A 144179-nucleotide genomic window follows, 5' to 3' on the forward strand; every position below is an offset into this window, starting at 1 on the left:
GTGAGTGGGCTGGGCAGGAGCAGAGGAGGAGGGGCCAGGTGACCAGTAGTGGTGGAGCGTAGGGATCTGGCTGGCATGTAGCGGTGGATCAGACTCTGGAGGTATGCTGGCCCTAACCCCTTGAGAGCCTGGTAAGCTAGCCCCAATGTCTTTAAATTTGATGCAAGCTGCGATAGGTAGCCAGTGCAGTTCGGCAAGCAGATGGGTGACGTGGGAAGAACGAGGGAGGTTGTAGACTAGGCAAGCTGCAGCTAAACTAGGCAAGCTATAAGTAAACTAAGCTGACTTTGAATTTCTCATCATTGGTTTTCAGGTCACTACTAGTATGAACATGTTTTGCATATGACAGTGTATTCAGCCTATAGCAGCTTGTCCCACTATTCAAATTAAACATTGAGCTGATACTAGCTCTTGGGTAGCAAATGTCTCTCTGCGTAGTCTTCCAAAGTATCACGCATCAGAAAAGATGACTAGAAATGTTGGGCCACTTGATTAGTTCCTAATCAGCCAGTCATGCTGTGGTAGTGCAAGGCAAGAAATACAGGTGTTCCTAATGGAGAGTGTATATTTCCATTTGCCCATTTCTTTAAGTTTTAACATAATCTGAAATGGCTGCAGTTAGTATAATTTGTTTGTGTGGTTGCCAGCCTTCAGGGCATTTCTTAGCCTGAGATTTGTAAACTTGGTGTGTTTTTTGTCCTTATTTCAAAAAGGACAAAGGTCTCATTCATATGTAGATAATTTTCATGGTGTCAGTGGTTAAATTCATATTTCTGATGTTACAAATCTTTGATAGCAATTTGTTTATACCCCCGCTCCCGGGGGGGGGGGGGGGGGGTGTTAATACTGGTTTACCTCTGTCCGTCCAGCTGTCCGTATTTCCGTCCATTCAAAACCAGACTTTTTCTCAGCAACCACAAATCAGCCACTTGGTATCAAACTTCAGCTTGGGGTTCTATACCATGCATGCTGTTTTCAGGTCTGCCGCACATCAACTTTCTGTTTACCGACTGAATGCATTTACGAAACGCGCAGCATGGATTTACAAAGTTTTCTTAACACTTTTTTTCCCTCAGCAACTACAAATTGCAACTGCTTGATATTTGGTATGGAGCTTGGGGTTCTATACTGGTGTATACAGTTTTCAGATCTGTCCCACATCAACTTCCTGTTTGCCAACTTAAGGTTTTTACAACCCCGATTCCAAAAAAGTTGGGACAAAGTACAAATTGTAAATAAAAACAGAATGCAATAATTTACAAATCTCAAAAACTGATACTGTATTCACAATAGAACATAGATAACATATCAAATGTCGAAAGTGAGACATTTTGAAATTTCATGACGGCAACACATCTCAAAGTTGGGACAGGGGCAATAAGAGGCTGGAAAAGTTAAAGGTACAAAAAAAGGAACAGCTGGAGGACCAAATTGCAACTCATTAGGTCAATTGGCAATAGGTCATTAACATGACTGGGTATAAAAAGAGCATCTTGAAGTGGCAGCGGCTCTTAGAAGTAAAGATGGGAAGAGGATCACCAATCCCCCCCAATTCTGTGCCGACAAATAGTGGAGCAATATCAGAAAGGAGTTCGACAGTGTAAAATTGCAAAGAGTTTGAACATATCATCTACAGTGCATAATATCATCAAAAGATTCAGAGAATCTGGAAGAGTCTCTGTGCGTAAGGGTCAAGGCCGGAAAACCATACTGGGTGCCCGTGATCTTCAGGCCCTTAGACGGCACTGCATCACATACAGGCATGCTTCTGTATTGGAAATCACAAAATGGGCTCAGGAATATTTCCAGAGAACATTCTGTGAACACAATTCACCGTGCCATCCGCCGTTGCCAGCTAAAATTCCAATAGTTCAAAGAAGAAGCCGTATCTAAACATGATCCAGAAGCGCAGACGTCTTCTCTGGGCCAAGGCTCCTTTAAAATGGACTGTGGCAAAGTGGAAAACTGTTCTGTGGTCAGAAAAATCAAAATTTGAAGTTCTTTATGGAAATCAGGGATGCCGTGTCATTCGGACTAAAGAGGAGAAGGACGACCCAAGTTATCAGTGCTCAGTTCAGAAGCCTGCATCTCTATTTTTGGGCTTTTTCCACCTTTATTGGATAGGACCGTGTAGAGACAGGAAATGAGCGGGAGAGAGATGGGGAGGGATCGGGAAATTACCTCGGGTCGGAATCGACCCCGGGTCCCCGGATTTATGGTACGGCACCTTATCCACCTGAGCCACGACGCCCCAGAAGCCTGCATCTCTGATGGTATGGGGTTGCATTAGTGCATGTGGCACGGGCAGCTTACACATCTGGAAAGACACCATCAATGCTGAAAGGTATATCCAGGTTCTAGAGCAACATGTGCTCCCATCCAGACGACGTCTCTTTCAGGGAAGACCTTGCATTTTCCAACATGACAATGCCAAACCACATACTGCATCAATTACAGCATCATGGCTGCGTAGAAGAAGGGTCCGGGTACTGAACTGGCCAGCCTGCAGTCCAGATCTTTTCACCCATAGAAAACATTTGGCGCATTATAAAACGGAAGATACGACAAAAAAGACCCAAGACAGTTGAGCAACTAGAATCCTACATTAGACAAGAATGGGTTAACATTCCTATCCCTAAACTTGAGCAACTTGTCTCCTCAGTCCCCAGACGTTTACAGACTGTTGTAAAGAGAAAAGGGGATGTCTCACAGTGGGAAACATGGCCTTGTCCCAACTTTTTTGAGGTGGTGTTGTCATGAAATTTAAAATCACCCAATTTTTCTCTTTAAATGATATACATTTTCTCAGTTTAAACATTTGTCATCTATGTTCTATTCTGAATAAAATATGGAATTTTGAAACTTCCACATCATTGCATTCCGTTTTTATTTACAATCTGTACTTTGTCCCAACTTTTTTTGGAATCGGGGTTGTACAAAACATGGTGTGGATTTTCTGATCCAAGCGAGAGCAGGGGTATACATAAGTGAGCAGTAGCTCACAGTTGATCTTGGATTTTATTTATTTATTTTTTTACACACAGGGATTCCATCTTTAGAGCGTGAGTGAGTAAAGCATCTTGACAAATACAGGTGACACTTGCAATCATTTAAACGGTGATTTTAAAAATATGATCCGACCTGTGAAAGATGTTATCTCCTCTCTAGCCGCTTTATCCATGTTCTATATAAAGTGAGGCATCTCATGTTACCATGGAGAATTTGTAGAGACAGTTTTAGTACACCCCACCCCCGGCTTGTCAAACACAAATCAAATCTAGCCACGAAGACCTCTGATGAAGAAAGTGGTCAGTATTTGCTTTTGGTTCATAAAGAACAATGCTGAACTCCAAGCAGCTGTGATGTAGGATGTTCTATCGGTCACATCTGTTTTCAGAAAGAAGAGGAACAGTCTGATCTAATGTGTACAGCAGCTGCATGTTTGCCAGTTGCTGTGTAGAAATGTGGTCAATGGTTACTCTTTGTTTACATACTCACCTTCTTATGGGAGTCTGGAAGATTTAAAAGCAATGTCCACTAGATGGCATATCGAAGCCCAAAACATCCATGTCATTTGGATTCAAAGTCAAACAAAACTGTTTAATAATTTTAATGCATGTCGACGTTAAACACGCTGAGCTCTGTTTCTCTTTGAAACTTCCTGCTATGATTGTCATGAGCCACATCTCAAATCAAAAACTCGGACCTTATGTTTAAAAGTATTTATTAATCTAGAAAATCCAGAAGGCTGGTATGCAAAACGGACCTTTCAGTAGGTTTGAAAGAGACGTGATTTTTAAAATTCGTGTTAAACATTAAGAGAACCAGTGGTCAAGAAGTCTAGAAATGTAACCATGTATGTGATTTTGAGAGAGAATCCTTGTTTAGTCAGTGTTGGTGTTGCATGGTGCTATATTGCATCGTGCAGTTAACGTCTGAGGATGTACACAAGCAACACACTCCAATTAAATCCAGCCTTGGACAATATCTGCCGTGGTATGCCGTCAGTTATGCTAGTTGGCTAAAAGGGGTTCTTTTTTTAAAATCTCTGGTCGTGGTAATCAGGGTAATTGTACTTGATTTCAGAAGCACTTTGCTTGCACATCTGAAAGCTTTTGTCTGAAGTGTCCTGTTTCTCTGGAAACTGTGTACCAAGCTAAAACTTGTTTGTCTGAAAAGGGCTTCAGAATTCCTCAAAGCAATTTTCATTTTATGGGCTGTTTCACAATGGGGGTATACTTTTTCAGGACCACAATAGTCCAAAGATCAAACCTCACATTTTTGTGTTTCTCTGCTGCCAAAAATTACACTTTTGAGATGGAAATGAGCTGTACAGAATTTCAAAGGTACAGGTCCTATACTGTTCATGTTACTTGTGGTGAGAAGACGGCATATACACTACCGTTCAAAAGTTTGGGGTCACTTTGAAATGTCCTTATTTTTGAAAGAAAAGCACTGTTCTTTTCAATGAAGATCACTTTAAACTAATCAGAAATCCACTCTATACATTGCTAATGTGGTAAATGACTATTCTAGCTGCAAATGTCTGGTTTTTGGTGCAATATCTCCATAGGTGTATAGAGGCCCATTTCCAGCAACTCTCACTCCAGTGTTCTAATGGTACAATGTGTTTGCTCATTGCCTCAGAAGGCTAATGGATGATTAGAAAACCCTTGTACAATCATGTTAGCACAGCTGAAAAGCTCTTTACAGAAGCTATAAAACTGCCCTTCCTTTGAGCAGATTGAGTTTCTGGAGCATCACATTTGTGGGGTCGATTAAATGCTCAAAATGGTCAGAAAAATGTCTTGACTATATTTTCTATTCATTTTACAACTTATGGTGGTAAATAAAAGTGACTTTTCATGGAAAACACAAAATTGTCTGGGTGACCCCAAACTTTTGAACGGTAGTGTAGTGCGTCTCTAAAATTGACCCACTTTTCTTATAGTCCACAAGAGTAAAGGTATACAAAGTGAAAAAACTTCGTGTGAGACGTTTTTCAAATGGTATGCAGCAGTGTTTGTACATGGTGACTGTAATCACTGAAGTGGTGACTATCCTTGTGGTTTTCCAGAGAGGACACTTTGACGAACTCACATTTCAACCGCATGTGAAGTTCTGCTGCAAATGTGTCACATCTGTTTCAAGTGCTGTTTTTTTACTGTGCAACAGAGTATTCTGCTTCAAAAAGAGACAAATACTTTCTTAATCATTTACAACCTCATCATATGGTGAGTGTTTGTTTTCCAGAGAGGACTTTTTTTTTTTTTGATGGATAAAGGATCCTGTCAGAGGCACTTAGTTTACAAAAAAAAAGTAACTTCCTCTTAAATATTTTTCTACTGTGAAACGTATACGTCCCAAAGTAAAACCTAGTTAGTGCTAAAATGCAATTCAGAATTTTAACCAGTAAAATCAAAGTGTAATAATTAAAGTAGAATTAAATGAAATAACCACAAGGTCAAAACTGAGCCCGCATTTGACTCTTACAAACATACGTTTATAAGAACGTGAGACATGAGGGTGTCCGCGGAGTCTAAAAAAGTCTAAAATTACACATTTTCAATTTTAGGCCTAAAAAAGTCTAAAATACAGAGATATTTTGCACTGTTGGTCTAAAATCTCATTTGGATAATTTAAGACCTAGGTTACGTGCAGAATTATTCTGCATGTAGAAAATCTTCCCGGAAGTTCCTTTCAGCACCTAGATGTCACCCGGGATTGGTTAGCATCTCGGTGCTGAAAGGAACTTCCGGGAAGATTTTCTAGTTTCGGTTGTGTTGCCAGATTGGGCGGTTTTAAGTGCGTTTTAGCGGGTTTTGAACATATTTTGGGCTGGAAAACGTCAGCAGTATCTGGCAACCCTGCCGGTGGGAAGATTTCCTACTTCCGGTTTACAGCGCTGACTCAGTTCGTGCAATTGCTGGTGTTGCGTAGGCTACTATGTAAGCTCTGTCAATTTCAGTGACAAATTAAAAATGGAAGCAGACGAATTGGCTCCTAAAAGAACTAGTAAGGGGTCAGTCATCTGGCATTTTTTGGATATCGCGAGGAGGACATGGAACAGCAAATGCCAGTTTGTAAAGTGTGCAAAAAAACCTGTCATCACGAAAGGCAGCAGCACGACAAATATGTTCCATCACCTGAAAACTCACCCAGTACTGTATGAAGAGTCTCTTAAACTCCGAACTACTTGCCCACGAGCTAAAACCCCCACACAAGCTAAACAAATGATCATAGCGGCCTTGTTCTCCAAAGCCACCCCATATGAGAAACCGAGTCAGAGATGGAGAGCTATAACGGATGCAATCACTAACTTCATTGCCGAAGACATGATCCCAGTTAGTATAGTGGAAAAAACAGGCTTCCAAAAATTACTAAACACACTCGATCCCAAACATGAGTTGCCTGGTCGCAGACATTTTACAGAGAAGGCAGTACCGGAATTATACACATCTGAGAGGCAGAGCCAGAAAACATTCAGTTCAAAAGTGTGCAAAGAGAAAAATTGTTTTGCAGATCTCTCTCTTCTCTCCCTCAATCTCTCTCTATTGTGAATGTTCCAGTGGTTCTCAGTAGTCAGGTTAATAGCTTGGAGATCTATTTTTTAAAATAATTTAATGAATGAGCACTTTTCTTATTTAGGCTAAATGTCTTTCTCAGTGTTGAGTTTGCACTTTATTGGTTTGAGCTCTGAGCAGCTCTGTATTGTGTTGCCCCTTTGTTGCAATTTTCAAGATTGTTTTTGCAGTTTGTGCCACATCTTTGTTGAATAAAAATACTTATTTCAATTCAATTGTGATTAATCACCAACATGAAAATTTAAAATGTGTTGTTGAAAACCACCTGTAGAGTTAACCAAGAATGTTATTTAATCTGCAGGGACTGTAGTGAAAACAGTAAAGAGTGAAAGTTAGATTTCATGGGGTCCTTTAGAGGAGATTTAAATATATCGAGATGTATATCGTGAAATGGAGAAAATGTATCGGGATATTCATTTTTTCCCATATCACACAGCCCTATTGTCACGGTTTGTAGCAAAATGGGCAAATGCAAGTTTAACGACTGCTGGCTTGAACGCAGTGATTTCGTAGACTGGTTAAAACATGTACCAAACAATCCGTTTGAGGCGTACTGCACATTGTGCAAAAGAACACTCAAACTCGGCACCCTGGGTGTAAAGGCACCGGAATCGCACGCGAAAGCGGAGAAGCACCAGGCTGCCATAAAAGTCTGCAACAGTCGCATGCCATCACTCAATTTTGTTCACCGTTGTCAGGTCCAAGCACATCTCAAGACGGTGTATCAGCTAACTCCGTGCAAACTGTAACGCTACAACACGCAAACCGTACGGAATCGAATGCCTCAAGTGATTTGCGGGATGTCTTTGGCTCCACTGCAACTTACAGGCATGTGAAAAAATTAGGACACCTCATGAAATCCTGTGTATTTTAAAATATATTTGGACATATGGGTATTTAATGTAAATTTTAATTAAAATGAGGGATCCAAGTAATATAACTAAACAATAAAAAAATAAGAAAAGCCTTTTTAAAACTTTCTGTAAAATTTAATTAAAAAATAATGCAATTTCTGGTGAGGAATAAATTAGGACACCCCCCTATATTATCCCTCTTAAAATGTTGAAAATCCCAAACAGGTGCATCACGTCAGGTGCACATGATTAGTACATCGTTACCCAGCATTTGAATGGAGCCTTGCCCTATTTAAACCTCAAATTTAGTTTGGTGTGGCCCTGACAGTTGGGATGTTGAGGTGAGCGCCATGGTGAGGTCTAAAGAGCTTCCTGATGCCCTCAGAAAGAAGATTGTGGCCGCTTACGACTCTGGTAAAGGATTCAAAAAGATTTCAAAAGCATTTAACATTAGCCATTCCACCATTCGCAAAATTATTTACAAGTGGAGGACATTTAAAACAACTGCCACCATGCCAAGATCTGGCCGTCCGAGCAAGTTTACCCCAAGAGCAGAACGCAAGATGGTCAAAGAGGTCCTGAAAAATCCTAAAGTGTCATCAAGGGAATTACAGCAGGTTCTGGCAACTGTCAATGTGAAAGTGCACGACTCTACCATCAGAAAGAGACTGCACAAGTGTGACTTGCATGGGAGGTGTGCAAGGAAGAAACCTTTGCTCTCTAAAAAAAAACATCAAGGCCAGACTGAAGTTTGCCAGAGAGAACATAGACAAAGACCACGACTTCTGGAATAAGGTTCTTTGGACAGATGAGTCTAAAATTGAATTATTTGGACACCAGAACAGAAGACATGTTTGGCGTAAACCAAATACAGCCTTCCAAGAAAAGAACCTCATACCAACTGTAAAGCATGGAGGGGGCAGTGTCATGGTTTGGGGATGCTTTGCTGCAGCAGGACCTGGCCAACTCACCATCATAGAATCCACCATGAATTCTACTGTGTATCAGAGGGTGCTTGAAGAAAATGTGAAACCATCTGTCAAAAAATTAAAGCTGAAGCGTAACTGGATACTGCAACAAGACAATGACCCAAAGCATACCAGCAAATCCACCAAGGACTGGCTAAAAAAGAAGTGGAGAGTCCTGGAATGGCCAAGTCAAAGCCCTGATCTTAATCCCATCGAAATGCTGTGGGGTGACTTGAAACGGGCTGTACATGCAAGACACCCCTCAAACATCTCACAGCTAAAAGAATTCTGCATTGAGGAGTGGGCCAAACTTTCTCCTGATCGATGTCAGAGACTGGTAAAAGGCTACAAAATGCGTCTCGTTGAAGTTATATCAGCCAAAGGGGGCAACACTAGCTACTAGGGGGTAGGGTGTCCTAACTTTTTCCTCCATTGAAATACATACTTTATTTTTTTTCTTTTTTTGGATTTGTCAAACAATGTTCATTTTTGTTGTTAAATTGCAATCAAATCACTTTCTTTTTGAAAAATACATAAAAACATGCCTGGATATTGGTATGTGTACCATTTCTAAATAAAAAGCTGATTATTTAATGGGGTGTCCTAATTTTCTCACATGCCTGTAGTTCCTCATTATGCAAGAGCGCACCCTAGGGATGTAATGAGTTCATTGGTGAATGATGATAAATTTTGTTATTTCGAAAGTAATTCAGGCTCTCCCAATTTTCTTTTTTTTTGTGCGGCATAAGTCTTAAATTTAACCTGCTATGGTCTTAAAAAGGTCTTAAAAAGTCTTAAATTGAACTTGTTCAAGCCTGCAGACACCCTGGACATGTAGTGCTGTTGGTAGGGCAAATGTGTCCCTGTAAAATAAGGTATAAAACTCCAGTGCGCGCACACGACCTAGTTGCAGGAGTTAGTTGGCGTTCTTCAAAAAAGCAACCATGATTGTGAAACGGCCCTTATGTGTCCATCCATTTCTGCTCCTTGCTATACGAGTCCTCTGTTTACTGTTGAACCTGGTAAATACCAAGTCCATACATGAGGGCTAACATCACCACATCATGTTTGGGTTGGGGTCCCCCCCCCCCCCCCCCCCCAGTCTTCAGTTTGAATTAGTCTTTTAGTAGGGTGTTAGGCCAGCATGATCTACTTGTCTCTGGAAGTGTAATGGAAACATGAACACTGATTATTCCTAAAATGTATTCAAACCATCCGTCTAAAATGTCAAGTTTTCAACTGGATGTGGCTCTGGTGATTTGTGAAGGCCATAACATGTGACTTGAAAATAATTCATCCTCATCAAAACATTTCACTGGGTTGACGTTTTCATCCTGGAACGGACCCTTCATGGGATAAAGATGTTGGAATAACTTTTTTTTTTTTGGTCTTGATTTTGCAGTGACACTTTCCTCTCATGGGGCAAGTGAACTTTAACCATGCCAGCAAAATGCATAGCACAATAGAGCCATCGATTTGTCCTATGTCTGTATGTTTTCCTGTTCACGGTGTCTTGTCTGTTTTTTAAGGAGTAGAAAACAGCCCAATGCGATTATCCTGAGATGAGGCTTGGCTTCTCTCATCTGGCTCTCATTCTGGGTCTGTATGTCGTTTATTATGCAGTAATGGGGTTCAGAGCTCCTTTGGCGACCCATTTAGATGATCTGGACAGCTACGAGTTGGTGGCATGGCTCATTGTAAAGCATCATAAGATGCAGAAGGTCTTTCAGAGAAAAGTCAAAAGGCACAAACAAGGTTGCTTTTGAGTTCCTTTACATGCCCGTTACTGAAGGATAGCTGTCCTGTGTGAAAGAAATGGTCAAGATGAGAATTTTTTTCCATTATTTTTGTAATTTGTCTGCTTTTTTAGTTTGCCCTCAAAGGGTTTCCATCTTCCTCTCACAAAAAATGGTTCATGAGTCTTGAGGTATTAAAATAAATATAAACCTGCATTTGTTTGATGTCCACACAGGAACTACAATCCCAAATCAGAAGTTGCGACAGGTATGGAAAATTTTTAAATAAGTAATTTCTAAATTAACTTGTCATTGCTGACACTATGTATAGTATAGAACAAAAATGAGCTTAGAGTCTTGCAGGCTACAGCTTAAATTTAGATTTAAGTGTTGGTCATAATGCACAAGCTTTTACACAAATCAGCTCATTTAAATGCTGTCTAAGCTAGAAGGCTCAGCACTAACTTCACCATTTCCTGTCTGCACTAATGTCGGTCATGTATCTACAATCTGATGTGCATGACTGAGTGAGAAATGAGTCCTGATCGACTGTCTACTGATGTTCACGTCGCTCATATGCTAACGCTGCATAGAGCAAATGCCAAGCGTGTGTAATACAAAATGTGTAGTTGTCTTGATTACAGACCCACCTACAGCAAGCAGCATTATGCAGACATTCTCATCTGAATACAAGCTTCAGTGTAGCTTCGGAAGAATAAAGCAATCGTGAAAGGAACCAGTGACGTAAATGAGTGAGGAGATCTGAGACATGGAAAGTGCACAAAAGAACCTCTTTCAGCTCTTGTGTGTCCAGTGGTACAGTACAGTGAATGAAACAAGCCTGTATTCAGCTTTTGTGAATATGAAAGTAGAAGTTTTTTATTTTTGGCAAATGATGCTGTGCGGTAATTTTGGAATGCACATTCTCTCATGTGGTCATGTTTTAAGTGGATACACATTTTACTGCTTTATCTTCCTTGGCTTTTGGACAGTCGAGATTCGAATGTGAATATTTTCTCATGGCTTACGAAGACCGTTTACGTTAGAGAACCACACAGGCACTTTTGCTCAGATTGATCTCCCCCGCCACTTCTGAGATTCCTAATGGATTCTGTTAATGTTTGTAGTTACAGCAATAAAATCGAAGTTGATCTTGTTTAATGTGTGCATGTGCACACTAGATGGAGCTATAGTGTAGGAAAAGGCTGTTTTTATATAAGTTTCTCACGCTTGGTTCTGTGAGGTCTCCTTTCATTATCTGTAGCTGCTTTATCCTGTTTTACAGGGTTGCAGGCAAGCTGGAGCTTATCCCAGCTGACTACAGGCGATAGGCGGGGTACACCCTGGACAAGTCGCCAGGCCATCAGAGGGCTGACACACAGACACCGACAACCATTCACACTCACGGTCAATTTTTAGAGTCACCAGTTAACCTAACCTGCATGTCTTTGGACTGTGGGGGAAACCGGAGCACCCGGAGGAAACCCACGGGGAGAACGTGCAAACTCTGCACAGAAAGGCCCTCGCCGGCCACGGGGCTCGAACCCGGACCTTCTTGCTGTGAGGCGACAGCGCTAACCACTACACCACCGTGCTGCCCACGCTTGGTTCTGTGAGGTTTAAATGAAAAATGATCTTCAGTAGTATCTTGTTGGTTAATGTCCAGTAATACTGACTGAACTTTCCAGATGGTCTTTTCTAAGAGTAAAAATCTTACTAGTGTTAAAAAAAAAAAAACACTGAGCAATCAATTGTTCCTCACAGAATAGAATGCCTTTGTCACTGTACAAATGTACAACGAAATTTAGTTGATCATAGGAGAGCAAAGCCGCTGCGTACGTGTGCGGCGCCACTCTTGGGCACTTCAGCTCAAGGCCGTCCCCTATTAACCTAACTGCATGTCTTTTGGATTGTGGGGGGGAAACCGGAGCACCCAGAGGAAACCCACGCAGACATGAGGAGAGCATGCAAACTCCACACAGAAAGGCCCCCGTTGGCCGCTGGGCTCGAACCCAGGACCTTCTTGCTGTGAGGCGACAGTGCTAACCACTACACCACCATGCCACCACAGTAATGGATACCAATTGTTTGTATTACATTTTCACTTTTGTTTGTTAAACACCCCCCCCCCCCCCAAAAAAAAAAAAAAAAAAAATATATATATATATATATATATATATATATATATATATATATATATATATATATATATATATATATATATATATATATTTATTTTCATAGCACTTGTGGCACACAAACTATATAGTGGTGGCACAGTTTCTACTTCTTCAGGATCCCTGGTTCATTCCTGAACTCAGGATACTGTCTGTATAGTGTTTCACATTGTGTCCATGTGGGTTTCCTCCAGGTTCTCCAGTTTCCTCCCATCTCCAAGAATCTCCCAGTAGGTGGATTCCCTTTGCTAAATTGCCCCTAGGTGTTAATGTGTGAGCACATTGTGCCCTTCGATGGATTGGCGTTAGGAAGGAATGAAAACACCTATAGTGCTACTCAAGATGGTTTAAAAAAAAAAAAAATTCAAGCTCAAACATTACACTTTTTTTTTTTTTTTTTTCCCCCCAGTCAACTTAGGCGTGAGTACAAGATCAAGTCTGTCTGTGAAAGCCATTTGTTTAAATTGCTTACCAAGAGTCTCACCAGCCACATGCATACACTTGAGGTTAGACCTTGGTCATTTGTGTGACCCTGGCCTGTGTTCATCTGACCTCATGTTCCAGTTTGCGTTTCTCACTCCCTCACCTTAAATTGCCTGCCCATAGTTGTTGGCATGGTGAGGCAGTGGTGGGAAAGCACCGTGTTGCTATATTTATGCTTTTGATTCCTCCCTGAAGTGTGTGGAGCTCGCTGCATCTCGTTTTTCTTCAGGGGTGGGTGGAGGGGGGTGCATGCACATGTCTACAATACGTGGCTCCTTGCTCTCCTGTCACTTGGTCTTTGACTGACGTTCTGCACAGTTGATAACTCTTGAAGGGTCGCACACTTTCCCCTGTTTACTCTGCATTTAAACCTGTTAATTGTTCCCTGATGAAGACTCTTCAGTAATTAGCAGCCGAGGGACATACTGTAAGTTTGCTGTTATTTTTTTTCCCTTTCTGTTTAGTCTTTCCAGAGATTACTCAGAAGTGTAGGTTGGTTGCTTATGACCTTTTTTTTTTTTTTTCTTTTTTTCTCTAAATTTATTGCATGTATTTTTAATACAGATAATACCGACCCTGATTTGCTGCAGAGTATGTTGTGTGAAATGTCTGCCTGTCCTCAATTTGTTGCACCTGCCTACCACCAAAGGTTGCTTAACGTCTGATGGTTGGCTCAAATTGTGTATCTTTAATGTTTACGTGTGTCTCTCTTGACTATAAGAGAACCAATTTAAGTGCATGTAAATGAATTAAATAGACCATTACGTCAGTGATGTTGAATCATTAGTGACTTTGTGAGTCAGGGTACATGTTACTAATGCAGCTGAATATGGGATGTGAAGTCTTGCCCGTAATGCATACATAAATGAGTGGCTGGTGCTGTGGATATTTTGTGTGTTTGTGGGGTGTGGTGTGGCAGATTAACTAGACCTCCAGCCTCTACAGCGATCCATTAAACCCTACCTGCTCTTCCCTCTTTAGAATCTAAAATAGAACACCACGCACAACCATTCCCACACACACAAGCAGTTGGTGGACTGTGATCTCAGAAACAAACTTGCTTGAACTGCTTAGGTAAAGGCAAATATCTGGCACTGACCACATGGATTAAAAAAAAAGGCCATAATTTCAATTTATATAGCGCCTTTCTCACACCCAAGGTCGCTTTACAATTAGGGAAGGAAGGGAAAAATGTCCACCAAAAGAGGGTCAGGATGTAATTCCAATGGCGTAGCTACCACAGTCCCACCAAAAGGCACATGAAGATAAATCCCACACTGCCTGAACAGCCGCCATGCTGCCGCCAGGCAACATTGCTCGGACCAACCGCACCATGGATCCATAAAGCGAGCACAGAAGCACCTCCACACAGAGCATTGGTATGTCCCAAACCACTTGCACAGCCACTGCGACACCACCAGGCAACATCGCTCAGAACACCGCGCCAAGTACAGAGCGCTGGACAACCCTGACGTTCAAAGAGCAACGAGCTCGCTGTAGTCCATAGCGAGGAGCACAGGCATCACCCATAGCGGACCAAGGCCTGAAGGGAACCAATGCCCAAAACTGGGTCCAGAGCTACACCACGACCGGTGGACAAAACGTTCAAATAAAAAAACAAACCTCAAGCTACACAAAAATAAAAAGCTCCGATGAGAAGCAGCAGCCAAACTGTGCACGGTGTACTCTCAAACGGAAATGAGAAGAGGCCATGCATAATATTTGGAGAAATTCTGTCTGCTGTGAAGATCTGAGGGGACCATAAACTTCAGTCTGTGTGATACTTCATGCTCTGTACAGGAGAGGGGAAGATAATATGGACCCCAACATTCAGCCAATGTGGACCAAGAGGCACCTCTACTTACCTGGCAGTCATGTTACAGGTCAACACAGAAACTCACTCGCTTGCATTCATAATGAACACTGCAGTGCAGTGTATCAAGACTTTCTAAACTTGACGACAAACTTTTTAAAGTGGCTCCTTTGAGTAAAGCTTGAGTTCAGAGTTTGCCTTTCCATCAACATGAAGAATTTTGGTGCCATTTTCCTCTTTGAATCCAGTCTCTGAAGAGGATGGTCAGTGTTGTGGTATAAATAAAAGTTTTTAAAAATATCATTTCTAGAATGCTGAAGCCATTTGATTTGTCTGTTTTATGATCTCCATAATTCCCAATGAACATTCTCCATGTCTTTTGTTCATTGCTTAAAGTAACTCTGCTTCATCATCAATCCATCCATATTTTGTCTGGTTTCTCTAGCTATTCACACTCCAGATGACTTCAGCATCAGAATTGGCAAAAAAATATGGTGCAAGTTATGTAAAGGTCATGGGTCAGGCACCTAGTGCACATGTTTCCAGTGTATTTGCACTGAATTTTATTTTTTTTTTTAAATCTCTCAAGTTGACCTTTGTGCATTAGTGTAGCTACTGTCCTCCCAACCCCTGTCATTCTCAAGTCTTTTCGAGACTTGAGCTTGTTTTTCCTGTTTCACTGCAGGTTGAATCTACATTTCATATCCAGTCCTGTTTCCTGGCATGTAAGGTCATTGTCTTTCCACTCCTGTTTTCTACTTTTAAAGATTGACCTTCATAAAAACTGACCATTTAAGCTTGTACACTATACTCCATATATGACCAGTGCGCATATATACACACACACACACACACACACACACACACACACACGCCTCATGTAGCCCCATGGGTGCACTGACCTCAGTGATCCGAGCAGGCCTCCAGCTTGGGAAAAGAATGGTCTGTTGAGCGAGGCAGCCACTCAGCAAGCACCTCTCCTTATTGGGGCAATGGGTAGAGGTGTCTCAGTGTGTGTGTGATAATTTTAGGGAAATGAGAAGCATTTTTTGCCCTTGTACAGTTTGTTGCATTTCACCTACTGGAAACAAATGAGAGTGAGGTTCTAAATGAACTTGTGCTTTATCAGGGTTTAATTACTCGCACATCTGGGTCAGTGGTCATACTGCTGATCTGAGAGCAGGCTAATACCTACTGCGAAGTTCTTTTGAAGAATTAGAGTAATGAGTCTATAGTTATTCTGCCAGCTAGACCACTCTGCCACTAATATAAAACCAATTTTAGCAATCACTTGCTAGCGAAGCACAGGTATATCATACAGGCTTACTGGGATGAGCTTGCCAAGGGTCAGGAGGGAAAGATGTATGGCAGTAGTTGCTAGCTTAAAAATGGATATCTGTGATGGAATAGAGGCTAAAGGTTCCTGTAACCACTGCACAGGAACTACAATTAGTATGGTTGCTTTGCTCAAGCGCTGAGGTCCTTTTTGTTATACCATCTATTAAGCCATGAGTCCTTATGGTTTGAAATCTTCACTATATGATGACCGATCTCTAAAAATATCTTGGGGATATTTTGGCATTATTTGACCATTTATTTATTTAATTTATTTTTTTCTTCTTTTCTTTCTCCTCTCAAGTCTCCTTGTATACACAATGCAAACAGGGGAAGAATATCCTTAATTGTTTCTCAAACATTTTTGAAAATGGCCTTTCCATAAAATTTGTATCACAAATTTCTTAAAATATCTAACTAGTATGGTCATGTGCATCATTGCTTGGCCAAAGTAGATGGTTGTTGCACTTTTAGTTATAGTCAGCAATGTGAAGCTCGTGTGCGTTTTACATCAGTCATTTATGATGCTCCTAGAGTGTTTTTCTAACTTTAGGAGAGTTACCAATGTAAAGTATAGCAGGTTACAAAGCCAAAGGCTTTCAATGCAGCCTGCATTCCATGTACGGCGAAACAGGTGGCCGTAGAATGATTTTAGGGGTACAGAGGGAGGATATTTAAAAAAAAAAAAATTTGGGAATGTTGTAGCCAGACACACAGACGAGAACAACTAGAGTAAGGAATTTTTGACCAGGGTCCCCCCCCCCAGAAAAAAAAAATTATTTATTTTAAAGGAATGGGTAGATGGTACCAGGCAAATGCATTTTAATCTATTTTGTAAGTCTGTAATGAGGTAGCTGTAGTCATATAATGTAACACTAATGCTTTCAGTCATCAGTTTGTTCTAGAGGAGTGTAAAACTTTTTTTTTTTTTTTTTTTTTATTTCTGGAGTGTTAAACTCCTGGTATATTTTGATTTTTCTTCTTGATTGCATACCTTCTAAACTTGGTAATCAACTGCTGAGTTGACTATGTTTTGAGCAGGAAAATCAACAGTTGTCAGGCAACCCTAATTTAGCATTTAGTCAAGTTACCCTTTCATCTGGAGTCTCAACGCTGCCCATTCCAACTCCAGACTTCCAGTGTAACCTCAACCTCCCCGTGACATACCCTCTGCACTCACTTTGATCTTCAAAAGATCAGATGAACCACACTGTGATATGAAGCTACAATCCGAGTCCAGATTCCCGCAAGCTCCGGTAAGAGTATCCCCCTCGTCAGTTCTTGTTGTGGATGGTGGAATGTCTCTCTTTGCTGGAGGGCCAGCACTCTGTTGGAGACATGGCTCCATCCTGTCCCTTTGCATAACCATTAGACCAACATGGTGAAAGTATAAAGTCCCTCTAAAGTGGGCAAAACCAGAGTGTAGTGCTTTTTATTTAATTTAGTGCTGTCAAATTTAATATGCAAATAAAGATCTGTCTGCAAGTTAGAATAATGTAATTTCCCACCTTGGCATGTTCAACATGGGGGGGGGGTGACATGGACACCTCCATAAAAGCATGTCTTTTGCTTGTGCGGTCAGAGCAAGTACTGTAAAACTCAAAAAGCTACTTTGCACACTTGCGGTTGCAGGCCTGAGTGATTCTTGGTAGTTATCTACTGTAGTGAACTTTTTTTTTTTTTTTTTTATACCAAACTGTGGACTGAAATTACAGTATGGAGGACGGTACTGGGTAACAAGCTAGCCAGCGGACAATAGTAGCAAGCTTGCTAATGGACTGGGGTCTGTCTGTTGCTCTTGCATAAGGTGATGTGTAGTGAGTGGCATCTTTCTGTCCACTGCTGCTGGAGCTGTCTGCAGGCCAGACATTCAGCTCTTTCTCGACTGTCTTGCGCCAGGACCCTCAGTCATTCCTGTTTTTCTTTTTTGCTTGGGCCATTCGTAATGTTGCTGTCCTGGAGATGGATTCATGTGGCACACATGTCAAACGATGTCCTCTGATGGTTTTCCTCATAGGAGGCATACAACCTCAGCACAGCAGGTCTACATTGGAGATGGTGTTTGACCAAAAGATTCTCAGGCACTTGGTCTGGAACATGTCTAGTTTCTGTTCGAGGATGGTGGTCTTCCAGCACCGATCCATAGAGCAGGACACTCGGGATATTGCTCTTGAAGATCTTAACTTTGGTTGTGTTACTGAATAATGCTCATCTCTAGACATCTTGCTATTCCAAAAGCTTTTTTTGATCCAGCTGTCTACTCCTGATGAACAGTTGCCATCTGCAGTAATCTTGCTTCTCAGGTAGGCAAGTCCTTCAGTGTAATGCTGTTTACTGTGACTGGGTTCTCTGCTCTGCTGTACATTCTAATCACTAGAGTTTTCTCGGTGTTGATTTTCAGGCCTATGGAACCTTCTGCCAGACGGTTGATTTTTGTCTTGGGCATCTTGATACCTGCCTGATAGTAGTCCCCGGTCATCTGCAAGACTTGGTGTGCTGTTTCCTGTGCCACCTTCCTTTAGTGACCATTTTCATGACCCAGTCAGTTGTGAGCGATAGATTGTCTGACAGAACACGGCCCTGTTTTACTCCCAGTTTCTGTTTTTGAAGGATTCAGTGAGAAGATTGTTGTGGAGTGCCTTGATGAGCTGCTCTGGGATGCTGTAGTGTCGGAGGATCTTTGATGGTGAGTTTTGGTGCAAGTTGTTGAAAGCGTTCTCAATCTATAAACATGACCTACAGCAACCCATTCTGTTTGTGGGAACGTTCAAGATGTCAATACAGGATCATCTTTTTCTGAAGCTGGTTTGTTCCTGTTGTAAGGCATTTTCAACTGTGTCCGTTTTTATTCTCTGTAGTATCATTAGTCTAGAAAAACTTGGAGAGGGAGGGAAGGGTGATTTCCTGACCAGTTGGTGCAGTTGCTCAGGTCTTTCACTGACTGCTTGATGATGCCAGTCTTCCGGTCTGCTGGAATTTCTTAAATGTCCCATATCTCTTGCAAAATCTGAGGCTATATCCACACGACAACGGCAACGAGATGTTATTTAAAAATATATTGCGTCCAAATGGGCAACGATCAGTAAAATATCAGGTCCATATGGCAACGCAACGCTTGCTGAAAACGATGCAATACACATGCCACACCTCTAGGGGCGCTGTAAGACGGTCCCTTCAGAGACACCAGAACAATAGAAGTAGTAAGGACGCATGCGCATAAACTATTATGCGCGAGACTTCATATTAGCCACAAAGTCAGGAAAATCTGTTCGTAAAATTACATTATAATGACCAAATACAATGAAAAGTATTTTTCCAGTCTCACCTGTGAAAGGTAATCCCATGTGATCTTGTTTGGACGGCAAACCTGTTGGTACAGTTAAACGCAGCTAATCTTTATTCTCTGCTTTGACCTATCCAATATGGCGGCGAGGATGACGTATGATTCTACGCAGAAGGCAGCGTCTTTAATGGTCCGGAATAAATTGAATACTACACGTTGATGGATTAATTTGTTGTTTCTCACCTGTGAAAGGTAATCCCATGTGATCTCGTTTGGACGGTAAACCTGTTGGTACAGTTAAACACAGCACATGAATCTTTATTCTCCGCTTTGACCTATCCAATATGGCGGCGAGGATGACGTATGATTCTACGCAGAAGGTGGCGTCTTTAATGGTCCGGAATAAATTGAATGCTACACGTTGATGGATTAATTTGCTCTTCTACGCCCTTTTTGAGGAATGTATTGTAGGACTTAAACCAATATCTGAAGAGGTGAGATTGCTCCTTTTTTTCCCTATTTTTGCTGGCGGGATTGACTCTGCCCTAAGGGCTATTCTCTCTCTCTCTCTCTCTCTCTCTCTCTCTCTCTCTCTCTCTCTCTCTCTCTCACTTTGCACCATTACACAATAAATATTCACAGTGAAAATATTTTGTAAGCGCGTTTCATGAACCAAGTTATAGGATTTGTTGACAACTCGCATCGAGTTTGTTACACTTCTACCCGGCGTGAAGCACTCAGTCATGTGGTTGTGACGTCATCATGAACAAATCCATTCTACTCATCCAGACGACTTCACAACGGCAACGTTGCCAGATCTTTCCACTCTGGAACCCGTTCTCAAAAAGATTGCGTTTTGGGCACCCAAAACACCGGTGCCGTGTGGACAGGGCCTGAGTCTCTGGTGTTTGATCTGGCTGCAGCATCTCTGCACAAACTGTCCTCTTTGGGTGTCTTGCCATTCTTGAGTTTGGTGATTGGCTTCTTTTAATTCTTGTATGGTGATGCTGCCCAAGTTGATGTCCAGGTCCTCTGCAGCTTCAGGGTAATTGGCCACTGCAGGAGGGTTGAGAATCTGCTGAAAGTGCTGCTTCCATTTAAGCTTCTTGTGCTGATCTGAGATGGTTCTGTCTACTAACTTTTACAGGTAGCTCTTGTTGCAAGTAGTCACCTTTTCAGTTTTTTGGTGAACTGGTACAGTCTTCAGGTCCTTTTTTCCCCTTCTTTCCTTGCTGCTGTTACTACAAACTGTCTTTTGTCCCTTTCTGCTAGTGCTTTCAATTATGTCTTTCTCTTTCATCAACTATTCTCTCTTTCAGTTATGGAGATTTGGTGTCAAGCTGCTTGTTTCTTTCTTCCTTCCTTCAAAGCGGTCATTGGAGAGCTCCATTTCTTCTTGAAGGGTGCTGAATTGATTCTTGAGTTCCAGTGTAAATTGTTGCTTGATCTTCCTTGTGAGGAAACAGGATGCCATTGATGATGCACAGGTTCATCAGCCTCTTGGTAAGAGCATGCATCATTAGCCAATGGATAGTGGTAATTAGCAACAAGCTAGGCAGTGTACAATGTCTTTCAGTCGTGTGTTTACATCGAGATGCCACTTTGGAGTTACTGTTAGTGAGTGGTACAGTGAAAGGAGCAGCAAAAATGCTTGCTTTGTGTGGGTATTTGGGTAGCAGTGAAGGCTATAAAAATGGAGACGCAGAAGCAAAGTGAGAGGATACCATATTGAGACAAACTCCGCAAGGACGCCAGGGACCAACATTTGGATAAATTGTCATCTAGTGGTCCATATGACCCAGCAACACAAACTTGAAGTGTTGATCCTGCATGGCTGCCTCCAACCTTGTACTTTGATATTACCAGCTATCTTGTTTATGGAAGAAGTGCATAAACCTATGAACAGTTCTGAAACTCTAAATCCCTTGAAGCCCATGGTCATTTCACCAATGACTGGGGGCAGGCTTTGTTTGTTTCAACTAAAGGATTGCAACAGCAGTCTTAACAGTAAATGTAAGCTGGCTGTCATCAAAGAAATTTATGCTTAACTGAAAACAATTGCATGAAATTTTAGAGCCTTAACAAGACCAGATTAAATAATTTCTGCTGCCCTGCCAGGGTGTCCTTTTACTAGCGTAGCTAATCCAAACAATGCATGGATATGTTAACGTTCCATCCTTTTGGAAAATGGAAAACCAGTACGTTTTTAGTAACGTTACTGAAGTCGTCTTGCCTTAATGAAAATGTTAGCGCAAACATGCATGAATAGGGATCTTGGTGAAAGTGATGTTTTTGCGTCTCGTTGCATCTTGCCTCATAGTGGTGGGGTGGCTTTTTATTTTATATTTATTTTTTAAAAATATAAATTCTGCCTTGATCACAGAATGCCTCCAAAATGCCCCTCAGTTTCACATCACCCATCAAAGACCAATAGCAAGTACCATTACCTAGCTGGATACTGTTAGTGATGTTTGAGGTTTTTGATGACCTTTAAAATTAATTGCATAATTGTTACCCTGGCACCATTTTCACTGTAGTTATGCAGTACCATACACAACTGTTTGGTGGAACACTTCATGCAAGTTCAGTTTATGGCTTTAATTGATCATGGTTCATGGGTCCAACATGCAAAATTTTAGCTACAAAACCTGCATGTTGGTGATGGACAAAGTCGTGGCTGTTGTGGTATATTTTAATAAGCATGATATTGCTGGAATTATCACTATAAAAATAGACTATGATCAATCACATCTGCATGTGACAACCGCTAGAAAACTAGCAAACATATCAACATGACTAGTTGTATGCTACCCACAGTTTTTTATATTAGCAGTGAAGGATGTTTTTAATATTTAAACAATTTCCGGACATAAAACGAGCTCAATCATGACGTCCATTTCCTGCACAAGCTCCCAAATATTAGTTCCATAGTGTTACTGTCAAGGTCTTGCAATGAAAACAAATGTGAAAGCTTGGTATTTGGCTTGTAGTGTCTAATTTAAAAGACCTTTTGTGGTACCAACTTGCATGAAACAAATGCTGAAATCAGCCACAACAAATCACTGTTGGATAGACTACTGAGGAAGTGTACTGATGGAATCTGGTACTGATTTCAAGTTGCATGATTACGTTACTTATTACATCTTTAATCATTTAGATTACATAAGGAGTGTAATGTAATCTGCTTTTGGGATGCATCAGTTATCTCGTGTTTGTGTGTGGGTGGGTGGTTTTTATTTATTTATTTTTTTTAAATCCTCATTCTTTATTGCTCAAATCATCTTTAATTGTTTTCCCCTAATTCAATGCAGGCAGATACCATTTAATGTGAACCAATACTATTTATGTGAACACTTCCCACCCTCCACAAAGTAATCATGGTTAAAATGTACATTCATGGCTTAGCTCATCAAAATAAATACACCGGTGTAAGAAAACATTCCGTAATGTGAGATTTTTATCAGAGATGTAACTTGGTTTCTCTAGTGGGAGCCAGACGGAAACCTGAGTAAACCACAACTCCTACAGGGGGCACCGGAGGTGTGGACCAGAGTAAGAAGATGCACTTTTTGGCAAGATGGACTTTATTAAACAGGCATTTAAAACCATTGTGAAATGTTCTCTATAGAACTGTCAGAGGTGGAGAACAGGAGATGGGAAGAACAGAGAAAAACCAAAATATTTGCACTACAGAATGGACAGCTTTCCAAGATCATGCAATTAAGTAACATTTCCAGAAAGTATGAACAGAATGATGTGCATCTGCTCTGTTTGAAATTTTAAGCAGTTTTGTTCAGCCTTATGCGGGGGGGGGAATAGGTTAATACCTTTTTTCTTAAATACTGAACCAGTCTTCCCTGCTAACGAGTTGCTCCAGATATTTCTCCTTACAAATAAAGACGTACATACTACTTTGAACGGAATCAAGATGCATTTTATATCTTGGTAATCTCCATCCAACATCAGATATTGTTTTAGTGACATGGTGTGGTCTACACAAGTTCAACAATTATTCATTGATTTAATGGAAATTTAAGAGCTTGCTAAGTTACATGTGCCTCATGCATTGCAAAGTATCCCATGCAATTTATATGCAACACCATTCTGGCACAAGAATGCGTTTTGTAGTAACAATTTTCACTTGGGTGCTTTCTATGCCATGTTCTGCACCAACATGTTTTAACCAAGCTAACCTCGATCACCTATATATGAATTTGAGGCTACGTTTACATTACGTCGAATCTGCGGATCATCAGATTAACGTTCTTAAAACGATTCACGTTTACACTAAAACCGTTAGCCGTGCACACAGCAACGCCAATACGCGGATACGCTAATCACATGACTTTAGACGGCGCGTAACATGATCCCAGTGCATTTCAGACGGCGCGTAACATGATCCCAGTGCATTTAGGGCATGCGCAAGGCTCACCACTTGCAAGCAGAAGGATGGCAAGCCGCGCAAGGCTCACCACTTGCAAGTAGAAGGATGGCAAGCCTAATACACGGATACGCTCGGCTCCGCAGGCATCCTGCGCTCCAAATCACTCCGCCCTGAACAGCGAGTGCCCTCTGGAGGGTGCGCACTCCGGCCCTGCGCAGCTCACAGAGCGCGCGAGTGAAGTGCACAAGCCACGATTCGGGACTGAGCCGCTGTGTGTGTGATCCCAGCGCATATCACTTATTACTTGCAAGTGGAAGGATGGCAAGCCTAAAGACAATCATAACTACACAATGGGCAGTATTTGCATCAGTATTTGCAGCACACACGGACTGGCCAGCGGGAGTTTTCCCGGTGGGCCGGTGGTTCAGCGTGGGCCGGAGAGGAAAAAAAAAAAAGTTGCGCGCTGGCCTTTAATATGACAAGCAATGTTAACAGTTTGCTTGTCATATTAAAGGCCAGCGCGCAACTGTAATAAGCAATGTTAACGGTTTCTTAAAGAAACTGTTAACATTGCTTATCATATTAAAGGCCAGCGCGCAACTGGTTTTTTTTTTTTTTCTCCGCCGGCCCACACTGAACCACCGGGAAAACTCCCGCTACTCCCGATGGGCAGTCCGTGTGTGATTTGCGGTATTTTCATACTTTTATACTCTTTAATGAAAGGTGATACAAGGCGGAAGTCCGCGCCGTTTTTCAGCAGTTGCCTCACATGACCAACGCCAGCGAATCAGGAAGGTGGATGTCACAGTGACGTTGTCCAATGAGACGCCAGCTAGAGCTCAGCACAGCGTATTCGCGTATTCTCAATGTTTACACAGCACCGGACCAGACACGATCTGGATTGAATACGTGGACGCTGGCGGATTCCCGTTTCCTGGCTTTTCCAGGGGGTTTAATGTAAACGGACAGTGCATCCGCGAAGAAAACGAGACAGATACGGTCTAATGTAAACTTTGCCTGAGTCACATGGAAATGCAGTGTGCTCATACAGGTATTTTCAACCTGCAGATAGTGTAGGGTTCCCTCACCCCACGCCATTATTTAGGCAACTGAGAATGCAGAGACTTTCAGTATTTTGAAAATACCCGTTGCTGTACCACATGACTTACAAGCCTGATTTGTGTTTGCAGAGAAGAGGAGAAATTAGGCTTGTATCATGAGCCTGGTCAGCCATTCAGTTGTCATAAAGCACTTTATGCATGAAGTGGGCTATACTCGGCATATTAACAGAGGCATAAATTTGCTTTACGTAGCTGTTGTGTTCAAATTGCACAATGGTAGAGGTTAGCCAGGTTAAAATGCATTGGTCCAAAACGTGGCATACACAGCATTTGAGTGAAAGTTTCATGTGTCGCTCTGAAACGTATGCTTGTGCCAGAACATTTGATATTCAGTGTATAGAAGGTGTTTCAGACAAGTTGTATGCAAATGCTTTTTCTGTAAGACTGGGTCATGACATGACCTGACATGTAAGACATTGCGTGCCAACAGGTTTCAGCTAAAACTATTAGTGTTCTTTTAACATTTTGCATATAATTTGAGATGCATTCGTTTTCTTCTACATGTCCTGGTATTTTAATCTTATTTGGAAAACCTCCATCTTCATTGTAGACTTTTTAAATATAGTATCCCTCAATCTAACAGTCAAATGATAAATGCGTTCCCCCCCACTTCCAGAAGCCGTATGTAGACGATGTAATATCCATCACTTTGAGAAGTTTATGGGCAAACTCAGTAATTCGAGTAATAAAGTGAGGTCAAAAATGTAATTAAATAATCCAGAGCAAAATGACAGTAATCCGATTACACGTTTTCAGATGTCTCATCAGGTTATGTGATCCAGTTTACATGTAACCAGTTACCTTTGGCTTAACTTGTGCCTTTGAGCATTGTGCTGGAGTTTACGGTCTCCATTTCAGTCAGATCTCGTTTAAAGATTTACTCCCCTATGGAGTATCTCATAGGCAGCATTAGGCCAAGCTGAAAATCTGTCCCCTTGTGTGCACCCATGGGCACTCGTGCATGTGCCATCAACCTTTAACAATGCGTTTGACATAATGGGATGAGGTCATGTGTATTCTGTGTGTCACTTGAGACGCATGCGTATACAGGACAATTTTGGTTTATGTCTAATGAGAAGTGTAGCCTAAACCACTAAGTAGGCTCCAATTGTAGCCTGACATCATACCGTCAGCGGTGGGTTTTAGTCACGACCTTATAGCATCTCAAGTGGTGATTATTTGGAGCATTAGCTCACACTGTGGAATGCCTTTGATCTGGTCAGATCGTGTTCTGTAATGGTTCCTGAAGGGGGTCTAGATCTCTTACGCAACCTTTACATCCTGCTGTATTGCATGGTTTCAGCTATAAGGGAAGTGCCCATGTGGATTTGAGTGACAATGTTGATTTGTAAGGCTTCAGTTCTCTCCTGAGTTCTCCCCCAGTTTCTGCAGGAACTGTCTGTATGAGAGCGTGTTTGAATGATAAGTGTTGCAGTGGAAACATTGCAGGCAGGATAATGTGACCGAAATAGTCTAGGCTAAATGCCATTCTGCATGTGCTCCAGTGCTTGACCTCTCACCAGTGGTGTTGTAACCCTTTCTCTTGCCATATCTCGCGCTCTACCCACTTTATTTTTTCTTGCATGTCCGCTTTCTTCTTTGATCCACTTTGTGCTGCAGCTGGGTTTAATTTTGTCTCCCCTCCTTCTGTCCATGTTTATTATTCACTCATCTTTCAGTGCCTTTTTTTTTTCTTTTAAATTGGCTGCTTCACCCATTTTATTTCTGACCTACAAGATACATTTCTGTTCTTTTATACACATTTTCTAGTTTGTATTTGGACTTCCTTGTCCTTGTTTTGTCCATGCTTTCTATTTGTGGGGGGGGGGGGGGGGAGCATGGGTTTGTTCTGGCTCTTCTGGAGCCCCTCCTCACAGGAGTTGAGGGAGTTTGACAGGGTTATTCTCATCTGTATTAGGGAAAAGGAGTGCTAGTTCTAAACAAAAAAATATTTTTATAAAACTATTTCCTGAAAGGGTCTTGGGGTGTCTCGTTGAAACTAGAGCTGTGTGTCTGGACTGAGATCCTACAGAGAACACTTTGGTGTAGGCACAAGGGAGTGGTCACACATGGAGCGTGCATGATATTGGATTATGTGACCTGGTAGTTGGCTTATACATTTTTAGGAAGTTGGACCATTTAATGATTTCTTAAAAACTCTGCAGCAGGTACCAGCAAAATGATGAGCCAGAGAGTGGGGTTCCAAAACAGTCCTGTGCGCATTTCTAACTGCGACTAGCTATAAATGGTCAGAGCAAGAATTCAGATTCTGTTGACACTGCTGGCATTTCAGCCTCCGCTATGGTACTTTAGTATGGTACAGTCATTAATCCGAATGCAGAATTATCTGTGCCGTGGTTGAGGTCCTGTGTCTGTTTCCAGTCATGTAGTGGTACTTGTAATAATAGAGTTTTCTGGTGGGAGGAGTTTCCTTTGCAAGGAACACTAATAAAAGGAGCAATAACGGAGCAGCATAGAGATTTTGGTTTAACTTGAGAATTTGACTTGAAATGAAGATGAAGCGGAATTTCTACAAATATCTTTCTATAGTTGCAGTATTAGCTCGTGAGTGACCATGCTACTTCACAGGATACAGTTTTATGTAATACACTTTAATCTATCCATGTTCACTGGGTGTGAGCAGTCGCATACTCTGATAGCCTAGTAGTAGAGTAGCCAATCAGCTCGTATACCATGAGTAGATGAAAACAAAATGGCGGCGCGTGTTGTGGAACCAGCGGAGGACAAAATGAAAACTCTACTCGAAAACAAACCTCCAAAAATTAAATATTTCAAAGAAACTGAAATGGCTAAAAGAATAGTTTTTGGGGTCCCCCAATATCACCTGCTCCACACTCCAACCCAGTTGGTGGCAGTAATGCACCTTTAAGTTGGTTTGCCAACCACCAAAGAACCCTGAAGAAAGCCCTAAAAATGCAAAAAAAAAATAAATAAAAATTTTGATGGTAAGAATGTATCTTTATTTTTCAGGAATTTATTATAGCATTTTTCACAAATTGCTATTGTCATTTCACCAGTTTGTTTACATTCTAAGCAGAAATTTTGTTGGACATTTTGTATAAAGGTTTCTATTTATTGTTTTTTTTTTTTTTTTTTTTGTGGAAAATGTGGAGTTTTTCAATCCAGTGAATGTGGCTATAATTTATTCCACTCAATCTCCTCGTACATGGCTTATAGCTGACTTTAAACTATGTGCCTCGTCAACTATCAGCTCATGTAAGACTCAATTTCGTGGAATAACTGTTAAATATGGCAAAAGTATATGGAGACATGACCAAACCCATATGTGGTTCTTCCCCAAACTTTTGCCACAAATGTGGGGACACGGTTGTAAAAAATGCCTTTGTACGGTATGCTATGGAGTTGAGATTTCCCATCACTGAGAATACAAACCTTTTCCATTGTGCCCCTGTGTGCACAGTGAGGTCAATGAAGACATGGCTTGTCAAGTTTGGTGTAGAAGAACTTGAATGTTCTGCACAAAGTCTTGACTTCAACCCCATGGAACACCTTTGGGATGAACTGGAACGGCAACAACATGCCAGATCTCCTCACCCGACGTCCATGCTGGACCTCACGAATGCCCTTGTGGCTGAATGAGCACAAATCGCTCCTCCACTTTCCAAAATCTAGTATAAAGCCTTCCCAGAAGAGTGGAGGTTATAACGGCGACGGGAGGATGAACTCTGGAATGAGACAGTCAGAAGCATGCATGGTTGTGATAGTCAGGTGTTCTCCTACTATTGGCCAAGTAGTGTACATCACTATGAAGTAGCACATTTTGGCATGGTATTTTGTTATACTAAAAGTAACCCTTGTGTTTTTTATAAATGGGCAGCTGACTGGAATAATGCTTGTGAAAATTCTGTGAATATTGTGTTTCAGCAGTCAGTGGTTGGCACCATTTCTTGCTCTAGCTGAACGTCCCTGTTCAGTCCTCTTACAAAACAAAGTTACAACTCACTTGGAGGTAGAAATAATGACTGTGGGATCATAAATTGGCATTACTATGCTGTATCCACAATGTGTGGTGGAGAAGGGCTAGAAGTTAACATCATATTGGTCAGAAAATACTTCAGCACTGATTTACTGTGAAGAAACAGACAGGCGAGAAGCTATGGCTGTGGCTTTTCGATTTCCAAATAGTAGACTTAATTTGAAGAGCCAGAAAATTGGAAAGAACACTTGTCACTTCATACTTCAGCACCAAAAGTGGATAAAATGTCTCACAATAGTTGGCCTAGGACCTGTAGTCTGTAAATCAAAGATTTAAGAAGAAATGCTTGAGGGACTGATGTAGACTTTTCTCACCAGAGAGACAGCAGGTCTAATAGTCAGTGTTTCATCACCAAATAATGTGGGGTCACTGTTGAAACAGATGTGTTTAAATGTGCGAGAGAGAGAGAGAGAGAGAGAGGACTGCGTTCATTGTCATAATTAATTTGGACAAGTGCCCCTGTACTATTCTGGGGTGTTGCTACAGGAATACAGTGTGGAGGTGTTCTGTGTATAGGTAAAGTGAATGAATGTGGGGCATAAATCGACATTCCCTCCCTCTCCCCCATTCCTTTTTACCCCCTTTCAGAAGTGTTCTAGTCCTTATGATTTAGTGTCTTACTTTCTCTCTGCACTCGCACTGTTCATGTGTCATCGCTCAGTGGAATTTCTCGTTCCTATGAGGCGGTCCTCTGTCGCACGCGCACACTTCCTCAGCTGTGCCAGAGTTTAAAAGTACACAAATACACACGCACATCCTTTCCCCTTTCAGCTCGGTAAGCTGATTAGCATTATTTGAGCAGCTTAGCAGAATGCTGCATTAGCCGGTTAGCTGTTCTGCCAGCAGTTAGTAGGCTCTGATCCAGCTCTATGCAGACAGCGAGCCAGCGCTAATGGACAAAACGAGTGCACTTTCAGAGGAGCTGCTCCACATTGTTCATCCTGCTGTCCCAACTCTGTTACGCTAATGTGATCACGCCCTCTGCTTTATATTCAACCCCTTTTGCTTTCTTCACACTGCGCCTCCTCTCTCTCTCTCTCGCTCGCTCGCTCATGCGCTGACTATCTGAGGACTCCTACAAGCGAGTCTGCATCACCTTGAAGTCTGCTGCTGCCTCCCTGCAGTCCCCTCCCTCCCTACTCTTCCTTCAGTCTTTCCCTTGCTCTCCTTGTCCTCTATTCCTATTTCTGTCCTCATTCCAGCCTTGTCTTTATCTTTTTTTCCCCCAAAATGTATCAGAACGCGTGGATTGCCAACTATCTCAGCCATGTCAAGTGCTGTCAAGGTGAGTGGAGCAGAACAGAGGTTTGGTGACAGGACCGTTCTGTTACTGTGTTATTTCGTTCATTAGGGCTGCTGTGGTTTAGAAATTTGTGTGTGCGCGCCTTCGAGGACATGCTGATTAAGTACACGACTTTTTTTTTTTTCTGGGAATAAGAGAGAAGCAAAAAGCGAGGGCGAGAGTGCAACCCAGTGAAAATATCTTGGCTCTTTTTGATACTTTTTCTCTCATAGGAATTTATTCAGTAGCTGAAATTAAAGCATATTTTTCTGGTATATCTGTGGCAGCGTCTGTTTGACTTTAAAAGCATATGCTAAGCTTTCACTGTTCTGCTGCCAAATTGTAGTTTTATGGTTTTGTTTTGTGTGCATTTGCAGCAGGACGTGACTTCATTTAACCGCTGTGTTAAGTTGGCCTTCTGGTTGGTTGAGCATGGAGAAATTCATAACGGATGCGGGAGAAGGTTAACGCGCCACTGTCAGTCTCGTGTTTGACTGTTAAACTTTTGTCGGAGTATAATGCAGTCATAAATGTATCCATAAAACGGTGCAGGCTTAAAGTGATTAGACTGTAAAATGCGTTTAATGTGTTCATATGTTCACTAGCTCGACTGTCCCGGCACAAACTTTGTCATGCTGGCCTTCATCCTGGATAGCCTTTAAAGTAGACCGATGATATTCTTGGATGTTTTGACATGGATGCTTTTAATTTCTCTCATGATGTAAGTGACTATAGATATTGAAATGACACACTTCCCGTTGGGGTAATCCTGTGTCCCTAGAAACCTATTCCATCAATAGCAGCGCTATGTGCTGCAGTAAGACCCAGCTGCCATGCTTATCCTGATGGTTCGGTGAAAAGCAGCAATCCAACTCTAATGCTGTCATTATGTGACACGAGATTACATTGGAGTTATTTCTATTTTTCGCTCCAATTAAAGCAGTACAAAGTGTCTTGTTTCTCTCTTGTTTTCCAGGTTTCAATTTTTTTTTTCTCCAATTTTGCTTTGTCAAATAGCAGAGAGCCAAATTTCCATAAACTGCCCCAGGAATGAGCTTTAAGTGTGCATATACATAAAGTTTTATGTTGCTAAACAGGCTGTGATGTACAGTATCGGGGCTTTCCACTAAGGCTCGTACTAGCCAGCCATGACAAATAAGTAGCCAGCTGGGGTGGGGGAGTAAACACAAAATAAACTCCTGTGCACGCAGTTCCCAGGATTAAATGTATTTTCCACAGACCATTTTATTTATTCACGTTACTCAAATACAAAGTAAAATGGCAGTAAATCTTTTCTTTTCTTGCGTATTGCATCATGAGGCGTTCCTGGCTTGTAAATCTCTTATTTTCGGTGCATGACACATTCACGCAGCTGAGCATGCTATGAATTAACAACGACAACGGTCTGCAGTGGGGCTACACAATTACACACTCGGTGAACATTTCTCCATTTGTGTATGAAAATACACTCCAACCACTCAGTTTGGTTTCATTTACAACCAACGGTGTCTTTTGATGCCAGCACATAATTGAACGAGAGAAGACTGGTTTACCGGAGACAAAATAAGCGTTATCTCTGCTTCTGTTCCCTCCGATGTCGCCTCCGATGGCCTGACACACTACTGCCTCTGCCAAGTACGCACACGCGCGCACACTGCATGTTGGGACCGCGGATGAGTTACTCTCCCTGATCAGCGAAGTCGGCGGGGAATTTGTGGTTATTATCGGTACAAACAGCGCGAATCACAACTTAAATGAGTGCGGTTCAGTTTGACATTATTGTCAGTCCGTTAGATAAACATTTAATTTTATTAAAATCGAAAATTAATATTTAGAGCCTGTAGGCTACAAAAATAAGTCATTAAAGTAGCCGGCTGGACTTTAATTGTGTAGTCGGCTGTATGGCCGGCAGCCGGCGCTTGTGGAAAGCCCTGAGTATTCTGTCTCATGCTTCATGACTCCAGATGGTTGTAGCATGACTTGTCACATAAGTCTGCATGACTCGTGCATTCCGTAACTGTTATCTTCACTTCAGAGCATTTTATCTACGACAGTGTCTATTACTTAAAACAGGTGTGTGGTGTATGCTGTATCTACCGATATTAGAAATCAGTCCAGCAATATTGTCCGATTTACATGACCAATATTTTTACTTATCACTGGGTCCTACTATTAGGCCTGTGGCTTGGGCCTTTCAGATAGGAGTGGGTGTGGCAGTGTGTGTGTGAGAGGAGCTGTGGAATAGCAGGCATGCCATGGGCACACCAGTCTGTTTTCGCTTCTGGGCTGTAAGCCAAGCAAATGATGGGAAATATGCTAATAGCAAAATTAGTATAGTTTACAAAGCTTTGTTTATGGTATTTCTTGCCAGGAAAAAGCTGGTGGGCGTCAGTCACTTAAAACTTCATGATTTGAATTGTGGTACATCTTGGAATATACGTAAACATGTTTTGTGAACTTGTTGATATCCCGTACTTGAAGACTACATGATATTTAGTTTTGGGGGCAGCATGGTGGTGTTGCAGCAAGTAATTTTGCCATCACGCAGCTCCAGGGTTCCCAGTTTGATCTTGAGATCAATTTGTTGTCTATGTGGAGTTGTGAATGTTCTCCCCATGTCCACATGGGTGTCTTCTGGGTTTTCTGGTTTCTTCCTACATCCCAATAACCTGCCAGTAGGTGGATTGTTTAATTTTGGTGGTGTGTGTGTGTGTGTGTGTGTGTGTGTGAGAAATTTATCAACTGTAATGAGACAGTCAGTGATGGCGTAGTTCACTCCGGCCCAAACTTGGGTAGAGGTTGTATGCACCCTAGGTACCCCTACCTTCATGCTAGAAAGAATCAAAATCAGTGAATTGAAGGAGAAGCAGCGATTTGTGTGGAAACTGCTTGTTGAGGCTTAATTGCTCCATATAGCCATTATTAATTGCAATTATATAAACTTGGGTAGAAGCTGTATGCACCCCCAGGCAGACCTACCTTTCTGCCAAAAAGAATAAAAATCTGAAGAATTGAGAGAGAAGCAGCGATTTTCATGAAACATGGACGACGTTGGACACACGACGGACAACACATGATGGCATAAGCTCATCGCCTGTCGGCCGGATGAGCTAACTAAAAAGGGCACCTACAGAGCTCCATTTAGCTTTGCACATGTAGGACAGCTCAACAAAATGAAATTGGGAAATCAGATTTTGGGTGATTTGTCAATCACCAGCGATCTATGATCTTTTTAAAATGATTTAAAATAGGATAGCCAAGAATTTCACGTCCTTGCTTGCAGCCAGGATACTAGCTCAATGTTCTCAAATGTGCAATCTTTACAATGAGGGTGTATTTTGTAAGGATTGTGTTGTGGCATGGCAGGAAACATTGTAATTTCATGCTCCCTTTTTAAATTTGTCGTTTGATTAAAGTATGTGCAGAACCATGGCATCAGTCTGGTACTTTTTTTTTTTTTTATCTCATCTTCAGGGTGGCACGGTGGTGTAGTGGTTAGCGCTGTCGCCTCACAGCAAGAAGGTCCGGATTCGAGCCCCGTGGCTGGCGAGGGTCTTTCTGTGTGGAGTTTGCATGTTCTCCCCGTGTCCGCGTGGGTTTCCTCCGGGTGCTCCGGTTTCCCCCACAGTCCAAAGACATGCAGGTTAGGCTAACTGGTGACTCTAAATTGACCGTAGGTGTGAATGTGAGTGTGAATGGTTGTCCGTGTCTGTGTCAGCCCTGTGATGACCTGGCGACTTGTCCTTTCGCCCGTAGTCAGCTGGGATAGGCTCCAGCTTGCCTGCGACCCTGTAGAAGGATAAAGCGGCTAGAGATAATGAGATGAGATCTCATCTTCAGCTGCTTATCTGGAGCCGGGTAGCAGTCTGAGCATGGAAGCCCAAACTTCCCTCTCCCCAGACACCTCGGCCAGCTTCTCGGGAAGAACACCGAGGTGTTCCCAGGCCAGCCGAGAGACATAGTCCCTCCAGCGTGTCCTGGGTCTTCCCCAGGGCCTTCTCCAGGGGGGGACATGCCTGGAACACCTCCCCACTTTTTTTTTTTTTTTTTTTTTTTTTTTTTTAAATGTGTTAAGAATTTGTAGGAATTGAAGTTTTAAAATTGTACTCAAGAATTAACCACAATTGTATGCAGAAATTACAGCTTTGACGTTATCAAAACACGTCAACGTATGGTGTTGGAGAGGTCTCCTGCGGTTAGCATGCTAACCAGTTCCTCTGAGATGAGATTAAAAGTTAAAGTCCTTCCCACGCCTTACAGTACCTGGTATTCCTAGGCAGTCTCCCACTCAAGTACTAACCAGGCCCAACTCTGTATGTGGCGCATCGGGCGGCGCCGATCTCCGTTTCCGTAGCCCTCGGCCTCTCACACACAGTAGCTAGGGTTACAGTGGGGGGCTAGTCCTCTGGTAACCACGAGAGTTTAACTCCCCATGCACATCTGTATTGCAGTGTGCCTTGCCAGATGGTAGTAGGTACCATTTTTATGATGGTCTTTGGTATGACCCGACCGTGAATAGAACTCCCGATCGAGAGGCGGACACGCTACCACTAGGCCACTAGTCGGTTCTGAGATGAGATGCACCCTGCATATTGTAATACTGCTTTGTACCTCAAAAGGTGGTGGTCACTGTAGCACCCAGGCTGCCCTCAGTCCAAAATGAAAGGATGAAGTCGCGCACACGACGTCCCCATATGTGGAAGTCATTGTGCTGTTGGACCCCGAGTACAGAGTTGGCTTTCACCGGTAAACACTCAAAACCAATGCTATCTTATTTACAGACTACAGAAAGCTGAAGAAAAGACAAGAATTGTTGCATTCGCAGAAACAACTGGAATCCAGGAACTGAAATGTGGATTAGTGGTGGCCGTTTTGTGCTGGATCTTTTTGGAGAATTGAAGAAAAGCAGGAAAAGGGACCCGATTGGGAGAAACTGAATCACAGTACCAACAATGATGTATGGACAAACTGAAGGGTGCCCACCGGAAATAAGTCATGGTTTTATTTGCTGTGATTTTCAAACCAGATTAGTGGAAAACACTGTCGTACAGAGGAAAAACGGCTGGTACCGTATAATCTGAGCATGTTGTGTTTTTATTTTGATATGTGGTATGTTGTGAAGCAATGGAGACTTGAGGTAAGAAACAGGAGTGTGCAAATGAGTAAAGATCTTACTTTACAGAAGCTTGATCAGTGTTCATAACGTGATTACTTGTCTAAATACTGTACAACTCCTGACATGCATCCTGTTCTCTTTCTTGTGGTTTGTCTCATATCTATACAGTGACAAGTTCATGAGTGTTTCTAATGGGTGTAGTGATGGGCTCAGAGCTGTATGCAAAATTTCTTTTCTTTTTTTTTTTAATTTAATGTAAATTCAAAATCTTTCTCACCAGCACTTCATCACATAGACGAGCAACTCCTTTCATTGGAAAGGTCCAGTCGTGCTGTTTCGTGTGATGCACTCAACCTCGCTTCGTGAGCAATTCAACTGGGAAGAAGGGATGTAAATTTGGATGCGATCCATGCCAATTGGGTTTGGTTACATATCTGCCATATCGCGAGCCGTAGCGGTGATGAGTCGCTGTGGCTGTTTTTCTTGATTTAAAAACTGAGCTAAGCAAGCTATAACACGAACTAAAGGCTGATGGCACATGCTATGATTTAAGATAGCAGTGTTATCTTGGGCTGTCGGCGCTTCAGCAGTTTGCAGCATAATATTTTTTTTTTTTTTTTTTTGGGGGGGGGGGTCCTGGCTCTTAGTGATTGGTGCTTTTTAAAGAACTGATCACTGTGAAGTTACATTGTATCAGGGCTTTGAACCGGTTCAAGGAACGAAAACCGGGAACTTTTTCTATTTCACATGGAACAAAAACGAAACCAGAAACTTTATTATTTTTTATGTTCCGGAACAGAAACGCTTATTAAAAATAATGGTAACCAGTTAATACCGGTTTTTATTTCGTTCCTCAAAGTTTCCGTAGCCTACAAATATAAGTCATTCTTCTCCTGCGCAAGTTTCTATGACCCGCTGGGGTTCACTTCCTGTGTGACGTTCGCTGACTGAATGGAGAGAGCGGGAGGGTGGACTACTATCACGTCTCCACATCTTAAATAAGAGGTAAATATTGCAGTCTATCATTATTCAAAAACGTCAATTTCAAACACGATATCAATATATTTGTCCACGTTAATGAGAGGCTCGCGAACATTAAATGACGTTAACCTCTGTTAGCCTATCAATGCATAGGGCCTGACTAGCCTTTGGTAACACGCTAAACGAATTCTCTTTCATTTTTGGCACTTTTTCTGTTTGTGTAGATGGGAAGACATACTGAGAATCCAAATCGCCAACATTTGAAATAATTGTTTTGAATTATTTCTTGTCTTATTTAATGAAGGTTGTAATAGAATTAGCCTACATTTGGCTTAAGCTGGATGAGACAGAGACATAATTTTATAGCCATTTGTTAAACAGCTGACAGGGAGCGTAATTAACCGTTCCAGGAACTAAATTTTTTTGTTCTAACCGGTTCGGGAACGTCTATTTAATGGTGGAACCCAAAACCGGAAACGTTAAAATTCCGTTTCTGTTCGGAACGAACCAATAGGAAAAAAATTCTGGTTCAAAGCCCTGCATTGTATGAACCCAATAGTGTTCAGTTAAAAAAAAATTAAAAAAATACAAATAAAATAAAAAAATATTTAATTCAATGTGATTCTATGATGGTGGAGATGCATCTGGGGGAAGGGTAGGAGGATCAGTACATTTTCTTGTTTCTTCTGACAGAGATGGGAACCCCAACTTACTGGAGATTTATACTGCCTTATTTATTTGAATGTGGAGCATGAATTTGCCAGGTGGCCAATTATTACACACTGCACCGTTTAAGTATGCATGTAATATGGTTTAAAAATCTATTTTTAATATTACAAGTTTTGTCTTAAAAGGAATCGGGCTGCTTTATGTTTCTGGCCCAGAAATGAGCTCCGCCCCAGAGCAAACATAGCTGCTCAGCTCTGCCACTTTCATTCAGAAGGCAGCTCATAAAACCTACTGAGATTTGAAAGTTTTGGACACCCTGCTTTTTGTTTGTTTATTACATTTTTGAATATATCAGTTGTAAAATAAAAATGTACAGTATGCTACACATGGCTAATGAGTCAAGATTTTGTCCTGGTTAGGTTAGAGTTAGCTGCAATAAAATGATATTTTCTAAAGTTTCAGTTCATTATCCTCCTGTTTAAATTTCCACATTTTTATGACTTTTGGGGTTTTCACACGGCACATATTTGCATTGATGCTGCACCGATGTATTTTGTTGCGATATATCTTACACCGGTGTAAATTTTGTGGAGCGTTCACACGTCACAAACCTGCTTACTAGAGAGAAGCGTGTTAGCACCGGTGCAGCCCCACTTGCGTTCACATGGCAGTTTTTGCGACCGTGCTGTACGATAGTAATAATGCGGAAATGAAATATGCGCATGCGTGAAAATGTACTTCCTTTTCCCGGTTGTCATGGCATCACCAAGCGCCGGGAAAACAACGTGGATGAAGACACCAGTGTTGCCAGATACTGCTGACGTTTTCCAGCCCAAAATATGTTCAAAACTGCCCAATCTGGCAACACTGGAAGACACACAGTTCTATTGTTGATATTCGCCATTTTGGAAGCGCAAAATACCAGGATGCAAATTATGCAATGCCCGTATGTAATCAACTCTCCTCACACGTAGCAAGTCTACCCCTGTAGCGTTCAGACGTCCCATTTTATATCGGTGCTGCCCCGCAAACTAGCATTTACTCCGGAGTAAATTTCTTAAACCACCTCCCGAGCAGGGTTAGATTTGCACCGGTTTAAGCAGCTTTCAGGGGCTACACCGCTATAACTTTGTGAACGCTCGACCGGGGCAGCCCCGGTGCTACACCGGAGTAAGTTGCCGTGTGAACACCCCTTTTGTTCATTTGAACAAAAATGCTAAAATATATGGTGGTAAACTTTTGACTGGCAGTGTATAAATGGTTTTAAAGTTGTGGGTGGAGGGGGCGGCTATCGGCGAGAGATACATTTCGAACATATAAACAAACGATGAATGAATAAATAAACAAAAGAAGAAAAGCAAAACAGCATTTGCAACAAGAACACGTAAAAAGCTATTAAATTAGAAAATAAACCATAAATAATTTATAGGTATATCAATCAAAACAAAAATACAAACAAGGACATACTAGGCGGTTTTGAGTTTACATGTCCGAAAAGGAGTGGGCTGAAGTAAAAACGTATTTAATCCCACCCATTCATAAGTCAATATAAATTGATTTATCTAGCTAATTTTAAAAAGGTATCATCAGTGAGTCACTTCTTAAACAGCGCAAGTCTCTAAAATTACAAACTCCTCCTTTAAGATTGCTGATGGCTGCAAGCCTGATGACACGCGTTGATTGCTGTCTGTTTTGCAAGTGCTGATCAATATTAGTGGGGTGAAGCAACTGTTACTGTTAGGAACGAGTGTGATATTCCAAGCTCTTGACTTTGGCAACTATGAATAAACAATGAGCGTTTCCTTTAGACAACTTCAGTCTTCATGTGATTTTTCGTGTGTGTGTGAGGGAGCCTCTCCATCTCTCCACACACACTCTTGCCTGATCAGCTGGTGCTGTGCTTTGTGAGGTGAAGGGAGATTTCTAGGCAGTGAGGAATGTTTTTAGGGGATACTCTTCCCAGCTGTGAAAACACTCTCGATACCAAAACACAACAGAGCCCTGAGAGAAGCTCCAGAACTCTCGTTTACTCTGCCATCTCAAATGATGTTTATAACAAGTGAGGGAGTTGTAACATCGACGCACCCATCATCGCTAAAGCCTCATAGATGTGAAAGGGTAGATTTGGGACGTGTGTGTAAGCTTGAGCTGGAATGGAAAGACTGTGCTCAACTGTCATATGATGCTTGCGTAGTATTAATCTTTTTTTGCTTTTATAAGAAGTGTTATTGTTTCAGGTGTTGGAATGACTAGACACCATATTAAGTGAACTCAATAAAGGCGCATTATGGAAGTGCACCACTTTTTTTTTTTTTTTTTTTTTTTTTTTTAATGTACTTTGTAGACTGCTTTAGACATGCAACATTTATTTCTTTAATTTTTTTTAAATTGTATGCCTACTCTGTTTTTCTTTACTGATTTTTTTTTTTTTTTTTAAGTGTCAGTCATCCATTCATCTTCAATAAATGCTTCGTCTTGGTGAAGGTTGTGTTGGAACCACAGCCTATCCCACAGGGTGCAATTCGGGAATACACCCTGGATATGACGCAGGGCACAATGTGCATGCGTTTACACCTCGGCCCAATTTCAAGTAACCAGTCCATCGACTGGCGTGCTTTTTGAGAGGCTGGAGGAAACCAGGGTACACTGAGGAAACTCGTATGGACACTGGGAGAACATGCGAGACCGACTCCACGCAGAAAGGAACCCGAGCTCAGAATCTAACCAGGGACCCTGGAGCCATAAACAACGCTACCCGCGACATCCCAATGTTAACCCAATCCAAATCAGAGTAAAATAAACTTTTTGAAAACTTCAACAGAACAAGAATGAAAAACATTGATGGGGTGGTGGGAATGTGGATGGCATGTATTATTCACAAGTCTTTCATTCACCGATCAGAATTATGGTAAAGAGTGTCAGAAGTCACAATCATATCAAATATCAAGCAAGAAGAGAGATGATCTAAACTGATGTGGTTGGCTTAGTTTTTTGCAACTCCATTTTGGGATAATTGAGTTATAAAGATCTCCTGAGACGACTTGATGTAGCCTTTTCCATAACGTGGGTTCTGCTCGAGAAGTACTTTTATACAGTAATTATGTGCAGATATTGGATTATTTTTTTTTTGTGAACATTTGCTGTTTTGCAAGAATAAATAGAACCATTATGCATTTCGTGTGTGGTTTATGAGGTGAAAACTGTCCACAACATGTCTAAGGAATGTACTCGCAGACTTCTCTGCCTGGTTCTGTTCTGTGTGTGGATTTTAAAATTGATTTTTAGCTGTTAAATGTGCTTTCAGTTCACTTCTAAATTGTCAACCTTTCAGTTCTGTTTTTTACAGAATAAAGAGTCCTGTCTTATTCTTGTCAACAGGCATCACAGGGGAGGCCATCACCAAAGTTGCCAGACCCAAGCTACCGCAAAGGGCTTTTAGGTAAACTTTTTTTCTTATTATTATTATTATTATTATTTTTTAAGTTCATTCTTGGGGAAACTATGTGGTAGAAACATGCCTGTAGTAAACCACCTGCTTTCTTTTGCATCCTAGATGCAAAAGCGCTATACAAATAAACTTGACTTGACTAGATCATGCATCTAGAAATATTTGTATGTTTAAAAAATAAAGTTGCATAAAATGAGTTATCAGTAAGTATTATATAATTGGATCTCACTGGTATTGGAAAGCATAATTTAGAATGATCTAAAGGGCATTAGTCGCAACTCCTGGTATTTGGAAATTTAGTTATTACAAGATTGCTGCCAGACAAATGACCATTTTATCTCTGTTGCCCTCATAATTCCTGTCTGTAACACATGTGATCTGCTAAATTCAGGCAAACTAAAACTCTCAGATAATTACTTTGGTTTTCTTTTGTCACATCATACAATACTGTGCAAAAGTCTTACGCACATGCAGAGAAATGCTGTAAGGCAAACATGCCAAAGAATAATCTAGAGCAGCGGCTACAATTATCGACACCTTTTACAGATTTACGTACCAGTAAACAATTTTACAAAGGCGAGTTTCGGTTCCAACCGTTATTATTGGTTAAGTAATCAACCGGAAGACACCCCCCCACCCCTGGCATTTGATCTTGTCTGATGACCCAGCTTGTTACCAGAGATGGGAAATTTTTTTTTTTTTAGATTAGATTAGAGAGCATGATCAGCAATTTGAGGAAAACCTGGACGTCATCATCGCAGGTCAGCATGGTGGAAAGATCATGAACATGTTTTTACTTCTCAAATTCACCAACCTTTCATGATCTCCTTGTCAACCTACTTTTGTTTCTTACTCTTTCATTTGACGGTCACCATTTTGTATCTAAACACGTCTTTGAGAAGTCCTGTGAGGTGTCGATAATAGTGATCACTTTCACTGATGTCCACCATTATCGACACCCTGTGGAATTGACATTTTACAACTGTTATGGATCGATCCTTGTGTAACATTGTTGAAGTAGATGAAGTACTTTTATCTAAAAAAAAAAGTGCTGTTTGTTTTTGTAATTTTTCTGATTCATAATGGTGGAATGTGTTTTTTTTTTTTTTTTTTTTTTTTTTATATATATATATATATATATATATATATATATATATATATATATATATATATATATATATATATAGTTATAGTATTTGGAATCCTATTGCAATAAATAGAATTAGACCAGAATGAAATTCCTAGCATATTTAAAAAAAAAATTTACATGCTTTTGAAAATATTCAGATTTTTTTGTTCCATTTAGTATTTTATTTTTTTCCCCTTTTGCAGTTTGTTGTAAATGTCTACCACCATTGTAATATCAGTAGACATTTAATATTTTGGTTCGAGGAATGACCTGCAACCTTTGACCTGGATGTTGACATTTATTGGTAAACTACAAAACTAGAAATTTAACATAAGCAGCAATGAAAAACAAAATGTGATCTATGAAAATACTTAGTGGAACAAATGTTTTCTGATACAGGTTAAACATGATCAGTTCATTTGTTTACAAACATTAGAATTACTTCATTTACGTAAGCACAGACATTCATATATTTATAGAAAAGATATTTTGTACTAAATATAATTATGTAAAACAAATTGTACAACCCCGATTCCAAAAAAGTTGGGACAAAGTACAAATTGTAAATAAAAATGGAATGCAATGATGTGGAAGTTTCAAAATTCCATATTTTATTCAGAATAGAACATAGATGACACATCAAATGTTTAAACTGAGAAAATGTATCATTTAAAGAGAAAAATTAGGGGATTTTAAATTTCATAACACATCTCAAAGTTGGGACAGGGCCATGTTTACCACTGTGAGACATCCCCTTTTCTCTTTACAACAGTCTGTAAACGTCTGGGGACTGAGGAGACAAGTTGCTCAAGTTTAGGGATAGAAATGTTAACCCATTCTTGTCTAATGTAGGATTCTAGTTGCTCAACTGTCTTGGGTCTTTTTTGTCGTATCTTCCGTTTTATGATGCGCCAAATGTTTTCTATGGGTGAAAGATCTGGACTGCAGGCTGGCCAGTTCAGTACCCGGACCCTTCTTCTACGCAGCCATGATGCTGTAATTGATGCAGTATGTGGTTTGGCATTGTCATGTTGGAAAATGCAAGGTCTTCCCTGAAAGAGACGTCGTCTGGATGGGAGCATATGTTGCTCTAGAACCTGGATATACCTTTCAGCATTGATGGTGTCTTTCCAGATGTGTAAGCTGCCCATGCCACACGCACTAATGCAACCCCATACCATCAGAGATGCAGGCTTCTGAACTGAGCGCTGATAACAACTTGGCTCGTCCTTCTCCTCTTTAGTCCGAATGACACGGCGTCCCTGATTTCCATAAAAAACTTCAAATTTTGATTCGTCTGACCACAGAACAGTTTTCCACTTTGCCACAGTCCATTTTAAATGAGCCTTGGCCCAGAGAAGACGTCTGCGCTTCTGGATCATGTTTAGATATGGCTTCTTCTTTGAACTATAGAGTTTTAGCTGGCAACGGCGGATGGCACGGTGAATTGTGTTCACAGATAATGTTCTCTGGAAATATTCCTGAGCCCATTTTGTGATTGCCAATATAGAAGCATGCCTGTATGTGATGCAGTGCCGTCTAAGGGCCCGAAGATCATGGGCACCCAGTATGGTTTTTCGGCCTTGACCCTTATGCACAGATTCTTCCAGGTTCTCTGAATCTTTTGATGATATTATGCACTGTAGATGATGTGTTCAAACTCTTTGCAATTTTACACTGTCGAACTCCTTTCTGATATTGCTCCACTATTTGTCGGTGCAGAATTGGGGGGGATTGGTGATCCTCTTCCCATCTTTACTTCCGAGAGCCGCTGCCACTCCAAGATGCTCTTTTTATACCCAGTCATGTTAATGACCTATTGCCAATTGACCTAATGAGTTGCAATTTGGTCCTCCAGCTGTTCCTTTTTTGTACCTTTAACTTTTCCAGCCTCTTATTGCCCCGTCCCAACTTTTTTGAGATGTTGCGGTCATGAAATTTCAAATGAGCCAATATTTGGCATGAAATTTCAAAATGTTTCACTTTCAACATTTAATATGTTGTCTATGTTCTACTGTGAATACAATATCAGTTTTTGAGATTTGTAAATTATTGCATTCTGTTTTTATTTACAATTTGTACTTTGTCCCAACTTTTTTAGAATTGGGGTTGTAAATAAAAATATCGTTAATACCACATACCAGTGTGTGTGGGTTTTTTTTTTTTTTTTTTAATAAATATAAATAATCATCTGGATGTCGGTAACCGTGGACAAAGGTGTTGATAATGGTGGAATGGTGTCACGTGATCTGGTACGCCAAGTAATCGGGAATCACCCCCCGTGGAAGTAATTGTAGTAATTATTCATACACGGTTTACGTATTGAAAGCCTTTTCTACTTTTGCAACGGCCAAAAGATCATTAAGGTCTCCAACTGTAGCCGCTGCTTTAGTAGTAATATAGTAAACTGTAATAAACTAGACAAAGGCAATGTTTGGTGTTACAACTCCTTTTTGTGTGTGTGTTTTTTTTTTTTTTTTTTTTTTTTTTAAATATATATAAATAGTTGTGGGCACAATTTCAAATTTGTAACTATTATTAACTTAAAAAAAATTTAAGAAAATTATCTGATGTTCAAGAATTGAAGAATCTGCTGCAGTTCTTCTGAAGACTTTGATTTGCACTTGTGGGTTTTTTGGGGTGTTCTTTGTTTTGGTATGCAACACCACCACCCCTTTTTTTTTTTTTTTTCCCCCCATTTATTGGTCTGAAGTGTTCTGTTACATCATGTTGGTATGCCAGTAGAACCATTTTTTTTTCCCCTTGTTTTTTGTTGGAAAGCTAATGGTTGAAATAGAACATGCTTCTGTACTGACTCGGTAATGCAGAAGTCATAAAATAAATCTTTAACAATATGTATTAATAAATAGGGTGCCAAAGATTTTTGCATAGTACTGTACATTTCCCATGATTCATGGCTTTACATCTAATTTGTGAAGTACTTGTTACTCTTCTAATTTCTAATGTTAAGATACATTTTGAACATTTGTGCAAATACTGCATTTCTAAAACCTTTCATGGTTTCATCAGCAAAAATGACTAGTCCTTGGTTAGTCTCGTTTCCTAGTCCTTAGGTTCCATTAGATCAGATAAACCTTTTGTCCTCACTGCTTATCCTGATAAATGTTTTGAACATGTAGAAAATCCTGTTCAGCACTGCCAAAAATGCCCCCCTCTTTTTTTTTTTTATAATTTTTTTTTAATTAAAAAAAGTGGCTAAAGTAAATAAAAAATAATATAATTGTTGGATGTTACGCTTGGTATAATGCATGCTCACACTTAGGCTACGTTTACACTAGACCGTATCTCTTTTTCTTCGCGGATGCACTGTCCGTTTACATTAAACCGCCTGGAAACGGGAATCCGCCAGCGTCCACGTATTCAATCCAGATCGTGTCAGCTCCGGTGCTGTGTAAACATTCAGAATACGCGGATACGCTGTGCTGAGCTCTAGCTGGCGTCGTCATTGGACAACGTTACTGTGACATCCACCTTCCTGATTCGCTGGCGTTGGTCATGTGACGCGACTGCTGAAAAACGGCGCGGACTTCCGCCTTGTATCACCTTTCATTAAAGAGTATAAAAGTATGAAAATGCTGCAAATACTGATGCAAATACTGCCCATTGTGTAGTTATGATTGTCTTTAGGCTTGCCATCCTTCCACTTGCAAGTAGTAAGTGATATGCGCTGGGATCACACACACAGCGGCTCAGTCCCGAATCGTGGCTCGTGCACTTCACTCGCGCACTCTGTGAGCTGCGCAGGGCCGGAGTGCGCACCCTCCAGAGGGCACTCGCTGTTCAGGGCGGAGTGATTTGGAGCGCAGGATGCCTGCGGAGCCGAGCGTATCCGCGTATTGGCGTTGCTGTGTGCACGGCTAACGGTTTTAGTGTAAACGCGAATCGTTTTAAGAACGTTAATCTGATGATCCGCTGATTCGACGTAATGTAAACGTAGCCTTAGATTTGTACACTTTACCCACACTGCAAAAAACTGGTATCTTGAAGTGAAAATATTTTTAAATAGTTGAAACAATCGAGCATTTCCTATTAGAAGAATACAAGGCACTAATTCTAAGATTATTAAACCGAGTTCTAGATTGCAGCCCATTTATTCCAAGATGCCTTGTCAAGTAAAATTATCGGTCCATGCAGCAAGATAATTTCACTAGTATTAAGTAACTTTTCTCCTCAAATTCAGTTTCAATTTTTTTTGCCGCGCAAGTGTTGTTGTGCATTTTCTTTTTCCCTCCTACTACTTTCAAACTTGGCCTTTTAAATACTCCTCGTTCTTTTCATTTTGGAATCCTGAACATTGCAGCATGCCACTAACCTCATTTTTGCTGTAAGTGTGGTGCTTACAGTAGTTGGAGAAATAACACTCTTGTTAGCTGTGATCTCGAGTTGCACAGTTTTCAGAGCTGAATGCACCTCTTCTGCCAGGACATTGTTGTGCTGCTGTTTTTCTCTCTGCAGTAAAACTGACCCCCCCCCCCCCCCCCCTTTTTTTTTCAGCACAAATTTTGTGCTGACTTTCAGTTTTTGCTGGCTTGCATTTATCATCGTGTGTGACTTTCTTAGCTTAAACTGTTTGGGTTTTTTTTTTTTTTTCCTTCTTTCTCCTCTCCTTGTTTCTCTCGCTGCAGTTTTCATAAACAGTTCTCATCTGAGGATAAAGACGACGTTGCCCAGACCCCAAAGGCTGTCGATGTCAATCATATTGTCTCTCTACCCAAAGGTGATTTTTCCAAAATTACTGCATAGTTTGAAGGGAGGAAATGAGCCGTGTTTATTTTTGCTTTGTTCATTATATCATGATCCAATCTGTTGTTTATTGTTGCTGCTACACTCTTGGAAATAAAGGTACCAAAATGTACATTGCTTTTCACTGGTACCATCAGTAGGACTTTTGTACCTTTCACTATGGATGTCTTACTAAGGAAGTTGCATGTCCTGTACTTTTTTTTAAATGGGTTTGAGTAAAGCTTTATAGGTATAATCAGTGGTCTGTAAGGTCCAAATATATACATCATATTTTATTTATAAAGAGATACCCTTAATGGTACTACTACAATGATGATGATAAAGTACAGGTTAGTAGCTTTATTTCTGATCCCACCCTCAATCACTCCAGGCCCATTATTCAGTATACAGTTTGACTTTTTTTGCATTTATCCTTTGAGTGTTTATTTTTGGATGAGATTTTATTGGCCATGAGGTTGGGGGTTGAGCTCCATGTAGGATGATGGCCTATTTTTGGTTGGCTGGGAGCCACCTGTTGTTCGACACTGGGGCATTGTGTTAGGAAAGGCTAAAGCATGTACTGTATGGTTTAATAACGGTAGAACAGAATTTGGTTGAATTGCCACAAGGGCAGCTACTATCGGGTGAGACCGAAAGTCGTCTTGCATGATTTTAAATGTTGGTGTTTGGTTTTCAATTAGAGGAAAATGTACTTCCTAGCAAAATCTAAACTGGTACTGAAGTTTAAATGTAATTGCATGCCTAGATTGTTATATTGGAAATGTAATCACTTCATTTGTGAGATGTCGATTTCTTCATCTGTAGTCAGGGAAACCCACAGGCATGTAGCTGATCTTTTAAGATAAGATCACATACCCTATTGAATCATTTGGTTTTAGATGCCAGAAAAATATGAACCAGATTTCTTTATCTGGGTGTACTCTGGTTAAAGATTGAACACATTTGTTGCACTTCAACCAACTGATGCCATTCAAAACACATTTTGCTGCCTCACTTTTATAATGCGTAACATATTTTTGTTTGGTTGAGCGTTTTGGCTCTCTTGTAGCTTCATTTCAGCAGCTGTGGGTACGAAAGCCAGGAAAGTCTGAGCTCTTGGACGTTTCTGTATTCAGGATGTTTCTCTTAGTTTCAGGCTGATTTACTCCGGAGGTAAATTTATTTGTTTCATAATGGAAGGAAAAGTAAAGTCCCCCCCCCCCCCCCCCCCCAAACTCATTCTAACATGAAGAAAATGTTATTAAAAAGCCTTTTATTTTATACTTCAACTGAAGTGGTGCTATGTATTCTTGTTTGCAGAATAATACTTTATGATCTGTTGTCTCATGGTATTTCTGTTCGTCTGTCCATACTTGTGTTCCATTTTACACTATGCCTAAATACACAGGTAATCTTTATTTTCCTCCGCAGTCTCAGAGTTAAGGAAACGTTTTGAGCACCTCAGTCAAAGTGACTGCTGGGACATGAACAGGTGAGAACTTCTAACTGTTAGTCCACAGAGCCTGTGTTTACAGGCGCGGTGCTTTATGTTCATAAATTTAGAGTCCTGCAAAGATTTATACTGCGAGCTTGTCTGAATTTATGTGACTGTCATTTTGTGCCAGTGATCTGTTATCCATCTGTCCTACTCCTTTTAGGAAAGAACGAATTGCACGGCGGCTGGAAGGAATTGACGATGTTCAGTTTTCACTTCCAAGTGCCGGTCTGGTGACCAATCGGTTATTGGAAGAAGACACTCCCAGATACACTCGTGCCACGGATTTGTGTGACCCATGCACAGGTACTTGCCGTGTCTGTTGTATTGAAGATATTAATGTGGGTACACATGATGTTTTCAGAAGAAAAAAAAAGTATGTAAATATTGATAATGAATCAATATCAGGGTTGCCAGGTCCGTAATTCTTCTGTGGTAATGAGCCACATTTGACTTGAGGCGGGTGTTTCTTTGTTTGGTTTTGTTTTTTCTTCATAAAAGAATTTCTTCAATTGTTACTTTTGTGCATGCAGGTTTACACAATGATCACGTACTACTCTACTAGGCTCATCTGTTTTGTGTTTTCATTTGGTACCTCAAGCACTGAAACAGCGCTTGGATGCATGGCATGTCATGATGCAAGAATACCTGCAAACGAGTAGCCCATTTTGTGAAAGATTCTTAGCTGTTGAGGCTGGTATGAGACGTGCATTTTCGGGATGTTCTCGGTGCAAGAACTCGCACCATAATGGTGCTGCTCACATATCTTTAAAAAAACAAACAGAGAAAAAAAACCGTTGTCTGTTTGCATTTGAATGCCTTTTAAGTCCTTCTGTCTGTCACTGATCATAAAAGCCCTACCTTCAGGAAACTGGCAATGGTACATGATAAGTTTACTCACTTTACTCCATGCAACTTAGCATTCAGTTGAAGCGAATGTCAACCCAACCTCTTTTTAAGAGAATCATTTCTTTGTACAGCTCCTGGGCTTGAAAAACAGATTTCACACTTCACAAAATGTACCGAAATCCTAGAGCAAATGGCCCAAGCTCCCAAAACAAAAGTGTGAAAATGACCCAAGTGTTACTTTGGAAATGTTAGAATATGTTGTCGCCTATTACACTCAGTGCGTTTACATGCACATAGAGAAAATCGAATTTCTGCCGTTGCTCGACTGAAATCGAAGTTGTAAATGCCATGGAAACACCTTAGCTAGGCTGAAATTGAACCGAACTTGATTTCTCGTAATCGAGCTACACGACCTAGATTATGTGATTTTTGCCAAGCTAATTGGTGCATGTATACCCTATCGAGCTACGTAGTCGAGCTACTTACTTCAGCACTGCCCCTTCCGGAAGTGACGAGTGACGAGACCACAAGTGGGAAACACGATAGCCTCGGTCGGCATGACAACAGTAGTAGCGAGCAGCAGAAGAGGTCAGGAGGAACAAAGAAAGAAGAGAAAATGGTGAGCAGAAACATGCACTTCTGGAGCAATGAGGAGACAGAGTTCATGCTCATTCAGCTTAAGGAGTTGAATATATTAAAATTCATGGACGGGAGGAAAAACGTGCAATGGAGAACACGGAACTGATAACTTTGTTTACACTCTTGAATAGCTCTTCTTCATGACGACAACCGGAAGTGTACCAACACGATGGGGCTTGTAGCGCCACCTGTGGCTCGGGTGCACAATGTACCTCACACAATAGCTCGATTTCCTTGTGTGCATGTAGGATTGGATTTCTCTGGCATCCCTGCTGGGACCCTTTGCTCGATTACCGACAGCAGCTTGATTTGGATGTGCATGTAAACGTACTGACTGTTTTTGGTGAGTCGCTTTGAGTTTTGTGGAAAGTGGGCTAGTTTTGAATAGCCATTTGACAATTTTTAGAACCCAGACCTGGCAGCCATGATCGTTTGTAAAGTGCATGTTTGAATAAAATAATTCGGTTCTTAATAACTTTTGTGTTCATCCAGTTGTGGTGTTTTAAAGGAGGTTAAAACTAATTAGTAATTTGCTTTGTCTTTCAGTTTCTGTTCAGCACTTTAGCAAAGATGAGTCTGGTCTGTCAGACCCTCGCAGTTTGGAGAGCGTTTCACTCCACCGGAGCCGGATGGAAACGCACATGGCCCAAACCGAGCCTCCCTACAACCCCAGCTCTGCTTTAACAGCCGAACAGGAATCTAAAGCCGAGCGCATTGCCCGATACAAGGCCGAACGCAGACGCCAGCTCTGTGAGCGCTACCGCATCTTGCTGGATGAAGAGGCAGATGCAAACCAAGTCAGCCAGTACTCTAGAATGCGTCGGGAACCTGAGGGGTCAGAGCGCCAGTACAGGGGGCATTTGGAGGGAAAAGATGAAGTGGAGCATAATGCCAACACCTCTAACGTTGACGCAGATAGAGTGACTGCTGAGGCCAGTGTGGAGCAGGAGTGCAGCAGAGAGCAGGCTGAGGTGTTCTCTGAACATGAGAGGAGGATGAATCTGGAAAACCAGAAAAGGGCACATGACCAAGGAATAGTGCATGGAGGAGGAGTAGCTCCAGACCACTCTGCCCCTTACATAGATACTTCAGGGGAGGCCAAAGCTTCAAGGGAACAGGGGATGACTGACTCACCCAAGGCGAGCCAACCTGCAAAGCAAGTGGCTTCTCTTGGGGATTTTGGAGAACAGCAGGCTCATGTCCTCCAAAAGCAAGGGTAAGCTCAGTATGTTCACACGTCACCTGTTCGGTGTTACATGGCCGTCGTTCTTTGATACTCCATATTCCCCTTCCCCCCAGTTTGTGTGTATCTTCTAGGAATACATTTTGGATCATCTTCGGCAATGAGGGAAAGCGAGAGAATGAATATGGTGGGAAGCTAACTTGCTCTGATTTTAAGATCAAACATCAATACATACCCCAGTGGCTTTGCTCTGCCAATCTTTGCTTGTATCAACACATTGGCATAATCAAGGTCATCATTCTCAAGAGCTTCTAGATCATCAGATTGGATAAAGGAAATTTTGAAGTGAATAGAGCTTTTCAAGGGAGGTAGGGTGTGGCTAGTAGCCTAATGGCTGGTGGCCACCATCTTGTTTCTCGCACTCAGTTTTGCAAGGCAGTGTTCGGTACATCATAGATCTGTCACACATCCAGTTGTTCATTTCCTCCAGAGATAAAGCTGAGGGAGGTGATTTATTTAATTGCTGTGTGGGGCTTTTTTTTTTTTATTTTTTAAATAAATCATGAATTCCGGCAAGTGAAACTACTCTATGCTGTGGTTCTATTTCTTGCTGTTGCCTTGTGATTTGAAAGCTTATCCTCATTTTCTGCAGAGTGCTTGCTTCTATTATTTATACATAATATAAATAATAAAAACCCGTTAATGTGCTGGTACATGGTGCCCCTGGTAACTTGATTTTTAATCATTTTTGGTTTTGGCTTGGTGTGTACAGCTTTGACATGATCACCTCACCAAGCTTGTGCCATCAGTTATTTTGGTTTTGTTTGTGGCACTTTCTTAAAATCGTTTGTACATTTATCAAGGGTTTGTTTGGTTGGTTGGTGCTTTTTTTTTTTTTTTTAAAGTCATTTTTAAAAAGACAAATATCACACTTGCTCAATTAAGTATAAGAATTGGAAAATCCTGTATAAAAACCTTCATGCTTTTCTTAATTTTGAAGTTTGCTTTTCAAATTTTTTTTTTTTTCCTTCTTATTTCCAGAAATCTCTGTGTAGTGTTTACAAGTTAATCCAGCAAGAAGTAAAGCTCATGGAATATTTTCAGTTTCGAATAGTCAGGAAATTCCCAGTGTTCTTGGAGATTGGAGTCTTGGGTGTAGACTGGCTTTAAATGAATATTTTAATTTGTGCACGCTTTTTGCACAAAAACCTCCATAAATTTTAAGTGTCATTTTAGCTTTTCGAGTATCTTAAGATGAACATGCCACTTACATCAGTGAGGTTAACAAATCCTACAGCTTTTGTCCCGTTTTTGGGGACGTGTTTTGATCCCCACTGCAATTCAGAAACATCCTCGTTCCTTTGGTGGAGTTTAGGACATGACCTTAAAACATTAGCTCACAACAGCATAGGGTCAGATTTCATAACTTGGCTGAGCCTCTCATCCCGTGTTATATTATTGTTGTTGCTGTGAGGGTTGAGATTTTCTATTCACACCATATATCCTCGTCATTTGTATCGATATTTTTATATACTCTGATGCGGTCGCAATATTTGGTGCCACATTTGGTCACACACCAGTGTACACGGACTTTGACTGTTACAGGTTACGTTTCACTTTAAAAAGTCATTCTCTGGACCATTTATACTGGCACATTTTGTATGTATTAGTGTGACGTTCTATCGCTCATTATTACGTTGAGTGGCTCATTCACTCTTGTTTTTATATTTAGCGCCTATAGTCAATGGTCACTCCAGACTGATTCAGAAGGAGACACCATTTCCCCAATCAACTGGCCCTCCAGGTACCTCGCTTTCAGGATGATTGGGTGTGTCCGAGACGCTTCCATTAATTTCCACCGCTTTTAACAGCACGACCCAGTTCAAAAGATTTTAGCCCCTTCTCTTAGACCTAGCCTGTCCACCTCGAGTTCAGTAGGGTCCTAGCACTTCAAATTATTTTAATTCAGCCTGTGAATAACAGGAAAACCTCCAGGAACTGACGGGCCTTGTACACCTAGAGAATACCTTACAGATGGTTATAGGTGGTGGTTGATAAATATTTGCTGCTATTCTTTCTACGTTCACTGGATATGAGCAATCGCGCACGCGCACACACACCTGATTGGCCACTCGTATACTGTAAGTAGAGAAAACAAAATGGCAGTGAGTGTTGCTGAACCAACTGAGGACGAAATAACTCTACTCAAAAACAAAACTGCCCAAAAAGGCAACAAAATATGGAATAAAAATATTTGATGATGCTACATGCCTTGTTGGCCATCAGCTCATATACAACTCAATTTCATGGAATAACTGTTAAGTAGACTCAGTCACTTGAAACTAGCAAGTAAGCTCTACGAGAGGGGTTGGATTTTAATTTTTGAATTGGGTCTGATTGCTTTAACCATAGCCATCCCTGACACACACCCCATTTCCCCCCCCCCCCCCCTTCTTCCACCTCCATCAGTCCCTGGTATTGTTGGCTTTCTTGATCATTCAGCATGTGAATTCGTTTTTAGGTTTTACACTGGTGCTTTTTTGTAAAGTCACTAATTGTCTTAATGCACCAATTAATCAAGCAAGCATTAATTGCGCATAGCTCCATAAAATTAATTTTGTTGTGTTTTAAGCATGTGTTGTATTAGAGCTGTTTAGTTTCTTGTCGGTTGAATTAAGTCTAAAGTTCTGTTCACTTAGTTTTTGAGACATGAAATCTGCAAGACTTGGTTTGGTCAACACCAAGCTACCAAATGCTCATTTGAGACAAATTGTGTTCCTGGCTTTTATCCTTTTTAGTCTGCCAAGAATGGTGGTTTATCTGTCCCGCTCACTTTATTTTATTAAAATGTTTTAGCCAAGCCCAACAAGCAAGCAGGGTGAAAGGTAGGCAGTCTATTTCAACGGTGTGATGCATGCAAGGCTCATCTCCAGTCATTGGCAATGTGAGCTCTACAGTGCTCTTGACCAATAAAAGAAACTGGTTCTTTTAACATGTTGAGAATCCACTTTTGATGGACCTTTTCTGTTTCGAACCACTTGTGGTTTTGTAGTCTGGATCTAAAATATGTTTACATTATCCTGTTCTCACTGGTTTGTATTTGACTGACTGACTAAACATTTAAGTAGTTTAAGGTTCCCTCTGGAAAATCCTGTGGTTATATTTAGTGCCAAGATATCGTAAGCTCATTAATGGAGGTTTAAGTCTGAGCGGGTTCTTGTAATCTAACGCACCCATTATTTTGGCTTTACTGTATGAGGCATGACTTTTAAGGCAGTTAATGGGTCTCTGTTTAAAGGCATGGGGGGGGGGTTGGTATTTTTGACCTGTTGAGTAAAACGATACGAAAGAAGCTTGCATAATTATTTTAGTCCATATGGGACCATGAACAATCAGCCCAGATGCAGATGGGCCTTATCTTAGACTTGGATGAGGGAAGACTGCTTTTACTAACTTGGAGAGTGTTAAAGAGCCAGCAAACGAGTTCTGGTGCAGGTGGAGTTGATGACCTTCTGTCTGGACAATATTATAGCACACAGCTGCAAAATTTCAAACTTTGATGGAGCATAGGGTGTCAGGGTACAAGGTGTCCTGTTCATAGAAACAAACCAAATATTGGGCTTTTCAGGGTTCCAAGTTCAGCCAATGATGCAGGGAAAAAAAAATTTACTGTTGCAGCCCACCACAAGAAACATGTTTTCCACACATTTTTCAAACAAATTTATGATTTTAGGTACAGAAGAGTTTGAGAGATCTGCTTCACCCCTGCTGGGGTATTGCTTTGTTTTGGAGAGTCAACCTTAACTCATTTTATGCTTAATAATGCTGACTAATGTCCAGCCTGTTGGGCAAAAGATAAATTTGAAACGTTCCCTAAAACGTGCCACCCCCCCCCCCCCCCCCCGGCATTATTCACACAGTCAAGGTGGATTATTTCAAAATGAGGTATACGAGATGAATAAACTATGAAGTTGTGGCTTTACTGCTGCCAGTTGTCAATAAATTCACGTTTTCAGCTTCAAGGGTTTTGGGGTTTTTTTTTTCCTCAACTGTACATCTGGGAATTTTCAGTTCTAGCACATGTTTCTCATTACTGCTGCCCCAGGGATGATGAACTCTTGATACCATATTAGTGTCTTAGTGTTTTCCCATAGATTATCAGGATGAGTTTGATTGCATCCAAATCCAGCCAAGCCTTAATATATATAATACAATTTAGATCAGAAGAAGGGCAACAAGACTCCGTCGCTGCCTATCTTGTGCAGTGTTGTCTTTTATTTCAGTTCCTTCATTGTTTAACTTGGTGTTAACCTTTTTGTTTCTCCTCCTGAAGAATCCGAGTCAGGGAAAGACTAGCTCGTGATGGGCTATCGCACCAGAGTGCAGAGCTCGGTTCCCCATCAGATTTCCCCGAGTACCATGGTCATACACAGATTTCCACTACACACCAGGAACATCCAAAATCCCACTTCCCATACCATCTGTCTAAGATGAATCATTCCCATACTGGGCAAGCTGAGCACCAGGACCCTGGATGCTATGGTTACCTCTCCATTGGCACGGAGCCTTCATGCCCCCAGGTTTGGCAAGAAGCTGAAGCGCAAGTGAAGGAAATGGGTAGTCAGGCAATGGCAGAGGGGCTTCTGAAGACTAGGAAAGCAGTTTTGCCCTCTGAAGTCAGACAGAGAGAGAGAAGTGTTGATGACATCCACCGTGGAAAAGCTAAGGATACAGATCTGACCTCCTGCCACCAGGAACACACTGCACCAAACAAAGAGGAAGTCCTGGTAGCAGAGCCCAGAGGAAGGCAGGGACGATGGTCACGGAGAGATGAGTACACTGATCATATATCTCGACTTCAAGCAACTGAAGAAATGTATGCAAGAACCAGGCAAGCCCAGGAGAGAGCACCCAATGGCTGGTATAACCAACATGGAATCAGCTGCCTGCCATCAAGCATCCAAGGTTCTGCTCCAGCGTCAAGTGGTAGATGGGCACCAGAGCCAGCCAAACAAATGAGTGGATACATATCAGACTCAGGGAAACCTCAAACAACTCTTGCAGCTGCCAGCCAGGAAGCCATCCACAGGAGAGAGGTGGTCCCTCAGGAGACCAGGGCCACCAGAGACAAATCGCCAGTAGACAGGAGAGTTTCTGTAGCCCAATTGCGCCAGTCCTACCTTCAGACTGCAACGAGTGCCCAAAAACCTGAGCAGTATGTGGTTCCTTAAACCTATCCTGCACTTTATGCATCTGGAACTAACCTTAACTAATGCTAAAATGGCTCCGTTTAACCTCTTAAGCAAGAAGAAACTACAATAAATCTGCTTGGTATTCGAACTGCAATAATTCTAACTGTTTATCTTTTTATTAGTTTGTCAGTAACAACTCTTCTCAGCCTTGCTTGAGTCATTAATTTTTTCCCCCTCTTCTCTGGAGCCAGGAATGAGTGTCCTATTAATCATTTAGCCTGTGTCTGGTAACCTTTCAGCCTTTTCTGGATCTCTAGATCTGGCACTGATGCGATTTTAAATTTTTTTTTTTTTTCTTCCCCTTCCCTCTCTTCCTTCCTCTGGCTCTTTGCTCATTCCATCCTGTTGTGGTAGGGTAGAGTGCTTTCCTGCATCTACTGAGGTGCCCTGGAGAAGCGAGCGAGGTGGTAGCAGAGCTTCCCGTCGCCCTCGGCGATACATATCAGCCCATGAGAAAGAGACTAGAAAGACTTCCGAGAGATTTAGAACTCAGCCGGTCACATCAGCTGAGTGGCGGGAGTCTGATAGGTGGGGTAGATGAAAAACCTGATCATGCATGAGTAATAAAGGATATAACTATACAATGTGACCTATATTGCAACTACATAACTGAATTGAGCTGTTCAACTTGCTTGAATTATATCGAGTGGTATGTCCTGTAAGGAGCAGATTGGCTTGCCTTTTTTTTTTTTTTTAAATAATATAAACCATTAGCTTCCAATAATATTCTTCCTCCCCATAATCGCACAGCAAATACGTTACTAAATTAAATACACATGCACTGATCAATGCTTTATCCAATGCTTTTTGTAAAGTAAAAGGGTCATTGTGGTACTCGTGTTATTTCTGGATTTTGGTTTGACTGAAGGATTTGCTTAACAACTGTTGCTGCTGCTTTTAATCCACTTCTCTGTCAGTCAGTATAAAGCTTGATTACTCACTTGACCACTTGTATTGTTGCTGTTCAGGTTTCTGTCCTCTTGCCTCTTGTTGATTTTAACTCCTTAGCTTGATCTAGTTAATTTGATCTTATGGGTTTCAAATCCTCCTAAGATGGTGTTTTTGTACTTTTCCACAGGTATTGTCCAATCCCAGAACCACAAGTCACTGAAGGTAATTTTTGTTTTTAATTAACCTGGAGTAAGCACAATCAATCCCCCCCCTTCTCGTTTTCACAACAGATTTGTTCTTGTACGTTCCTTCTGAAAGCAAGTCTTCTCATCTCATTATCTCTAGCCGCTTTATCCTGTTCTACAGGGTCGCGGGCAAGCTGGAGCCTATCCCAGCTGACTACGGGCGAGAGGCGGGGTACACCCTGGACAAGTCGCCAGGTCATCACAGGGCTGACACATAGACACAGACAATCATTCACACTCACATTCACACCTACGGTCAATTTAGAGTCACCAGTTAACCTAACCTGCATGTCTTTGGACTGTGGGGGAAACCCACACGGACACGGGGAGAACATGCAAACTCCACACAGAAAGGCCCTCGCCGGCCACGGGGCTCGAACCCGGACCTTCTTGCTGTGAGGCGACAGCGCTAACCACTACACCACCGTGCCGCACAGCAAGTCTTTTAAATGCATTTTTAAGACTTGTTAACGGTGAAAACAAACTTGGGCGCAATGCTTATTCAGACTGGATCTAATCCATTTAGAGGCTGTCTTAAGTCAAGAAATTGGATTTTATTTCAAATCTTAGATGCACACTAGTTGGACTTGCAGTAGCATTACCTCGTTCAGCAATATTCTAGACTTTCAGCGGCTTTCTGTACCTAATAAGGTATAGGTTCAAGCAGTCAAGTGATCTGAAATGGAGTGTAATGAGATTGTGGTACAGAGATGGACAGGAAAGCAAAAGGGCTTGGATGGATATTGGATGGTGGAGCAATAGGGTCTTGCTCGACCTATTCTGTCTCAACTTGATCAGTACTTATCAATTAATGTTTTAATTCCACCATCCCCGGCGAATAAATGTACTAATGAACAAGGGTGCAATGTAGATTTAAGATTTAAAATCTTCCAGTTCTCCGTCCTGAGAGACGATTATTAAAATATCCACATGCCATTGAATTGGAGCACACAAGCTGACGCTCCTAGCTGAAGTACTTAAGCTGAACAAATGTTCCTACCCATAGCTCGAGGCTGTGTCAGATAACCATTCTTTACAGATGATGTCAGAACTACAGTATCGTCCCACCTGCTGGCTTGAGATCTTGTCCAAATTAAGTTGCAGTAGCCTGCAGCCTCGTAACAGCTGGTTATGGCCAGTGACCTAATTAGAAGACCTTCACTTGTTGACAACAGAAATAATTTGCTTGTAATTGGTTTGAGAGTGGAAAGCAGGAATGTGTTTGTGTGTCTGAAATCTTTTCTCCATGTGTGCTGCACTTTGTGTTGAATCCATGAGGTATTTGCTTTGAAAAGGCTGTTCTCACGAATATTCCTTCCAACTTGATTTCTTTTTCTTGGTCATTCTCTCTCTTTTCCCAGTGGATGAGGAGAAGTTGGATGAGAGAGCAAAGATGAGTGTTGCTGCCAAACGTTCTCTCTTCAGGGTATGTGTGTGTGTCTGCCTGTTTGTGTTGGTATGCTCAAAAGTATGTACACATTTTTGTAGCACTACTCAGACTTCCAGCTGCGTGCACACAATCACCAATGCCTATTTTTTTTTTAAATATAAATATAGTTAAATATATACGACTTGTATGTTTTATGAGCAGTGGGAAGATCCCCCCCCCGCTTTTCGTTTTTTTTATGTGGAAGTTTTGCTGTGCTACAGGAGCTGGAGAAAAGTGTGGATTGTGCAGCTTTGAAGGCCCAAAATACTGCTTTAGCACGCAGACTGAGAAGAGGTCAGGACCGCTACCGTACCCAGCCCATCACATCAGAAGAAGTGGTCATTGCTGCTACGTAAGATGACAAACATGAGCGCACACTCTTCCTTTTATGTCTTTCCACCTGTCTCTCTCATGCGAGACCTTTTACAGAAATAACTGTGTAGTCAATGAAGAGTGAGCTGTATGGCAAAAATATCATTCATCATAGTACATAAGTTTGCAAACACCGTGCCAGGGGAAACCATAATTGAGCTCAGTGATGGTTTATTTAACTTCATTCATATATATATATATATATATATATATATATATATATATATATATATATATATATATATATATATATATATATATAAATAAATAATATGGCTCAAAAATGTCTTGATCAACTACATTGTTTGTTACCAAAAAAAAAAAGTGTTGATGCCTTGGCCTTCAGTTAATGTTCACGTTAAACATCAGAATGGGGAGAAGTGTGATCTCATGACTGTGACATGGTTGTTGGTGCCAAGATGGGCTGGTTTTCAGCATTTCTTCCAGGATTCATATGCACCATTATCTTTGGAGTTTATTTAGACTATTATGAAAAACACAAACATCCAGAAAGTGTCGGATCTATGGGCAGAAGCTCATTGTTGAGCAGTCAAAGGAGAATAGCCAGGCTAGCTGGGCTGACGAGAAGGATCTGGAAGCTCCGATAACCACTATTTTACATCCAGAGTGAAACAGAAAAGCATCTCAGCATGCACATTGTAAAACGTTGAGGTGGAAGGGGCTAGAACAGTAGACCACCATATCGGGTTCCACTCCTGTCAATCAAGAACAGAAGGCTGAGGCTACAGTGGGCACAGGCTCACCAAAAGTAGACAGTTGAAGATTGGAAAAAGACCAGGTGAGTTTTTTTCCACTGCTTCAAAATCCCAGGAGGTCAGCAGTTTCTGAAATACTCAAGCCAGTCCTTCTGACACCAATATTCATGCCGCAGTCAAATCATTGAGCTCTCATCCCCCCCATTCTGATGTTTAGTGTGAACATTAACTGAAGCTCCTGTATCGTGTGTATTTTTGTGCATTGTAATTCCACATGATTGACTGGCTGGTAAACGAATAACTGATTGAATGAGAAGGGGTACAGCTGTTCCTATTACAATGCAAAATGCTTTAATTATGGCTTCCTTAACAGTATGTTCGTCTGAAAACGTAAGACTTTGGAGTGTCGTCCCCTTGCCAAATTATAAATGGCTCTTCTATTCAGTTGTGATTTTTAAGCATTATTTGAGCTGAATTAGTTTGACTAGGTAATTATTTAGTGGTTATTGATTTTTCACCTTATTCTGACCTGTATTTCTGTGTGCTGTGATATTTGGGAAACTCTACCAGTCACATCCTATTTTTTTTTTTAATACTTATTTCTGATTTCTCTCTCTTCCCCTTTCTTTATATCTTCACTCTTTTTTTTTTTTTTTTTTTTTCTTCCTTTTGTCCTGTGAAGTTCCCCTGGTCCTCTGTCACAGACTGTGTCTGTTCATTCTTCAGTAAAACGTGTTCCTAGTCCTACTGTAATCAGCAGCACAGTCACCCAACACAGGTATCCGGGAGTCTGTCTTGTGCTCGTCCACCTACGTACATGAGTCTGTGTGTATGTGTGTAGAAGAGGCATGGGCACTCAAGTGGAAACTAATGTGTCTAAATGTCATCACATTTAAGCATGTACATAACACACTTGTTAACACATGCACTATAATGAGGTCTGGATGCAGCAAAAGAAGCAAAAGGTCTGAGTAGTGTGTTAGTTCACACTGCGTATGTAAAAATATGTATAGGTGCAGTGCTCCCTCATGTGGATTAAACCAGTGTCGCATTAAGTTGTACATTGCTGTTCAAAAAGTGCCAGGGGCCTCGTTTATAAAGTAATGCCTAGAATCCTAAATATGGGTGTTATTTCTTAAAAATACTTACTTTTATATTTAAAAAAAAATAACACAGGCCATGTGCATATGACTTCTGGCAAAAGCAATATTGAAGGCTGGTTTCCTCTGACAAGATGGAGGGTTTTTTTTCCCCCCTCTTTTTCTTTTCAGTGGAGTTTCTGTAAGCAGTATTAGGCAAAACCTACTGACCCAATTTCCATGAAACTTGGTGGAAGGGTGTAGTATAGACCAAGGAGGAACCTATTAAATATTGGAACGGATCCATAAATTTTCACTTTAGCAAAAGTTGAGACAGCATTTATGTACCATGCATCTTAAAATCCAGTAGATGGCACTTAATTTTAATGGTAACACAACATGGCCAGTGTAAAAATACGATGACTCCAGATCCACATTTATAGGTACCAGTAATCCTCTAAGGCCAAGTTTACATTAGACCGTATCTGTCTCGTTTTCTTCGCGGATGCACTGTCCGTTTACGTTAAACCGCCTGGAAACGCCAGGGTCCACGTATTCAATCCAGATCGTGTCTGGTCCGGTGCTGTGTAAACATTCAGAATACGCGGATACGCTGTGCTAAGCTCTAGCTGGCGTCTCATTGGACAACGTCACTGTGACATCCACCTTCCTGATTCGCTGGCGTTGGTCATGTGACGCGACTGCTGAAAAACAGCGCGGACTTCCGCCTTGTATCACCTTTCATTAAAGAGTATAAAAGTATGAAAATACTGCAAATACTGCCCATTGTGTAGTTATGATTGTCTTTAGGCTTGCCATCCTTCCACTTGCAAGTGGTAAGTGACTTGCGCACAGCGGCTCAGTCCCGAATCACTGCTCGTGCGCTTACCTCGCGCGTTCTGTGAGCTGCGCAGGGCCGGAGTGCGCACCCTCCAGAGGGCACTCGCTGTTCAGGGCGGAGTGATTTGGAGCGCAGCCGCTGAGGAGGAAGCGATGAGCCGCACTGACACATTTCTCAACTTGCGTGCCGAATTAGTCATGTGATTAGCGTATCCGTGTATTGGCGTTGCTGTGTACACGCGAATCGTGTATTGGCGTTGCTGTGTGCACGTTAATCTGATGATCCGCTGATATGGTCTAATGTAAACCCCACCTAAGATACACATGTAGAGACCTGGGACTAATTGGCTGTATGGCTATAAGAAAACCACTTGTTTAATGAGGCGAATCAGGAGCAAAAGCTTCAATTTGCTGGGGCGTGTAAAGTTTGGACTCTGCAGCAAAGGAAAAGGGTCATATGGTCCAAGTCCAGATTTACTCTATTCCAGAGCAATGGGCACATCAGGGTAAGAAAGGAAGTGCATGAAGTGGTGCACCAATCATGCACAGTGGTTGCTGTACAAGCCTCTGGAGGCAGTGTTGTGATCTGGTGTTGCTTCAGTTGAACAGGTTTAGTCTCAGCAATATTGTGTGGCAATAAAATGAAGTCCGCTGACTACCTGAATGTACAGAATGACCAGGTTATTACATCAGTGCATTTGTTCTTCCCTGATGGCACAGGTATATTCTAGCATGGCAATACCGGGATTAATCGGGCTCAAATTGCAAAAGTGGTTTAGGAAGCATGAGGAGTCATTATCACGTGAATCGGCCACCACAGAGTCCTTAAACCAATTTCAAGTCTGTAGGATGTTCTGGAGAAGACTTTATGGAGTGGTTTGACTCTCCCTTTGTCCAGACAAGATCTCGGTGAAAAATAATGCATCTCTGGATGGAAATAAACGTGACGTTGCATACGCATGTCGAAACGATGCCACGGCAAATTCTCACCATAATCAAAGCTAAAGTATTATGCATACTCTACATTTGTACTGCCAAAAACCATGAAATTGAAGGTCAGACTTTCACAAGAACATTTTATAAAAGAGACCCCTGGTATGTTTGTATTAACATGCCAGACAAACAGGTCATTTGACCATCTAGAAGTTTTGCAAAATGGTCCATTATTGTGACCTCTTTTCTAATAAGCCCAGTTGTGGTAGAATGAAACCATTCTCATGATTGGTTACTGTGCTGTAAAGATCTCCGCGATTAGTCCTACTTTTTGGTAACCACGTACTTCCTCAGACTGTAATCATCCCTGCATGGTTGTGCTGTGACCTTTCTGAACATCTGCTGCACTGAACGTATGTCACCATAGCCTTTTATGTCCTATTCAGTCACTCGGTCCTTAACAAGTAGTATTTATTCTATCACGTGCATAAACGAGATAAAAGCAAACTGTCTTGATGTAAAAAAGTTTGTATGAAGAATGCTTGATTGTCGCTTTATTGATCGTATTGCATTGCACTGTCCATGCTGAATTTTGTGCATCGTTTCCTCTACGGTTGCTGCATGGCTGAGTCAAGTCAATTCAGAACTAATGCTGTAGATCTAGCCTTCACAGTAGACATCTTAATGTGTAGCTGACCTTTTAAATAAAGATTCATGTTTATGAAGTGTCTAGGTGTTGAGTAATGTGCTATTTTTATATCTCCCCCCCCCCCCCTTATCTATCCATCTTCCTTCCTTATTCCCCCACATCACCTCTTTTTGGTGCTGTAATTCTTTTCAGCTCTGTGGCAAGAGAGCCAGCACGAGAGGCCCGATTGCTACAGGAGACGGTGGAGGCGGAAAAGGCTCGCCACACTGAAGAAAGCCAGGAGGAGCCTGACCTGTCCACTCTCAGCCTGGCAGAGAAAATGGCCATCTTTAACAAACTCACACAGCAATCCAGTATCCACACCGTCCGCCACAGAGACACACGGACACGGCGCAATAATGCCCGCTACCAGACCCAGCCTATCATACCTGGAGAGATGGAACAGGTGCAGAGAATTTTTACACTTTCACACAATTGGTGCACTAAGAGAAACCTTTCGAAGGTGTATAATAGCATGAAGTCCGACTCCAGAATTATTGGCACCCTTCGTGAAAATGAGCAAGACCTGTATAGCTGTATTTAACAGCTACTAAGATAAGATAGATAGAACTTTGTTATTGTTTTAGAAACAACGAAATACCGTTTGCCAGCTCTTGGTACTGGCAATGCAAAATGGACACAAAAAGAAACAGTAAATGGACATGAAAGCAGTAAACCTCGTTTCAAAATTAGTATTCTTACAATTCCTATCTGGTGAAGCCACCCCTGGAGAGAGTACAGGAAGAGGCCCAGTGTTTAATGTCTAACAAGGTTAGAATTACTTACTGACTATCTTGAACTGATCCTCCATGCAGAACTTTTTCAAGCTCCTTTGTATTCCTAGGTTTTGTGCCTATGGATAGCCCTTTTTAGTTGAGTCCACATGCTTTCAAACCCAGAGATGATCATTGCAAAGCTTTTTGGGTTTTTTTTCTGTTCTTACAACTATTTGAGCTTTTGGTTTGGAGTCAGTGTGGAGCTACACTATAGTCAGAAGTATGTAGACCCCCAATCAGTCCATACTCGTATGTGCTTCCTGGCCACCCCAGTATAGATTTAGTCCCTCTTTGCTGCTTTGTAATAACCTCCACTCTTCTGGGAAGGCTTTCCACAAGATTTTGGAGCATGGCTTTGGGGTTTACCCATTCAGCCTCAAGAGCATTAGCAAGGAGACCTGGAGCTCAGTGTTCTGGTTCATCCAGAGGTGTTCAGTGGGGTTGAGGTAAAGGTTCTGTACAGGCCACTTGAATTTGTCCACTCCAAACTTGGCAAACCATGTCTTCATTGACCTCATGTTGTGCATGGTGGTATTGTCATGCTGGAACATGTTTGGGCTTCTTGGTTACAGTGAAGGGAAACCTTCATGCTACAGCATACAGAGGCATCCGAAACAGTTTTGTACTTCCAAATTTGTGGTAAATTTAGGGACGGCTCTGATAGAAGTGTGAAAACCAGGTGTCTCCACAAAGTTGGTCATAGTGTAACATTCTGGTATTTATGCCGTTAATCTTCATGAGGGCTCTGGACCACCAGCTACTATGGAGCATCTTGAGGAAGCTCTTACTTTTGTTCATTTTTCCATGGCATTTGTGTTGTCATTTTGAACATAAAATCAGTCCAGAAAGTGGCAAACCAATCTTTATTAATAAATATGTCCCTGGACTCTGGTATTATCTGCTCGTCGTAAAAATAAGGGAATTTTTAACCATGAATTCCCCTTGCATAAAGTGTTGTTGAATAATCAATGTAGTACTTGCTGTGTATATAAAATCTCTTTTTAAATAAATTTTAAAAGGTCCGTTAGTATGTTTACACCACTGTACCTCCTACCACTATGTTAACTCTGCATACACACGCCTACAGTTGTGTTGATGGTTCTCTTTGGTGCAGGATGGCTCGGGCTCTGATCTTTATGAGGAGGAGATGCAGCACTCAGACGGACTGAGTGATCTGGACCATGTGAGAGCTGAGATTCTTCTCATCTGCTATAGTGTTGTTCAGCTCGCAGTGAAAACCATAGGCTTTTAGTGTGCTGATGTGCTTCAGTGTTACTGGATAAATCATTGTCCCACATGCTGCTAGTTATGTGATAGTTGTATAGGTCAGTATGGCACTGCATCCTTGTATGTTTTTTAGGATCAGTGTTGATGAATTGTACTTTGCTTGGAAGAGCTGCTATAAAGTCACGTGTGTACGTGTTGGATTTTTTTTTTTCCTTTCTCTGGATGTTTTGGGGTGTGGATTTTGTGGTGTTATTAATTAAAAAAAATAAATATGCACTACTCCTTGATTATGGGCTGAATGTCATCCACTGGAGTCTGTTTTACCAAGGGGTGTTTTGGGGTTTTTTGTGTATAAGTGACCTGAAAATCACTTTATTAAAGAAGAAAAATGTAAGAGCATGTATCTGGTGCATCTTGTATTGGTTGTGACTGAACGTGTGCATTTGTGTTCCTATGTTAAAACTTGCAGTTACAAGGCTCGTCATTCATGACTTTGTCCCATTTGCCACCATTATCCTTCCCTGACCTTTTTAAATTCTGTTTGTTTTTTGTTTGCCTACAGGTTGAAGGTGGTCCTCAAGTCACCACCTCCTCTGCTGTGAATTCTACCACGGTTTCTACAGTCCATGCGGGTGATATCCATCTGGCCCAACCCACTGTGTCCAGTAGCTATAATGAGCGAGATGTGCCACCTTGGCACCAACCACAACCTCTTTCAGCACTCCAGAACCGCAAGGGTCCCTCTGAGCTGCCTGAGAGGGAGGAGTCCAGCATGGGTCTGGGGGTGAGGAAACTGCCTTCTCTGGAGAGAGTGAGGCAGCCAAACAGAGAGGCAGTGACCTGTGACCTCCAGGAAACAGACGGACATCAGAGATCGGGATCAGCAGTGCCAGGTAGGGTTATTCTGGTGTGGAGTGTGTGTGTGGGGGGGGGCTGGTAGCTCCCCCCCCCCCCCCCCCCCCCCCCCCCCCCCCCCCGACGGAACATTGTGTGAATTTGATTTCATGTGGGTTTTTTTTTTTATTTTTTTTAATAAATGTGACTAGGGTATGCAGTAACAAAATGTGAAATCTGTACTTGGTGTGGTTTGTGGTTTTGCAACATTTTCCTGTGTAACTTTCAAACGACAGCATCCTACAAAACACTGATTGATTTAAAAAAAGAGAACCTGTATAGCTTGACATGCAAAATGCTTTCTTTTATTGAGCATACTACTAACTCGTTAATTCACCATAGTAAGCCAGGATTCCCTCACACTCCTGACGTGTTCAGCTACTGTTTATAGTTTAGTATAAACTTATTGCTCTGAACCTCCTTGCAGCTTTGCAGGTTTTTTTTGCTTGCCTCTTTTCATCCTCATATTGTGCACTTATGGCCCTTTTCCACTACCCTTTTTCAGCTCACTTCAGCCCGACACGGCTCGCGTTTCGACTACCTCAGAACAGTACGACTCAGCTCGCTTCAGCCCTGCTCAGCACCCAAAACTCGCACGGTTTTGGAGTGGGGCTGAAGCGAGCCAAACCGAGCCGAGTGGGGCTAGGGGCATGGGGAGACACTCCCCTGTACACTGATTGGTGAGGAGGAGTGTCCACACACGCCCCGCGAGCGCGCTGGGATCTGTAAACACCGTAAACCCGGAAGAAGAATAATTACGAATTACGAGAATTTCTGAAGCCTTATGCGCCTCGCCTCATCTATACGCTCTTGCCAGTATCTGTTGGCGTTGTCGGTGACAACAAGCCACAGCACCAAGACCAGCAACACTAACGACTCCATGTCCTCCATGTTTATTGTTTACTATCCGGGTCGTGAGACTACCGCTTAAAAGCTCACTGATGTCACTGTTTGCGCCGCCTAACGACATCATGTGACGTCCACCCACTTTCGCTAACTCCACCCAATGTGTCCACCCACTTCCAGCCAGCACGGTTCAGCGCGGTTGTAGTCGAAATGCAACTCCAACAGCCCCACTCAGCTCGACTCAGCCCAACTCAGCACGGCACGGCTCAGCCCGACTCAGCCGCGTTGGTAGTGGAAAAGCGGCATAAGGTGAAAATTAGACGTAAGCATTTCTGAAGTGATAATCCAAAATAAACACACACAATTTATAATCCCAAGACACTTTTAAATATAGTGTTCTAACAATAGTGTCCTATTAACAATGTGTGGTACCAAAAAACAAGCCTATGATTGGCTCAGCTATGTTAAATAGCCATTAGATGTGAATGAGCATGTAAAGGGAATGGATGTATGGTGCCCTGATGTGGACTGGTATGTTCCTTGGACAGATTCTATCCCCCTTTCACAGCCTGTTTGAGGTGGAAATCTTGCGCCTTTATTCCACCTCGAGTTTTGTATAAAACGTCCAAATTTGGAATAGGGGGTCTGTGTTCTGCCTCTGAACAGTAAGAGCTGGTAGCAACAGAGCTGGAATCAATGTCCATATACTGTAAAAGGAACAGCCAGCATGGTGGCACAGGAGTGTGACTTGGACTTTTTTTTTTTTTGACATTTCTTTGAGACCATTGCAAATTTGAATGTCTCCATCTAAGGTCCGCACACGTTTCTGCCTCATATCACTTCCGGCTTCCCTTTACTTCCTTCTCCGAAATATTTCTGATCACACAGACGTGTTCTCTCAGCCCCTCTCTCGCTCTCATTTGCAAGCGCGGTTTCCTGTAATCCTCTTTTTCCCAAAAAGCTGGCTCCATCAAAGGACACAAACATGTATATATTAAGGTTGTTGCTTCACTTAAACATAAATAAGAGAAGTGAGTGCATGTTTGCATATGATACTCAGCAACTTGGCTTGTGTTTGAAGAGATATAAATATGCGCAGCTAACAAAAGCACCACAACGCAGTTCACCTGCTGTAGTTTTTGTAAACGGCATCAGTATTCTCAGGTTATTCATATTTCTGCAGTCAAGTTTATTTTTATAGCACTTTTAGCAATAGACATTGTTGCAAAGCAGCTTTACAGGATTTTAATGACCTTAAACATGAGCTAATTTTATCCCTAATCTATCCCCAATGAGCAAGCCTGTGGTGACAGTGGCAAGGAAAATCTCTCAGACGACATGAGGAAGAAACTTCAAGAGGAACCAGACTCGAAAGGGAACCCATCCTCATTTGGGTGATAACGGACAACCTGATCATAACATTAACAGTTTTAACATGAAGTCTGTTTCGTTGACGTTATAAACTGTTCATTGATGGAAACTTGAGTGCAAAACCGTTCATGACAACTGCAGTGCTAAAGTTAGCAAGTCAGCTGTAGTCCTCAGCCATAAAAGCATTACTGTAAGTGTCCAGAGCGTCTTCCAAGTGTGACTTTCAACTGTCCATATGGGGCCGTCCTCCACAGGAGCAACGTGATGAGGCTCCAGCCAGATGTAGGGCATCAGGATGGATCAGGCAGGTCCGAGGAGCAGAAGAGGTCAGCATCTCGATCTCAGGATTGACTTGTAACTCAGAAGGACAGACGGGGGGGAAGAGAGAGAACACAGAATGGGGAGAAAACGCGTGTCCCCATAGATGCAGACACGCTGTTGTAACACATCATGCCTCTGCTTGTGGAATGCCAGCTTTATTTCACTGTAAATCACTAAAGCCAGAATACTGAGGTGCCTTCTTTATGCCAGTATTATGGAATGTGTTAAAGGGCTTCTGGTTCCACCCTGACCATGCTGAATTTGATCACAGGCGACTGAATTGTGAGAATCAAGTCCTTGCGCTTGGAGATCTTTTAATTTATTCCTTCCTTGGGTGCACCAATGGCCTTATCAGCCTGGGGGCATCCTCCTGGCTTTGGCTCCCAGACGTCATCAAAACTCTCTGGTGAGGTGGTGCCATGGCGTCCCCTTTTAAATCGCAAATTTGCTCTGCTTCTGGTTTCTGTAATAAGGTGTTTTTACAGGAGCGGGTTATCAGCCCAACCCCCAGCCTGGAGGACCAGTGGATCACTCTTCGTCAGGCCCCTACCCTTTGACCCTTCCAGCTTAGGTGACTCTACCAGGAGTACATGACTCCTGCCGGCATAGCTCTAGGGGTCGCTGGGGGACACAAACCACCCCACCACGATAAGGTGGTCATCCCATGGGGTAGTTGCACTTGGAGAACAGTGCAGTAAAGAATAGTACAGCATGGGTTAGACTTAAACCTCTTGCGCGATGCACATGGTTACACATCACCTGTGGTGTGAAATGTAGGTTAGATTTGATGTACAGACGTTGAGCTGTAATTGTTTCTGAACTTGGGTCAAGTAAAGAATGCTAATAAACATTTTATGAAAATTTTGATTATTAATGACTGGATGCTTTTGACAAAAACAAGTTGTGATATGGAGAACCAGAGCAAATGACTCCTAAGCACTGGATGGGATCTGTTCTAGCAGCATCAGTTGTATGATTTGATGCCTGTGTTTGACTGTAAGTGCTATTAATTTCACAGAGAAAGGACACACTTCCTGCTGTCACTGCTGTTTCTCACGCAAGCTTGTGGTACTGCAGATTTCCTGTATCTGAATATGAAGACTTTTTTGTAACTCACACCTGCACTTGCTTTATGTAAAGTAACTAACACACTCTTGCACTCACTCAGATTGTATGACGATAGACCAGGACAGGAGAGAACCACACACCCAGTCTGAGTGTGTCTGTCTAGCCTCTCTCGGTCACTGGACTGGGGCTGTCTTAACGGCTTCCTGTGTGTGTGTGGGGGGGTGGTTTACTGTGCAACAGGTCTTCCTGATCAAGCTGTTTCAGTGAGGGCTGCAGCAGCGCCGACTGCATCTCAACTCTTGAACGGGAGCACTTCTCTCCCGCAGCGCGCACACACTCAGCAGTTACTGGAAGCTGGCAGAGAGGCTGTCTCGGAGTACAGGGGGAGGATCAGAGAGAGGGAACAAGACCCCGAAGAGGAAGAGGAGATTTCAGACATCATGTCGGCAAGACAGATGTCCATCAAAGAGAGGTGAGTCACTCTCCGCATCTGTACGTGCACATGCATTTAAATCTGAACAGCAATGTCGAGTCTTCATTCATCTGTATTTTTGAGTGCAACTTTAAGTGTGTAAAGAGACGTGTGCAAATATCTAAAATACTGATGACGGAATTGAGGTTGCTTTATACACGACTCTCATTAATGCATACAAGTTAAATAATGATGGTGAAGGAAATGGTTTCAGTGAAGATCATTAACTTTTAAAGGACTATTTTTGAAATGCATACTAAGACGTGACAGAAGCCAGGACACATTGGACATTTCTATATAAGGCTGTGTCTCAGGATCACGAGTGTTAATCAGGCACAGAATGACAGCTTGACTGTTTACAGGATGTCAAGCTTCATAGTAATCCTAAAGCATTCTGTAAAGACAAACACAGCGTCTCATCCTGAGGGTATTAACAAATATTGTGTATGGATGAGTGTGACCTGAAAGATGCACTTTTGGGATAAAATGGAGAATGTTTTGCAGATCCTCTCGGCACCAAAAAAGCGAGCATTGTGTTTTTATCGTTTGTTGTAAATTGTGTGTAATCCACAAGAAACATCAGCTAAGAAAAGATGACCCCAAGTCAGTCTTTGTCAAAGTTGGCAGGGGCATTTTTTTTAATTTATATTTTTAATTTCATGATTTTAAGAATATACCATATTTAAAAAAAAAAAAATCTAAAAATGCTTCTTCAAATAGTATTGGAAAAAGTGAGCTGTCTAGTGTTTGGATAATGGAGCTGGCAGCACACACTACATGTTTGTTAATCAGATCACAATAACAAACCTCGCTGCTTTTACGGTGTTTGTGAGCTGTCCAACTATCTGAGGTTCCAAAAAGTTTTTTCGTGTGGCTGACATTGTGAAATGCCAATATTTTGGTGCAATGAATTAATTCCTAAAATCACTTGCTTTATTGGACGATACCAATCACTTTGTGTAGTGAGGTGCTGCTGTGTTTTGTCCATATTGTGCAGCAGTGATAGGCTGATAATTATGACTACGTTCAGACTGCACCCTGAAACGACCCATATCCGATTTTTTTTTTTTTTTTTTTTATCCATATGCGACCTGTATCCGATTTGTTATTGACAATCTGAACGACATAGATCCGATTTTTTTTTTTTTTTCACATGCGACCCAGGCCGCTTGGATATGTGGTCCTAATTCCGATGCATATCCGTTATTTTCACATGCGACTGCAGTCTGACCGGACAGGTCGCATTCATGCGACCTACATGTCATCAAGAGACAAACGTCACTATTCTGCGTTGGCTAATCCCGCCTCTTTGGTGGAAACTTGAAGAGTGCGCTTTTTTTTTTTTTTGTTTACGTATTACGTAGATGTGCTTATTACGTGTCAATTTGCGCATGCGGGACACTTTTGGGTCATTTTCCGTTCATATTGGAGATCGCATACAAGTCTCATATAATTGGTAATGTGAACGGCCTAACAAAAAAATCGGATTTCACAACAAATCGGATATGGGTCGTTTCAGGTTGCAGTCTGAACATAGTGTTTATACACTGAAGAAATGTCCCCCCACCCCCACCCCCATGTATATAATGGTTTATGTCCACATTATTCACCGTGTGTGCGCGTGTGTGTACTGGTATTAATATTCCAAGGTGTAAACTCAAAGCTATTCTGTAATGAGTGGACTACTCAGCTTGTCAATCATTAGTTTTTGTAATCTTGTAGTGTGCAGTGTCCGTTCTGTTATACTGAAGTGTTTTATTGTGCTGGTTTTGAATTTGCCGTGTGTGTGTGCGCGTGCGTGTGAGCACAGGCTGGCTCTGCTGAGGAAGAGCGGTGAAGAAGACTGGAAAAACAGAATCAATAAGAAGCAGGATGTTGTCAAAGTGGCCGTTTCGGAGAGACATGCACAGCTGTGGGAGGTGGAGCAGACCTTTAAGAAGAAGGTAAGCCTGGACCCTGAACCTTTTACACCTAACTTGGGCAATCAAAGGTTTTAATGTATGAATTAACGTGTGTAAATGCACTCGTCATATTCTGCAAAAAGAATCCACTGCATGTCAGGTTGCACTTCAACCAGAAGTTCCAAAACTTATCAAACGCCCCCCCCCAAAAAAAAAAAGATTCTGCACAGTGATGCGCAGTTCAGTTCTTTCACCAATCTCCCCCCACATACCCCTTTACTAATTGTAAGCAATATAACAATGTTATGTTTTAAGACATTACTAGCTACTATTATTAATAGTAGTAGCAGTCATCATCTTTTGAACTTCTTTACTTCGCAGGTAACCTCTCCCCCATTCTTTTCTGCCCTGGCACATGATTAGTTTCCTTGCGTGTAATGTGGTTTTCATCCTGTGCATGTTTTTGCTGGGGCATTTGGTTCTTTAGTTTATCAGCAGGCATTTTTTTTTTTCTTCTTCAAAACATTAAAGGTTCTCTCAGGGTCAGAAAACACAAGTTTGAATCCTCCATTTTGCTTTTTTTGAAAACACTAAACCGTGGTTAGCGGGTATAAATCTAACTAGAGCTTTTAAAGCGTAGCGCTAATAGAAGAACTGTTGGGTAAACGGAAACCAGTGCAGAAATGGACAGTATGGCATTTTTATTATACTTTTCAAACAAAATGTTACTTCCCGGTTGGCGGGATTCTCGCAGTGCAGTGTGCGCATGATCAAAAGTGGAACGACGTCTCGCTACCACAAGATAATGCGCGATTTCATAAGACTCTCTACTGGCTGTATGTGCTTTGTGTGGTGTACAGTACGTTTGTAAATGTTATGCGCTCTTTTATCATCGTGGGAATTGATTATAGCTCTAAATAAATATTGAAGTTTTTTTTTTTTTTTTTTAAAGAATCCGTATAACTTTATTTATACGCCCGTATACTACGTTTATTGAATCAAATCCATATAAAATACAGACATTCCGTATAGGTTGACATGTATGGTATTCAAAGGTTCTTTAAGGTGAGGATAATTAAAGTAGCAGCGGCAGTGCACAGCACAACGCTCAGATCGTAATTCTGACTGACTCAAACGAAGTTCTAGCGCTTTCCTTCAACACTGCACATGCGCCCCCCCCCCCCCCCCCCCCCCCCCCAAAATAAATAAAATAAAAATTAAAAAAGGCATGTTGTATAACTCTAGGTGATTTGAGACCGTGATGACCGGTCGATCTCTCCACGGTGTCCACTGTTGTACAGTCTTGTCATTTAAGACATTTTGTCCTTAAGAATCGTACCATTTTGATCAAATGTTCCTAGGCTACACTAAACTGACATGGGTGAGCATTGTGTTATGCCCAGAAATTTTAAGCTCAACTTGAACCAACGCTTTGCTCACCATGTCACTAATGTAACTCTAGCAGCGTCAGCTGTTGCACTACTGAACCACAGAAAATCTGCAGCGTCCGCCAGCACTACTGCTGGTTGTTGTGATCCCTGCCTAAGGGTTCCCGCAGAGGGACGAGTGAAGAACCCTTATGAATTTCTTAAGAGTGCATCGTCCCTTTCTCCAGGGAAACGGAATGATTGATGAATTTGCCGTCTCTGATCAGCTCTGGGTAAGACTGTTCACCGACTTGATCTTTAGTGTTTGGTGGAGAGCACATGCTGTTTGTGGTGATGGGTGTGCTGTGCTGATATTTTTTCACTGCTGTTATGGTGACCTATGATGACACCTCTTCATTGCTCGTGGTTTTGGATTTACGGGTGTTTTTCTCACTGTGCTACCATGATGGCTATGCATTGTTGAAGCTTACAGCCTGCACAGATCACATCAGTTACCTTAGACAGTTTAGGGCAGGGTTATGTAGCATTCACTTTGTATTCTGTGCTTTTCTTTCTTTAGAGTTAATTATAAATCCTTCTTCTAAAGTCACATGGTATAAATATTTAAGGTGACCTTAATGTTTAGTAATGAACAGTAGTCCTGTTTGCTGATCTTCAAATTATGCAAAAGCACGTTTTGTTGTTGATCTGTCCATTGGTTGTTACTATAGTCACCTCTTTCTCTCCTGCAATATCAATCATCTATTTACGATGTATGTGTACTGTATAGATGTAAATTGGCTAAATTTTTTCATCATGTGAAGCACAGAAGGTTCTTCTTTAAGCAATAATTTATGTACAGTACAGTCATGGACCCTGATTTTGCATCTGTACAATACCCATTCACTTGTCTTTATTACATTTGAGTACTTGATTCTGATTGATCAATTATGGCATTCTACAGTTTTTCTGCATAACAAATATTTATCTACAATGTCATTTAGCAGAAGCAGTAAACTCCTTTTTAAATCAATATTTTGAGTCAAATTATTGACTTCTTGAGTAATAAACAGGATAATGTACAGCTAGCTGGTCATCGCTACGAAATGAACCCCTTCAGGCTGAGTCCTGTATCACCCTGTTGGATTTTATTTGCCGATAATGACCGGCTCACTGTACGTTATTCCTTGCATGTGACGTGGCTCTGAATCTTAGGCCCTGTCCACACGGCAACGGATTCAGGTGACTCCGATACAATTGCTTATCGTTTAGGCCTGGCGTCCACACGGCACCAGCGTTTTGGGTGCCCAAAACGCAATCTTTTTGAGAACGGGTTCCAGAGTGGAAAGATCTGGCAACGTTGCCGTTGTGAAGTCGTCTGGATGAGTAAAACGGATTTGTTTACGATGACGTCACAACCACATGACTGTGAGTGCTTCACGCCGGGTAGAAGTGTAACGAACTCGATGCGAGTTGTCAACAAATCCTATAACTTGGTTCATGAAACGCGCTTACAAAATATTTTCACTGTGAATATTTATTGTGTAATGGTGCAAAGTGAGAGAGAGAGAGACTCTGCCCTTAGGGCAGAGTCAATCCCGCCAGCAAAAATAGGGGAAAAAAGGAGCGATCTCACCTCTTCAGATGTTGGTTTAAGTCTGACAATACATTCCTCAAAAAGGGCGTAGAAGAGCAAATTAATCCATCAACGTGTAGCATTCAATTTATTCCGGACCATTAAAGACGCCACCTTCCGCGTAGAATCATACGTCATCCTCGCCGCCATATTGGATAGGTCAAAGCGGAGAATAAAGATTCATGTGCTGCGTTTAACTGTACCAACAGGTTTACCGTCCAAACGAGATCACATGGGATTACCTTTCACAGGTGAGAAACAACAAATTAATCCATCAACGTGTAGCATTCAGTTTATTCCGGACCATTAAAGACGCCGCCTTCCGCGTAGAATCATGCGTCATCCTCGCCGCCATATTGGATAGGTCAAAGCGGAGAATAAAGATTAGCTGCGTTTAACTGTACCAACAGGTTTGCCGTCCAAACGAGATCACATGGGATTACCTTTCACAGGTGAGACTGGAAAAATACTTTTCATTGTATTTGGTCATTATAATGTAATTTTACAAACAGATTTTCCTGACTTTGTGGCTAATATGAAGTCTCGCGCATAATAGTTTTTATGCGCATGCGTCCTTACTACTTCTATTGTTCTGGTGTCTCCGAAGGGACCGTCTTACAGCGCCCCTAGAGGTATGGCATGTGTATTGCATCGTTTTCAGCAAGCGTTGCGTTGCCATATGGACCTGATATTTTACTGATCGTTGCCCATTTGGACGCAATACATTTTTAAATAACATCTCGTTGTCGTGTGGATGTAGCCTTACTGTGAAATGAGAGATTGGTGTCGACAGTACGGAAGGACAAAATGTTATAGCCACATAGCATTTTGACTGTAATGTTTATAGGCATGGAGGTGTGGGTGGTTGTTGTGGGTTTTTTTTTTGTGTGTGGTTTTTTTTTTTTAATACAAATTATTAAATTGTTTGGATTGACGTGTGTCTCGGATCCTGCATCGTGGCTAATCTATACAGCATGTATTTAAATAGGCTGTTTATTTGAACAGCTCTCTGCGGTCATCTTTTCTTCCTGTCCTTTCTTGCATTTCTCCATTTTGCTGTTTGTCTAGTCACTTCCCACAATTTTTCCTGCCTGCTATAGGAGCCTGTTTTTTCCTCCACTTTTTCCTCTGTGCCTCTGAGTGCCTCTGAGTCTCTGGATCCCATCGAACCCCTTTCCCAGGTGAGAGAGAGAACAAATAATCTCAGCTGGGGACACTAACGCTGCAAATGTAGCTCTTGTAACATTACCCTGTGTTTATCTCTCGTTCCTGTGTAAATGCAAGCAGTACAGACACTGACTATTACATGCGTATGCGCCACAGTGCATGTCCGACCCGTGCCCTCCATCCCTCCTGCCCTGTCTCTTCAAACTAATACTTTTCTCCTTTATTCCAGCCTGAAATACAATCATAGATTCATTGTTCAGAATTCGCTGCTTTTTTTTTTTCTTTTAAACACAGCTCTCGTCCTGAATAAGCTCTGCTCACGTGTGCTTCCTCTGCTGAACTTTGCCACACACTCCTCCACTTCTCTGTGAACCTGCTTTGTCTTTTCATCTAATTGCATGCACATTTCATAGCAGAGAAAGAGTTTAGTTCTATTGCAGTAATTGGAGCCTGTGATTTTGAATTTTCTGCTGCTGTGCGAGAGGTTATTTGCAGAACTGTATAGTCTTAGCACTTAACTAAAGCACCTACTGCTGTAGAAGACATGGCTCTAACTAGTTTTGTTCTTTAATTCTCTTCTGGTTTATTTTTTGTTATTTAGTTTAATTCTATTGCGATCTATTTTGTTTCATGATGTCCTGTTTTTAATTTTATAATATTTGGTTCTGTTTTTGTCCCCCGCTGGCCGAAAGGCCCGAACGGGGATTATGTTGTGGCGATGTCCATCCATCTGTCCCGAGAAGGGTGCTCACCTTCTGAAATCAACTCCTCTCTCAATTTTTGGAGGAATTTCACAGAACGTGACAGAATTCTTCGTCAATAATACGTGTATTGCAAGTTCGTTTAATTCAATCACATTTTACCAGAGTTTTAGGGCCCTTGATTACCACACTTTGCCAATTTCATGAAAGTGTGCTTGTCTTCTGAAATCGACTCCTCTCAGTTTTTACAGGACTTTTCTGAAACTTTGCAGAAGGCTTTGCTATATGTCAGTAATGCACATATTACAATTCTGTTCAATTCTGTCACATTTCACCAGAGTTATGGCCCTTGATTGCCAAACTTGTACTTCAACAATTTAATGAGGGTGTATTAAGCACTTATAGCATGGATATACACTGTGTGCACAATTATTAGGCAAGTTGTATTCCTGATGATTAATTTTATCGTTGAACAAATACAGTGCTCTCAGTCAATCCAAATTGTTAATAAACCTAAAACCAGAATGATTAACAAAGGAAAGGGGAGTTTAGGCCTTCTCAGGGGAATATACAAGTGTGCAGAATTATTAGGCAACATTTAGTGTGCAGAATTATTATGCAACTAAATGAAAAGCTTAAAGTTTCCCATCTCACTTGTTTATTTTAATTTTCAGTGTAACAAATAAACAACTCAGAATTAACAAATAAACACTTCTAGCATTTCAAAAATATTCAGTGACCAATATAGCCACCCTTCTTTTCAATAACTGCCATGAGCCTTCCATCCAGTCTGTTAGTTTTTTGATTTGTTGACTATCAACTTTTTGTGCAGGAGCAACCACGGCCTCCCAAATGCTATTCAGAGTGGTGTATTGTCTTCCCTCGCTGTAAGGCCCTGTCCACACGGCAACGGATTCAGGTGACTCCGATACAATTGCTTATCGTTTAGGCCTGGCGTCCACACGGCACCAGCGTTTTGGGTGCCCAAAACGCAATCTTTTTGAGAACGGGTTCCAGAGTGGAAAGATCTGGCAACGTTGCCGTTGTGAAGTCGTCTGGATGAGTAAAACGGATTTGTTTACGATGACGTCACAACCACATGACTGTGAGTGCTTCACGCCGGGTAGAAGTGTAACGAATATCACCAGGAAAAAGCCTTACAGAGCACTAGTGAGAGTGAAACACGAGCTTGGATATTATTATTATTATTATTATTATTATTATTATTATTATGTTCAGTGTTAGTTCACAGTAGTAATGCAAGAAGCAGAATAGTGACAGTAATAGTGAAGCAAAAACATGCAATTGTACAAACACTGCAGCTCTACAGCAAAATATTCATTTATGAAATGGTCTGATTCTTAACACCAGTAGTGCCAATGATCTCATTGTGATGCGATGCGAGTTGTCAACAAATCCTATAACTTGGTTCATGAAACGCGCTTACAAAATATTTTCACTGTGAATATTTATTGTGTAATGGTGCAAAGTGAGAGAGAGAATAGCCCTTAGGGCAGAGTCAATCCCGCCAGCAAAAATAAGGGAAAAAAAGAGCGATCTCACCTCTTCAGATGATGGTTTAAGTCCTACAATACATTCCTCAAAAAAGGGCGTAGAAAAGCAAATTAATCCATCGTGTATCATTCAATTTATTCCGGACCATTAAAGACGCCGCCTTCCGCATACATCATCCTCGCCGCCATATTGGAAAGGTCAAAGCGGAGAATAAAGATTAGCTGCGTTTAACTGTACCAACAGGTTTACCATCCAAACGAGATCACATGGGATTACCTTTCACAGGTGAGAAACAACAAATTAATCCATCAACGTGTATCATTCAATTTATTCCGGACCATTAAAGACGCCGCCTTCTGCGTACGTCATCCTCGCCGCCATATTGGAAAGGTCAAAGCGGAGAATAAAGATTAGCTGCGTTTAACTGTACCAACAGGTTTACCGTCCAAACGAGATCACATGGGATTACCTTTCACAGGTGAGACTGGAAAAATACTTTTCATTGTATTTGGTCATTATAATGTAATTTTACGAACAGATTTTCCTGATTTTGTGGCTAATATGAAGTCTCGCGCATAATAGTTTATGCGCATGCGTCCTTACTTCTTCTATTCCCATACGAAAAAGAACAGTAAAGAACTTATAAGAGTTTACCACTGTCTTAGTAGTAAATCCTTATAAATATAAGGATAAATCCTTATAAGGATTTATAAATAAATATATATGCCATGTATGATTTACTCCTGAAAGTGGCCCATTTTGCATTTTCCTCATACAAATTTTTTATGAAAATCTAGTATGTATGAAGTGAACATTGTGCATGGTTTTTACAGATAATGTGTATGATGAATTACACCGTCTTTGTATGCTTCACGTAATGTTTGTAGTTTTAAATTATATTTTACAGTTTAAAATGTATATGCCTTTTATATGTAAATCCAACACAAACATATGTGGATTTACATATAAAAGGCATATACATTTTAAACTGTAAAATATAATTTAAAACTACAAACATTACGTGAAGCATACAAAGACGGTGTAATTCATCATACACATTATCTGTAAAAACCATGCACAATGTTCACTTCATACATACTAGATTTTCATAAATTTGTATGAGCAAAATGCAAAATGGGCCACTTTCAGGAGTAAATCATACATGGCATATATATATATATATATATATATATATATATATATATATATATATATATATATATTATATAATATAAAATTTATAAATCCTTAAGGATTTATATTTATAAGGATTTACTACTAAGACGGTGGTAAACTCTTATAAGTTCTTTACTGTTCTTTTTCGTATGGGTTGTTCTAGTGTCTCCGAAGGGACCATCTTACAGCGCCCCTAGAGGTGTGGCAGGTGTATTGCATCGTTTTCAGCAAGCGTTGCGTTGCCATATGGACCTGATATTTTACTGATTGTTGCCCATTTGGACGCGATATATTTTTAAATAACATCTCGTTGCCGTTGTCGTGTGGATGTAGCCTAAGGCCCTGTCCACACGGCAACGGATTCAGGTGACTCCGATACAATTGCTTATCGTTTAGGCCTGGCGTCCACACGGCACCGGCGTTTTGGGTGCCCAAAACGCAATCTTTTTGAGAACGGGTTCCAGAGTGGAAAGATCTGGCAACGTTGCCGTTGTGAAGTCGTCTGGATGAGTAAAACGGATTTGTTTACGATGACGTCACAACCACATGACTGTGAGTGCTTCACGCCGGGTAGAAGTGTAACGAATATCACCAGGAAAAAGCCTTACAGAGCACTAGTGAGAGTGAAACACGAGCTTAGATATTATTATTATTATTATTATTATGTTCAGTGTTAGTTCACAGTAGTAATGCAAGAAGCAGAATAGTGACAGTAATAGTGAAGCAAAAACATGCAATTGTACAAACACTGCAGCTCTACAGCAAAATATTCATTTATGAAATGGTCTGATTCTTAACACCAGTAGTGCCAATGATCTTCTCATTGCGATGCGAGTTGTCAACAAATCCTATAACTTGGTTCATGAAACGCGCTTACAAAATATTTTCACTGTGAATATTTATTGTGTAATGGTGCAAAGTGAGAGAGAGAGAGTCAATCCCGCCAGCAAAAATAGAGAAAAAAAGAGCGATCTCACCTCTTCAGATGTGGGTTTAAGTCCTACAATACATTCCTCAAAAAGGGCGTAGAGGAGCAAATTAATCATTATTTAATTAGCATTCAATTTATTCCGGACCATTAAAGACACCGCCTTCCGCGTAGAATCATAGGTCATCCTCGCCGCCATTTTGGAGAGGTCAAAGCGGAGAATAAAGATTAGCTGCGTTTAACTGTACCAACAGGTTTGCCATCCAAACGAGATCACATGGGATTACCTTTCACAGGTGAGACTGGAAAAATACTTTTCATTGTATTTGGTCATTATAATGTAATTTTACAAACAGATTTTCCTGACTTTGTGGCTAATATGCATCCTTACTTCTTCTATTGTTCTGGTGTCTCCGAAGGGACCGTCTTACAGCGCCCCTAGAGGTGTGGCATGTGTATTGCATCGTTTTCAGCAAGCGTTGCGTTGCCATATGGACCTGATATTTTAGTGATTGTTGCCCATTTGGACGCGATATATTTTTAAATAACATCTTGTTGCCGTTGTCGTGTGGATGTAGCCTAAATCTCATGCTTAAGAAGGGGCCACAAGTACTCAATAGGGTTTAAGTCAGGTGAGGAAGGGGGCCATGTCATTACTTTGTCATCTTTAAGGCCTTTGTGGGCTCGCCAAGCAGTTGAGTACTTGGGTGCATGTGATGGTGCATTGTTCTGCATAACAATCATGGCCTTCTTGAATGATGCAGACTTCTTCCCATACCACTGCTTGAAGAATGTATCTTTTAGAAACTGGCAGTAGGTTTGGGAGTTGATGTTAAGTCCATCTTCAACCTGAAATGGTCAAACTAGCTCATCCTTAATAATAGCAGCCCATGCCATTACCCCTCCACCACCTTGCTGGTGTCTGAGTCAAAGTGCCCTGTGTCCATTAGTTATCCAGCTATGGGCCCATCCATCTGGTCTATCCAGAGTCACTCTCATTTCATCCGTCCATAAAACCTTTGGAAAATCTGTCTTCAGATATTTCTTGGCCCAATCTTGACATTTCAACTTGTGAGTCTTGTTTAGTGGTGGTCGTGTTTCAGCCTTCCTTACCTTGGCCATGTCTCTGAGCACCGAACACCTTGTCCTTCTGGACACTCCAGGTCGGTTGCAGTTCTAGAATATTGTGGCACTGGAGGATAATGGGTTCCTGGTAGCTTCATGTTTAATCCTTCTCAAGTCTTTTGCGGTTAATTTGTGTCTTCTCCACACATTTTTTGCAACCCTGTTGACTATTTGCAACAAAACGTTTGATTGTTCTGTGGTCACATTTCTATAGCTTAGCTATTTCAAGAGTGCTGCATCCCTCTGATAGGCATTTTACAATTTTAGTCTTTTCAGTGTCTGTTAAATCTCTCTTTTGGCCCATTTTGCCTGAGATAAAGAAGCTGCCTAATAATTATGCACACCTTAATATAGAGTATTAATGACTTTAGGTCACACCCTCCCTCATTACACAAATACCACCTGAGAATGCTTAAATCCAATTAGCATTCAAGTGTATCTAGCTTGTGGTTGGAAAACATGCATAGAAATAATGGTAGGGTCAGAGTACTCACTTGCCTAATAATTGTGCACACAGTGTAGCTGCCAGCGGGGGATATTGTGCTCTCAGAGCACTCTTGTTCTATTTTGTGATATGCATGTTTCTATTCTTTTCTATTTTGCTATATTCATCCTATTATGTTCCTATTGTATTATCTTCTATACAGTTCTGTTATTTAAATCCATTTTGGTTTATTTTATTCTGTTTTTTCAGTCTAGTTAAATAAGATATATACCGACTATATCTTTGCCTTGTGGCAGTGTGTAGTCCCAGTCAAAAGTTTGGACACCTACTCGTTACCTCCGCCAAGGAGGTTATGTTTTCGGTAGTGTGCGTTTATTACGGAAAAAGTAATGAACGGATTGCTCTGAGATTTTTTTTTTCCAGAGGTGTGACTGGGCACAAATAACAATCCATTAAATTTTGGCGGTGATCTGGATCACCTTCTGGATCCCGGATTTTTTTAAAGGATTAATTTTTTCCCCATTGAAATGAATGGGCGCGTGACGCAAAAAACAGATTTTTCCTTCTGTAGGCCAAACCATAAGGTGTAAGGTCATGAAACTCGGTACACTGATAGAGGAGCGGACCCTGATTTCATCAAGTTTCATGTTGGTACGTCTCACGCTCTAGCGCCACCAACTGATCACAGTCTTGCATGCGTTCATGCACATAACTTTTGATCCGTATGTCCGATTTTCATAAGTCTGGTGCCACTGGAATCCCTGGAGCTAGACGATTCCAACGCACCCTATGACATCATTCTCTGCCTAATTAGATTTTCCGCCATTTTGAATTCTGTCCAAAGGGAAGGTAGAGTGACCCTGGCCGCATGTTTTGTCCGATCATCACGAAACTTGGCACACATGATCTCCAGTCCATGCCTAATGAATGATATTCGTTTCGCTCTCATATGTCGAAGCGTTCGCCCGTGGCAGCCAATCAAAATCGATGGCGAAGCCACCAAACAGGAAGTGAGCTCATATCACGGAAACGCTTTGACGCATCAAGACCATATTTAGTGGCATGACTTTGGACACCATCCAAACTACCCTCATCAAATATGGTATCATTTCGCCACTAGAGGGCATCACAATTAGCAAAAACGTATTTTTGCTCATATCTCAAACGCTTTGACGTATCAAGACCGTATTTGTTGAGATGACTTTCGGCACCAGTTCATGTACCCTCATCAAATTTGGTGTCATTTGGCCACTAGGGGGTGCCACAATGAGCAAAAACATGTTTTGGGTCATATCTCTTTACGGATTTAGAATTACATCTACATTTTCATGTTAGTGATGCTCTGGGATGTCCCTGTAAAGAACCTTGCCAGCCTGTCATCTCCGTATGAGAATCCGCCTTGTGTCTTGGCCAAACTTTCGCGTGTTGACACACAACTTGTGTGGGTGTGCAGTCGCCTCTCTTGCCGGGTCGCCATGGCGGCGCACCTGAGCAAGCACACTTTTGCATTTTCTCCGGAAATGCATTCTAGTTGTTATTATTGTTACCTCGGCCAAGGAGGTTATGTTTTCGGTAGCGTTTGTTTGTTAGCAACATTACGGAAAAAGTAATGAACAGATTGCTCTGAAATTTTTTCCAGAGGTGTGACTGGGCACAAGTAACAATCCATTAAATTTTGGCAGTGATCCAGATCACCTTCTGGATCCCGGAATTTTTTAAAGGCTTCATGGCGGAGGTCTGCGCTCTCCGAGTGCTTTTCTAGTTCATAGGTTTTTCTGTATTTTATCTACTTTCTACACTGTAGAACAATACTGAAGACATCAAAACTATGGAATTATGTGACAAGTATTTCAACAATGTGTTTCATATTTTAGATTATTCGAAGTAGCCATCGTACATCGCTTTGTACACTTGGCATTATCTTAACCAGCTTCATGAGGCAGTCACCTAGAATGCTTTTCAATTAACAAGTGAACCTTGTCGAACATTAATTAGTGCAATTTCTTGCTGCCTTAATGTGTTTGAAACTGCTAAATAGTAAATAATAAAAAATGCAGTAAATAGCCCTATTCCTCAACTGTTGAGATCCATAATTATGTCAAGAACCGCTCAACTAAGAGAAACAACAGCCATCATTACTTTTTAATAGAAATAAAGAAAAATGTCCAAACTTTTGACTGTACTGTGTTTTTGTTAGCTGTGGATCATTAATGCTGTTGAGATGGCTGAAGGTGAGAGTTCAGTGTCAGGGTTTTAGCTATAATTAGGAACTTCTCTGGTCTAGGCTGCATCCTTTCATCTTTCTTCTCTTTCCTCACACCACCATCTTTTCCTCCACCTCTCTCTCCCATCCTTCTGTGAAGACACAACCCTTGCTTACGCAGGTGGATGAACGTCACCCCTGGAGACGCAAGGTGCCTAAATTATCTTGCGCATAAATACACACACACACACACACACACACACAAAATAGTTCAGACTTGGGCTTGATGCTACACTTACTCATTTATAGCCGCCACTTTTATTATTTTCTGCAGTTCTCTCTGTAAATGTATTGCATCTGTAAATTTGTTAAAACGCGATAATAGAAAAATGGATTGCAGTTGCACATGACTGCATAGTTACTTACCCAGTGTTTAAGAATTTATCAGGACAGAAATCCAAGGAACCATGGATGTGTGGTCTGTTTTTTTTAAAGTGACCATTTATTTCAGTGGCTCAAGCATTACATTTATTATGAGATTATTGTAATAGCAATTCAAAGAGGAATTCCAATCAAGTTCAGCGGAATTAGTATTTCAGTTTGTGTATGTTTTGAGAAAAGTGCTATAAAAAGGCAAAATTTGTGAAATAACTTGACCGTTTTATCCGTATGTTAACGGACACTACTTTTAAATAGTATATTCATCACTCTTTTTGCAGAGGATAGGCAATGAGGTAGTGGAGAGCCAGCAAATCGAGCGCATCGAGATGTCCATCCAAGAACGGAAGCAGCTCATCACGGCTCAAGAGGATGCCTGGAAGGTCAAAGGTTATGGAGCTGCCAACGACTCCACACAGTTCACTGTGGCTGGACGTATGGTCAAGAAAGGTCAGCAAGTGACTAATCTATTCTCTTACACACTATTTTATGTTTGCAAAGATTTTTGTACATCATGTGTCTTGAGTTGTAGTTATGTGAAGTTCTGTTCTAAAGCTAGAACTATTGATCATTAAGCTTGTGTACAGTGGAAATTCACTTATCTTCACAATGCTAGTTTTTAATCTATCGGTAAAGGATTTGTGCAAGAGAAGGTCATGTTATACAAATGTGGAATTTGACTACAGTTTATTACTTTTTTTTTGTGGGGGGATGGATGGGACTGATTTGTATTTCAGGTCTTGCAGCCCCTGTGGTGCTTACAAAACCAGTCTTTAGTCCTACATCATTGAAAAACAAGAATGCCATCTCCAAACCTCAGGAAGGTAAACTCCTCATACATCCACTTTTCAGATTTCTGATTGACCACTGAGTCAGTCACCTCAAATATTTAATACAACACTGTGCTGCACCACTTCAATAGATTTTATGCAAGTGTATGTTTGTATATTTATGCATGGATGTGGCTTTAGTGATCTGTTTGTTGCATATTTGATCAGCATTCAAGACATCATACTTTAAGCCTTAAGGCCTGTTGGAAAAGGCATGAACCCCTATCTTTTTGTATAAAGAGTAGCCCAAAATGTCTACTTGGGGCCACTTTTATTTGAAAATTAATTTATTCATGGTTAAGGACCACAAGATATTCTAATTTTTTGGGGATGCACTAGTATGTTACCTGGATATAAAGGCTGTTTGTCCCTGTACTTTCTCTGGTGTGATAACTTGCTGTGCCATGTGTAGGAGTCTTTCACAGCACCCGTTTTTCCATCTGGCACAATGTCCAAAGGAATTTGCTTTGAGATAAGCAGCAGGGAAAGCATTGGAGCTTTTAAATATCTTTAAAAAAAAAAAAATTGACCCATCACTGAAAGTTCTCCATATTCCAACTCTGCTTATGGAGGTGCTCAACATGAATTAATGTGACCATGAGCTACAAAATTAAGGTCATGAAATCGCTGTCCGAGTGTTCCTGATTTCATCATTAGTTTGAGTTTTAGAATTAATGAATTTCAGGATATGATGTTGCTTGCAATTAAGTGGTGACTGGTCTATGCGATCTTTAAAAAAGGACCGGACATGTAATGCGTTGTAATTAACAAAAATAATTTGAAACTCATTCATTTTGTTTTTATGATTTTTACAGAATAATTAATACTAAATAATTAAATAAGAGAAATTCTAAAGTGGTCTCCTTAATTTTTCCATAGCTGTATATAGTAGCATTGTGCGTACGCCTGTTTTTTTTTTTCTTCATCTTCAAGTATATGGCTTGCTCCAATAAGGCTCGTCGTCTCTTTTAAACAAGCATATACAGCACTTTATTCTCATAACATTATAACAGATGAGAGATGAGGTCCTGATTTTTTCATTTTATTACTCTATCCATCTATGCTGCTTATCCATTGAGGTCATGGGGGACGTTGGAGCCATTCCCAGCTATCTTTGGGCGAGAGGCAGGGTTCACCCTGGGCAGGTCACCAGTGCAAACACAGAGACGAACCACTGTTCACACCTATGGGTAATTTTAGAGTAACCAGTTAACCTACATGTCTTGGACTGTGGGCGGAAACCAGAGCACCTGGAGGAAACCCACACAGGCACTGACAGAGCATGCAGGAAGGCCCCCAGATAGCTGTATGGTTCAAATCCAGAACCTTTTTTGCTGTGAATCGACAGTGCTGATCACTGCACCACCATGCCACTCCGCTTAGTGAATTCTTAATTTTTAATTATACCGTGTGTCCTATCTCTCTTCACTCAAGAAAAAATCGTATTTATTTTATAACTATGCTCTTGCAGAGATCGAGGTCAGAGATGATATAAAACTTGAGTCCGACAAGAAGCTGGAGAAGCTGGAGTCCTTCCTGGGTCGACTCAACAATAAAGGTGAGTGAAGTTCATCTGCAGGAGCCCTGACTGTAATTTATGTAGCCAAAACTACAAGCTAAAAAAACTATATTTACCTACTAGTTTTTCCTGTCCTTGATTCAGTGGGCGGGCTTCAGGAATCCACACTTACAGTGACTGAGAAGAAAGTTAAAGAGGTCATGACTCTGGACGATGAGTGTTTTGATAAGTTCTACAGGCACACTGATGAACTGGCCAATATCACCAGTAAAGTGGAGATCGACGATGATTTTGATGCCATCTTTGGAACACAGATTCCAAAGTAAGAGTGCAGCTAAATCACAGTAATGACTTGGAAAGCTTTAACTCTGTTTTTTAACTCCTTTGTATGCCATTGTTTTGGGTGTTAATGTAATCTGTCTGAAGTAACAGTTGGAATATTATGGTTGGGGGGACTACCAAAAAATTTTAAATATGATCCATGAAGTGATTCCATGGCTCAAGGTTAGTTCTATATTTATATTGTGACCTTTGACCTGTGTGTCTATAAGGCTGACCTCCGAGATGGTGCAGCACAAGCGTGCGGTGCGTCCAGCCCGAAATGTACAGCCTTCCAGGAACCCTCTGAAGCTGCTGGCTGCACGAGAGGACATCAGACACGAGTACACAGAGCAGAGACTTAACATCGGTGTACTCGAGAGCAAGAGGCTCACTCAGGAGAAGAGTGAGTGATGGAAGGAGAGGCTGGGGAAAAAAAAAAAAAACAGTTGAAATGGCAGATTAAATAGGCTGTTGGGGAAAGATGGCAGGTTGTGTGTTCGTCAGTGTTGGGCACGTTACTTTCAAAAAGTAATTAGTTATAGTTACTAGTTACTTTTCCCAAAAAGTAACTGAGTTAGTAACGGAGTTACTTTGTCATAAAAGTAACTAATTACCAGGGAAAGTAATTATTCCGTTTCATTTTGTTCCCCCTCAAAAAAATCAAATTCAATTAGTGTAATCATAATAAAAGTGAATGTTAAATGTGTTTAATGACTGAAATGGACACTTAACAGAACCAATTAGTACCGTTATCTACACTATATTAATATGTTTGTGGGACAATGTGAGATAAGACATCTATCAAATGTAATGTATTTTTGTAGTTATTAAAATTGTTACTAATTACTGGCCACTGACGAGGACAAACGCTTTGTTCCTCGACATAATGTGCATTGCACGTAAACACTCTTGCCTTTTATTTCAAGTAATGAAAAGTCCTGGCTGTATTTCCAGTGTGAAAGCGCAGTGCTGGGCTGACCGCTCGCCATCGCTGTGTCTTCTGATTGAAAGAGCGCGCAGTAGTGCAGTAGGCGTGGCCTACCTACGTATGTTGTCCAAATCTACTCTGATTGGCTTACTGTGCCGTTGTCTCGCGTCTCCCCGCCCCACACTAAAGCAGAGTAAAGAAAGGCTGAACGAGCAGCGTGCCAGATGAGAACAGCTTTAATAAAGTAACGCATAGTATTTTATTGTAAGTAACGGGAACGATGTAAAAAGTAATTAGTTATATTACTCGTTACTAAAAAAAGTAACGCCGTTAGTAACGCCGTTTATTTCTAACGCCGTTATTCCCATCACTGGTGTTCGTATATGCATATGTTCACAGATGTGAGAAGTACCATGTGTATCTGACGGTGGTTTTTACAGTTCTTGGTGTGTGTGCACGTGTACATGTGCGCACATGCATTTGTGTATGTGCAGTACTATACAATGTTTGTTTACAAAACCTGAAGACGTTTCAATGTTGTAAACCACAGTGCGTCTCTCTCTCTCTCTCTCTCTCTCTCTCTCTCTCCCTCCCTCAGTGTGTAAGAACAGTGGGTTCTCTGCTGTGGCTCTGGCAGGCTTGGCGAGTAAGGAGAACTTCAGCAGTGTTAATCTGCGGAGTGTGAAGGTGGCGGAGCAGAGCTCGCACAACAGTGCCGTGCCTTACAAGGCAATCATGCTCCTGCAGGTCAAAGGTCGGTCACTTAACACACACTGAAGTGGCGAGAGCAGATTTCCTCTGTGGACGACACTTGGCCCATTTTTAAAATACCCTTTACGGTTTCTTTATTTAAATATTTCTAAATGTAATATCAGTGGGACACAAAATAAGCTTCGTTGGTAGCTGTGTGAAGCGTACTGTACAGTGGCTTCTCTACCATGTTTGTACATACTACACGCATTAAGGTTTAGTGTTGCAGTAAGTTTATTTGACGTTCAAGAGCCGTGTTGCTTTTGGTCAAGGTTGTTAATGGCTGTGGATTTATGTTGGCTGTGGAAGACATTTCCTCATAAGGCATAAGCTTATGGGGTTTTTGTCAGTTTCCTTGCCCATAAGTCAAACACCGTCTTGTAGCGTTTTTCCTCTTTCTTGCAGAGAAAGCAGTGAAGCAGATAACCTTTTTTTTTTCCCTCCTTTTTCGAATGAACTAGGCCGACGGCATGTCCAGACTAGGCTAGTTGAGCCAAGAGCTTCCTCTCTGAACAGTGGTGATTGTTTCCTCCTGATTACACTCCAGTACTGCTTTATGTGGGTGGGAGAGTTTGCAAACGTCATTGAGAGAGCCAAAGTAAGTGTTTGCCTTGAACACACACACGCACTTTTTTTTTTTTTTTAAATTTAAATAGCATTATGTGCCAAAATGATAAATTCATAACAGGACATACTGATGAAATGGCCTGTCAGTAGACTGTGTTTGTTGCTTGACAGTCCTCCATGTACAGGAAGTCAGCAGAGTCAACCACAGAGTTGGTTTGACATCACACCAGAAGCAGGAAGTTGGTTGTAAAAGACAGACAGGAAGTGTTTTCAGCAAGTGAGAGTCCTATACACCAAAACATTATGTAAAACAAGAGGTGGTTGAACCCAGTCAGGAGATGAATTTGACCTACTTTAGAAATCCCCAAGTTCTCCTGTGTAAGAAAGTAATATATTTAGTAAATTCTGCCATGTATAATAGCCAGTGTCTTCTCACAGAAGTTTTATATATCCAAGTCTATATTATGCTCTTTTATAGAGAAGTCTCAGTTACCCCTTGGATAGTCATATTGGAAATCTAGCTTAACCCCTTCAGTGCCCTTGGACGAGTCACGTACGTCATGAAATCTTTTACCGCTGTGCCTTATGACGTACGCTACTCGTCATAAACCCTTCCCTTTATTTACCTTACATGGCACATTACTTTTACTTCACAGTGGCACATATGAATTACAGTCGATGCCTAAAACATTCTTCCATCGTAAGGCACAGCGGTAAAAGATTTCATGACGGGTGTGACTTGTCCAAGGGCATTGAAGGGGTTAAGGTGCTTTTAAATCTCCAGTTGCTTAAAGGTAGGCTGCCTTTTAGATTTTTCCAAGTGTAGGTCATAAAAAGAATTTTCCCTGACACCCATTTATTTTTGTTTAGTGGACCGAAAGCTACTGAATTCAAATCAGACTTCCAATTTTATTAGTTTTTTTTTTAAATGGAACAATTCATGAATTTAGGGCCATGTGGCCCTAAATTCTCTTCTCCCCCCCCCCCCCCCCCCCCCCATTTATTTATTTATTGGGCTTCACCATGACCCAATTCAAGATGTCATGCATCACGTGGTGGGCTTTCCCTGTTCGTGCAAGGCATTGTGGGATACAAATGTGAAACAGGAGAGGAAAATGGAGAACGCAAATGAAACGTGAAAGACCGACTACAGTAACTGAAAGCGAGGAAAAAAAGACGTTATGTTGTGAAGGAAAGGAAACGCAGGACCAAACTAATAAATATCGGTGCTCAGCGAGCACCTCGGTGTGATCAGCTGTTCATTTAGCGACAGAATGATGTAACAGTCAGTGCACGGTCAAAGGTAAACCTGCACATGCGCACATGGACTTCCTGTGTCTGCTTGACTGCGCAAAGCGAGCAATTTCATGTACATTATTTGCTCGAAAATCCCCTCAAATTAAATAACTTCCCAGCCACAGAACGACCTGGTATTTTGTGAGATGTCACAGAAATAAACCTATCACAATGACCAAATTTCAGAGGGAACTAAATTTTGCTGATTTTATGAAACAGAAAGGCCGTATAGCTTTAAACATTGCAGTATTATGGTTAGTGATGTTAAATCAGCTTTATCCTATTTACAGGCTGCAGAACTGGCCACGTTCATCCAGACCAAGCATGACCTTGGATGCAGAGCCGCTTATGTTCATACCGTAGAGGAGGGTATCAATACCCACAGCCACGCATCCAAGGAGTTCTGGAAGATTCTGGGTGGGCAGACCAGCTACCAAGGTGATATGATGTTCACTGTTGCATTCTGTCATAAGCTTCTGTTCATCAAATGTAATGTTCTTGTCTGAACTTCTGTTATGCTTCTTTGCATTTTGGATGATGAAGGCTGCTGTATGAGCAGTATTTAGTGTCTAATATGTGTTTGCTGCATACCACAGCTGCAGGGGATCCAGACGAGGATGAGTTTTATGAGACTGCCATAGTGGAAACAAACTGTGTCTACAGGCTGCATGAGGACAAGCTGGTGCCTGATGATGATTACTGGGGCAGAGTACCACGCTGCTCCATGCTCAGCCCTACAGAGGTCAGGCCATGCTGGTTAACCACAATTACTAGATAGTCAGTCTGTCTCGTGCTCCCTCTTCCTTTCCTTTCTCCTGGTCAAAAGTTTGGACACCACCTCTTTTTATAGGGTTTTTGGTTTTTTTCCTCCTGTATTTTGATTATTTTCTACATTGTAGAACAGGGGTGGCCAACCAGTTGGAGACCAAGAGCCACATTTTTTACTGTATTACCGCAAAGAGCCACATCATACACATGGGCACACGAACATCACCCATCCCTTCCTCTCTCTCACACACACACACACACACACACACACACACACCTCTGCTCAGCCAGATTAATAGTAAATGTCACACACCAACATATTTACTCCTACAGTACTAAGACCACAGGCTGAGGCCAGTCATTTTTAACAATGAACATTGTGTGCACTTACTATGCATGCTGCTTAGTGGGACTCATGGCATTACCAAAAAAAAGCCACACCATACACATGACCGCACATGAACATCCCCGCTCTCTCTCTCTCACAGAGACGCGCGCTCACGCACCTCTGCTCAGCCAGATTAATAGTAAATGTCACACGCCAACATGAGAGAAATTTACTCCTTCAGTCAGTACTAATACCACAGGCCAGTCATTTACAGCAATCAATATTGTGTGCACTAACTATGCATGTTTCTTAGTGGGATTTCTGACATTCCTTGCCTTGAACAATCCTCTTCAAATCTGCCTTGTATTCCGTCGTTGCCACTCGAAGCAGTTCTTTCACATGGGTTTCAGTCAGAACAGAACGATGCTTTGACTTCACGTGTTTCATGGTAGAGAACACAGACTCGCAGACGTATGTTGACCCAAACATTGACAGTATCTTAAGCGCAGCCCGTTTCACATTCGGGTATTTTTCCAATGGCACACTTTTCCAAAACTCAATGGTGCCTTCCCTCAAAACAGGTTTCAGTTGGTCTTCCTCACGAAGATCGATCATCTCCAACTCAGCCGCAGCCTCATCTGTGACAAGCAGGGCTTTCAAACAGTCCGTCTCCGCATTGAATGGGTCGACGAGGAACGTAACCTGTGGCCTTTTCAGTTGTATATCACGGAACCGGGTTACAAAGCTTTCGTGCAGGTTTTCAATTAGTGTTGCATATCTGGCTCCTTGCTTATTCAGGGAGGCGGGAAGCTTTGAAATGAGCTAATGACAACTGACATATAAGGCAGAATGGCTTGCCATTACGTTCAACAAAAAAGTATAAACTCTCCCACTCTGTTAAAAATGTCCTATGTTCGTCTTCATATTTTCGTTTTGCTGTGCATTTTTTCATTGCCATTTTGAGAGGCTACTTGACACAAGATACACCTTGCCCAAAAACTTGGCGATTATCTCACGCACATGCGCATTCGACATGACCTGAAAATACCGTAATATACCCAAGCAAAGCGAAGATGCATTTGACGAAAATACCATACTGAACTCAAGCAAAGCGCACACGCACATAAAAAAAAAAACCACAAACACAAACTTCGATATGAACGTAAGAGCCGCATAACACAGGGCAAAGAGACGCATGCGGCTCGCAAGCCGCGGGTTGGCCACCCAAGTTGTAGAACAATACTGAAAACATCAAAACTATGAAATAATATAGAATTATGTGGTAAACAAGTGGTGAGTTTGGGGCGGCACGGTGGTGTAGTGGTTAGCACTGTCTCCTCACAGCAATAAGATCCGGATTCAAGCCCCGTGGCCGGCGAGGGCCTTTCTGTGCGAAGTTTGCATGTTCTCCCCGTGTCCACGTGGGTTTCCTCCGGGTGCTCCGGTTTCCCCCACAGTCCAAAGACATGCAGGTTAGGTTAACTGGTGACTCTAAATTGACCGTAGGTGTGAATGTGAGTGTGAATGGTTGTCTGTGTCTATGTGTCAGCCCTGTGATGACCTGGCGACTTGTCCAGGGTGTACCCCGCCTTTCGCCCGTAGTCAGCTGGGATAGGCTCCAGCTTGCCTGCGACCCTGTAGAACAGGATAAAGCGGCTAGAGATGAGATGAGCTGAGACAAGTGGTGATTTTTCATATTTTAGATTCTTTAAAGTAGCCAGCATTTACCTTGATTTGCACACTCTTGGCATTATCTTGACCAACTTCATGAGGTCGTCACCTGGAATGCTGTTCAGTTAACAGGTGTCTCGTCAAAAGTTAGTGAAATTTTCTTGCCGCCTTAATGCGTTTAAGATCAAATAGTAAATAATAAAAATACAGTAAATAACCATATTCCACAACTGTTGTAATCCATATTGTGTCAAGAACCGCTCAACTAAGTAAAGACAAACGACATCCATCATTCCTTTAAGACATGAAGTGTCCTTTTAATTTATCAAAATAAAGAAAAAACATTGAATTAGAGGGTGTGTCCCAACTTTTAACTGGCACGGTATAGTAAAGAAAATCTCACCATGTGAAGGATTTCCCCCACACTGCCATACATGTATTATGTGAACCAAAGATTTTTATGCGCGTTTTTTTTTTTGCAGGTGCTGGTCTTTGATTTCGGCAGTGAAGTGTACGTTTGGCATGGTAAAGAGGTAACCTTGGCACAAAGAAAAGTGGCATTTCAGCTGGCAAAGCACCTCTGGAATGGGACATTTGACTACACAACCTGCGACATCAACCCACTAGATCCAGGAGCGTGCAATTCACTGATCCCCAGGTCTGTACCAGCGTATAACTTTCATTGGGGATTTTACTGGCCTTTTAGTTTCCTTTCTACACAGAAATGCATTATGCTTTGTTTCTGTAACTTCTTTTCTCCTATAGTGTTATTTAGAGTTAAATACTCCAGAATTGTTTAAACTGTTCATTATCTACTGCATGTGTAGCACTCCGATTAACAATGACGGCAATTTCTCCACTGCCATGTACGGAAAACCTGTTGACTCGAAACTCCTTATGAAGGAATTCTGAGGGCTGCTGTTAATCAATAAATGTACAACTATAAAACATGGAAAAAAATACATCCTCTAATAGTGGTCAGGCAAAAGGGAACATCTTAGTAATTCCAATTATTTAACTTCCCTTAGCATTTCACGTCACTGTTTAGCATGTACATTAGGTATGCCAGTAGGCATTCTTGCCAAATGAGCGAAGCATAGATTTGGAGCTAAATTTACAAATATCTTCATCTCATCTCATTATCTCTAGCCGCTTTATCCTGTTCTACAGGGTCGCAGGCAAGCTGGAGCCTAGCTCAGCTGACTACGGGCGAAAGGCGGGGTACACCCTGGACAAGTCGCCAGGTCGTCACAGGGCTGACACATAGACACAGACAACCATTCACACTCACATTCACACCTACGGTCAATTTAGTCACCAGTTAACCTAACCTGCATGTCTTTGGACTGTGGGGGAAACCAGAGCACCCGGAGGAAACCCACACGGACACGGGGAGAACATGCAAACTCCACACAGAAAGGCCCTCGTCAGCCACGGGGCTCGAACCTGGACCTTCTTGCTGTGAGGCGACAGCGCTAACCACTACACCACCGTGCCGCCCACAAATATCTTTTGAGTGAAATTATTTCTAAAAATGTTCTTGAGATTTTCACAGACACATTTGACTGAATTGAACTGCCTGTAGATATTAGTCTGAATATTTCTGTTCTAACTCCAGGGACAGGTGTGAAAATTTTGTACATGGTAATCTCATGTTACAGATGTAGTATATAGATATCCAGTTAAATGCTTGGCTTTTCCTTTGTACACTGTAGTAAAGCTTATCGGACCCTTTTAAAGACATGACTCCTAGAGTGTTTTGTTATGAAATGCTAAACTCTTGTCCAGGACTCCTGCCAAGGATTTTACTGTTCATAAACAAGGTGTAGTGTAACCATGACGATGCCTGAAACCTCTCTCTTCACCTGCCGGTGTCTCCGCCATGCGTCTCCTGATTCTATATGTTCAACTGAAGAGGAAAAAAAAAAGTGCGTGTGTGGGGTAATATTTGATATGTTTGCGTTAGGAAAGGGCAAGGCCGGCCAGACTGGGCTGTCTTTGGCAGGGTGACCCAGCACAATGAGACTACACTGTTTAAGGAAAAGTTTCTAGACTGGAGTGACTCCAAGGCTTCAAAGAAGGATGACGTACAAGCTATTGAACACAAGGTAATGCATCAAATAAGGTCTTTTATAATTACACATAAAGATGCAAAGAACTTCAGAGTGCTTATTTCTTAATGACCGTTCCAGATTATAATACACAAGTGATGCAATTTAGATGAATGATTTGAGAAATTAATTTCAGTGGTTTTCAATTGCCAATGACTTTATTGGAATGTAACTTTTTTTAAATATAGAAAAAATTTTTTTTTTTTTTTTGGGTGTGCACGCTATAGGAGGTGCAGAGTAGTGAATTCCAGTCATGTGATGTGTCTCGGATGTTGTCGTTGTCCCAGTCCCCTGTTCGGACTGTTCTGGACGGCATGGATGTGGGGCGAGGTTATGGGATGGTGGAGGGAGATGACAGGAGGAACTTTGAGATTAGCACTCTGTCTGTGGATGTGTGGCATATCCTGGAGTTTGACTACAGGTATAGAACATGTCCTTGTGTGTGGAGGGGGGGTTCTTTTTTTAATCTATCCAGGCACTGTACAAATATGTAAAGTGACTTGGATGATCCCTGAATTCCATGCTATGTATTAAATTGTGGACGCGTTTGTCCCTGATGCAGTCGGCTGCCGAAGCAAAGCATTGGGCACTTCCATGAGGGAGACACGTATGTAGTTAAATGGAAGTACATGGTCAGTGCAGCAGGTGAGTGTCTCTTTGTTGGAGTTTGTGTTTTTCTCAATACAGCAATACAAACTGTACATATTTTTTAATATGTAATGTAGACCTGTTCTCAGTACATGATGATCTCCATCATGCTGACATCACCACTGATGGAAGTTGGCACTGTTGGGCATCATTGAAATGTGTTTTTTTTCTCAGTTGGAAAAAGGCTGAATTCTGAGCGGATTGTTGGCCCCGGTAAAGAGAAGTGTGCATACTTCTTCTGGCAGGGTCGTAATGCCACCGTTAATGAGAAGGGAACATCGGCTCTCATGACCTTGGAGCTGGATGAGGAGAGAGGAGCACAGGTCTTCCCCTTGACTTAATCCGCACCTTGCATGTCTGTTGTTTACCAGCTGGGAGGTCCGTATCGTGAAATACCGTGACTGAGGTCTTGAAAGTACTGAGCGAGGCCCTCTGGGCCGAGGTCAGTATTTAAGGCCGAGGTCTAGTATTTCACCATGCGGACCGACCTTAAGCTGGTAAATAATATTTTTTTTTTCTTTACCAAATTCTAACAGAAAACGAGAGCGCCCGAAAGGGAAAACCAAGCCAAGCCATCTTTTTCAATTCTCATTCACGGCTGTAATGCAAATGGCTTCCTCCTCGGTATACAAGTGCACTTCCATGGCAGAAAAAAAAACTACATTTTGCCGCCTATGTAGTCCCCTATTTATACAAAACTGAGTCATTCAGGATTCAGCCATGTTTTTGCTTGGCGTCAGCAACAGTTACAGATTTTTAGCTTTCCCCTGAAATGTTTTTCTTTCATTTCTTCTTCCTCAGGGTAGTAAAACTCGCTTTTGCTGTGAAGACTGTCGTTATCGCTATCCATGATGTAAAATTAATGCTATTCTCCTGAGAAATGCTGGCAAAAATTATTTATAAGATTATCAAAAGTCTTATAAAATCTTATTTATTTATTTTTTAAAGATAAATGTTGACAAAAAATGCTACTATGTTTTGTTGTGAACGAGCGAGTCGCCAGAGGTCCGTAACTGGGGTCCGTATCATAGGATACGGACCCGCTCGCCAGCCAATCAGAGCGCAGGATTTGACGGAAACCGGACCGCGAAAAAAACCTGTTAAATTATTCATGAGCATTTTTGCCTGTTATTGTCCTATAATGTAGCTCTGTGTGTTTCAGATCCAGGTGCAGCAGGGGAAGGAGCCCCCCTGTTTCCTACAGTGTTTTAATGGAGGCATGATGATTCATGCAGGAAAGAGAGAAGAGGAAGAGGAGAATACACAGAGTATGCTCCAGTCTTGATGTTTGTTGCCCTGCAGAGAGTGCATGCATGCGTGTAAAAAGACACTTGGCGATTCAATATGTAAAGTCTACTTTGGTTTTGTTACATTTTCAATAGGAATCCAAAAATACGAGAAAAATTTATCCTTTTGAATACCATCATTTATACTAATATTGTGACATGCACTCAGAGGTTACGTTAAGTATTTTATTATGCAGTGTTTGAAAACCCTTTGTACCAGTGCAGCGCGTGCACACACTCGTGTCAGTCACTGCTGTGCTGAGAATGATGTGGGTAGTGGTGGCCTGTTGGTGGTGGTTGTGGTGAGGAGGGACTTGTGATTTGTCCAAAGCTACAGTCAGTAGTTGGATACTTGTAAATTCATCTATATGGTATATAATAGTAATATTCACCTGGTAATACGCTAATTGCAGTAAATACAAAGGTATGCCTAATAAACTGGCAACTGAGTGCATGTGTGTATTCTGAGTAGAACTGGAGGACTGTGAAGCATCAGGCTTACTCACATTACTGATATTTAAAAAAAACCATTTCCTGCCTGTCAGTCATGATTAGTGTGTGTATAGAAAAAGGGAAAACAGGAAAATGCTGAGATACAGAGATAGTGCTGTTTACACTGGTATCAGCTTGGTTGCAGTAGATATCGTGTCCCCAAGCTACAGTAGCGTGTTTTTACAGAATGTAAAAGAAAACGGTACATAAAACACCCTAATCCTTGTTTAAACTAGAGTGAAGTTTTTCAGATAAGTTTCTTTGCCCGTAATTTTAACTTTTCTTAGAATCCTACACAATGTTTTTAGTTATTGGTTGCCAACCAAATCCTCAGTCCTGCTAATTTTATTGCTATTGTGTGCAGGTGACTGGAGGTTGTATTGCGTGAGGGGCGAGAAGCCAGTAGAGGGCCACCTGCTGGAGGTGGTGTGTCACTGCAGCAGCCTGCGCTCTCGCACCTCCATGATTTTGCTGAACATCCCCAAAGCCAGCATATATCTGTGGCATGGCTGCAAAGCCCAAGCGCACACGCAGGACGTGGGCTGCACTGCTGCGAACAAGATTAAAGAGCAGTGAGTGAATAAAACTCCCACACTGTTAACTAAAATGTAAATGCATTGAACAGTTGTTTCATGAATATTGAGTATCAGGATATATCTGGATAGAGATGAATGTATATGTGAATGCACCGAGACATTTTTGCAACAGGTTTACATCTGATCCCTCACACTGCTCCAGCAGGTGATCTCGTACAAGTAGCTGAAACACATCCAACTTTAATTATGTCTCACAACCAAAACCCTTCCCAATAGGTAACCCGTATCTCCATGTTTGTGCTGTTTTAAAAAAGGCAAGATTAATAAGGGCATACATATATTTGAGTGATTCCACGCTTATGGGTACTGAAATGGGGACATAAACTTATTTTTAAAAATTCACCTAAAACCATTTCTTTTTTTTACCATCAGGTCACAAAACATGTAATCTTTAATGAATGATATGTTAAAAGATAACTTTAATTTTCTGAGATGTAATAAAAACATATTTATATGCCAAAGTCAGAACGTAACAGAAGTGTTGTGGACATGTATATTCTCAATTTTAACAATGTAGAATTACTTTTTGAAACATAGGAAGGTGATGTTTTAGCAAATATAATTAATAAGCATGTGTAGTAGAATAAACATACACATTCTTTCAATAAGATTAACATGGTATATAGCTAGATTGTAATTAATTTGTAACAGACGCGAGATGGACAATCGTAACAGAAGTAATGTAACAGACATCATTTTGGAACTCATAGGCTTGACTTTGGCATATAAATGTTTTTATTACATCTCAGAAAATTAAAGTTATCTTTTAACATATCATTCATTAAAGATTACATGTTTTGTGACCTGATGGTAAAAAAAGAAATGGTTTTAGGTGAATAAGTTCATGTCCCCATTTCAGTACCCATAAGCGTGGAATCACTCATATATTAAAAAAAGAAACACAAGGTGGTGTTTGATGGTACGGAGCTGATTTACAGATTACTATCAGATTTCAGTCTGGCCCATTGGAGAATTGTTTGGCTGTGAGTGGAAAAAATATGTATTTAAAATCTTGGGGTACTTAAAGATTTTAAATACATATTTTTATGTATTTTAATACAAGTAATTCTCCTTTGCAACTTTTCAAAGATGCATTTCCATCAATCCATCCATTATCTGTAGCCGCTTATCTCGTACAAGGTCGCAGGCAAGCTGGAGCCCATCCCAGCTGACTATGGGCGAGAGGCGGGGTACACCCTGGACAAGTCGCCAGGTCATCGTGGGGCTAGAAGATGCATTTTTATTCCCCCCCCCCCCCCCCCCCCCCCCCCCAAAAAAAAAAACACACCCATACACACCTTATCAAAGTTGTCATATATTTCTTTGATTGTGGGTGCTAACTCTCTCCATAAAGTGATCACTTTAAGCATGGACACTGTTGGTCATGTTGGTGCATTATTTTCAGGTGTCCTCTAGAGGCTGGCCTTCACAGCAGTAGCAAAGTGACCATCCACGAGTGTGAGGAAGGCACTGAACCAGCAGCTTTCTGGGAAGCTCTTGGGCGACGTGATCGTAAGGCATATGACTGTATGATTCATGGTGAGTCAGGTTTTAGAGCCATGCATGTGTGTTTTTGTTTTATTTCTTGGGGATGGTGCACATTTAATAAACATTACTGTAAATATACCAGAATTGTAGCCTAGTAAACTCGACCCACCCGCCTAGCGGCCAAAAATATTTTTGCCTAGCGAGTGGGTCTAGCCTCGCACCATATAAACATAAACACCCCGGGCATCAAATCGTGTCCGCCAATCACAACGCAAGGTTTTTGTTTGGATTCTTTGGGCGGGCTTTTGCAGGAGTGACGACAAAGCTGCGCGACGCTGGAGAAAGCACAGCAGGAAAGATGACTTCGGGCTAGTGAACAGCGCGCGTTTGACTCCGCTTTGGAATCAGTTTTAGAAGAATTAGACTTGGAGTTTTCGTTGAAACATGAGCAGGAAGAGGCTCTCCGCTCATTCCTTTTCAAGAAGGACGTTTTCGCTGTTTTGCCGACCGGCTATGGCAAAAGTCTGATCTACCAGCTGGCTCCGCTCGTAGCCAAAAGGATGGGGCTAGTTTGTGCAGTACGAATAATTAATAAACAGCTTTGAAACATTACTTATTGATTTGTTTCTTATTTTCCCATTATTTTAAATTTAAGGGAAATTATTTCACCAAACACCACTAAATAAAAACTCTCAAAAACAGTTTAAGCAAACCCTTGAAAAACACTTGAAAAAAATAAGTGTATGTTAAGTATGTGGTACAGACTCCAAACTTGTGGTCATTATCTCCAAACTTCTTAATATCTAGAACCTGTTTATTAATTAATACGCATTTTGAAAAATTATTTATTTCAAGGCCTCCCCCACTGCTTTCTGTCGCTCTGACTACGTCACAGTCACTGTTGCGCTGATTGGTCAGAGCGTTGGCCTATACGCACAGAGACCGTTTGAAAGACAGCGGGTTGTTCCTCCTACACCCTTCAGAAATGTCTACGGATCGAGGCCAGACTAAATATTCACATTTAGTCTGGCTTGCCAGGCTACCAGAATTGGCCAAAAGGCTAGTTACCTCGCCCCCACCTAGTGGGACAATGTCTGTCTGTGTCTGTCCATCCCATCCCAGGTTTTCGCTCATAACTCGGAAACAACTGGACGGATTGACGACATGAAATTTGTTGGGCTGATGTATCATGATCATTGGGCAGCCCATAGCACACCTATTTCAGGAAGCTCACAATACGAGTATGCTCAGACTGGCCACATGCATCTCCACTGATGCTACGCACATCTTACACCAAGAATATCAATTATTACCTTCAAATAGGCGCTTCAGAGTTCCCTTCTTCAACCGCAATAGACTTAAACATTCTTTTATACACCAATCAATTCTTTTACTGAATCTGCAGCATGCACCAGCAAGCGTTTAATCCAATGTATTACACATGGTGAAAATTTCCCTCATGTTATGTATGGCTGTTTTTATGTATGTCTGTATGAAGGTATGTGTCCTCCGTCTTGCCTTTACCCCTGACTATGGTGGTGGGTTATTGTACTGTTACTGTGATGTTATATGTGTGTGTTGTCCTCAAGCGAGTCTTGTTCAGGAATGCAAACCAAATTTCAGTGTAAACTGACAAAGTATTATCGTATCGTAATTAATAATGTTGTGGTGCAAAGAAAAAAAGAAGAGAACAAATAGAAGATAGTGCATGAATATAATCTGAATGATGACCTTCTAGCCAAGAGGAAATCCTTGTTATGTTGCAGGAGCGAGGTCTGCTATCTCTGATTTGCCTTGTTTTCCCCCGAACTCATTAACATGTATGGTCATTTGTGTTTCAGATTTGGGCAAGTTTAACTTTACACCACGGTTGTACCGCTTAAGCAGTGCATCGGGGGAGTTTGTTGCTGTGGAGTTGATCTGTCCATCCAGAGAGCCGAACCTGGTCAACTCGATGCCTTTCCACCAGGAAGATCTGTATAATGTCACCCAGCCAGGTGCGGTGTACACCGTGTGTCCAGGGTGTTCAAAATGACATGCTTGCATTACTGTAAACTGCACCAGTATGTATTGTGTTTTAAATCCTGTTCTGCATAGTGGAACATGCACATGTACCACAGTATACAATTAGTCAATTTCACTCGAGGGCTCAGTAACCTCTGCTTCATCTTTGTGCTCTGTTTTCAGTTACTGTGATGCAAAATACGCTCACTAATAAAACTAAACATCTGATGTTCCAGTGTTTTGCTACAAATGTTCCATCTATGCTGTACTATAATACAGCTTGTCGAGTCTGGTTTTCTGTTCGGTTTCTGTCTTGTTTATGCCATATCAAGAAAGCTGGCGTTGTAGCAAAATCAACCTAGTGAGCTGTTAAAACTGTCAAACTTTTTTGATTTGTTGTTTCTCTGAATAAACATGGAACTATGATTACCTGCACTGGTCCAGGGATATAATTTCTGTTTTGCCTCTCTGTTACAGCTCTGTTTTTGGTAGATAATCATCATGAAGTGTACCTGTGGCAGGGCTGGTGGTCTCAGGACAGTGAGAACACGGGCTCCGCCCGCATTCGATGGGACTTTGACAGGAAATGTGCCATGGAAACTGTGCTCCAGTACTGTCGAGGTAAAAAGCAGAGAGATTTATTTTGGGGGTGGAATATACTCCCATGCAATATAATGAAATGGATAATACCTTTCACCTGTTTTATACTGACTGTAGATGATTGATTATTTTGGTGGGGGGGTTTAAAGGTGCTGACTGCAAAGTTAATTTCTGGGCAAAATGTAATAATCATTCTAGCTAGCGCTTGGCTATCTTGGCCTTAGAATGCATGTGCTTGACTCCACGGTAGTGAGTATGGAGTTATACAAAGTCAGTCCTTCCCACGCCATGTGGCGCATAGGGCGGCACCGATCTCAGTTTCCGTAGCCCTTGGCCTCTCTCCTCTCACGTGCTTGGGGTTACAGTTGGGGGCTAGTCCTCTGGTAGCCACGAGAGTTTGACTCCCCACTTGCACCTGTATTGCAGCGTGCCTTGCCAGATGGCAGTAGGTACCATTTTTATGATGGTCTTTGGTATGACCCAACTGTGAGTAGAACTCGCAATCTCCCAATCAAGAGGCAGACATGCTAACCACTAGGCCAACTCGCGGTACCATGACCGGGGCACAACAGAGCATAATTGACCATGCTTACTAGATGGAAAGGGTAGCATTACACACTCTGCTGTCAATTAGAGCAACAGGTGTGGGCTTGTGTACGAGGGGCAAAAGTTGGGTGTGTGGGATTTGAGTATGATGCATTTTGTGAGAAAATGATGGCATTGTTTGCACAACAGTCACAATTCCCATATAAGTAATAAGCTGTAAACAAATTTTCATTTCTCTTGTTCCTTTTCATATTTACTTTCAAAGGAGGACATTTACTCCTGGGACTGTTTCTGGATCAAACCACCTGGTTAAACACAGCTCACGCTTTATAAGGGATCTGAGAAGGTCAAAGCTCACTGCTGACCTGGAAGTTATGGAGTTATACACCTAATGTTTTCATCTTGCAGAGAAACAAACAGTAACACACGCAGTAACTGAGAAAAGCTGTATGTCTTTTTTTTTTTCATAGATCTATTTGCAAATGCAAACCACAAATTACATACCTGTGACTCAAAATTCTCCGAGGTCGATGCAGAGTCGTGACGTTTTCTACATATCACTATCTTGGTGTGACGCAGTTCCATAGTTATGCCAATTAGTTAAAGCTCCCAGTGTTCGGCTGTTTCCATAGGGCCATAGTGTTTACCTCAAGAGGTAGGAAAACGGTCCCAAAATGGAGAGAAGTGACCCTCGGTGTATCAAAATGATCATCTCGTCCTCGTGATCTTGTTCTTCTGAGACATAGGAAAATGCCATACGCAGTAAAAAATAATTTGAGATGATTTTGCAGTCAGCACCTTTTAAAAAGTCTCATCTCATTATCTCTAGCCGCTTTATCCTGTCCTACAGGGTCGCAGGCGAGCTGGAGCCTATCCCAGCTGACTACGGGCGAAAGGCGGGGTACACCCTGGACAAGTCGCCAGGTCATCACAGGGCTGACACATAGACACAGACAACCATTCACATTCACACCTACGGTCAATTTAGAGTCACCAGTTAACCTAACCTGCATGTCTTTGGACTGTGGGGGAAACCGGAGCACCCGGAGGAAACCCATGCGGACACGGGGAGAACATGCAAACTCCGCACATAAAGGCCCTCGCCGGCCCCGGGGCTCGAACCCGGACCTTCTTGCTGTGAGGCGACAGCGCTAACCACTACACCACCGTGCCGCCCCTTTTAAAAAGTGCTGCTTGCATAATTATTCACCCTGATCAGTCTAGTACGTGGTAGAACCAACTTTTGCTCCTGTGACAGCTCTACATCTGATTGGGAATGATTTTCACCCCTTCCTGGCAGATTTGTTCAAGGTTCTTCAGGTTGGCTGTTGACTGCAATTTTATGATGACTATAGGAAATGAACAGCTGATTATTAGTACAATGACTTCAGTCCTCCTCCTTTTCCCATATATTCATCTACATTTGGCAGACACCCTTATCCAGAGCAACTTACAGACGTGAAAGGACATTACATTTTATGTTCATTTTGTTTGAGGTCTGGCTCCAAGTTGTATGTTCTGTAGAGTATTTAGCAGCTCTAATTTTAACGATGTGAAGAGGAAAATTGCACCCAAACCACTTTTCCTTAAGAGATCAACTGTGAGATCACAAGAATAACTGTCTGTATAAATGCACTGCAGAAACGGTGTGTTCAAAAGACGCGTCTGAGCCCTTTTCACACGCTTCTTTCTGTATTTTTGTGTCTGTGCAGAGAAGAATGAGAAGAAGCCTCCAAAAGCCTACTTGATTCATGCAGGACTGGAGCCGCTTACATTCACGAACATGTTCCCATGCTGGGAGCACAGAGAGGACATTGCGGAGATCACGGAGAAGGTTTTCCGCTTTATACACACAGTGCACAGTCTCAAGAGCACTTACAAAAGACATGCAGCTTAAAATGCCTTTAATTTTACAAAGAATGTAATTTTGTAAGAATGATAAGATGGCTGACTGGATGGATAAACCATTAACTGCCCTCTTTGCCTTATTCCATGTTATAGGAAGCAGAAGTGTGTAATCAGATCATTCTAGTGGAAGACGTGTTGGCCAGACTCTGTAAGACCACCTATCCATTGGCTGATCTCATGGCACGGCCTTTACCAGAAGGGGTCAACCCTCTGCACCTCGAGCTCTACCTGTCAGACGAAGACTTTGAGGTGAGAGCCCAAACTTTTTTTTTTTTTAGTTTTTGAAGCTGACTTCACCCTAGGGTTTAGCACTTTTGATTAAGGGTACATTCGCATTGGACGATTGCTCACTTCAGTACACTTGACCGCGCGCTGATGAACCTCCCAGACGTTTGTCTGAGAGAACAGCATGTTTTTGTTTGGCCTTTAAAGACATATTTAAAAATGTTTAATCTACGTAAAACTAGTGTCGATTCAAGATTAAACAACATATTTACAGAATGTATTGTTAATTTTTGGCGGCGTTGTGATGAGCTTTTACTTTAAGAGGTTTTTAACGTTGTGTAATGCAATAGATCAAACTCACAGGTGCTGCCATCTTGGGGGTTTTAGTGATATTTGTCACCGGTCAATGTGTTTTTTGTTGTTTCCAGCTCACTCACTGTTGGTTCAATCAGCTTGAAACTCATGATTCCCACCTAGTGGTCAAATCCCTCATGTTGACTTGTTTTTCCAATAAAATCGGCTGAACACTTTGCTGTCTAGCGTCCGCACAAGATCGGATCACTGAGATTTTGCATCCTTCCTAAAAATCAATGATTTTTCCTAATTTTTTTTTCATGGAGAAAAAATGAGGTGTATAAATATCAGTAATACTGTTTTGAAAAGAAAAGTTTGACCCTCTTGTACACAGCGTATTCAAGCACCACCGTCATTAGTCATGCTCAGTGTCCACGGTTTAAAGTGAACATGCCTGCTAAATTCTGGCTTTGATGCTTAAACACAAGGGATGTACCAGTTTCATTGGTGTATTACTTTTAAGCCTTCTAGGTGCAGAATTATGATCTATAAGAAGCAGCCTTCATCTGTAATTCTTATCCTGAGATGCAAAATTCTAAATCTCTATTTTTGGCTTTTTGGTCTATTAATTTCTGATTTGAGGTTTTTTTCTCATGAATGGAAAATTAAACCAATGGAAAATGGTTGCTGGTTTGTGACCGGGGCAACAGACAGAAATGGGAATTTTATAAAACACTGGATTTTCACATGTTCGTATTTATTTATTTAAAAAAAAGACATTTACAAAATTTAAACAAGTTTTTGATGCAGATATTCACACTCTTTAACTTGGTACATTACACAACACTATGACGACTACTTAAAAAAAAAAAGTTTGTCGTTGCTAATTTCAGTCCCGGTTTGCCTCTAATGGGCATCATTGTCCATCTTTCTGCCGTTCTGATGAGAAGTTATAGTAGCCAGAAAGTTTAAGTTTCTAATATTTTCACTGAAGGTAAAAGCTTGCCAAATGTATATTACATTATGATGCTATTTGTTTCATTATGGTCCCTCTCATAATCTACTCTCCTTCTTTCATCATTCTCGTGCAAAGTCTTTTTTTTTTTTCTTTCTGCCTTATTCTTTCTTTGCCATTTGTCTCTTGTGGTGGCCTAGTCTCATATCTGACCATGGTTACGTTTTCCTTTCACCCTTAGGGTGTAGGGGCCTATGGGAAGGTGAGTTTTTACAGACTGCTGGTGTTCCCCACATTCGCACAATGCTTGTATTTGGAATTGGTCAGCCAGAATTTCACTTGCTTGTTTCACAACTCTCACCAAAATGTGTCTTCTGTCTAACCTTGGTGTGGGTTTTTGACCTGCCACACAAAATCACACTTTTTTTTTTTTTTTTTAATTTAATGCATGTGTTTCTCACATTTAATTGATAAACATGATTAATCAAGAGAAACTTCCTGGTGTTACCCTCATGTTTACTGGTGTATGTACAGTAATGTCATTTATTCAGTACGTGTGCTAGCCCTGCTGTTAACCACTATAACTTCAGATGCAGAAATTACCTCCACCTATGAATATTAATGCTAAATACTACTCCTGCAGCCTGATATCGCACAAAGTGAACACAAATGTAACACAGGAGCTGCGCTGAAATAATTTAGCATGTACCTCTGACTACAGTATGACTCATAACACCACAGTTGCATATTTATCCTCTCAAACTAATGGGGATATTTGCTATTATCCCAGGTATTATACTGAAACATTGAATTAGACCTGTAGTACACAGCTGTGTAACGTTTCAGTTAGTAATTGATGTTTCACGTGTTCAGCCCTTATTATTCCCCCGCTGGCCGAAAGGCCCGAAGGGGGATTATGTCGTGGTGATGTCAGTCTGTCCCAGGAAAGCGTACTCGCCTTCTGAAATAAACGCCAATTTTTGGAGGAATTTCACGAAACTTGACGAGGCATTGTTATATCAGTAATACACATTGTAATTTCATTAAATTCGGTCACATTTTACCAGAGTTACAGCCCTTGATTTTAACAATTATGATTTGCTAGCTTCATGAGTGTTTTCTTTCTGAAATCAACTCCTCTCACAATTTGTGGAGGAATTTCACCAAACTTGGCAAAAGGCTTTGTTATATGACAGTTATACGCATATTAAAACTTTTTTTCATTTGGGCAATTTTTCCCACAGTTATGCCCTTGATTATTAACAAATTTGTACTTTGGCAGTTTCATCAAGGTGTGCTTGCTTTCTGAAATCAACTTCCGTCACAATTTTTGGAGGAATTTCATGTAATTTGGCAAAAAGTTTTTATCCCCCAGTGGCTGAAAGGCCTGAAGGGGGATTATGTCGTGACAATGTCCGTCCGTCCGTCCCGGGAAGGGTACTCTCCTTCTGAAATCAACTCCTCTCACAGTTTTTGGAGGAATTTCACAAAACTTGGTAGGATTCTTTGTTGTATGTCGGTAATGCGCATATTACAGTTTCGTTCAATTCAGTCGCATTTTACCGGAGTTAATGCATAGTTGCCAGCGGGGGATATTGTGCTCTCAGAGCACTCTTGTTGTTGTGAAACATGAACAATGTGGACAGTCAACTTTGGGTCAATTGTACTTGGAGCACAGTCCAAACCAGTGTGTTCTGCATCTCAGGCTCTTTTATCTTGAAACACTAGTACTGCACAATTGTAGATTGCATACACGCTAGATATACCTTGTAGATATATTTATAGGCCCATTTCTTAGCTACACTTGCCATATAGGGCACTTTGTAGGTAAAATTACCAGCTGTATCCTGTTGCTAGACTGACACGTGTAGCACTAGTATGAATGCTGTGACTTGTTATACCCAACAAGACACTTGTATAGTAATTGTCACTGATTAAAGGGCCAGTGAGTGTCGCTATAAGGCATCCCTAATAACTGGACAAATAGTGTATAATGCTAACTGGAAAAGAAAATGTCCCCATTTTTAGGCATTTCAGAGTATTTCAATGTTAAACATGTGTAGGTGTTTGGCAGAACTTTGGATTCTTTGCTCCCCCCCCCCCCCCCCCCCCCCCCCCTACACGGGCCTTTTCAGTATCTAATCAGCTTAGTACGTTTCCTCAAATACCACGTGGTTATGTTTTTCTATGTCTAACTTTTTTACAGAAAGCACTGGAGATGACTAGGATGGAGTATGAAGCTTTGCCAGAGTGGAAGCAGGTGAATTTGAAGAAAGACAAAGGATTGTTCTAGTCGGTTTAGGAGTATGAAGATGTACACATGGGACAATAATCGCTGTTGAAAGACATGGAACATGAACGATGCACCACGTGCATTCCGTTTTTAGCTGAACTTTATAAATGTACACATGTGGATGTGCTGGTGTGAGTGAACAGGAAAGGGATATGAAATGAAAAAGAAAGGAGTGGCGAATAGGGACAGATCAGCAGAGGTTTACCAGCCTCTTGGATCACATCTCTTTCTATTCCCACTTTTTTTTCCAGTTTGTTCAGTTGTAAAAAGTTGTAAATTACTGTAATGTGGGGATTTTTTTTTTTTTGAGATTGTTTATCAGCTTTGTTTGTTCATTCCACTACATGTTCATGTAGCAGAAGTCAAGCTGCCATTAGTTTCCTATAAACTAAAATCTAATAGTGGCCACATCGCACCAGCAGACTGTTTTTATGCTTTAAAGTGCTCACCATTATTTTACTCGTGTAAACACTTACAAGGATTTTGTTGCAGTAAATGTACAGTAGATTGAGTTTCTGTAATGTACTAATGATCCTGTCTAATGTCACTCTCAGCCTGATCGACATGCCATCACAATTTCCCCTGTTATCATGCAGGTGATGAAAGGTGTGGGTGTGACTGAGTAATGTGAGTGTGTTAACATGAATTTAATTAAATATGGTTGAACTGAAGGTTAAATCTCCTTGCTCAGATTCTACAGTGTATAGTGCCTTTTGCTTTCGTGTACAGTTTGTATAATGAGAGATAATGGTATTCAGTTTTAATATTTTTGTGACTATATAAATATTGGAGAGAAATAAAATTATGAAACGATGCAGTCAGTGGTGTGCTTTTTTTTTTTTTTTGTTTTTTTTAAAGCATCAGCAAATTCAGTCTGTCAGCTCCAAGTTAATGCCATTTTTATAAATGCACACTTGGACAAGAATGTGCATTATTGTGCCTTTAGGGGTACAAATCCTTGTCCCTGGGGCAGTACCCTCTGAGATACTTACTTGTACCCTTTTATATACTGCTTGGGAACATGCACCGATCAGTCATAAAATTAAAACCACTGACTGGTGATATGAATAACATTTTGATTATTTCAGTACAATGGCACCTGTCAAGGGGTGAGGTATATTGGGCAGCAAGAGAACAGTCAGTTCTTGAAGTTGATGTGTTGGAAGCAGGAAAAATGGGCAAGCATAAGGATCTGAATGACTTCAACAAAGGGCCAAATTGTGAAGGCTAGATGACTGGGTCTGAGCATCTCCAAAATGGCACACCTTGTGGGGCCTTCCAAGGAAGGACAACTGGTAATCCGGTGACAGGGTCATGGGCATCGAAGGCTCATTGAATTGCATGGGGCATGAAGGCTAGCCCATATGGTCCAATCCCACAGAAGATCTACTATAGCGCAAACTGCTGAAAGTTAATGCTGGCTAAAACAGAAATTAATGTTCTTATATTGCCTATACACTGGTCAGTCAGAACATTAAAACCACCTACCTAATATTGTCACTCGGATCCTTGCTCTTGGCCATTTTTCCTGCTTCCAACACATCAACTTTGAGAACTGACTATTCTCTTGCTGCCTAATATATCCCACCCCTTGACAGGTGCCACTGTAATGAGATGATCAGTGTTGCTCACTTCACTGGTCAATAGTTTTTTTGTTTAAGATTTTTTTTGGGCTTTTTTTCACCTTTATTGGATAGGACAGTGTAGAGACAGGACAGGAAATGAGCGGGAGAGAGAGACGGGGAGGGATCGGGAAATGACCTCAGGTCGGAATCGAACCCGGGTCCTCGGATTTATGGTATGGCGCCTTAGCCACCTGAGCCACGACACCCCCGCCGGTCAATAGTTTTAATCTTATGGCTGATCGGTGTATATTCTTATATATTTACATTACTAACCTGTGCAGTACTTGTCCCTCTAATACAGGAATGTTTTTAAGTCTATTGTGTTAAGTCATGAAGTGGACATGAGAGTTTTGTGTGGTATATATTTTTTATTTTTTAATGTTGCACTGGTTTGGCACATGATTATATAACTGACCTTAAGAACTTCACATCTTTCCGATCTGAGGATTATACTAATCGGACCCAGTGATATTGGCACAGCTTTAACAGGAAACTCCGTCCTTGGGAGAGATGTTTGCATCTCAAAGTAGCAAGTGTATAAAGAGGGACGGAGAGAGAGCTGGTAGACCAATCAGTGGTAGCCACACCTGATCAGTGGTCCAGCTTTCCACTGACTGCTGCAACAGAGCATGATGAGCAAGAACTCATGAGGTTTGTGAGATCCTGGACCTCACACTGTCCTAGTCACTGGCGAGGGAAATCACAAAGGGAATGGCTCACTCCGTGGAGGAACAAATAGCTCCTTGGCTGAGAAGTTTGAGATCATGTACAATATTACTATTCTCTTTTATGGTAATCATTATGAAGAATGTGTTAAGAGTGCAGGAGAGGCTTTTGATCAGACTGCACATATGTGGAAATGGATGTCATGTTCTCAGTAACCGAAACTGTGGCGACAGCATTCGGGTCACAATTACTGAAGAAGATGGATGACGTTGCAAGAAAACAATGGCAAATGCTGAGTGAGAGAGAGATAGGAAAATCTAATTTGTACAGAAATGGAGGGAAGATGATAAACGGACAGAACAAAGGATGCTGATGACTGAATTGGAGAAAGATGCTGAGATTAAAAAATGGGTAAGTCGAACATCATGATTTATAATGACCATTGATATTTTGACCATTGACTGACTGATGGCTAATCTTGGTTATCAGGGCATGTTCTCAAAAAACTGGGAAATGGGACTCACTTATTTTAAAGTAGGAACGTTGGTTAGAGAGGGTTTTTATTGCCCGACTTAATTTTCAACTAAAATCTTACACACTGCAGCTTTACCTACTGTTTCAATATGATGCCTGAACATCTCACATTTTAAAAATCTCTAATATAGAATGATGGAATTATTTTGATTCAGTTTTACTCTTTCTAGAAGAAACAATTGAGTGGTTTACTGTGAGTGAAGGGGACGTTCTCCAGTGGCTAGTCCAGAAATGTAACAACAGGTATCATGTTTTCAACAACAGCAGAAAGGATGATCGCTCTCAGATTTCTGAGCTGCTTGTGAAGATTGATGAGGTTGTCACTAGTAATGATGATGGCCATTTTGAAATGGATCCGATGATTGATTGATTTATTTTATTTATTTTTTTTTACAGGTGGTCCAAAAGAAGAGGACAGTGACAGAAGACGAGGCAAGAAAGAGGAGATTGAAGGCACAAGAGGACAACAAGGGAGGGAAAGAGTAGCGACGGTTTCAGAATCAGAAAAAGGTGATAAGATTACTAACGGGTAAGTTTTTGTCCCTGTTCTTGAAATCCGATAAAACAATAAGCCATATTTATCAAGCTGGATATGAAATGGATATATATATTTTTAAAACATTTTTCAGAACATTTACACAATGAATTTGGTCTTCATGAAAAGTTTGGAAAAATGATTGTATTGTACCCATGCTTCTGAGGGTATGGAAATTTTACACGCAAGACTAAAATAAACTGTGATTGATAATTAAAATGACATGAATCACAGTGAGTTACTGCACTTTTATATATGGAATACATCAGGTTTAAATCACTTATTTCAATTATATGCACATTTGATAAAATGTGTGAAACCTATTTAATTAAAGCACAAGCACAGCTTTATTCATCACACACTTGTGAAATTTCCTCTCTGCATTTAACCCATCTGAAGCAGTGAAAACACACACATGCGCGTGCACACATACCCAGAGCAGTGGGCAGCGATGCTAACAGCACCCGGGGAGCAGTTGGGAGTTCGGTGCCTCGCTCAAGGGCACCTCAGCCCAAGGCTGTCCCATATTAACCTAACTGCATGTCTTTGGACTGTGGGGGAAACCGGAGCACCCGGAGGAAACCTATACAGACACGGGGAGAACATGCAAACTCCACACAGAAAGGCCCTCGCCGGCCGCTGGGTTCAAACCCAGAACCTTCTTGCTGTGAGGCGACAGCGCTAACCACTACACCCTTAATTTATATTAATGGCATTTAATTAAAAAAAAAAAGCAAGGCAATACAAAGCTATACATTATGACAATTAAGAAGAAATGCAGCTTTATGAAGAAATGCACTGCAATGACTTGGATGGTGTGCAAGTCATTTGTTATAGCATTTTATTTTAATGTCTCATCTCATTATCTCTAGCCGCTTTATCCTGTTCTACAGGGTCACAGGCAAGCTGGAGCCTATCCCAGCTGACTACGGGCGAAAGGCGGGGTACACCCTGGACAAGTCGCCAGGTCATCACAGGGCTGACACATAGACACAGACAACCATTCACACTCACATTCACACCTACGGTCAATTTAGAGTCACCAGTTAACCTAACCTGCATGTCTTTGGACTGTGGGGGAAACTGGAGCACCCGGAGGAAACCCACGCGGACACGGGGAGAACATGCAAACTCCGCACAGAAAGGTCCTCGCCGGCCACAGGGTTTGAACCCGGACCTTCTTGCTGTGAGGCGACAGCGCTAACCACTACACCACCGTGCCGCCTTCTTTTAATGTTTTTTTTTTTTTTTTAAATACAAAATGGCGTTCCTTTTTGTTTACATACATGTAGTCTGAACTTTGCTTTTCCAGACTCGTTCAATGCAAATCACGTGCATTAAAAAAAAGGATTTATCAAGAAAACGAAGTTTGTCCTAATCAAACGACTAGTTTTAATTTTCTTAAAGGAAATGATCACTGAAAACTAACCGAATTCTAGTTACCATATCAATTGACTGTTTCTGTAATGGTTTTGTGGGTCTAAATTGGAATAAACCTAGAGAGAATGCGTAATTTATAAGGAGCTCTTTTGTTCAACCAACGCGGCCATCATGACGTCAGAGTTACTTCCTGTGGGAGCGCGCATGTGAACGTTTATTGCGAAAGTGAGTGATGCACTGTAGTCCATATAGAGCAGGGGTTCTCAATCTTTTCTGCTTCGAGGCCCACCTGTTCATACTTGTAACGAGTCAGGGCCCATTAAAAAAGATCCCCAATTATTCTGCCTTATCTATTCTGTTAAAATCTAATAATCTATTGTAGTGTATTAATGGGATGCAACATCACTCCCTGTTACAGATGGGAGTCCAGGAATTAAATAAATGCAATAAAAATGAACTGGTTTTAATTGTAGGTGTTGTATTTAAAACTGTATGGATGTGCCAGAAGTGAACATAAAACCCTGCATGCAGGGCATTCTCAGCCAAAAGCAAATCAATGATCCAAAAGTGGAGTCTGGTTGATTAACACAAACTTATTGCCATGTTTGTGTACAGCAAATAAGCAAGTTATTAAAACCAAGAAGTGGATTTAGAAACCACTCAATGGGATTAGATCCTTACACACTAATAAAGAAGGATTTTTCCTGAGAGTTGGAAAATTATCCATTCGTTGAGTTCCACGATATCTTGGACTACGTGGTGCTGCAGACATCGTTCTACACGGACAAACGGATGAAAACCTGGAAGAGCATGGAGGCGAACAACTTTTTATATGTGGCTGAGGTAAAGATCTGGGGATCAGGACATTTAGACGGCGGTAGACGGATCTAAGTGCAGGAAGGGTGTTCATGAGCAGGTGTGATATTTATAAAAACAAAACACAAAGTAGAGTATTTAAACAGCGTTATAAACATGGCTAGAAACAAACGTGATGGTGATGATACTTTGCAAAGCCTCTGTGAAAACAGCTTCCATATCTGTGTCCGCTGATTGCGCTCAGTATCCGGTGTTTTCTATAACGACTGGGTCCCATGAGCGTGCATAACCGCTCAAGCTGTGCCAGACTCAAGTGCACGAAGGCGTGACGGTCAATTGTTCACCTACCGTGTAACCACAACTTTTAGCTCGTGTATATCGCCACCAAAATGCCTCATTTTCATCGATAAGCCATCGCAAAGCATCATGAGCTGTAGTGTGACCGTAGCTCAGTGAGGCAGCTGTGACGATGTTGGCTGCAACCCAGCAATTGTACCCTATGGCAAATAAAACTTAGCTTCAACTTGGGGGGGAATTTGCAGCCCACTAATGGGCTGCGGCCCAGTGGTTGAGAAATGCTGATAGACTATAAAAACACTCTACCTCTAACTTTTACCGCATGCAAGAAGCTGAAAGTAAAATACTCTCAATAACATGGAATCCAGCACTGATGAGGAAACGATTATCCCAGTTCAAAGTAGGGAAGCCATGGGTTTAAAAGGCTAAAAGGGGTCTCGCCTGGATCTGGCTTCAGCAACTTCTACGTCCTCAATCCCGCAGTTTCACTTTCAAGGTATCCTTATAGCAGTACAGATGAATATGGTGGCGTACACGTATTTTGACCGATGCCCTAACTTAGCCACTTTTAAAATGTGAAAATCAATATCCTTTCAGAATTACTACCTCAACTTGGTGCTACTTTGAAGTACATATCAAAGTGCTTAATTACAAGTAAATTCGTATTTTACGATTCCTTTCCTTTAATTTATGGACTGGTTTTGGACTGACCCCACCCCACAAAGTCATGAATTTCGGAAGACTGAATTGCACAAAATCACAATCGCATCAAACTTGGGTCCTGAAGGGCCACAAAAAGTTGCATTTTCCTCATCATGACCCTCCAAATGTGTGTTTTTTTTTTTTTTTTTTTTTTAAATATAATGTTAAACCCTAAAGTTGTCCTCCAGGACAGGGCTCATCCCTCATCTAGAAGTATTTTAAAATGATGAATAATTGCTTAAATTCTTGTACATAAAATAAAAGCCTTAAAAGTGATATTATGAAAAATGGGTACCCTATGGGTCCATCTGGCTATTGCTTATAAATAAAATTGTTTTCTGATCCCATCTCCATACAGTAAATATGGCGCATATAGTGTGTGTATTTTATTTATTTACTTAGAGACAGTAGGCACAAAAATTAAGCGTAATCCAAAAATGAACAATTTAAAAATCACAGAAGTAAAACATACCAAGTGTCTGTACTTTATATTATTCTACTCTCATCTCTTACAGGTTTTGAAACTGAAACCTCCGAACCAAGGCTGACATACACACGCTGTTGCCATGACTGAAACTCTTCTTTCCTGGAAATGGCCTGGCGCTAGAGCTCAGTGGTCTCAATAGTCATTTCAACAACTTCCTGTAACAACTCGGAAGTGTGTCACATCTACATCGCACATGGGACCACTGGCGAGGAAGGGGGACAACATGGAGTATATTTTAAAATAGGAACGCACTTTCCCTCGGTAATGGACACACATATGTCTCATCTCATTATCTCTAGCCGCTTTATCCTGTTCTACAGGGTCGCAGGCAAGCTGGAGCCTATCCCAGCTGACTACGGGTGAAAGGCAGGGTACACCCTGGACAAGTCACCAGGTCATCACAGGGCCGACACAGACAACCATTCACACTCACATTCACACCTACGGTCAATTTAGAGTCACCAGTTAAGCTAACCTGCATGTCTTTGGACTGTGGGGGAAACCGGAGCACCCGGAGGAAACCCACGCGGACACGGGGAGAACATGCAAACTCCACACAGAAAGGCCCTCACCGGCCACAGGGCTCAAACCCGGACCTTCTTGCTGTGAGGTGACAGTGCTAACCACTACACCACTGTGCCGCCCACATAAATATGTCTGAAAGCAATTTCTTTAGTCTGTTTATTTCGAATGGCTAACTGAATTGTATACACTCACCGGCCATTTTAATTGGAGCATGTGTATGTGCAGTGTGCGATTGTTTCACACCATTCTTACAACATGATGACATAGTGGCTACAAAAACTCACTTTTTCAGTCCTTGTACACATACATTTGGATATCTGGAGCCTACCAACCCACACACGCACTCTGAAATAATAAAACAACCCAGTCAGTTTCTTTTGTGCTGCCCGTTTCAGAAAACGTGCTTCAACAAGCTGTTCAGATTTTCATCATTAAAATGATGCCACCTCCTCATGTGAAGAACTGCCTTTGCAAATGAACTTTCATTAGGAAAGTGTTACCTGATTTGGCCAACTGCTTTTAAAAGAACAGGCACTCAAATCAGGCGTTTCGAACACGACTGTTTAGACCAGGTGAGAAGGGAGCTCTGGTGCTTTATCCTAGTCGTATTTCGACCAAAGTATGTAACAGACATTTAATTAAAACCTCAGGGAACCATGTAACCGTGTTTAAAATGGGTATAATATGTCAGCTTTAGGGCGGCACGGTGGTGTAGTGGTTAGCGCTGTCGCCTCACAGCAAGAAGGTCCTGGGTTCGAGCCCCATGGCCGGCGAGGGCCTTTCTGTGCAGAGTTTGCATGTTCTCCCCGTGTCCGCGTGGGTTTCCTCCGGGTGCTCCGGTTTCCCCCACAGTCCAAAGACATGCAGGTTAGGTTAACTGGTGACTCTAAATTGACCGTAGGTGTGAATGTGAGTGTGAATGGTTGTCTGTGTCTATGTGTCAGCCCTGTGATGACCTGGCGACTTGTCCAGGGTGTACCCCGCCTTTTGCCCGTAGTCAGCTGGGATAGGCTCCAGCTTGCCTGCGACCCTGTAGAAGGATAAAGCGGCTAGAGATAATGAGATGAGATGTCAGCTTTAACTCAGAAATGTCAAGTTGGACTCCAATTTCCTAATACTTATGAACAAAACTCTGTCTTCTTCAACAGCGTGTTATTGATGATCAGAGCTCTGAGTTTGGCTCAGTTCAATCTCTGCTGCCTGGGACCTCATCCACTCCGTCATTAATGTCGGCAAAAGGAAATAAATTGAACATGTTCAGGCACAAAACTGATGGTGCATTTCAATGGTATCTGTCTGACTAAAATTGATGGTTGCTTCAAATATCAACCAACAGATTGGTCAAGCTCAAAGCATTCGCTTCAGTCAGAGCTGAACCCTGGGAGACCGGTTTATTCCAGTCGACTCAAAAGCAGACCGTGACACTACCAGTGTGAAACCTCTAGGGAACAAGCAGAAGAAAATGGAGTGAAAGAAATGGTCACTGAAAAACATGGGCTTTTTTTTTTTTTAATGTGAAGGGACTAAAAGCAACATCAATCTCAAATGCAAAGTAAATGCGTCAGATTTAATCATGTGTAAGTCGATCCAGTGCCGAAAGATAAAATAGGAACTGCAACATCTAATAAAACTCCAAGGAACAGCAAGTGATAAATGACGGATCTATCAGTTTGTAAAACATCAGCATATTTTCCACAGTAGTACATGTAGTCTTTCCTGTATGCAATAAAATAATTTGAAGCTATCATGTAAACTTTAATACAGATGCATTTTTTTTTAAGGTTTTGTATAGTATGACTGCTTCAGTAGGAACATTATGGTGGATTACATAGTACTTTTCATATTATTTATAGTTCCATAGCCTTAGTATAAGGTTCTGTCTGAGTGAAGAAAGAATAGCAGGTAAACCTTTGTGATACTAAGGCCATGATTTATACCTTATGTATGTGTAAAGGGCGGCACGGTGGTGTAGTGGTTAGCACTGTCGCCTCACAGCAAGAAGGTTCTGGGTTTGAGCCCAGCGGCCGGCGAGGGCCTTTCTGTGTGGAGTTTGCATGTTCTCACCGTGTCCGTGTGGGTTTCCTCCGGGTGCTCCGGTTTCCCCCACAGTCCAAAGACATGCAGGTTAGGTTAACTGGTGACTCTAAATTGACCGTAGGTGTGAATGAGAGTGTGAATGGTTGTCTGTGTCAGCCCTGTGATGACCTGGCGACTTGTCCAGGGTGTACCCCGCCTTTCGCCCGTAGTCAGCTGGGATAGGCTCCAGCTTGCCTGCGACCCTGTAGAACAGGATAAGCGGCTACAGATGATGGATGGATATTTGTAAAGCACAGAAACCTATAAAGTATGTACTCAGAGTTTATATAGAGGTACCTGTTGTAAATCTTGGATGTCTTGATGTGGCCAACAGGGGGAGATATGCTACAGGAAATAGGGCTCCATTTTACCACACTTACCACACATTATTATTATTATTATTATTATTATTATTATTATTATTATTGTCTATGCATATGACTCATCTTTGTACTTTAACAATGAGAGCATGCAATTTTTAAGTATCATAATTGTGTAATAAATTAAACTTTGGAAGACAGAACGCAGTTTCTGATTTGGGTCCTACATTTAGGAAACTGTCAACATATTTTAAACATGATTTGTAATGCGAGAAGGAGACCTTTCTGAGTATTACAGTGCTGTCACCCGAAAGTGAGCAAGCAGTTCTCACTCATCTGCAATTCTGTTTAAAGGGCAAATGTTTGTGTAGGTGGCACAAGCCATCTCAACTTGGGAAGTATTTTAATGGCTGGGAACTCTCGTGTATTTTAAATGGAAACCAGTACATGACTAAACTGTGTGATGGTGAGGAGAGATCTACAATACAACTGAGGACTAGCAGGATCATTTTTACATCAACACGGTGCTTATTCGCTGTCCAAATGAATATATCAATCAATAAACCTTCATCTAGATTGCACCATCACTATATTTTTACTTTATTATATTGCCTGGCATTCACAATATTTTTTTTAATCAAAGTTGGAGAGTAAAAATGTACTACAAGGTATTCAGTTGTATTAAACAAAGCTTTATAACCATTAGATTTATGTGATGTGAGCCAATCTTTGGGATCATGTGACATTAATGGGCCCATTCACATGACTTGTCGGATGCAGCTGATATCAGAAGTTTGGTAAATGGAAAAGTCTGCAGCGCCTCTTCACAATGACAGGTTTCTTCTACTTCTCTGCCTCCTCCACATATTTTCCATTTCCCTATTGCATTCTTGCATATATTAAAGTGTGAAAAAAAAAGGGGGATGAGAACATGAAGAGAAAGTGGGTCTGGTTAAGGCAGCCCCACTGTTATATTTCTTGCAGCTCAATAGAGAATCCAAGAAAACAGCAGTGTTTCCAGGAACGTTCATCAGGCCTGATGCAGTAACTGGGTGAAAGGATTTGTAACTGCAGAGTAGATCATCCTTCAATGAAAGCCTTTAACAACTCCATCTCCCAACAAGCTCTTATGAAAGAGTTTGCTCTTGGGTTGTTTAGATGGTTTGTTTTTTCCCTGAAAGATAACTGGCCTTGTATTTAGACGCACAAACCACAAATACATAATTGCAGTGAAATTTATACAAATGATCTCATCTCATTATCTCTAGCCGCTTTATCCTGTTCTACAGGGTCGCAGGCAAGCTGGAGCCTATCCCAGCTGACTACGGGCGAAAGGCGGGGTACACCCTGGACAAGTCGCCAGGTCATCACAGGGCTGACACATAGACACAGACAACCATTCACACTCACATTCACACCTACGCTCAATTTAGAGTCACCAGTTAACCTAACCTGCATGTCTTTGGACTGTGGAGGAAACCAGAGCACCTGGAGGAAACCCACGCGGACACGGGGAGAACATGCAACTCTGCACAGAAAGACCCTCGGCGGCCACGGGGCTTGAACCTGGACCTTCTTGCTGTGAGGCGACAGCACTAACCACTACACCACCATGCCACCTATACAAATGATAATTTATAAAATATATTGTTTAAAAATCCATCTCTATCCTTATCAATCTATAGTGTTTAAAGGTAGACCGCCTTTCAGATTTTTCAAGTTTGGGTCATAAAAAGGATTTTCCCCGACACCCAATTATTTTTGTTGAGTGGACCGAAAGCTACAGCATTCAAATCACAGGCTTTATTATTATTTTTTCTTTAATAGAACAATTAATGAATTTAGAGCCACATGGCCTTAAATTCTCCGCTATTTTTTTTTCCTGTTTCACCATGACTCAATTCAAAATACTATGTCATGCATCACATGGTGGGCTTTCCTTGTTCGTGCAAGGCATTGTGGGATACAAATTTGAAACAGGACAGCAAAATGGACGATGTGAGCATGCGAATGAAACATGAAAGACCGACTGCAGTAACCGAAAGTGAGAAGAAAAGATGTTATGTTACAAAGGAAAGGAAACGCAGGACCAAACTAATAAATACTGGCGGTCAGCGAGCACCTCTGTGTGATCAGCTGTTTGTTTAGCAACAGAATGATGTAACGGTCAGTGTATGGTCAAAGGTAAACCTGTAGATGGTAGTAATGCAACACTGTAGATGCCAGCTGCCGTAAAACCCAAAAGAAGGTGGTAAACCTGTGCGAGCGCACATGGACTATGCGAAGAGAGGGATTTCATGCACGTTATTTGCTAGGAAATACCCTCAAATTAAATAACTTCCCAGCTACAGAATGGCCTGTTTTTGGGGTGGGGCATTTTTTTTTTTAAAGATATTGCAGAAATAAAGATGTATCACAATGACCAAATTTCAGAGGGAACTACATTTCACTGATTTTATAAAATCGAAAGGCCATGTAGCTTTAAAGACGACATGAAATGGAGCTCAATCTTCTTAACATGCCACATTTCAATGGAAAACCCGCTCAGCATTTTTTGCTTGATCATAAATGAGGGTGGTGGAGCTGAAACATGTTATGATGTCGTTTCATATTTTCCCAGGGGTGTGGTGAAGATTAATGCCTCCCAGTTCCAGGGTCTCTGGTTCGAATTTGAGCTCCATTACTGCCAGTGTGAAGTCTCCTCCAGGCTCTCCAGTTTCTTCCCACCTCCCAGAAGCATGCCGATGGGTGAATGGCTACATTAAATTGTCCCAAGCTGTGAATGGGGTTGTGAATGTACAAGTGCATGGTGTCCTGCAGTGGACTGGATTCCTGTCCAGTGAGTATTCCCACATCCCACCCAGTGGGATCCACCATTATCCTAGTCAGGGTCAAGCAGTTACTGAAGATGAACGAATGATTTCCTCTGCCTGTATTTTCATGGTAGAATTTGTCTCCCTCAATCAGCAGGTGATTAGAGTGGAGCTTTGAAGAAAGCTTATTGAAGTGACTCATACTGACGAATAATATGAACAAGGACATGGATTTTTCATGATTTGCAGATTATTTGTAATGAAAACCTGCCCGATAATGTTCACACTAACATGAAATAGGAGCAGTTATCATACAGTACCATCACTATATAAACTTTACAGACCTGCAGAGAAAGGCCTTGAAGCTGTTGAAGACTGACAGACAGCAGACCAGAAAGCTTTGAGACTTTTCAGCTACATTATTACGCGACTGGGGGTATGTTTGTTTGTGATTATACTTCCAGTGTAATCTAATAATTAAAGAGTACCAGTCAATATTTACCCCACCATGTGTCACGTATACACCAGGAGTGCACGTCTGCTCTGTGCACAAAGACGAGCACAGCAGGAAGGGTGAGCGCGCTGACGTTTGGCAGGTATCTCTCTAATGCTCTTAGCCATCTGCCAATCTCCTGCTTGTTCCCCAAGAACATAATGTTTCTGATTAGTGTGTTAAATTCACCACAGTCTGGCTGAACAGAGGCTCTGCAGTCCCTGGCTGCACAGTTAGCAGGCTTGGCTAACGGCCACCGTGCTGCCCACTGCTGAGTGAACTGAATTAAGCTGTACGTATCAGAGCTGTAGAGGAGCAGGACAGCAGGAGTCACAAGGCTCCTCTGCACCAACTTTGGTTTCTGTAAAAATAAGCATGGCCCACAGTAGCACTCTATTTCTTACAGGTACAGCTGTACAACTAATCCAGATATTTCACTTTTTATCTGTCAGTTCGAGACAGGTCTTTCTTTACTCATTCAGCTTCTTTGCAGTTGCCACGTCTCTCTGTTCTGGAAAAAGCTTGAGCTCAACTTTTCCAACCCAAAGATGTAATAACCCACTAGAGATGGCCACAAGTTGAAATGATTTTATGGAAATATAAGTTCCCTTATTTTACTCTCTTCTTTATTTTATTATTGTTCTTCTGTCTCTTTGGCTTATCTGTGGTGTCTGCTTCTAAAAAAAAAATCCAGATTTATTTTCCTCGTTATTGAGTCTGCACAAAGGTTACCATGTTCTTTTCATACAGTGATATGGAAAGCAGCATTGAGTAATAAAATGGAACAAGTTAATACTGCAATTAAATATTTTGGGAATATTTTGTTGATTGTGGATCATTTTTCTGGAAACTCTTTTAAAACTGACCTCATGACATTTTCAAAACCAAATTATTTCCTTTACTCTGAGAAATTTCCACAGACACTCCGATATGAATCCAAAAAGGTTATTTCCTGGCTGTCCAGTCATTTAAACTATTACAAATATGTGGGTCAGCTCCATAGATGGTGTGTAGAATGCAGTCTATGGTCCGGTCCCAACGTTCACCTTAAAGTGCCGAATCAGGAGCCGACTCGTCGACAAACAGACCTTGTCAAAGAACTTTGGTAAGGTTGGTAACATTTCTATTATTTGTCTCTCAGGTTGTACACACTACATAAATGAGGCTGTGTTTCACACAGAAAACCTTTTGATGAATATATAACTACGTTTGACTTGATGAAACAGGGAAATTGAACCTGGAATTATTATATTCATGTTCAATAATTAGTAGTCCCAGTCCAAAGTTTGGCCACACCTATTAATTTAATGTTTTTTCTTTATATTTATTTATTAAGGCACTTCATGTCTTAAAGTAATGATGGATGTCGTTTCTCTTTACTTAATCGAGTGGTTCTTGACATAAAATGGATTGCTACAGTTGTGGAATAGGGCTATTTACTGTGTTTATTATTTACTGTTTGATCTCAAACGCATTAAGCAGGCAAGAAATTGCACTAATTAACTTTTGACGAGGCACACTTGTTAATTGAAAAGCATTCCAGGTGGCTCCCTCATGAAGCTGGTGAAGATAATACTAATAGCTCTCAAAGCATCATCAAGGTAAACAGTGGATACTTTGAAGAATCTAATTAATGTTTTTCCTTTTTTTTTATTTAACACATCATTCCATATATGTTCCACATGTTCTTTCATAGTTTTGATGTCTTCAGTATTGTTCTACAATGTAGAAAATAGTCCAAATACAGAAAAAACTATGAATGATTAGGGGTGTACAAACTTAAAAAAAAAAAAATATATATATATATATATATATATATATATATATATATATATATATATACACACTACTGTTCAAAAGTTTGGGGTCACTTTGAAATGTCCTTATTTTTGAAAGAAAAGCACTGTTCTTTTCAATGAAGATCACTTTAAACTAATCAGAAATCCACTCTATACATTGCTAATGTGGTAAATGACTATTCTAGCTGCAAATGTCTGGTTTTCGGTGCAATATCTCCATAGGTGTATAGAGGCCCATTTCCAGCAACTCTCACTCCAGTGTTCTAATGGTACAATGTGTTTGCTCATTGCCTCAGAAGGCTAATGGAGGATTAGAAAACCCTTGTACAATCATGTTAGCACAGCTGAAAACAGTTGAGCTCTTTAGAGAAGCTATAAAACTGACCTTCCTTTGAGCAGATTGAGTTTCTGGAGCATCACATTTGTGGGGTCGATTAAATGCTCAAAATGGCCAGAAAAATGTCTTGACTAGATTTTCTATTCATTTTACAACTTATGGTGGTAAATAAAAGTGTGACTTTTCATGGAAAACACAAAATTGTCTGGGTGACCCCAAACTTTTGAACGGTTGTGTGTGTATATAATATAAATAAATACTGGTACTGTAAGTAATCTTCAAAGTGCGTGATGTAGTTACCTTTTCAAAACAGCAGACGATAAGGTCACTGTTATTGATTCAGCCGTCTAATTTCTGTATGTTGATTTGATCTAAAGCAAATACTACAAATTTTTTTTTTTTTAAAGTTGAGAAATGGTCCTTTACAGTGAGAGCAGTCATGCTGATACGATGTTGTACACTGAACATAGGGTTTTGGACACATTTCTGACTTCCCCTGTTACAATTTTTAGTTGAATAGCTACTGTAGTTAGTTGGCTATACGTCTTTTCTAGACAAATTCCATTACTAAGTGTGCTAACTAGCCACCATTCTAACAGAAATATAGTAAAGGAATGCAATGCTGAAAGCAGCATGTGAGTGTCATTAGTGCTGGCTTTAAATTGGTGATTTTTGAAAAAAAAAATTTTTAATTATTATTGTATGCAACTGATTTGTATACATTTTATGGCTTAAAAATTTTCTCGGAGTCATTGATGGAATGTGCCGAGGCATTACAACCAGTCAAGTTGTCACCATCAGGCAACACACAAAATGCACAATACTTCAGAAGTCTTTTGCTAAATGGACTGGCTTCATGTTGTGCCTGTGAATGTATTTAATACATGGAGATGAGGTGAGATGGATTTGTTGTTTTGTTTTCTTTTTCTGAGCCCAGGATGTATGTACATGTTGACTATATGAACAAAAACCTCTTTAATTAGTAGAAAAATCAGTCACTAATTCTAATCAGTGACCCCATTAGGAGTCTTAATTATTTATGCTTATTCTTATGCAAAAAGATCTGAATCGTGTGTGCGTGTTTAGCATTCTGTGTCTGCAGATGTTTGTGTATGATGATTTCCCCCTAGTTTAGCTCTGTCAACCTACTCACGCGTCCTCACCAGCTGGCATCATTATCAGGTCTGATGAACTAATCAACAGCTATAAACACAACGTGTAGATTGCCACTTGTTTCTTCTCCTCCCATGTTTCTTTCCTCTCCTCTGTTGTCACCCTTCTACTGATGCCACCTCCCTTCTCTCTGGACTGCCTGATCAGTTCCTGAACGTCCTGTCTCATTGTCCGCTTCTGCCCTTTAACCTCTGCCTCTATCAACAGATCATGTTTAGTACGAACATGTGATCCGCTGGCCATTTGAGATTATTGAAGACACTGGTGATCTGGGGGCGGCACGGTGGTGTAGTGGTTAGCGCTGTCGCCTCACAGCAAGAAGGTCCGGGTTCGAGCCCCGTGGCCGGCGAGGGCCTTTCTGTGCGGAGTTTGCATGTTCTCCCCGTGTCCGCGTGGGTTTCCTCCGGGTGCTCCGGTTTCCCCCACAGTCCAAAGACATGCAGGTTAGGTTAACTGGTGACTCTAAATTGACCGTAGGTGTGAATGTGAGTGTGAATGGTTGTCTGTGTCTATGTGTCAGCCCTGTGATGACCTGGCGACTTGTCCAGGGTGTACCCCGCCTTTCGTCCGTAGTCAGCTGGGATAGGCTCCAGCTTGCTTGCGACCCTGTAGAACAGGATAAAGCGGCTACAGATAATGAGATGAGACTGGTGATCTGTTTGTTTGGTCTATTTTAGTTGATGTGAGGGAAAGTAAATGCATGCCGTTATGGTGATTTGGCAGTGCTGGCTTCAGCGATACCGAGAGCGAGCGAGCGAGTGAAATAAGTGAGGGTTTGCATGCAGGGAAAGGGATTAGGTGTAGCTGTTTAGAAGAACGAGTGAGTAGGGAGACAAACAGAAACACAATGTAACCAGGCGGAGGCAGTGACTCAGATGTGATCAATTCTCTGGGAGCTCTCCATAGAGCAAGCAAAGCCAGGGAAACAAAAAAAAAACATTCCCAGCTCAGGTTTACAGCTTGGAGACCTGGCCTGTTTCAGATTCAACCTCAAATCCTGCATATTGCGATTTCAAAATGGTCAGAGGACTGCCTGTAAAACAGAAAAGCCGTGTCTTAAAGGGAGACAAAGAAATGGAAGCGTCCTCATTTGCAATTACACATCATCAGGTGACAAAAGGTGCCCTTTTTATTGTCTTGCCAGCTGGAGGGTGAGAGTAAAACATGCTAACATCTGGCCCTTGTCTGCTGCCCTAATTAGTGTTTAATAAATGAGGCTAATGAAGCCTTATCTTCAGTCTAACCAAAGTCAAATTACCTGTTAATGATGGGAACTGTCAAATCTTTGTCTGTCCCCACAGGACTAATGCAGGATTATTTGCCGACTAGTACTGATTGATTGTGATCATTCAAAACCAATGGCAAGTTTATAACCGAAATGGGAAGGCTGGTCAATGTTAGGGTTTGTCTTAATTCAGGTTTATGGTTCACATTACGTTCTCTTCTACCCTCCTTGGCGATTTACTTCCTCTCCTAGGCCTCGAGTACATAAATAAATACAAATGCTGTAAACTCCCACTGTCCATAAAAATGTTTAAAGTGCCTATTTTGGTTAAATCAGTGCCTGCACACAACTGAGTTTGATTCTCAACTTAAATCGGAACCATGTGATGGTCCACATGGACTACCAGGTACGCGCGCGCGCGCACACCCCATTTCTCCTGGGGCCAGGAAATGAAAGGCAGGTTGGACGATGGTATAAATTTATTTTGGAAAACATTGTGTGGATATATGTTTTCTTATATTCACAGCAATATCTGCTTGGAAGGTGCTTTTGCAATTTTTTTTTGAGAGAGAGAGGGAGAGAGAGAGGGAGAGATCTGTTAAATGTTAAGATTGTGGCAGCAGATTTGATTCTTTTAGTTCAGATTTTATTCTTTAGTTTCAGCCAGATTTCTACGTTTTTGTGTCTTTTGGATAAAAATCAAGAAGCCATGCCTCGTTCACTGATCCATCTAACGTAACTGAAAGCTCATATACAGTGGTGGGCAAAAGTTTACATACCCCAACAGAATGTTTTGTTTCTTGGCTATTTCTAAGAGAAATTGAATGATAATACACAAAAACCTTTATTTCACTTGTGGTTGGCTGAAGCCATTTATTGTCAAGAAAATGTCAAGAAAATGTTAACTCTTTTTAAACCATTATGACAACAAAAAAACTACACAAATGACCCTGATCAAAAATTTACATACCCCAATTCTTAATACTGTGTATTTCCCCCTTTAACATCAATAACAGCTTGAAGTCTTTTGTGATAGTTGTCAATGAGTCTGTTTATCTTTTCAGACGGTAAAGCTGCCCATTCTTCTTGGCAAAAAGCCTCCAGTTCCTGTAAAGTCTGGGGCTGTCTTGCATGGACTGCACGTTTGAGGTCTCCCCAGAGTGGCTCAATAATGTTGAGGTCAGGAGACTGAGATGGCCACTCTAAGACCTTCACTTTATGCTGCTGTAGCCACTGACAAGTTGATTTGGCCTTGTGTTTTGGATCATTGTCGTGCTGGAATGTCCAAGTTCGTCCTATGCGCAGCTTCCGGGCTGAGGCATGTAGATTTTCCTCCAGTATTTTTTGATAAGTGACTGCATTCATCCTGCCATCAACTCTTACCAAATTTCCAGTGCCTTTGTAGTTCACACATCCCCAAAACATCAGAGATCCACCACCATGTTTCACTGTGGGAATGGTGTACTTTTCATCATAGGCCTTGTTGATTCCTCACCAGATGTAGCGTTTAGTGTTGTGCCCAAAAAGTTCAATTTTGGTCTCATCACTCCACACAACTTTTTGCCAGAAGGTTTGGGGTGTGTCTCTGTGCAGTCTGGCATATCGTAGACGGGCTTCTTTGTGGCATTTGCGTAGAAGGGGCTTTCTTCTGGCAACTCTCCCATGCAGCCCATTTCTTCTCAAGAGTCTCCTAATTGTACTCTTTGAAACATCAACTTGTTTCAGAGAATCTCGAAGTTCACCAGATGTTATTTGGGGCTTCTTCTTTACATCACGCACAATTCTTCTAGCAGTGGTGGGTGAAATTTTTCTTGGTCTACCTGAACGGGCTTTGGTGTCTACAGAGCCCCTGACTTTCCACTTCTTGATTATTGTTTGAACAGTGCTGACTGACATTTTTAATTGCTTTGATATTTTCTTATATCCCTTCCCTGATTTATAAAGTTCAACTACCTTTTCACGCAGGTCCTTTGACAATTCCTTTGATTTTCCCATGGCTCAATCTCAAAGATGACGCGCAACACTGGATGAGGGATAAAAGGTTCTCTCAAAAGTCCAGCAATTTACTGACTTTTATTTGCACCCACTAATTAGAAGAAAACAGATCACAGGTGAAGGTAGTTGCCTTTAATTGCCATTCAGTCTTGTTTATGTCAAACTGTGTACAGGTTTTCAGGCCAATTCACAGGGGTATGTAAACTTTTGATCAGGGTCATTTAGGTAGTTTTTGTTGTTTTCATGGTTTTCCAAGAGTAAACACAGTAATGAATGCAATAAATAGCTTCAGCCAACCATTAACCACAAGTGAAATAAAGGTTTTTGTGTATTATCATTCAATTTCTCTTAGAAATGGGCAAGAAACGAAACATTCTGTTGGGGTATGTAAACTTTTGCCCACCACTGTAAGTATCACTTTCTACAGTGCACTATGGTCCGAATAAGTTTTTAATATTATTTACTCATCATTTCTTTGGATAGATTCAGTCCACACTGCTTCAGAGCCAGCTATCCAACTTTATCTGAACCTCTGACATGAAAATTTATAAGGGTTTGAATGGAAGACAAAATGTAGATTTAGTTTCTGACCGATTCAATAGTCCATGTCCAAAAAAAGATCGAAAGAATAAATATCTTTTCCTGGAGATAACGTCAGGTGAGCAAGCAGCAGGAGGGAGATGGTTTATTCACGGTCAGATGTCTTTTCAACTCGTGCTAACATGAGAGGTCTGGATCACTCCTCCAGCTTTCCTTTCTAGATGTGTTTACTAGGCCAAAACCTGTGAATGGTAAGATTTTTTTTATTATTATTATTATTCAATGCTGCTACATGAGAGGGAATAAAATGCAAAACCAATACTGAACTGCTTGGAAAGTTTGGAAAAAGGCAGTTGGAGAAGTAGACCACCTGCTGGCTGAAGAACTATCTTTTGTATTTGGAGGATCATGCCCCTTTGTGATAACAAGCACAGTTTGGGGTGTCTGTTTCTCATCCCCTGTAAATACTGGTGCTAGAGTGGGTAAGAGTGAGGAAATGGGATGGGTGAGCTCATCCTGCCTGCCAAACTGGAGGTGCTCTCATCTGGAGTTGAGTCTCTCTCTCTCTCTGTAAGAATATTCCAGATGCATTCTGGCAGCGCCATCATTACACGGGGGTTCTATGTGCACCCAAGTGGTCAGGAACTTAATACAGGGGGGGAACAGAATAGACTATTAGAACAGAATGTGTAATTTAATGCACGTAGCTCGGAAATGTGAAGCATAGGCAGAATTTAAACTGCTCTTGTAATTCCATGGAAACAATTGGGCTGTTACTGAGCAATATTTAGACAAACCCTTATTTTCTGTCAAATATCCAAACCAAGTACTTGGTGTTAAAAGACAACAATCAAATGTAGCTGGTCAATTTACATCAGGAAAGAAAATGACTACAGCAGAAACCTCAAAACAAACTGAACCAGATGTTTTAGTAAGTGGACAATGCATGAATCACTGAGGTTGTGTTTTAAAACCATGTCACAAATCACTGATTAGACATTTCTGCTGCTGTTGCAATAAAGGGTGTGCAGTTACAGGAAAATAATCATTGATAGGGTGGTGTGATGTGCCCCAACAATGTGTCGTTCAGTAACAGCAAGTCCAGAAGTGTTTTATTCCTCTTACACTACAGCAAAGCAGTTAAACATTTTTATTTCTATTAACAGAACAAAAAAAAAGCACTTTATGGGGTTACTTCCCCACCTCCGTACCATCCGTCAACCACTAAGAAGACTTTCCTGTGTTGGAGAACTTTAAGGAAACGCTGTACCTCTGGCTATTATAAATCACTGACGCTGGAGACTCCTTCTAAAAATGGTAAATACATTTTCTGAGATGTTTATCATACAAGTCTCTGTACAAGTTCTTTACTGTAGAAATGATAACGTATTAGAACAACTACCTTAATATAGACCGGAGTCGCTCGGCATGTTACTGAAATTTAATCAACACCTTCCAACCAGTCAGAATCAAAATTTCAAGAGCAGTGTGGTGTAATGAGTGCAACGTAGAGTGGAACTCTATCATATACGCTCACTAGCCAGTTTAATAGGAACGTGTTCTTGATTCTAAGATTCCTGTTCTTGGCTGGCAGGAGTGGAACCCCATGTGGTCTTCTCATGTTGCATGCTGAGATGCTTTTCTGCTCATCATGGCTGTAAAGAGTTGCTATGTCCTTCCTGGCAGCTCGAACCAATCTGGCCATTTTCCTCTGACCTCTCTTATCAACAGGACGTTTCCACCCACAGAACTGTCGCTCACTCGATGTTTTTCACACCGTTCTGTGTAAACTCTTGAGACTGTTGTGTGTGAAACCCCCAGGAGATCAGCAGTTTCTGAAATACTCAAACCAGTCCATCTGGCTCAAACCAACGCCCATGCCACAGTGAAAGAAAGTCACACTTTGAGATCACAATTTTTCCCATTCTGATGTTTGAAACTAACATTAACTGAAGCTCTTGATTTGTATCTGCATGATTTGATGCATTGTGCTGCTGTCAAAGGATTGGCTGATTAGATCACTGCATAAAACAGGTGTGGGTGTACTTAAAGGTCCCATGGCATGAAATTTTCACTTTCTGAGGTTTTTTAACGTTAAAATGAGTTCCTCTGACCTTCTTAAGTCACCCCAGTGGCTAGAAATGTCATAATGTGTAAACCAAACTATGCCCACCCTTTGTCAACATTTGAGAATGGCGCGTCAAAATGGCGCGTTGATAGACTCTTCCCTTTACTACGTCAGCAAGGGAGATGATCCCCCCCCCCCCAGATTCCCACCCACTGTATGGTTTGCCTGCCCAGCTCAAAAGTTGCCACCATAGATGCGTCACTTCAATTTTGTAGTGAGGAGACCATAGAGGACACAACAACATGGCACCACCTAAGCGAGCGAAACATGGAAATTGCGCTGTACATGGATGTGACAACACAGAAAGGAGTCTGTTTTTACTGCCGACGGGAGAGCCCCTGAAGACGCAGTGGCTTAATTTTATTTACTCCAATAATACGCCGTCGAGTCTACCTAAGACGGTGCATGTTTGTCGGAAGCATTTTCCTGAGGAATGTTTCCACAACTTGGGACAGTACAGGGCAGGTTTTGCACATCAACTGTCATTGAAGCCTGGGTCCGTACCAAGCATCCCTGCCGCATCAGCCACAAACACCGAACAAGTAAGTGTATAACTGTTAAGTCGTTTTGCCGTGTTTTAAAATCGGTGTGTTAGCCTTGCAATGGCTACATTAGCTGTGCAGCTAACCGCTTCCTGCAGTTAGCCAGGTACTCTGCGCTACAAAACCAGGGTCGGACTCCGGGTCAAAAGCGAAAGCTTGGACTGTTGCTTGACCTGCCATTGCTACTGTTCACACACAGGTAGCATGCCTGCAGCTTGGTCAAGCCCCTCCCCCTCCCCCCCATGGCCCGCCCCCACCCTCTACCCTTCCCCGCCTCCATGCTTCTCATTAGCAAAACGACGCACTGGGAAAAGCGCTGAAATGGGACTTTCTCCCAGGAGGCTATATCTACGTGCCGAGGGTTCATTTCGAGAAAGGTTGCGGATATAACATCCAGAAACCTCCATGAGCCCGTTTAAAGCATCAACAAACCACCATGCCATGGGTCCTTTAATAAAGTGGCCAGTGAGTGTAGTTATTCACTGAGCTATGGGATTTTGAAATAAAACAAATCATCCCACTCTAATCCTCAATTAGAGTTCATTACAAAAATCTATGAAGGGTCCTACCCTTTAACCCTTTCCCAAAAGCAAGATGAGCGGGTGTGTAATTCATATCAGTTCTACCTCAATCAGAACCACATGTTGGCACTGCTCTCGTGCTCCCCTGCCAGATCTGGCATCAATGAGCTGTGGTTTACACAGCCAGAGCTCGGTGTGCAGCGTTCAGCACTGCCAGCACTGTGATTGATACGTGAGGTGTTCTCTTTGCTGATGAACTGAAGGCTCGGGAGTTTTCTCATGTGTTATTTAGAGAGTATAAAGAGAGAACAAAAACATTGCTCTCTCTTATAGTAATGAAATGTCAAGTGATTTTCAGGATTTGTTTATGCACGTTGCTGGATGCTCAATTATTGAAAACACAGGAACATGTAGGCATGAAGAGTGAGGGACAGAGGTTGTATTGCCCTTTGTGTATTTTATTTATTTGCTTAACCTTGGGTTTGTGAAAAGATGTGGTGGTGTTGAATAGAATCGTGCAACAGCTCCTCATTATATGTATGTTGTAGGGGAATGTATCGTGCAGCGCTTTCTAGTCCCATGATGGGAAGGGGGGAATCACAGAATTAAAAAAAAAAAATCAAGGTTTTGCTTTTATGCCCCCCCTTCTCAAATCTATCAGTTGGATGCCAACTCTCAATAGGAGACTCCAAGGAGACAAAAATGACTTTTTCCTAAATGCTGTGTGTAAATTTGGGTCTTTTTTTTTTTTTAACATTTTTAACAAATTACATCTTTTCATGCTATTGAACCAACGTGTATTCCAGTACCATTTAGTGAGACAGATTTTTTTTTTTTAATTACAACCTGAATGATAATACTAATAAAGATCAAACCTTGGCAGCTATTGTAAGTCCGAAACAAAAGCGCACACTTGGATTGTTTCCATTTGAAAGAATGTACCAAATTACAGCAATGTGCTTTCAATTTTGCTCTTTTGGAACTCCATTGTGGTATCCTCTCGAGGCCAAATGTGTGCTCCTGTACAACAACTGGAATCCACAGCACCTGATTGTTCAGAGTTTCCTTGACATGATGTAAGTCCTGATATGCCATTTGTCAAAAACAAGCAACATTAGTGAACACTGATCACCGTGCGTGCATAAAATGGCACATACATGGCTCTCTTTCTTTTAGGAAATTAGTCATTTCTGGTATCCATGTTGGCTTAGTTGCTGTAAACAAAGGGCTTGAATTGGATTCATTTTTATTTTTGAGGACCCAAGAACAATATCAGCATGAAATAGATTCACTCACAGATAGTTGTATTAAGTGATTACATTTGGTCAAACATCCTCTGGATTTCCTGTGTGTTGGGGCCAATTTATTTAAGGCTACTTTTCTGAAGAACCACCCATCATCAGCTTATCCTTAAAATACCACTAGCTGTGCTTGAGAAGGTGCACGTAAAATACACTCGCAAGTGTAATAAACGTGAACTAGGTGGTTCCTTTCTCAATCGCTGTTTTTATTAAATGTCTTTGGAAGAGAAATTGGAAGTATGTTTTTTTTTTTTTTTTAAAAAAAAGAGGGGACAGCAAAATACAAATTGCATAAAAGGACATAACAGAACTGTAGGTTTTGTTGGGTTTGAAAGAAAGATGTTTAAGAGCAAGTGCAGCTTGTCTGCTGATGTTTGCTATCAGGAGGAGACACGGTATGACTATAGACATGAAACACATTAATCTTTGTGTATGTAAACTCGGCCTGTGATGAGACCCCGTCTTAAGTCTCTGCTATGATGGGTTCATCACTGAGATGATGATTATTCATCTCATCTCATTATCTCTAGCCGCTTTATCCTGTTCTGCAGGGTCGCAGGCAAGCTGGAGCCTATCCCAGCTGACTACGGGCGAAAGGCGGGGTACACCCTGGACACGTCACCAGGTCATCACAGGGCTGACACATAGACACAGACAACCATTCACACTCACATTCACACCTACGCTCAATTTAGAGTCACCAGTTAACCTAACCTGCATGTCTTTGGACTGTGGGGGAAACCGGAGCACCCGGAGGAAACCCACGCGGACACAGGGAGAACATGCAAACTCCACATAGAAAGGCCCTCGCCAGCCACGGGGCTCGAACCCGGACCTTCTTGCTGTGAGGCAACAGCGCTAACCACTACACCACCGTGCCACCCATGATGATGATTGTTATTATTATTTTTTTTAAAATCCCTTACGCATCATGTGCAATGTCAGTGGTGCATGTTTCTGTACATGTTGAACTTCCATCTTCTTCCACGGTGTTCTCTTTGCGGCATCTGAAAACAGCAATCCTGTATGTATCTCAATGGCAACCATGTTGTTAATAAAGTGTTCTCCTGTCCGCAGCTCTGAAGCTTCCAGACGTCTGAGCTTTCCGCTCAGTGACAGTGGTGTACTTTTATAATTAAACAGGTCAGGTCCATCAGAGAACCCTGAGGATATCTCAGCAATGCACAAATAGGAGTAAATGAAAATGGCGCTTTGCCACAGACCTGAGTAACATTTTATAAAGACTTTGTTCAGAAGAAAACAAAAGAAACCATTAAAAAAAAAAAAAAAGGTTAGTTCAGCTCTGTTTATGAAGACTTCAGGTCATACTGTATATCAGATAGGTGACATGCCATGGGGTATCTCACCACAAAACAAGTCCAGTTGGTTAAAAAAAAAATAAAATTGGAATGTTTTATTGGATATTCTACATCGATAGTTAGTGATCTTTAAAATAGGTGATTTTTGTTACTTTTTGTGCAGCCAATCAAGAGCAATTCTCATCGTAACAGAGAATCAAGTTCGGAAAAAATCAGCTATAAACTGTGTTGTGTAAATTGAAATTAATGCATAATTATTTCCCTGTAAAGTCATATTTATTGGTGGTTTTACATTATATTTTGGTGATGAATCCATTATAGATTAAGGATTCCATTTATGTGAAAAACTAGAAAAAAAAATAGGGGTCTTGTTTTTGATGCTCACTCATTTTTAATCACTGTATCTCAGAATGAACTTGTGTTCCACTGGACTCATTTTGTAGTGCCGCCCCGGATCGAGGCTGAAGACAGGATGTCAGATTGTGTGTTAAACAAAGAAAAGCTTTTGGCTGGTGCAGAGTTTGTTTACAGTGCGGCTCTAAAGCACTAGTGTGACGTTTAGGATGGAAATAAGCAAGGCCGGCTGATGTACGTCAAAAAGAAAAAAGGGAGAAAAACAGGTGTGTGTAACAGTTGCTGCTGTCCCTCAGAGTTTCTTGGCTTAGAGGAGGACACCTGTCAGGGGCAAATGGGGTTCTTCTGGAGTGGTCAGGGGTTGGATAACATTTAATTGAATTTCAAAAGAAGAAAATGGTCTCTGAAACTTAATTCTGTGTAATCATTGTGAGGTTGCATTGAAATGATTGCGCTCAATAAATTGTGCACTTAAAATAAAGCTGCAAAAATGATTTTTAGAGTATTGCTATATAGGGAAAATTTTTTTTTGGTCAAAAGAAACATGACAGACCTTTTTATTAATTTATTTATTTATTTGTGTGTGTTGCAAAGATCTGAGAAATTTCGCACCATGTTTGGAAGATTTTTTTTTTTTGGGGGGGGGGGGTTTAATATTTTCAATTTCAACAAAAGAACCAGAAACCACTAAACGATGCAAACTCAAGAAAATGGAACCAATTCTAGTGCCGTGTGTGAGAGAGAGTTGAGGTAAGATGGGGGGATTAGGGGTTAGCTGATCTTCTCTTATGGGCCACAGCTGCACATGGCTGTTCTAGCAGCTGTGTGATGTCATCTTTAATGGACAGTGGAGTCTGCTGGGATCTGGGAAACTGAGGGAGGGGGTAAAATGATCTTCCTCATAAATCATGTGTCCACCTGCTGCATACATACCTGCCATTTACCACTGGGGCTTGTAGAGGGTTTATTTATTTATTTATTTTTACAGTATTGTGCATTTATGCTTTTAGTCCACAATCCGTTCCAGTGAGCAACTCATTTATTGATCCATGATGAAACATTTTCTGAGAGCAAATAGATGTTTTGTGTCTCCTGCAGGTTGTGATAGAAGATGAGTGGAAAGTGTGCATTAGATCAGGGCGTTCTGCATGTCAGGGATGTAAGGTGAGACGGTGAGGCAGATGGAGGGGCGACAGGGTCAGCGCGTGCAAGTAGATGAGTGGACACATGTTTGTCAGCTGTGTGTACTTCATGCATCTCTCAACGTTTGAATCCATTTTCTTCTTTGATATTGCGCTGAAGACTTGAAAAATGTACAGTAGATCAAATTATTTTAACTGAGAAAAAATTTCCAAATCACTGTGCTACCAAAAGGACACAACCATTTATACCACTATTGAATGGCCAAATCTGATTGGTCAGAAGGTGGTGGTTAATTTTCTATAAGATCACACCACTGAGTTCTGTACGCATGGCAATTCACATGTTTATTAGGAGCACATTAATACAGTATATTATTAGCTTTTGTATAGTAGCAACTTACAATCCCGCCATATAAATAAATGCAAAAAAAAAATGCAATTTTTGTTTCGAGTCTCCAGTGTACACTGCAAAAAATGGCCTTTCAAAAATAAGAAATAAAAGATTAAAACAAAGCATATTTGCTTGAATCAGGTGAAAAAAAAATCTGCCAATGGAACTAGTCAAATTTGACTTGGTAAGATTTCTTAAAGTAAGATGAAAAATCTAACCTGTTTTTAGATGAAATAATTCCAAAATAAGATCGGGGAACTTATTATGCGAGATCTGATTCACTCAAAATAGTTCTTATAACAAGGTCGTAATTCTTACATTTAGCCATTCAAGTCTTTTTTATTTGTTTCATTTTAAGGGTATTTCACTTAAATTCATGACAAAGTCTTAGCAGTAAAAACTGAATTTAAGATAAATATACTAATATTAGGATTGTTAAATTCTACAACTAAGCATTGCTAGCTTAAAAGATTCTCCTTTTGTGACCTCATCTCATCTCATTATCTGTAGCCGCTTTATCCTGTTCTACAGGGTCGCAGGCAAGCTGGAGCCTATCCCAGCTGACTACGGGCGAAAGGCGGGGTACACCCTGGACAAGTCGCCAGGTCATCACAGGGCTGACACATAGACACAGACAACCATTCACACTCACATTCACACCTACGCTCAATTTAGAGTCACCAGTTAACCTAACCTGCATGTCTTTGGACTGTGGGGGAAACCGGAGCACCCGGAGGAAACCCACGCGGACACGGGGAGAACATGCAAACTCCACACAGAAAGGACCTCGCCAGCCCCGGAGCTCGAACCCAGGACCTTCTTGCTGTGAGGCGACAGCGCTAACCACTACACCACCGTGCCACCCATACGTACTTGTTTTAAAAAAAAAACTTTTATTTTCAAAGGTGCTCCAAATAAGACTTTTTCAAGACATTTTGTCTATACAAGATTTTCAAGATGGACTGTCTAAAAACTAGCCTTTCTAGCTAAATGAGGTTTTGCTTGTTGGGCAATTATGTCTTATAATAAGGGTGGCTAGATGTTTTGACTTGAAAATAGACAAACTTCCTAAGATTTTTATTTTTTGCAGTGTAACAGTCAGAGGGAACACTAACTCTCATGACCGGCTCAGACTAGAGAAATTCAGGACGATTTTGTCGGGGTGGAAAAATGTTCTGAATTTCACCAACATTGAACAGGCTTAATAGTGTGACATAGTCAAAGAACAGCTATTTGCCGTGACACCCTGATGAAAAATCTAGCATGTAAGATTTTTTTTTTTGTGTGTTTTCCTGTCCAGTTTGAGAACTCCTGTAACATGTTCCTTGATGACCATGATTGATTGATTTAACTTCTTGACCATCCTCCCCGACAACATGCAAGGACATGAATAATGATTGGTCGGGGTCAAACTTGTAGTGTTGCCAGTCTCCCGACCAAGACACGGCAAGAATTTATGGCACTATGATTGCCATGATTGATTGCCATAATCTGACATGGTGACCATCATGAAAGACCAAACTATTGTGTAGTCTGATTATTAGTTTTCCAACAAAGGAAAGACTTTAGGATGGAGGACATTCCACAAAAAATAAATGTAACAAGAACTAAAATTATTTTTAATAAATGCTATATTTTAAATAAAGTTAGCATTAGCAAATTGCTGCAGCATAAGAGGAATAAAACATGTTGGAACACACATTATTGGAAAATGATCAACTTCAGCCACTCAGCTCTTGATTATTTGTCTAAAACCGCACAACCCAATATGTTTTAATCCTTACTTAAAACAGTATGACATAAGGTTCCCAAACGTATAGTGAAAACAGTATGACCTGCAACCAAATTAGGAAGTTATTGCCTTTCATTCCTGATGTGCTCCAGCTGTTCACAAACTAAGCGCATGTTTTGTAAGAGAATGTGCAATTGTGTATCAGAATGTGAGTGCACTCATTTCTTGAGGGAGTATATATAACCCAGAGACGGAGAAATGACTGCAGTATTTTGTGCATGGAGAGAACGGTGATGAAAGTCTCTGTAAAGGTGGTGATCTGTGATCCGTCACTGAGCTTGATCTGTCACTGCTTGGATTTTAATTTCTAAATGGACAAAGTGCTGAGGATGTGGGTTAAAGCTTCACTGTCAAACACAGCAGAGTCAGCCGATCCTGTCCTCTGCACATCTCCTGTCACTTCTCTTTGCTGATTCTTTCTTTTCCTTACTTCAGGCGGGGTTCAAATACAAAGTGCTGAAATGCTATTGTTTTAATTCCAGATATAATCATCTTCCTAACCCAAAACACAACCAAATGTAATGGAGGGAATGGATAGCCAAAGGTAAGAAGTAATGATGACTAGGACTTTGAGAAAGCCATGCATAACTGTTGTGTGAGACTTTTCTGAATAAAGCATGCACTTTTATAAAAGCTTGCATTTTTATCCCCTGCTGGCCAAAAGGCCCGAAGGGGGACATTATGTCGTGGTGAAGTCCATCTGTCCATCCGTCCCTTCTGAAATCAACTCCTCTCACAATTTTTGGAGGAATTTCACAAAACTTGGCAAAAGGCTTTATCGCAAAGTTTCATCCAGTTGGTTGATTACTAATCTTAAAGTTCTTATTGTACACAACTGAAGAAATGTTCACTTTCAGATGATTTCTAGGTCACGTACAGTACACCATCCGGCGGTGGCCAGAGATGCCAAGCGTTAGATGTAATCAAGAAGTCAGCTACTGTAAGAAAGGCATTGAAAGACGTCATAAGTAAGTGAATTTCTTCAGTTGTGTAGAATAACTTTTTTTAAGAAAAGGCTTTGTTATAGGAATCTGTGGTTGGTTGAAGAGAGCAACTGGACTTGCTTGAAGATTCTTGAAAACGTTTCGCCTCTCAACCTAAAGGCATCATCAGTTCTGTCTGACTAATAGGGAGTATCCAGTATTTATCCTCTCATGGATCATCATAGAATCCGAATCAGAATGCTGATGGCTGCATTGTAGGTGGCAGATAAAAGATGTCATAGACACCCACCTCTGTTCAATGATGGTCATTCCAGGTTGACAAAAATGAACGATCCTCTCTGGCTAAGATGTCTGCCAGTTTTCTGGAAGTCCTCTCATACTCCCGCTCCAGTCGAAGGGACTGAGATTCGTCACAGATGTGCTTTGTTATACTGTAGGACAGTAATATGCATATTGCAATTTTGTTTACAATATATTGTGCTCTCAGAGCACTCTTGGTGTTTTGGTTTACGCCATTAGAAATTTCCTAATCATGCATTTCTTTATTAATAATGCCTTTTTAGTTATACAGTGTCTTTGCAAATGTATAGATGATTATTTTTCCAGCAGGTTCTCCCATCTCTGGGAGGATTAGCCATTGGGTCGACAGAGTTTTCCTTGGATTTCATGGTTTGGGTCTGAATAATTTCTGAATAGGACAAGAGAGCCTACTTGCACCCTTCACCATCCCTATACTGAATGTAGGAATATGTATACACACTGGATTTCAGGCATACAGACCCATTTAAAATGTTCTCTCATTCTCACCTCCAGTTCCCTCTCATCTGCCTCATTATATTCAGCCTACAGGGTCTGATTAAACATCCAACGTCTGCAGCACTTTCTCTGGGAACAGGTACCGTACAAGCCAATCCTAAGTGTCAAGTACTTCTCCATTCGGCATGGCCTAATCACTACACGTGACGTATTTTTTTTTTCTTCCTCTGTACCATGGTTCAGAAATATTGCCTCCCAAATGATCTTGGTTTTCTTACTTTCTGAGATGCATGCACACATACAAGCATTTCCTCTTTCATAATCTCACCACTTCTGCACTGGCAAATTAGGTGTACAGGATTATTTGTCCTCTCCTGTCGCTGTGGTGTACGAGTGTGTGAAAGAATAATATTGAATATGTTTATATTGTGGCATGAACACTGTAAATGTTTGGCTAGACAATGACATGAGGATAACGGAGCTTTATAAAAAAAAAATTTTCCCCCTCCCTCCCCCAAATCACTTGTATGTAACCGATTTGAATTTGAAAGTTTAATCAGAGTGCAAATAAAACATTAGGACACATTTAACCACAATGCATGATGGTGTGTGTGCGTGCGTGTGTGTGTGTGTTTTGGCAGGGTATCAAATCAAATTTTGAGAGCGGGAGGAGTCTGGTGAGTGAACGGCTGTTTATAGCTGCTATAATGAGTGATATCAGTAACTCATTTGTCTCCTGGATATTAACGATTAAACTGTGTTGCGTTACTGTGTGCCATTAATTAATTAAAAATTAGTAATTGTTAGCAAATTACTGTGGCATAAGAAAGAATAAATTATTTAATGTCATCTTCTTTCAGCTGCTCCCATTAAGGGTTGCCACAGCAGATCTGTTCTGCACATTTGATTTGGCATGGGTTTTACACCGGACGCCCTTCCTGACACAATCCTCCCCAGTATATCCAGGCTTGGGACTGGCACGAAGTATGTACTGGCTTGTGCAACTAACCTGCATGTCTTTGGACTGTGGGGGAAACCAGAGCACCAGGAAACCCACACAGACACAGGGAGAACATGCAAACTCCACACAGAAAGGGCCCCTTTGTCAACTGTGAGGTTCGAACCCAGAACCTTCTTGCTGTGAGGCAACAGTGCTAACCACTACACCACTGTGCCACCAATTTAATGGCATACACTTACAGGTAAGTAATCAGCTACAGGGTGGTAACAGTAACTGCATTCCACAGTGGGCCATATCACACCAAATGTTGTGAATAATTTCCTTATAGCAGCAAGCCCCCTCATGCTTTTTTACAGCCCCGTTTCCAAAAAATGTTGAGACGCTGTGTAAAGTATAAATACACAGCGTATTTGCAATGCAGAATGCAATGATGTGCAAATCATGGAAACTCAATATTTCAGTGAAAATAGTACAAAGACAACATATCAAATGTTGAAACTGAGAATTTTTTTATTTTTTAAATATATGCTCATTTTGAATTTGATGTCGGCAACATGTTTCAAAAGAGTTGGGACAGGGGCATGTTTACCACTGTGTTGCATCACCTTTACTTTTAACAACACACTGTACATTTTAGAACTGAGGAGACCAGCTGCTGTAGTTTTGAAAGACAAATGTCTCATTCTTTCCTGATTATAGGATTTCAGTTGCTAAACAGTTCAGTAATGCAGAGGTTAGCACAGATGCCTTACAACAAGAAGGTTCTGGGTTTGATACTTATGGCAGACTGGTGCCTTTCTGTGTGGCGTTTGCGTGTTCTCCTCATGCCTGCGTTGGTTTCTTCCCTGCAGTCCAAAGACATGCGGATTTGGTCAACTGGCTACTCTAAATTACCCATGGTGTGCCTGTTTCAGTCTGTGCTTGGCCCTGCGATAGACTGGTGACCTGCCCAGGGTGTATCCCGCCTCTCACCCGAAGTCAGCTGGGATTGATTCCAACTTCCTTTACAACTCTGACAGATGAGTGGTATAGAGGATGGATGGATGGACGGACGGACATCCAGGAAGCAGTTTCTGAAAGACCGGTTATAAATAATAAGTCTAGATATTACAACCCCGATTCCAAAAAAGTTGGGACTAAGTACAAATTGTAAATAAAAACGGAATGCAATGATGTGGAAGTTTCAAAATTCCATATTTTATTCAGAATAGAACATAGATGACATATCAAATGTTTAAACTGAGAAAATGTACCATTTAAAGAGAAAAATTAGGTGATTTTAAATTTCATGACAACAACACATCTCAAAAAAGTTGGGACAAGGCCATGTTTACCACTGTGAGACATCCCCTTTTCTCTTTACAACAGTCTGTAAACGTCTGGGGACTGAGGAGACAAGTTGCTCAAGTTTAGGGATAGGAATGTTAACCCATTCTTGTCTAATGTAGGATTCTAGTTGCTCAACTGTCTTAGGTCTTTTTTGTCGTATCTTCCGTTTTATGATGCACCAAATGTTTTCTATGGGTGAAAGATCTGGACTGCAGGCTGGTCAGTTCAGTACCCGGACCCTTCTTCTACGCAGCCATGATGCTGTAATTGATGCAGTATGTGGTTTGGCATTGTCATGTTGGAAAATGCAAGGTCTTCCCTGAAAGAGACGTCGTCTGGATGGGAGCATATGTTGCTCTAGAACCTGGATATACCTTTCAGCATTGATGGTGTCTTTCCAGATGTGTAAGCTGCCCATGCCACACGCACTAATGCAACCCCATACCATCAGAGATGCAGGCTTCTGAACTGAGCGCTGATAACAACTTGGGTCGTCCTTCTCCTCTTTAGTCCGAATGACACGGCGTCCCTGATTTCCATAAAGAACTTCAAATTTTGATTCGTCTGACCACAGAACAGTTTTCCACTTTGCCACAGTCCATTTTAAATGAGCCTTGGCCCAGAGAAGACGTCTGCGCTTCTGGATCATGTTTAGATATGGCTTCTTCTTTGAACTATGGAGGTTTAGCTGGCAACGGCGGATGGCACGGTGAATTGTGTTCACAGATAATGTTCTCTGGAAATATTCCTGAGCCCATTTTGTGATTTCCAATACAGAAGCACGCCTGTATGTGATGCAGTGCCGTCTAAGGGCCCGAAGATCACGGGCACCCAGTATGGTTTTCCGGCCTTGACCCTTACGCACAGAGATTCTTCCAGATTCTCTGAATCTTTTGATGATATTATGCACTGTAGATGATGATATGTTCAAACTCTTTGCAATTTTACACTGTCAAACTCCTTTCTAATATTGCTCCACTATTTGTCGGCGCAGAATTAGGGGGATTGGTGATCCTCTTCCCATCTTTACTTCTGAGAGCCGCTGCCACTCCAAGATGCTCTTTTTATACCCAGTCATGTTAATAACCTATTGCCAATTGACCTAATGAGTTGCAATTTGGTCCTCCAGCTGTTCCTTTTTTGTACCTTTTAACTTTTCCAGCCTCTTATTGCCCCGTCCCAACTTTTTTGAGATGTGTTGCTGTCATGAAATTTCAAATGAGCCAATATTTGGCATGAAATTTCAAAATGTCTCACTTTCGACATTTGATATGTTGTCTATGTTCTATTGTGAATACAATATCAGTTTTTGAGATTTGTAAATTATTGCATTCCGTTTTTATTAACAATTTGTACTTTGTCCCAATTTTTTTGGAATCAGGTTGTATATACATTTCTATCATTCTACAGTCATAAGTTTACCTCTCAAAAATATGAATTATTTCATAGAATATTAGCGTAAGAATGAAAAACAATGTTCATTTTTCACTATCAACTTGATTGAACAAACTTGTTAGGCTTTTGTTGATAAAAGGTTGAACACAGACTGGAAGATTTGATCAGATGATACTGGGTAAATCCTCCTGAAAACGATGAAAATATTGTTACATGTGCCTTATTAAAGT

General features: G+C 41.2%; 1 protein-coding gene across 12 annotated transcripts; it reads left to right on the top strand.

Moving 5' to 3' along the window:
- The first annotated feature begins 15322 nt into the window (after positions 1–15322).
- On the top strand, positions 15323–109549 carry svila (supervillin a). Of its 12 annotated transcripts, none has more exons than XM_060940107.1 (43): positions 15323–15340; positions 40183–40243; positions 46028–46119; positions 47556–47616; positions 47783–47925; positions 49654–50323; positions 52023–52094; positions 54624–55505; positions 55897–56070; positions 56621–56655; positions 58040–58104; positions 58329–58459; positions 59878–59973; positions 62889–63141; positions 64626–64694; positions 65301–65631; positions 69479–69710; positions 71521–71653; positions 75715–75795; positions 84035–84085; positions 84594–84762; positions 85050–85136; positions 86614–86700; positions 86806–86983; positions 87213–87385; positions 88509–88664; positions 89122–89258; positions 90814–90961; positions 91120–91265; positions 93773–93948; positions 95257–95398; positions 95629–95822; positions 95964–96046; positions 96224–96372; positions 97212–97317; positions 98192–98399; positions 99829–99962; positions 101753–101908; positions 102393–102536; positions 104774–104895; positions 105063–105218; positions 106685–106705; positions 108650–109549. In XM_060940107.1, exons 4-43 carry the CDS (start codon positions 47609–47611, stop codon positions 108734–108736), a joined length of 6585 nt encoding a protein of 2194 aa, XP_060796090.1. In that variant the 5' UTR covers positions 15323–15340; positions 40183–40243; positions 46028–46119; positions 47556–47608; the 3' UTR covers positions 108737–109549. The 12 variants fall into 12 exon arrangements, with proteins under 12 accessions (XP_060796090.1, XP_060796092.1, XP_060796081.1 ...); XM_060940109.1 differs by lacking the exons at positions 15323–15340; positions 84035–84085 and adding exons at positions 29863–30041; positions 73227–73271; XM_060940098.1 differs by lacking the exon at positions 15323–15340 and adding an exon at positions 29863–30041.
- The last annotated feature ends 34630 nt before the right edge of the window (positions 109550–144179 follow it).

Source organism: Neoarius graeffei, chromosome 14 (genome assembly GCF_027579695.1).
Source record: "Neoarius graeffei isolate fNeoGra1 chromosome 14, fNeoGra1.pri, whole genome shotgun sequence".
NCBI classification, from domain to species: Eukaryota; Metazoa; Chordata; class Actinopteri; order Siluriformes; family Ariidae; genus Neoarius; species Neoarius graeffei.

Excerpts from the sequence above, each read along its gene's own strand:
- svila (XM_060940098.1), top strand. The coding sequence starts at position 29,987 with ATGTATCAGAACGCGTGGATTGCCAACTATCTCAGCCATGTCAAGTGC. Across the intron at positions 47,926-49,653 it reads TTTGTGTGACCCATGCACAG|TTTCTGTTCAGCACTTTAGC; the intron begins GTACTTGCCGTG and ends TTTGTCTTTCAG. Across the intron at positions 97,318-98,191 it reads GGAAGAGGAGAATACACAGA|GTGACTGGAGGTTGTATTGC; the intron begins GTATGCTCCAGT and ends TATTGTGTGCAG.